Source organism: Salmo trutta, unplaced genomic scaffold (assembly GCF_901001165.1).
Source record: "Salmo trutta unplaced genomic scaffold, fSalTru1.1, whole genome shotgun sequence".
Lineage (NCBI taxonomy): Eukaryota > Metazoa > Chordata > Actinopteri > Salmoniformes > Salmonidae > Salmo > Salmo trutta.
This window is the reverse complement of record NW_021823073.1, coordinates 1,990,430-2,133,176: the sequence shown is the minus strand read 5'-3', so window position 1 is coordinate 2,133,176 and position 142,747 is coordinate 1,990,430. Positions and strand designations below refer to the sequence as shown.

General features: G+C 46.0%; 6 protein-coding genes across 27 annotated transcripts; 4 read left to right on the top strand and 2 right to left on the bottom strand.

Annotated features, from left to right (window-relative positions):
• Positions 1 to 42,583: 42,583 nt before the first annotated feature.
• On the bottom strand, positions 42,584 to 81,393 carry LOC115188718 (coiled-coil domain-containing protein 81-like). Of its 4 annotated transcripts, none has more exons than XM_029747464.1 (15): positions 81,248 to 81,393; positions 75,105 to 75,166; positions 65,875 to 66,028; positions 62,381 to 62,640; positions 61,969 to 62,134; positions 61,506 to 61,623; positions 55,185 to 55,296; positions 54,495 to 54,641; positions 53,681 to 53,788; positions 53,317 to 53,486; positions 52,999 to 53,077; positions 49,165 to 49,266; positions 47,286 to 47,512; positions 46,956 to 47,081; positions 42,584 to 42,962 (listed from the first exon to the last, which is right to left on the bottom strand). In XM_029747464.1, exons 1-15 carry the CDS (start codon positions 81,318 to 81,320, stop codon positions 42,824 to 42,826), a joined length of 2,043 nt encoding a protein of 680 aa, XP_029603324.1. In that variant the 5' UTR covers positions 81,321 to 81,393; the 3' UTR covers positions 42,584 to 42,823. The 4 variants fall into 4 exon arrangements, with proteins under 4 accessions (XP_029603324.1, XP_029603322.1, XP_029603323.1 ...); XM_029747462.1 differs by lacking the exon at positions 81,248 to 81,393 and adding an exon at positions 75,399 to 75,659; XM_029747463.1 differs by lacking the exon at positions 81,248 to 81,393 and adding an exon at positions 75,399 to 75,659 and having other exon boundaries at positions 53,681 to 53,785.
• LOC115188721 (uncharacterized protein C17orf98-like) lies at positions 75,725 to 78,206 on the top strand. Its single transcript, XM_029747471.1, has 3 exons — positions 75,725 to 76,079; positions 76,285 to 76,628; positions 77,966 to 78,206. Exons 2-3 carry the CDS (start codon positions 76,301 to 76,303, stop codon positions 78,121 to 78,123), a joined length of 486 nt encoding a protein of 161 aa, XP_029603331.1. The 5' UTR covers positions 75,725 to 76,079; positions 76,285 to 76,300; the 3' UTR covers positions 78,124 to 78,206.
• Positions 81,394 to 81,753: 360 nt separating the features above from the next.
• On the top strand, positions 81,754 to 96,272 carry LOC115188720 (interleukin-18 receptor 1-like). 4 transcript variants are annotated; one of them, XM_029747466.1, is made up of 12 exons: positions 81,754 to 82,027; positions 82,311 to 82,365; positions 82,807 to 83,083; positions 83,433 to 83,616; positions 84,488 to 84,656; positions 86,157 to 86,222; positions 89,532 to 89,658; positions 89,747 to 89,877; positions 90,454 to 90,603; positions 91,262 to 91,414; positions 93,782 to 93,966; positions 95,937 to 96,272. In XM_029747466.1, the coding sequence occupies exons 2-12, from the start codon at positions 82,314 to 82,316 to the stop codon at positions 96,117 to 96,119; spliced, it is 1,677 nt and encodes a 558-aa protein (XP_029603326.1). In that variant the 5' UTR covers positions 81,754 to 82,027; positions 82,311 to 82,313; the 3' UTR covers positions 96,120 to 96,272. The 4 variants fall into 4 exon arrangements, with proteins under 4 accessions (XP_029603326.1, XP_029603327.1, XP_029603328.1 ...); XM_029747467.1 differs by lacking the exon at positions 81,754 to 82,027 and having other exon boundaries at positions 82,046 to 82,365; XM_029747468.1 differs by lacking the exons at positions 81,754 to 82,027; positions 82,311 to 82,365 and having other exon boundaries at positions 82,999 to 83,224.
• A 2,439-nt stretch (positions 96,273 to 98,711) lies between these two features.
• Positions 98,712 to 106,485, top strand: LOC115188704 (interleukin-18 receptor accessory protein-like). The gene is made up of 11 exons (XM_029747429.1): positions 98,712 to 99,482; positions 99,641 to 99,914; positions 100,272 to 100,434; positions 100,783 to 100,960; positions 101,173 to 101,238; positions 102,177 to 102,306; positions 102,929 to 103,092; positions 103,757 to 103,894; positions 105,224 to 105,400; positions 105,863 to 106,111; positions 106,316 to 106,485. Exons 1-11 carry the CDS (start codon positions 99,377 to 99,379, stop codon positions 106,483 to 106,485), a joined length of 1,815 nt encoding a protein of 604 aa, XP_029603289.1. The 5' UTR covers positions 98,712 to 99,376.
• A 699-nt stretch (positions 106,486 to 107,184) lies between these two features.
• LOC115188770 (PEST proteolytic signal-containing nuclear protein-like) lies at positions 107,185 to 111,057 on the bottom strand. Of its 3 annotated transcripts, XM_029747611.1 has the most exons (6): positions 110,959 to 111,022; positions 110,254 to 110,272; positions 110,010 to 110,181; positions 109,842 to 109,916; positions 109,119 to 109,171; positions 108,558 to 108,678 (listed from the first exon to the last, which is right to left on the bottom strand). In XM_029747611.1, the coding sequence occupies exons 1-6, from the start codon at positions 111,005 to 111,007 to the stop codon at positions 108,564 to 108,566; spliced, it is 483 nt and encodes a 160-aa protein (XP_029603471.1). In that variant the 5' UTR covers positions 111,008 to 111,022; the 3' UTR covers positions 108,558 to 108,563. The 3 variants fall into 3 exon arrangements, with proteins under 3 accessions (XP_029603469.1, XP_029603471.1, XP_029603470.1); XM_029747609.1 differs by lacking the exon at positions 110,254 to 110,272 and having other exon boundaries at positions 107,185 to 108,678; positions 110,010 to 110,233; positions 110,959 to 111,007; XM_029747610.1 differs by lacking the exon at positions 110,254 to 110,272 and having other exon boundaries at positions 110,010 to 110,230; positions 110,959 to 111,057.
• On the top strand, positions 111,044 to 128,534 carry LOC115188768 (general transcription factor 3C polypeptide 3). Of its 14 annotated transcripts, none has more exons than XM_029747595.1 (23): positions 111,044 to 111,544; positions 111,700 to 111,811; positions 111,993 to 112,240; positions 112,509 to 112,632; positions 113,621 to 113,812; positions 114,153 to 114,318; positions 115,409 to 115,556; positions 115,636 to 115,828; positions 119,034 to 119,134; positions 119,258 to 119,429; positions 120,433 to 120,635; positions 120,821 to 120,922; positions 121,000 to 121,135; positions 121,234 to 121,376; positions 121,558 to 121,640; positions 123,130 to 123,184; positions 123,269 to 123,404; positions 123,824 to 123,948; positions 124,159 to 124,311; positions 125,386 to 125,519; positions 125,590 to 125,727; positions 126,642 to 126,709; positions 126,914 to 128,534. In XM_029747595.1, exons 1-20 carry the CDS (start codon positions 111,446 to 111,448, stop codon positions 125,506 to 125,508), a joined length of 2,814 nt encoding a protein of 937 aa, XP_029603455.1. In that variant the 5' UTR covers positions 111,044 to 111,445; the 3' UTR covers positions 125,509 to 125,519; positions 125,590 to 125,727; positions 126,642 to 126,709; positions 126,914 to 128,534. The 14 variants fall into 14 exon arrangements, with proteins under 14 accessions (XP_029603455.1, XP_029603463.1, XP_029603461.1 ...); XM_029747603.1 differs by having other exon boundaries at positions 125,386 to 125,727; positions 126,914 to 126,982; positions 127,256 to 128,534; XM_029747601.1 differs by having other exon boundaries at positions 125,386 to 125,727; positions 126,914 to 126,982; positions 127,187 to 128,534.
• The last annotated feature ends 14,213 nt before the right edge of the window (positions 128,535 to 142,747 follow it).

Here is a 142,747-nt window from a genome sequence, read left to right as displayed (position 1 = left end):
GAGACAGGCGGACTAGGAGACAGGCGGACTAGGAGACAGGCGGACTAGGAGACTGGCGGACTAGGAGACTGGCGGACTAGGAGACTGGCGGACTAGGAGACTGGCGGACTAGGAGACTGGCGGACTAGGAGACTGGCGGACTAGGAGACAGACAGACTAGGAGACAGACAGACAACCTCATTTGGCCAATGGGAGAAAGGTTATTTGAATGGGCTGACATGGTGAGAGATGCTGTTTGTTTTGAGTTGTTATGAAAGAGGCCATCTTGTTTGAGCTAATGGGTTGTCGTTGCCACGGGGACACACATTCTCCAGAGTGGAGTTCATGTACATTTTTCCCCTCCTCTTCATTCTCCCCACAGAGCTGAACTGAGCAGACACAATCAAACAAGTGTGATGCTGGATTCCCCTCTCTGTGTATCTCTATCTCTCCCTCTCCCCTTTCCCTCCCTCCTCTTCACTCTTCCCTCACTCGCTCAATCCCTCTCCCCCATCTCTCTCTCTCTCCTCTCTCTCTCTCTCTCTCTCTCTTTCTCTCTCCCCCTCCTGCTCTTTCTCTTCATCCCTCTCTCTTTCTCTTTCTCCCTCACTCTCTCCCCCTCCCGCTCTTTCTCCCTCTCTCCCTCTCCCTCCCTCTCTTTCTCCCTCCCTCTCTCTCTTTATCCCTCTCTCTCTTTCTCCCTCCCGCTCTCCCTCCTTCTCTCTCTCTCTATCCCTCTGTCTGTCCATCCCATCATCTGTCCTTTCTCTCTCTCTCCGTCTCTCTTTCTCCTCACTCCCTTCTTCCCCCTCTCCTTCCTTGTTTGTCCATCCCCTCCTGTGTCCTCCCACTGATCCTTCCATCCTCTTGTTCTCCCCTGGCAACGAGGGAAACAGCTGTTCAAGAATCACAAGACCCGTTGGAAAAGCGAAGCCGTCCAAGAGGTCCTCTGAGTAGAACATTCGCTGTGAAATCAGGGGGAATGCAAACGTTGAAATGGGAGAATAACTGTAAGCGAGGTTAACTATCCAAAACAATGGTGTGTGAGAGGAGGTCCACCAAGTCGAGAACAAGCTGTTTCCCCGCTAGTCTGATCTGAAGGGGCTGCGTACCAAATGGCACCCTATTCCCTATTTAGTACACTACTTTTGACCAAAAGGAGGGAGTAGGGGGCCATTTGGGACACACAGGGTGTTGATCTCTGAGCTGGTCCAAATGGTTGGAGGGTCACGGGAAAGGAAACGTCTGTTCTCTGCGTGACTAGCAGGGTAATTCTATCTGACTAAGGTGGTTGTGTTTCATTAGGTGTCGTTCCTATGGGTTCCTGTTAGTGTCTCACAGCCTTCAGTTCAGTGTTGCTGAATCTTTCATCTGGACCACAGACTGAGAAGCGGTGCTGCCTACTCCTTGGTAAATAAGAGTTGATATTAAAACGGACACTTGAGAACTGACTGAGTAGATAGAGGGTGTATCCGCAATGGCACTCTGTTCCCCATATAGTGTACTACTTTTGACGAGAGCGCTATGGGTCCTGGTCCAAAGTAGTGCACTATGTAGGGAATCTGGTGCCATTTGGGGACCGGTCAGCAACATTCCAGGGACCAGAGTTGGGGTGGGTCATAATCATCTCTCCTTCCTGAAGTGTGCACTAGTTCACTACTCCACATGAATTTAAAAGAAATGGATTGGTGTTGGCTTGGAGAGGGAGTTTACAAATACCAGTCATTTCTTTTCAAATCCATGAAGGCTAGTGAACGAGTGTCTCCCTTCTTTTCTCTCCTCCTCTCTCCCTTCATTTCTCCCTCTTCTCCTCCCCTGTCCCTTCATTTCTCCCTCTCCTTTCATTTCTCCCTCTCCTCTCATTTCTCCCTCTCCTCTCATTTCTCCCTCTCCTCTCCTCCTCCCCTGTCCCTTCATTTCTCCCTCTCCTGTGCCTTCATTTCTCCCTCTCCTCTCATTTCTCCCTCTCCTCTCATTTCTCCCTCTCCTCTCCTCCTCTCCTCTCCTCTCATTTTCTCCTCCTCTCCTCCTCTCCTCTCCTCCTCTCATTTTCTCCTCTCTCTTTCCTCTCCCTCCTCCCTCTCCTCTCTCCTCCTCATTTCTTCTCTCTCCTCTCTCCTCTCTCTCCTCTCTCCTCTCTCCTCTCTCCTCTCCTCCTCTCATTTCTCCCTCTCCTCTCATTTCCCCTCTCTCTCCTCCTCTCCTCTCATTTCTCCTCTCCTCTCTCTCCCTCTCCTCTCCTCTCCTCTCCTCTCCTCCTCTCATTTCTCCCTCTCCTCTCATTTCTCCCTCTCCTCTCCTCCTCTCCTCTCCTCTCATTTCTCCCTCTCCTCTCTCTCTCCTCCTCTCATTTCTCCCTCTCCTCTCCTCCTCTCCTCTCCTCTCCTCCTCTCCTCTCCTCCTCTCATTTCTCCCTCTCCTCTCATTTCTCCCTCTCCTCTCCTCCTCTCCTCCTCTCATTTCTCCCTCTCCTCTCCTCCTCTCCTCTCCTCCTCTCATTTCTCCCTCTCCTCTCATTTCTCCCTCTCCTCTCCTCCTCTCCTCTCATTTCTCCCTCTCCTCTCCTCCTCTCCTCTCCTCTCCTCCTCTCCTCTCCTCCTCTCATTTCTCCCTCTCCTCTCATTTCTCCCTCTCCTCCTCTCCTCTCCTCTCCTCTCCTCTCCTCTCCTCTCCTCTCCTCTCCTCTCCTCCTCTCCTGTCGCTTCATTTCTTCCCTCTTCTCCTCTTTTTTATTGAACCTTTATTTAACTAGTCAAGTCAGTTAAGAACAAATTCTTATTTACAATGACAGCCTACCCCGGCCAAACCCTAACCAGGACGACGCTGGGCCAATTGTGCGCCGCCCTATGGGACTTCCAATCACGAACCAGGGTCTGTAGTGACGCCTCTGGCACTGAGATGCAGTGCCTTAGACCTCTGCTCCACTCGGGAGGTCTGCTGGACAGTGACGTCATAATGAGTCAGTCAGTCACATTATGGCGTGTAATCCACTAAACATAATTTGATCATAACATTTTATTTAGTTATGATCTGTCCGTCCGATGCTGTCCTGGCCAAACTCATATCTCTGCCGTATGACCACCTGACCTTGGCGTCTCTCTCTGCTCCTCTTCAACAAGCTCTGTTCTGGTTGTCCAGAGTCGCTTAGGCCTCGTCCCAAATTGATCCGTATTCCCTGTATAGTGCACTAAATAGGGCATTGGGTACCATTTGTGACACAGACGTAGCTACATAGCTCAGATAAAAGCAGAGCAACAGTTTGTTTATGCAGCTGAAGATTTCACTGGAGCCGCTTGAATCCTTCCTGCCCTGAGGGCATAGTAACAGAAACAACAACAGCCAGTATAGGATAGGCACCAGTCCTGGCTCTGGTTACACATCTACTAGATATGCATTTCCTCAAGTTAATGTTTAGTCAAGATGTATGTGTTTATGAGGAACTTGTGGGGATCATTGTGTAGAGGTGTCTGACTCAGAGCTACATACGTGTATTCAGTGTTAGTATGTGTCTCTGGTAAGACTGTGATGTCACAAAGGGCAAGGAGAGCCTTCAGCATGCCACACAGGAGTATTGATGCAGGACTAGATTCACCCAGTAGGCTACTTTATGTTACTGTGAGCGAGAACAAGAAGAGAAGCTTTATTGTGCGAGACGTTGTGCTTACAGCTTTCCTGAACACATTGGTTTGTCATGTGGTCCTGGGACAATCCCAGCCTTCTAGGCAGGAGGAGAAACATGGCGTTCAGCACGGTGTGGCGCCGGGCGGGGCGGGGAGTCAGAGGCACTGACATACTGAACATGTACCTGGTATTCATGCAGGAATCCATTTACCCAGTAGACTACTTCATGTCAAAGAACAAGAAGAGTGGTTTCATTGTTTTCCTGAACTCGTTGTCTTGTGGACCTGGGATAGTCCCGGTTCTGCATTAAAAACAACACCCTATTCCCTATTTAGTGCACTACTTTTGACCAGGGTTGGCAACCTATTCCCTTTATAGGGCCCTGGTCAAAAGTAGTGCACTAAATAGGGAATAGGGTGCCATTTGGGATGCATATCTAGCCTCCCAGCCTCCAGGACATGGGTTGGGTGTGGTGCGGTGTGGGTGGTGAGTCAGAGGCATTGGACAGAGCAGAACAGAGCAGAGAACAGAGCAAAGAAGAACTGAGCATAACAGAGCAGAACAGAGCAGAACAGAACAGAACAGAGCAGAACAGAGCAGAGAACAGAGCAAAGAAGAACTGAGCATAACAGAACAGAACAGAGCAGAGAACCGAGCAAATAAGAACTTAGCATAACAGAGCAGAACAGACCTGCCTGGATGAGTTCTGTCTGTGTTATAGATCAAGAGAGACAGCTGTGGGCTCAGTGCTTGTGAGGCCCTGTAACAGGAAGTGGGCTTGGCTTTACATGGCGGCTCACTGGCCGGGCTGGGCTGGCATGTCTGTTGTGTTTCCCCCCTATGACAGACAGACAGAGCTCACTGTTCTGATCCATTGGGACACTCAATTGGACCGTGACACATATTTGTTCTATTCCAGCACTAATCAAGGATTTAAACTAACTTGATGATTAGTTTACCAGTAATGCTGGCATTGTAATAGAAACAATATATGATGGAAATGACAGACGAGGATATGATGGTGCAACCTGGTCTCAGAGCACTTCATATTATTCTGTCCGTAAATCCGAGACAGTGTGACATGTTACATTTCATATGGAATGTATTAATTTGTGGATGTCCATCATCCATTTCATATGATATGTTATGAATTTGCTTACGAATTTATTGTTGCTAACATTAGCTAGGTGGATAGGTGGCTAACGCTGATGTTAGCTACCTATAGGGGTTAAGGTTAGGATTTAGTTTAAAGGGTTAAGGTTAGGGTTATCTAAAAGGGTTAGGATTGGGGGAAGGGTTAGCTAAAAGGGTTAGAGGAAGGGTTAGCTAACATGTTAAGTAGTTGCAAAGTACCTAATGAAATGTGATGAGATTCAAACACGCAACCTTTGGGTTGCTAAACGTTCGCATTATACCACCCAGCTTTAGTTTTTGCCTTAAGTAACCTTCCGTCTTGTGTAACCATACCAAACGTATCATATTCATTTCAGTTTCCCGGATTTACATTTACTGTGGTACGTCTAGTCTATGAGACCAGGCTGGATGGTGTTGGAATAGAACAATATAATGATGGATCTGACAGACGAGGATATGATGGTGTTGGAATAGAACAATATAATGATGGATCTGACAGACGAGGATATGATGGTGTTGTAATAGAACAATATAATGATGGATCTGACAGACGAGGATATGATGGTGTTGTAATAGAACAATATAATGATGGATCTGACAGACGAGGATATGATGGTGTTGTAATAGAACAATATAATGATGGATCTGACAGACGAGGATATGATGGTGTTGGAATAGAACAATATAATGATGGATCTGACAGACGAGGATATGATGGTGTTGGAATAGAACAATATAATGATGGATCTGACAGACGAGGATATGATGGTGTTGGAATAGAACAATATGCACTACATGACCAAAAGTATGTGGACAGCTGCTGTTTGTGAGGCCCTGTAACAGGAAGTGGGCTTGGCTTTACACGGCAGCTCACTGGCCGGGCTGGGCTGGCATGTCTGTTGTGTTTTCCTCCTATGACAGACAGACAGAGCTCACTATTCTGACCCAATTGGATCGTGGCACATATTTATTCTATTCCAGCACTAATCAAGGATTTAAACTAACTTGATAATTAATTTAGGGCTCCTGAGTGGTGCAGCGGTCTAAGACACTGCATCTCAGTGCAAGAGGTGACACTACAGTCCCTGGTTCGAATCCAGGCTGAATCACAACCGGCCGTGATTGGGAGTCTCATAGGGTGGCGCACAATTGGCCCACAATTGGTTGTTCAGGTTTGGCTGGGGTAGGCCATCATTGTAAGTAAGAATTTTGTTCTGAACTGACTTAAATAAAAAAATGACCAGTTATGCTGGCAGATGAGGATATGATGGTGCAACCTGGTCTCAGAGCATTTCATATTATTCTGTACGTAAATCTGAGACAGTATGGTATGCTACGTTTCGTATGGTATGTATTAATTTGTGGATGTCCATCATCCATTTTGTATAATATGTTACGAATTACAATTCGTACAATATGTGAATGTGCTTACGACGCTTGGCATTGGTTATGGTAAACAAAGGCTTGTGTGTGGCTGCTCAGCCATGGAAACCCATTTCATGAAGCTCCCGATGAATAGGTCTGGTGCTGACGATCCATCCAGAGGAAGTTTGGAACTCGGTAGTAAGTGTTTACACGCTTCAGGACTAGGCGGTCCCGTTCTGTGAGCTTGTGTGGCCTACCACTTCCCGGCTGAGCCTTTGTTGCTCCTAGACATTTCCACTTCACAATAACAGCACTTACAGTTGACCGAGCCAGCTCTAGCAGGGCAGAAATTTTACGAACTGACTTGTTGGAAAGGTGGCATCCTATGACGGTGCCACGTTTAAAGTCACTGAGCTCTTCAGTAAGGCCATTCAACTACCAATATTTGTCTATGGAGATTGAATGGCTGTGTGCTCGATTTTATACACCTGTCAGCAACGGGTGTGGCTGAAATAGCCAAATCCACTACATTTGAAGGGGTGTCCACATACCTTTGTACATATAGTGTATGATGGATCTGACAGACAAGGATATGATGGTGCTGAGAGAATCCACCTGCTGGCACTAGAGGGTCAAAGGTTAACAACCTGCTACCAGGCTAAAGAAAATACACCCAGAGCTACTCAACAGACCGTCAAAATAGCTCATTGAGTTGTTCGGTCTCTGTGTCAAACTGAAGATAGGTAGGATCCTGAATCTATCTGTAAGGGCTGTCTGAAGAGAGAGTAGACCAAAACGCAGCGGAGTTAGTGTTCATCATTTAATAGAACAACGTGAACACTATACAAAAACAAGAAAAGAGAAAACCAACAGCCAACAGTCCTGTCAGGTGCAAACACTAACAGAAACAATTACCCACAAAACCCAAAGGAAAAACATGCTCCTTATGTGTGACTCCCAATCAGCAACAACGAGCTTCAGCTGTGCCTGATTGGGAGCCACACACGGCCCAAAACAAAGAAATACAAAAACATAGAAAAAGGAACATTGAACGCCCACCCAATGTAACAGCCTGGCCTAACCAAAATAAAGAACAAAAACCCCTCTCTATGGCCAGGGCGTTACACTATCCTGGGAGAAATCAAGCAAAACCAAGAGTTGAGTCAGCCGCAAATACAAAACAGGCATGTAGTTGAGTCAGCCGCAAATACAAAACAGGCATGTAGTTGAGTCAGCTGCAAATACAAAACAGGCATGTAGTTGAGTCAGCTGCAAATACAAAACAGGCATGTAGTTGAGTCAGCCGCAAATACAAAACAGGCATGTAGTTGAGTCAGCCGCAAATACAAAACAGGCATGTAGTTGAGTCAGCCGCAAATACAAAACAGGCATGTAGTTGAGTCAGCCGCAAATACAAAACAGGCATGTCAGGAAAGATTCTCCTTGGATGACTAATAAACACTTTTATGGGTCTCTCTCTCCCTGTCATATATCAGACTCTCAAACCATACTGACTAGTCCATATAAACCATACTGACTAGTCCATATAAACCATACTGACTAGTCCATATAAACCATACTGACTAGTCCATATAAACCATACTGGCTAGTCCATATAAACCATACTGACTAGTCCATATAAACATACTGACTAGTCCATATAAACCATACTGACTAGTCCATATAAACACACTGACTAGTCCATATAAACATACTGACTAGTCCATATAAACATACTGACTAGTCCATATAAACATACTGACTAGTCCATATAAACATACTGACTAGTCCATATAAACCATACTGACTAGTCCATATAAACACACTGACTAGTCCATATAAACATACTGACTAGTCCATATAAACATACTGACTAGTCCATATAACATACTGACTAGTCCATATAAACAATACTGGACTAGTCCATATAAACATACTGACTAGTCCATATAAACATACTGACTAGTCCATATAAACATACTGACTAGTCCATATAAACATACTGACTAGTCCGTATAAAACATACTGACTAGTCCGTATAAAACATACTGACTAGTCCGTATAAACCATACTGACTAGTCCGTATAAAACATACTGACTAGTCCGTATAAACATACTGACTAGTCCATATAAACATACTGACTAGTCCATATAAACATACTGACTAGTCCATATAAACATACTGACTAGTCCATATAAAACATACTGACTAGTCCATATAAACATAATGACTTGCTTATACAAGATGTTTATATTAGCTTATTTTTTAATTGAATCAGATGTTCTGTTTTGAGTTCCCCGTAGTCTCTGAAGATAAAGTCTGACTCAGAAAATCCAATGAAGATATCAAAGAGGCTGTGTCCCGAATAGAACCCTACATTCCTGTCCTACACTCTTAGAAAAAAAGCTAGAACCTAAAAAACCTAGAAAAAGGTTATTCGGCTGTCCCTATAGGAGAACGCTTTTTGGTTCCAGATAAAACCCTTTTGGGTTCCATGTAGAACCCTTTCCACAGATGGTTCTACATAGAACCATCTGGAATCTACCTGGTTCCAGATAAAACCCTTTTTGGTTCCAGATAAAACCCTTTTGGGTTCCATGTAGAACCCTTTCCACAGATGGTTCTACATAGAACCATCTGGAATCTACCTTTTTGATTCTACCTGGAATCAAAAAGCGTTCTCCTAAAGGGACAGCCCCCAAAAACTTTTGGAACCCTTTATTCTAAGAGTGTATTCCCTATGGTCAAAAGTAGTGCACTACATAGGAAATAGGGTGCCATTTGGGACATATCCCATGTAATTCTCATCTTGGGGGACAGTGACCCTGTGCAGCGTGTGTCACTGTTATCCCAGATGATATCACCATGGCGTGAGTCAAATCACCCAGAACAACATCAGCACAATAGACACACACACACACGCACACACACACACACAACATGGCAGAAACACCAGAGCCATCATCATTACACAGACAGAAGCAACAGAAGTTTTGATCAGAATGAAGCTTCCTTTAATGAGAGAGAGAGAGAGACAGACAGAAATGGAGATAGAGAGACATAAAGAGAGAGAGAGACATAAAGAGAAAGAGAGAGGAGAAAGAGAGAGAAAGAGAAAGAGAGAGTAGAGAAAAGAGAAAGAGAGAGATATCAAATCATCATATGTTTGCTTTGGCAATGCATGTGGTAATACGGTCCATGCCAATAAAGCCATTTGAATTTGAGAGAGAGGGGAGAGAGGGGAGAGAGAGGAGAGAGAGAGAGAGAGAGAGAGAGAGAGAGAGAGAGAGAGAGAGAGAGAGAGAGAGAGAGAGAGAGAGAGAGAGAGAGAGAGAGAGAGAGAGAGAGAGAGAGAGAGAGAGAGAGAGAGGAGAGAGAGAGAGAGATAGAGAGAGAGAGAGAGAGAGAGAGAGAGAGAGAGATGATGGAAAGAGTGAGAGAGAGAGAGAGAGATGATGGAAAGAGTGAGAAAGTCAGCAACAACAGGGATAGGGTCAACTCACAGCTTGGATTGTAACTTCTGAACACAAACACACAGCAGAGTCTAACGTAGGCAAGAGGCAGGAGGCAGGGGACTGGGGGCAGTAGACTGTAGGCAGGAGGCTGTAGACTGTAAACTGTAGACTGTAGACAGTAGGCAGTAGACAGTAGACAGTAGGCAGTAGACATTAGGCAGGAGGCAGTAGACAGTAGGCAGTAGACATTAGGCAGTAGACAGGAGAAAGTAGGCAGTAGGCAGTAGACTGTAGACATTAGGCAGTAGGCAGTAGACAGTAGGCAGTAGACAGGAGGCAGTAGACAGTAGGCAGTAGACATTAGGCAGTAGACAGGAGGCAGTAGGCATTAGGCAGTAGGCATTAGGCAGTAGACAGTAGGCAGTAGGCAGTAGACAGTAGGCATTAGGCAGTAGGCAGTAGACATTAGGCAGTAGGCATTAGGCAGTAGACAGTAGACAGCAGGCAGTAGACAGTAGGCAGTAGACAGTAGGCAGTAGACATTAGGCAGTAGACAGTAGGCAGTAGACAGTAGGCAGTAGACAGTAGGCAGTAGACATTAGGCAGTAGACATTAGGCAGTAGGCAGTAGACATTAGGCAGTAGACAGTAGACAGTAGACAGGAGGCAGTAGACAGGAGGCAGTAGACATTAGGCAGTAGACAGTAGGCAGTAGACATTGGGCAGTAGACAGGAGGCAGTAGACATTAGGTATTAGGCAGTAGACAGGAGGCAGTAGACATTAGGCAGTAGACAGTAGGCAGTAGACATTAGGCAGTAGACATTAAGCAGTAGGCAGTAGGCAGTAGACAGGAGGCAGTAGGCAGTAGACAGTAGACATTAAGCAGTAGGCAGTAGACAGTAGGCAGTAGACAGTAGACAGTAGACATTAGGCAGTAGACATTAAGCAGTAGGCAGTAGACAGTAGACAGTAGACAGTAGGCAGTAGACAGTAGGCAGTAGACAGTAGGCAGTAGACATTAGGCAGTAGACATTAGGCAGTAGACATTAAGCAGTAGGCAGTAGACATTAGACATTAGACAGTAGGCAGTAGACAGTAGGCAGTAGACATTAGGCAGGAGGCAGTAGGCAGTAGACAGTAGGCAGTAGACAGTAGACAGTAGACATTAGGCAGTAGACATTAGGCAGTAGACATTAAGCAGTAGGCAGTAGACATTAGACAGTAGACAGTAGACAGGAGGCAGTAGACAGGAGGCAGTAGACATTAGGCAGTAGACAGTAGGCAGTAGACATTGGGCAGTAGACAGGAGGCAGTAGACATTAGGTATTAGGCAGTAGACAGGAGGCAGTAGACATTAGGCAGTAGACAGTAGGCAGTAGACATTAGGCAGTAGACATTAAGCAGTAGGCAGTAGACAGCAGGCATTAGGCAGTAGACATTAGGCAGTAGACATTAGGCATTAGGCAGTAGGCATTAGGCAGTAGACATTAGGCATTAGGCAGTAGACATTAGGCAGTAGACATTAGGCATTAGGCAGTAGACATTAGGCAGTAGACATTAGGCATTAGGCAGTAGACATTAGGCAGTAGACATTAGGCAGTAGACAGGAGGCAGTAGGCAGTAGACAGTAGGCAGTAGACATTAGGCAGTAGACATTAGGCAGTAGACATTAGGCAGTAGACATTAGGCATTAGGCAGTAGACATTAGGCAGTAGACAGCAGACATTAAGCAGTAGACATTAGGCATTAGGCAGTAGACATTAGGCAGTAGACATTAGGCAGTAGACATTAGGCAGTAGACATTAGGCATTAGGCAGTAGACATTAGGCAGTAGACAGGAGGCAGTAGACATTAGGCAGTAGACAGTAGGCAGTAGACAGTAGGCAGTAGACAGTAGACAGTAGACAGGAGGCAGTAGACATTAGACAGTAGACAGTAGACAGTAGGCAGTAGACATTAGGCAGTAGGCAGTAGACAGTAGGCAGTAGACAGTAGGCAGTAGACATTAGACAGTAGGCAGTAGACATTAGGCAGTAGACATTAGGCAGTAGACATTAAGCAGTAGGCAGTAGACATTAGGCATTAGGCAGTAGACAGTAGGCAGCAGGCAGTAGACATTAGGCAGTAGACATTAGGCAGTAGACAATAGACATTAAGCAGTAGACATTAGGCAGTAGACAGTAAGCAGTAGGCAGTAGACATTAGGCAGTAGACAGGAGGCAGTAGACATTAGGCAGTAGACAATAGACATTAAGCAGTAGACATTAGGCAGTAGACAGTAAGCAGTAGGCAGTAGACAGGAGGCAGTAGACATTAGGCATTAGGCATTAGGCAGTGGACAGGAGGCAGTAGGCAGTAGACATTAGGCAGTAGACAATAGACATTAAGCAGTAGACATTAGGCAGTAGACAGTAAGCAGTAGGCAGTAGACATTAGGCAGTAGACATTAGACAGCTGGCAGCAGGCAGCAGGTAGTAGACAGTAGACAGTAGACATTAAGCAGTAGACATTAGGCAGTAGACATTAGGCATCAGGCAGTAGGCAGTAGGCAGAAGACATTAGGCATGAGGCAGTAGACAGTAGACATTAAGCAGTAGGCAGTAGACATTAGGCAGTAGACAGTAGGCAGTAGGCAGTAGACATTAGGCAGTAGACAGTAGGCAGTAGACAGTAGGCAGTAGACATTAGGCAGTAGACAGTAGGCAGTAGACAGCAGACAGTAGACAGTAGGCAGTAGACATTAGGCATGAGGCAGTAGACAGTAGGCAGTAGACAGTAGACAGTAGGCAGCAGACAGTAGACATTAGGCAGTAGACAGTAGACAGTAGACATTAGACAGTAGACAGTAGACAGCAGACAGTAGACAGTAGACAGTAGACAGTAGACAGTAGGCAGTAGACAGTAGACAGTAGACAGGAGGCAGTAGACATTAGACAGTAGACAGTAGACAGTAGGCAGTAGACAGTAGGCAGTAGACATTAGGCAGTAGACAGTAGGCAGTAGACAGTAGGCAGTAGACAGTAGACAGTAGGCAGTAGACATTAGGCAGTAGACATTAGGCAGTAGACATTAAGCAGTAGGCAGTAGACATTAGGCATTAGGCAGTAGACAGTAGGCAGCAGGCAGTAGACATTAGGCAGTAGACATTAGGCAGTAGACAATAGACATTAAGCAGTAGACATTAGGCAGTAGACAGTAAGCAGTAGGCAGTAGACATTAGGCAGTAGACAGGAGGCAGTAGACATTAGGCAGTAGACAGTAGGCAGTAGACAGTAGACAGTAGGCAGCAGACAGTAGACATTAGGCAGTAGACAGTAGACATTAGACAGTAGACAGTAGACAGCAGACAGTAGACAGTAGACAGTAGACAGTAGACAGTAGGCAGTAGACAGTAGACAGTAGACAGGAGGCAGTAGACATTAGACAGTAGACAGTAGACAGTAGGCAGTAGGCAGTAGACAGTAGGCAGTAGACATTAGGCAGTAGACAGTAGGCAGTAGACAGTAGGCAGTAGACATTAGACAGTAGGCAGTAGACATTAGGCAGTAGACATTAGGCAGTAGACATTAAGCAGTAGGCAGTAGACATTAGGCATTAGGCAGTAGACAGTAGGCAGCAGGCAGTAGACATTAGGCAGTAGACATTAGGCAGTAGACAATAGACATTAAGCAGTAGACATTAGGCAGTAGACAGTAAGCAGTAGGCAGTAGACATTAGGCAGTAGACAGGAGGCAGTAGACATTAGGCAGTAGACAGTAGGCAGCAGGCAGTAGACAGTAGACATTAGGCAGTAGACAATAGACATTAAGCAGTAGACATTAGGCAGTAGACAGTAAGCAGTAGGCAGTAGACAGGAGGCAGTAGACATTAGGCATTAGGCATTAGGCAGTGGACAGGAGGCAGTAGGCAGTAGACATTAGGCAGTAGACAATAGACATTAAGCAGTAGACATTAGGCAGTAGACAGTAAGCAGTAGGCAGTAGACATTAGGCAGTAGACATTAGACAGCTGGCAGCAGGCAGCAGGTAGTAGACAGTAGACAGTAGACATTAAGCAGTAGACATTAGGCAGTAGACATTAGGCATCAGGCAGTAGGCAGTAGGCAGTAGACATTAGGCATGAGGCAGTAGACAGTAGACATTAAGCAGTAGGCAGTAGACATTAGGCAGTAGACAGTAGGCAGTAGACAGTAGGCAGTAGACAGTAGGCAGTAGACAGTAGGCAGTAGACATTAGGCAGTAGACAGTAGGCAGTAGACAGTAGACAGCAGACAGTAGACAGTAGGCAGTAGACATTAGGCATGAGGCAGTAGACAGTAGGCAGTAGACAGTAGACAGTAGGCAGCAGACAGTAGACATTAGGCAGTAGTCAGTAGACATTAGGCAGTAGACAGTAGGCAGTAGGCAGTAGGCAGTAGGCAGCAGACAGCAGACATTGGACATTAGACATTAGACATTAGACATTAGACATTAGACATTAGGCAGCAGGCAGTAGGCAGCAGGAAGTAGACATTAGACAGTAGGCAGTAGGCAGTAGGCAGTAGGCAGTAGACAGTAGGCAGTAGGCAGCAGGAAGTAGACATTAGACAGTAGGCAGTAGGCAGCAGGCAGCAGACAGCAGGCAGTAGGCAGTAGACAGTAGACATTAGGCAGTAGGCAGCAGACAGTAGGCAGTAGACAGTAGGCAGTAGACAGTAGACATTAGGCAGTAGGCAGCAGACAGTAGGCAGTAGACATTAGGCAGTAGACAGTAGACATTAGGCAGCAGACAGTAGACAGTAGACATTAGACAGTAGACATTAGACAGTAGACATTAGGCAGTAGACATTAGGCATGAGGCAGTAGGCAGTAGGCAGTAGACATTAGGCATGAGGCAGTAGACAGTAGACATTAGACAGTAGACATTAGGCAGTAGACAGTAGACAGTAGGCAGTAGACATTAGGCAGTAGACAGCAGACATTAAGCAGTAGGCAGTAGACATTAGGCAGTAGACAGTAGACAGTAGACAGCAGACATTAAGCAGTAGGCAGTAGACATTAGGCAGTAGACATTAGGCAGTAGACAGCAGACATTAAGGAGTAGGCAGTAGACATTAGGCAGTAGACATTAGGCAGTAGACAGCAGACATTAAGCAGTAGGCAGTAGACATTAGGCAGTAGGCAGCAGACAGTAGACATTAGACATTAAGCAGTAGACAGTAGGCAGTAGACAGTAGACATTAGACAGTAGACAGCAGACAGTAGACAGTAGACATTAGACATTAGACATTAGACAGTAGGCAGTAGACAGTAGGCAGTAGACAGCAGACAGTAGACAGTAGACATTAGACAGTAGACATTAGACAGCAGACAGCAGACAGTAGACAGTAGACATTAGACAGTAGACAGTAGACATTAGGCAGTAGACAGTAGGCAGTAGGCAGCAGACAGTAGACAGTAGGCAGCAGGCAGTAGGCAGTAGGCAGTAGACATTAGGCAGCAGGCAGTAGGCAGTAGGCAGTAGACAGCAGGCAGCAGGCAGCAGGCAGTAGACAGTAGACATTAGGCAGTAGACAGTAGACAGCAGACAGTAGACAGCAGACATTAGACAGTAGGCAGTAGACAGTAGGCAGCAGACAGTAGACATTAGACAGTAGACATTAGACAGTAGGCAGCAGACAGTAGACATTAGACATTAGACATTAGACAGTAGACAGTAGACAGCAGACATTAGACAGTAGGCAGCAGACAGTAGACATTAGACAGTAGACAGTAGACAGTAGACAGCAGACAGTAGACAGCAGACATTAGACAGTAGGCAGCAGACAGTAGACATTAGACAATATACATTAGACAGTAGGCAGTAGACAGTAGGCAGTAGGCAGTAGATATTAGGCATGAGGCAGTAGGCAGTAGACATTAGGCATGAGGCAGTAGACAGTAGACATTAAGCAGTAGGCAGTAGACATTAGACAGTAGACAGTAGACAGCAGACATTAAGCAGTAGGCAGTAGACATTAGACAGTAGACAGTAGGCAGTAGACATTAGACAGTAGACAGTAGGCAGTAGACATTAGACAGTAGACAGTAGACAGCAGACAGTAGGCAGTAGACAGTAGACATTAGACAGTAGGCAGTAGGCAGTAGGTAGTAGGCAGTAGGCAGTAGACAGTAGACAGCAGACAGTAGGTAGTAGACAGTAGGTAGTAGACAGTAGGTAGTAGACAGTAGGTAGTAGACAGTAGGTAGTAGACAGTAGGTAGTAGACAGTAGACAGTAGACAGTAGGCAGCAGGCAGTAGACAGTAGACAGTAGACAGTAGGCAGTAGACAGCAGACAGTAGGTAGTAGACAGTAGGTAGTAGACAGTAGGTAGTAGACAGTAGACAGTAGACAGTAGACAGTAGGCAGTAGACAGTAGACAGTAGACAGTAGACAGTAGACAGTAGGCAGTAGGCAGCAGACAGTAGGCAGTAGGCAGTAGGCAGTAGACAGTAGACAGCAGACAGTAGACAGTAGGCAGTAGGCAGTAGACATTAGGCAGTAGGCAGTAGGCAGTAGGCAGTAGGCAGTAGGCAGCAGGCAGTAGACAGTAGGCAGTAGGCAGTAGACAGTAGACATTAGACAGTAGACATTAGACAGTAGACAGCAGACAGTAGGCAGTAGACAGTAGACAGCAGACAGTAGGCAGTAGGCAGCAGACAGTGGGTAGTAGACAGTAGGCAGCAGACAGTAGGTAGTAGGCAGTAGGCAGTAGGCAGCAGACAGCAGGCAGTAGACATTAGACAGTAGACAGTAGGCAGTAGACAGTAGGCAGTAGGCGGTAGGCAGCAGACAGTAGGTAGTAGACAGTAGGCAGTAGGCAGCAGACAGCAGGCAGTAGACATTAGACATTAGACAGTAGACAGTAGAAATTAGACAGTAGACAGTAGGCAGTAGGCAGTAGACAGTAGACAGTAGACAGTAGACAGTAGACATTAGGCAGTAGGCAGTAGGCAGCAGACAGTAGGTAGTAGACAGTAGGCAGTAGGCGGTAGGCAGCAGGCAGTAGACAGTAGGTAGTAGACAGTAGACAGTAGACAGTAGGCAGTAGACAGTAGGCAGCAGACAGTAGGTAGTAGACAGTAGCTGGAAGGAGCAGAGCTCTCTCTCACTAGTAAGGTCAGTTTGTTTTGCACCCAGACGTTGCTCCTCTTGTGACAGCAGAGCCAGGGTTGGGGACAGGGGACAGAGGGTGAGGTCTGGAGAGGATAGGACAGAGAAGGGAGGACAGGGGATGAGGTCGGGTCTGTGTTGAACCCAGGTCATATGCACAGCCAAGACTGTGTTAGACTGCTGGGTGAAGCCTGTGCATTAGTTAGGTGGTCATCATACAACCCCCAGACAACCTTCAATACAGCATCCATCAATCAGCCATAATAATGATCAATAACACTCATGACCTGCTGGGAACCAGAGTACAGTAGTTGATGTTATGTTGTATCCAGATGTACAGGAAACATCTGTGCATAGCCGCAGGAAGTAGTTTGGGGGTGCTGGGATTTTTTGGTCCGTGATACACACGGCTAATACAGGACTAGTAAAGGCCCACTGCATTACTTTTGTGAGAAAAATATATATATGTTCTCCAAAAACTGTAACTTTTTATATATATATAAATATACAGTTGAAGTCGGAAGATTACATACACTTACAGTGTGGGAAAAAGTATTTGATCACCTGCTGATTTTGTACGTTTGCCCACTTACAAAGAAATGATCAGTCTATAATTTTAATGTTAGGTTTATTTGAACAGTGAGAGACAGAATAACAACAAAAAAATACAGAAAAACGCATGTCAAAAATGTTATAAATTGATTTGCATTTTAATGAGGGAAATAAGTATTTGACCCCTCTGCAAAACATGACTTAGTACTTGGTGGCAAAACCCTTGTTGGCAATCACAGAGGTCAGATGTTTCTTGTAGTTGGCCACCAGGTTTGCACACATCTCAGGAGGGATTTTGTCCCACTCCTCTTTGCAGATCTTCTCCAAGTCATTAAGGTTTCGAGGCTGACGTTTGGCAACTCGAACCTTCAGCTCCCTCCACAGATTTTCTATGGGACTAAGGTCTGGAGACTGGCTAGGCCACTCCAGGACCTTAATGTGCTTCATCTTGAGCCACTCCTTTGTTGCCTTGGCCGTGTGTTTTGGGTCATTGTCATGCTGGAATACCCATCCAAGACCCATTTTCAATGCCCTGGCTGAGGGAAGGAGGTTCTCACCCAAGATTTGACGATACATGGCGCCGTCCATCATCCCTTTGATGCGGTGAAGTTGTCCTGTCCCCTTAGCAGAAAAACACCCCCAAAGCATAATGTTTCCACCTCCATGTTTGACGGTGGAGATGGTGTTCTTGGGGTCATAGGCAGCATTCCTCCTCCTCCAAACACGACGAGTTGAGTTGATGTCAAAGAGCTCCATTTTGGTCTCATCTGACCACACCACTTTAACCAGTTGTCCTCTGAGTCATTCAGATGTTCATTGGCAAACTTCAGACGGGCATGTATAGTTGTCTTTGCTGTCTTTGTATCTAAGATAATTGTGTAGTTTAGAGTAATTATCGAGGTTACCTAGCCAGCTACACTTTCAAATAAAGTCAACAACGCAGCCACTGCTAGCTAGCCTACTTCACCAGCCAGCAGTACTGTATCATTTTAATCATTTTAGTCAATAAGATTTTTGCAACGTAAGCTTAACTTTCTGAACATTCGAGACGTGTAGTCCACTTGTCATTCCAATCTCCTTTGCATTAGCATAGCCTCTTCTGTAGCCTGTCAACTATGTGTCTGTCTATCCCTGTTCTCTCCTCTCTGCACAGGCCATACAAACGCTTCACACCACGTGGTCGCTACCACTCTAACCTGGTGGTCCCAGCGCGCACGACCCACGTGGAGTTCCAGGTCTCCGGCAGCCTCTGGAACTGCCGATCTGCGGCCAACAAGGCAGAGTTCATCTCAGCCTATGCTACCCTCCAGTCCCTAGACTTCCTGGCGCTGACGGAAACATGGATTACCACAGAAAACACTGCTACTCCTACTGCTCTCTCCTCGTCTGCCCACGTATTCTCGCATACCCCGAGAGCATCTGGTCAGCGGGGTGGTGGCACTGGGATCCTCATCTCTCCCAAGTGGACATTCTCTCTTTCTCCCCTGACCCATCTGTCTATCGCCTCCTTTGAATTCCATGCTGTCACAGTCACTAGCCCTTTCAAGCTTAACATCCTTATCATTTATCGCCCTCCAGGTTCCCTTGGAGAGTTCATCAATGAGCTTGACGCCTTGATAAGTTCCTTTCCTGAGGATGGCTCACCTCTCACAGTTCTGGGTGACTTTAACCTCCCCACGTCTACCTTTGACTCATTCCTCTCTGCCTCCTTCTTTCCACTCCTCTCCTCTTTTGACCTCACCCTCTCACCTTCCCCCCCTACTCACAAGGCAGGCAATACGCTTGACCTCATCTTTACTAGATGCTGTTCTTCCACTAATCTCATTGCAACTCCCCTCCAAGTCTCCGACCACTACCTTGTATCCTTTTCCCTCTCGCTCTCATCCAACACTTCTCACTCTGCCCCTACTCGGATGTTTTCGTGCCGTCCCAACCTTCGCTCTCTCTCCCCCGCTACTCTCTCCTCTTCCATCCTATCATCTCTTCCCTCTGCTCAAACCTTCTCCAACCTATCTCCTGATTCTGCCTCCTCAACCCTCCTCTCCTCCCTTTCTGCATCCTTTGACTCTCTCTGTCCCCTATCCTCCAGGCCAGCTCGGTCCTCCCCTCCTGCTCCGTGGCTCGACGACTCATTGCGAGCTCACAGAACAGGGCTCCGGGCAGCCGAGCGGAAATGGAGGAAAACTCGCCTTCCTGCGGACCTGGCATCCTTTCACTCCCTCCTCTCTACATTTTCCTCTTCTGTCTCTGCTGCTAAAGCCACTTTCTACCACTCTAAATTCCAAGCATCTGCCTCTAACCCTAGGAAGCTCTTTGCCACGTTCTCCTCCCTCCTGAATCCTCCCCCCCCCTCCTCCCTCTCTGCGGATGACTTCGTCAACCATTTTGAAAAGAAGGTCGACGACATCCGATCCTCGTTTTCTAAGTCAAACGACACCGCTGGTCCTGCTCACACTGCCCTACCCTGTGCTTTGACCTCTTTCTCCCCTCTCTCTCCAGATGAAATCTCGTGTCTTGTGACGGCCGGCCGCCCAACAACCTGCCCGCTTGACCCTATCCCCTCCTCTCTTCTCCAGACCATTTCCGGAGACCTTCTCCCTTACCTCACCTCGCTCATCAACTCATCCTTGACCGCTGGCTACGTCCCTTCCGTCTTCAAGAGAGCGAGAGTTGCACCCCTTCTGAAAAAACCTACACTCGATCCCTCCGATGTCAACAACTACAGACCAGTATCCCTTCTTTCTTTTCTCTCCAAAACTCTTGAACGTGCCGTCCTTGGCCAGCTCTCCTGCTATCTCTCTCATAATTACCTTCTTGAGTCAGGTTTCAAGACTAGTCATTCAACTGAGACTGCTCTTCTCTGTGTCACGGAGGCGCTCCGCACTGCTAAAGCTAACTCTCTCTCCTCTGCTCTCATCCTTCTAGACCTATCGATACTGTCAGTTGATAGGCTAGTCCAATATCTGATGTTGGATAAAGCTAGACCAGGTTAAGGTTAAGGCTAGTCCAATATCTGATGTTGGATAAAGCTAGACCAGGTTAAGGTTAAGGCTAGTCCAATATCTGATGTTGGATAAAGCTAGACTAGGTTAAGGTTAAGGCTAGTCCAATATCTGATGTTGGATAAAGCTAGACTAGGTTAAGGTTAAGGCTAGTCCAATATCTGATGTTGGATAAAGCTAGACTAGGTTAAGGTTAAGGCTAGTCCAATATCTAATGTTGGCTAAGGTTAAGGCTAGTTCAATATCTGATGTTGGATAAAGCTAGACCAGGTTAAGGCTAGTCCAATATCTGATGTTGGATAAAGCTAGACTAGGTTAAGGTTAAGGCTAGTCCAATATCTAATGTTGGCTAAGGTTAAGGCTAGTCCGATATCTGATGTTGGATAAAGCTAGACCAGGTTAAGGCTAGTCCAATATCTGATGTTGGATAAAGCTAGACTAGGTTAAGGTTAAGGCTAGTCCAATATCTAATGTTGGCTAAGGTTAAGGCTAGTCCAATATCTGATGTTGGATAAAGCTAGTCAGGTTTCAAGGCTGGTCATTCAACTGAGACTGCTCTTCTCTGTGTCACGGAGGCTCTCCACACTGCTAAAGCTAACTCTCTCTCCTCTGCTGTCATCCTTCTAGACCTATCTGCTGCCTTTGATACTGTGAACCATCAGATCCTCCTCTCCACCCTCTCCGAGTTGGGCATCTCCGGCGCGGCCCACGCTTGGATTGCGTCCTACCTGACAGGTCGCTCCTACCAGGTGGCGTGGCGAGAATCTGTCTCCGCACCACGTGCTCTCACCACTGGTGTCCCCCAGGGCTCTGTTCTAGGCCCTCTCCTATTCTCGCTATACACCAAGTCACTTGGCTCTGTCATATCCTCACATGGTCTCTCCTATCATTGCTATGCAGACGACACACAATTCATCTTCTCCTTTCCCCCTTCTGACAACCAGGTGGCGAATCGCATCTCTGCATGTCTGGCAGACATATCAGTGTGGATGACGGATCACCACCTCAAGCTGAACCTCTGCAAGACGGAGCTGCCCTTCCTCCCAGGGAAGGACTGCCCGTTCCATGATCTCGCCATCACGGTTGAGAACTCCATTGTGTCCTCCTCCCAGAGTGCTAAGAACCTTGGCGTGATCCTGGACAACACCCTGTCGTTCTCAACTAACATCAAGGCGGTGACCCGTTCCTGTAGGTTCATGCTCTACAACATTCACAGAGTACGACCCTGCCTCACACAGGAAGCGGCGCAGGTCCTAATACAGGCACTTGTCATCTCCCGTCTGGATTACTGCAACTCGCTGTTGGCTGGGCTCCCTGCCTGTGCCATTAAACCCCTACAACTCATCCAGAACGCCGCAGCCCGTCTGGTGTTCAACCTTCCCAAGTTCTCTCACGTCACCCCGCTCCTCCGCTCTCTCCACTGGCTTCCAGTTGAAGCTCGCATCCGCTACAAGACCATGGTGCTTGCCTACGGAGCTGTGAGGGGAACGGCACCTCCATACCTTCAGGCTCTGATCAGGCCCTACACCCAAACAAGGGCACTGCGTTCATCCACCTCTGGCCTGCTCGCCTCCCTACCTCTGAGGAAGTACAGTTCCCGCTCAGCCCAGTCAAAACTGTTCGCTGCTCTGGCACCCCAATGGTGGAACAAACTCCCTCACGACGCCAGGACAGCGGAGTCAATCACTACCTTCCGGAGACACCTGAAACCCCACCTCTTTAAGGAATACCTAGGATAGGATAAAGTAATCCTTCTAACCCCCCCTCTCAAATATAAAATATATTTTGATTCGTTTAACAGTTTTTTGGTTACTACATGATTCCATATGTGTTATTTCATAGTTTTGATGTCTTCACTATTATTCTACAATGTAGAAAATAGTAAAAATAAAGAAAAACCCTTGAATGAGTAAGTGTTCTAAAACTTTTGACTGGTACTGTATATATATATATTTTTTAATCACCAGGTGTTGCAGCACCCTCAGCACCCTACTTCCCACGGCTATGCATCTGTGTAATAGTTCATATAACTCCAATGGTCTTAACATGGAGTTCTTCATTATCTCCACACTTTTACTGTAACATAAAGGAGTTATTCACTAGTCTCCACAATCATCAGAGAGGCTGTAAGATTTACTGTAACATAAAGGAGTTATTCACTAGTCTCCACACTCATCAGAGAGGCTGTGAGCTTTACTGTAACCGTGCCAACGCCTCCACACAGAGTTACCATGACGACCGCAGAGGTCCTGCTCCCAACAGGAAGTGTTGTGCTGCGAGGGGTTAATGAGAGCTTCCGTGTTGCCAGAGGGAATTGGGAAAGACCCTTTGTTCCTGCTGCGTCATTCCGACCCCATCACAGGGGTTTTCCATCTTCTGACACGTCAACAATTATTTTTAGGGATCTTATTATTTTAACAGTCATTATATCCCAGATAATCAGAGCAGTGTTATATTTGTTTTATTTTTCCGTCTGCGGATATGTTTTATGTTTTTATGTTTTCCTGTCTTTGTGTGTGTGTGTGTGTGATAGCGTGATAGTTGTCACAGGTGTTGTGTTTCCACACACACACACACACACACACACACACACACACACACACACACACACACACACACACACACACACACACACACACACACACACACACACACACACACACACACGTCTGACAAGGCTGGAGTCTGGATTATGGTGAGATATAAAAACTTTTAATGACAGCAGTCAGCCAGGGAAAAGGAACTGCATGGAGTCTTTGTTGTCCTAAATCTCTGGACTTGGTCTCACGCAGCTCTCCGACTGTTTGGCTAGACTCCAGATCAGTGAACAATGGCAGTGCGTGCTGCTGGTGAATGTTTTGGAGCCAGTGACACTGCTCACAGGTCAGTTCTTAAGGTATGGACTGCATTCCAAATGGCACCCTATTCCCTACATAGTGCACTACTTTTGACCAGGGTCCAGCGGGAGCCCCATAGGGTTCTGGTCAAAAGTAGTGCACTATGTAGGGAATAGGGGACCATTTGGGAAGCAGATTTGGTCAGGGCTGATGTTCAGCAAACTGGTCACCTCCCTGTTCTGTCAATGCAGAGGGCCCCAGTGGGCTGATACACTGAACAAACAGAACCACCTTGTTGGTTTTGGCAGATCATCAAGATTATCAGCTCCACCCCTCCTCTCCTTCTTCCCTCTTCTCGTTCTCCCCTCCTCTCGTTCTCCCCTCCTCTCGTTCATCCCTCCTCTCGTTCATCCCTCCTCTCGTTCATCCTTCCTCTCGTTCATCCCTCCCCTCGTTCATCCCTCCTCTCGTTCATCCCTCCTCTCGTTCTTCCCTCCTCTCGTTCATCCCTCCTCTCGTTCTCCCCTCCTCTCGTTCTCCCCTCCTCTCGTTCATCCCTCCTCTCGTTCATCCCTCCTCTTGTTCTTCCCTCCTCTCGTTCATCCCTCCTCTCGTTCTCCCCTCCTCTCGTTCATCCCTCCTCTCGTTCTTCCCTCCTCTGGTTCATCCCTCCTCTTGTTCTTCCGTCCTCTCTGTTGCTTTCCTCTGTTAAACCCGCATCACCGGCAGGCAACAACAACCCTGTTTTAAAAGTGGTTGTAAAAATGGATAATTCAAGGATAGTTATAATGCACACAGTAGGCTGGACACATGACATTTTTAACAATGCTTTTTTCTGATAAAAACTAGTTCATCATCATCGTGGAGCCCAGTTTCATAATATTACCATATGTCCCAGCCGCCTGCCATAGTTTTGAAGTAATCACAAAAAAAACAGTCCTTATTTTAGGGCACTGTGGCACCAACTCTCCTTCCGGATGTCCTATTCACAGTTTATTGTTCTACGTCACAATGCCTGCTTTGCTATTGTTGGCAATGAAGACCTGCCCACGTTGTTTGTAGTTAAAATGTAATCAACAAAAAATGACTCATGGAACTCTGTGGTCTTCCCATTGTTTACTATAGGGATATATAGGTATGTCTGTCTATTTCGCCAAATATCTCGCAATGTGTATATTAACATTTTTTTTTACATTGGATACCATTTTAATCATGAGAATCTCCTCTTTCTAATTGTGTAAGGCTGGGCAGTGTATTCCGTTGCCATCAAACGCTAGCCCCGAAATACCTTTTGTCCTTGGAACGATGAGCTCCCCCCATTGTTTTCCTATGATGTCACACCCTGACCTTAGAGAGACGTTTTTATTTGGTTAGGTCAGGGTGTGATGTGGGGTGGGCAATCTAGTTTTCGTACAGTGAACGTGATAGAATTACCCACCACAAAAAGACCAAGCAGCGTGCGCCTACGGGGAAGACGAGGTGGACATGGGAGGACATCCTGGACAGCAAAGGATCCTGGACGTGGGAGGAGATCCAGGCCGGAAGGGATCGCCTCCCATGGTAACAGGTGGAAGCAGCGAGGGAGGAACGGCGACGAGATCGGGAGTCACGGCAACGACGGAAGCCCGAGAGGCAGCCCCCCCCAATTTTTGGGGGGGGCACACGGGGAGATTGGCAAAGTCAGGGTTCAGACCTGAGCCAACTCCCCGTGCTTACCGTGGGGAGCGTGTGACCAGTAAGGCACCATGTTATGCGGTGATGCGCACCGTATCTCCGGTGCACATTCACAGCCCGGTGCGCTCGTTGCCGGCTCCCCGCATTTGCCAGGCTAAAGTGAGCATTCAGCCAGGACGGATTGTGCCGGCTCAGCGCTCCTGTTCTCCGGTGCGTCTCCTCGGTCCAGGATATCCTGCGCCAGCTCTACGCACTATATCGCCAGTGCGCCTTCACAGCCCAGTTCGTCCTGTGCCAGCACCCCGCACTTGCCGGGCTAAAGTGAGCATCCAGCCAGGACTGGTTGTGCCAGCCCTATGCTCCAGACCTCCAGTGTGCCTCCACGGCCCAGTATATCCTGTGCCAGTTCCGCGCACCCGGTCTCCAGTGCGTCTCCTCAGTCCGGTGAGACTGAGGAGACTCCAGTGATGATCCATGGTCCGAAGCCTCCAGTGATGATCCATGGCACGAAGCCTCCAGTGATGGTCCATGGCCCGGAGCCTGTAGGGATGATCCATGGAACGAAGCCTCCAGTGATGATCCATGGCCCGGAGCCTGTAGGGATGATCCATGGAACGAAGCCTCCAGTGATGATCCATGGCCCGGAGCCTCCAGTGATGATCCATGGCACGGAGCCCGTAGTGACGATCCATGGCACGGAGCCCGCAGCGACGGTCTTCAGTCCGGAGCCCCCAGCGACGATCCCCAGTCCGGAGCCCCCAGCGACGGTCCCCAGTCCGGAGCCCCCAGCGACGGTCCCCAGTCCGGAGCCCCCAGCGACGGTCCCCAGTCCGGAGCCCCCAGCGACGGTCCCCAGTCCGGAGCCCCCAGCGGCGGTCCCCAGTCCGGAGCCCCCAGCGACGGTCCCCAGTCCAGATCCTCCAGCGACGGTCCCCAGTCCGGAGCCCCCAGCGGCGGTCGGCAGTCCAGAGTCTCCAGCGGCGGTCCGCAGTCTCCAGCGGCGGTCCGCAGTCCGGAGTCTCCAGCGGCGGTCGGCAGTCCAGAACCTCCAGCGGGGGTTCCCAGTTCAGAGCCTCCGGCGATGATCCACGGTCCGGTTCCTCCGGCGACGATCCACGGTCCGGTTACACAAAAGCGGAGGGATCAGCGGCCGGAGCAGGGGCTGCACCCCGAACCGGAGCCACCACCGAGGGTAGATGCCCACCCGGACCCTCCCCTATAGGTTCACCGTTGGGGGGGGGGGGGGGGTACTGTCATGCCCTGACCTTAGAGAGCCATTTTTATTTGGTTAGGTCAGGGTGTGATGTGGGGTGGGCAATCTAGTTTTCATATTTCTTTGTTTTGGCCTGGTATGGTTCCCAATCAGAGGCAGCTGTCTATCATTGTCTCTGATTGGGAATCATACTTAGGCAGCCTTTTCCCCACCTGTGTTTGTGGGTAATTATTATTTCTGTGCGTGTTTGTGTTCGCCACAGTTGCGTCACGTTCATTTCTGTTTACCTGTTTATTGTTTTGTTCGGTTTCACTTCAATAAAGGATGTGGAATTACAGGCACGCTGCGCCTTGGTTGGTTTACGACAGGGAGTTTGAGGACAGTGAACGTGACATATGGAGAGGCATGCTGGTATATTTCGCCAAATATCTCGCAATGTGTATATTTACATTTTTTCAAGTCGGACACCATTTTAATCATGATAATCTCCTCTTCTTAATTATGTAAGGCTGGGCAGTGTATTCCGTAGACCAGAAATAGTCAAAAGCAATTTTTTCCCGACTTCCTCGTTATGCAGACATGAGCACACTTGACACCATCGAGGTGCGGATGTTTACTTTCTACACGAGTTGTTATTTTTCAGTTTCGTCCTAAGAACAGATTGTTTTGGTGCCATTTAGGCGAAATGGAATTCTAAGCATCACTCCAGTCAAAACAGGCTCTGCGAACGTTCGATTCCATTCATTTGCTATGGTCTCGCGCTAGTGTTCCAGCTTAGCCAACGTTCCTTTGCCATTTTCAGCCTTGGGTGAATTTTGACTCATTCTATTGTCCAGCCTGCATACACACACACACACACACACACACACACACACACACACACACACACACACACACACACACACACACACACACACACACACACAGACATGCACAAACAGACACAGATATGCACAAACAGACACAAACACACACACACATATACAGGGCGTGTGTATGTGTGGGTTCTGTGGACCCTGTGTGTTAAAGAGAGAGTATCAGGTCTATTCTGGCAACCGAGCAGCATTTCATTCACATCCTAATCATCATTATACCTTTCTGTTTCTCCAAGTCCATTTCCAGCTGGATACAGGATCCTCAGGGGTCTCATCCTCTGATGTGCCATTTCCAGTCCAGTATAACCACATCATGATGTTGGTTCAAACTCTGAATCAGTCAACACCCCTCCATTATAACCACATCATGATGTTGGTTCAAACTGAGTCAGTCAACACCCTTCCATTATAACCACATCATGATGTTGGTTCAAACTGAGTCAGTCAACACCCTTCCATTATAACCACATCATGATGTTGGTTCAAACTCTGAATCAGTCAACACCCTTCCATTATAACCACATCATGATGTTGGTTCAAACTCTGAATCAGTCAACACCCCTCCATTATAACCACATCATGATGTTGGTTCAAACTGAGTCAGTCAACACCCTTCCATTATAACCACATCATGATGTTGGTTCAAACTGAGTCAGTCAACACCCCTCCATTATAACCACATCATGATGTTGGTTCAAACTCTGAATCAGTCAACACCCCTCCATTATAACCACATCATGATGTTGGTTCAAACTGAGTCAGTCAACACCCTTCCATTATAACCACATCATGATGTTGGTTCAAACTGAGTCAGTCAACACCCCTTCAGTATAACTTCATCTATCTGCTTTCCTGCTGTACTGTGTGTGTGTGTGTGTGTGTGTGTGTGTGTGCGTGTGTGCGTGTGTGCGTGCGTGCGTGCGTGCGTGCGTGCGTGCGTTGTCCAGCCTGCACGTGTACTGCCTTATCATCCTGCTGCTCAGAGCAGTCAGTCCCACTGTCCAAGCAGCAGTTTAGCACCTTGCCAGAACAACATATTGTACCAAGGTCCTGCCAGAACAACATATTGTACCAAGGTCCTGCCAGGACAACATATTGTACCAAGGTCCTGCCAGAACTCAACATATTGTACCAAGATCCTGCCAGGACAACATATTGTACCAAGGTCCTGCCAGAACAACATATTGTTCCAAGGTCCTGCCAGAACTCAACATATTGTACCATGGTCCTGCCAGGACAACATATTGTACCAAGGTCCTGCCAGAACTCAACATATTGTACCAAGATCCTGCCAGGACAACATATTGTACCAAGGTCCTGCCAGAACTCAACATATTGTACCAAGATCCTGCCAGCACAACATATTGTACCAAGGTCCTGCCAGAACAACATATTGTACCAAGGTCCTGCCAGAACAACATATTGTACCAAGGTCCTGCCAGGACAACATATTGTACCAAGGTCCTGCCAGAACTCAACATATTGTACCAAGATCCTGCCAGGACAACATATTGTACCAAGGTCCTGCCAGAACAACATATTGTACCAAGGTCCTGCCAGAACTCAACATATTGTACCATGGTCCTGCCAGGACAACATATTGTACCAAGGTCCTGCCAGAACTCAACATATTGTACCAAGATCCTGCCAGGACAACATATTGTACCAAGGTCCTGCCAGAACTCAACATATTGTACCAAGGTCCTGCCAGGACAACATATTGTACCAAGGTCCTGCCAGAACAACATATTGTACCAAGGTCCTGCCAGGACAACATATTGTACCAAGGTCCTGCCAAGACAACATATTGTACCAAGGTCCTGCCAGAACTCAACATATTGTACCAAGATCCTGCCAGGACAACATATTGTACCAAGGTCCTGCCAGAACAAAATATTGTACCAAGGTCCTGCCAGGACAACATATTGTACCAAGATCCTGCCAGGACAACATATTGTACCAAGGTCCTGCCAGGACAACATATTGTACCAAGGTCCTGCCAGGACAACATATTGTACCAAGGTCCTGCCAGGACAACATATTGTACCAAGGTCCTGCCAGGACAACATATTGTACCAAGGTCCTGCCAGAACAACATATTGCACCAAGGTCCTGCCAGGACAACATATTGTACCAAGGTCCTGCCAGGACAACATATTGTACCAAGGTCCTACCAGGACAACATATTGTACAGGTTTACACACATGAGGTCATAGATGTTAGTAAGCGGTTCTGGCCGGTTCCATTTCTGTTCATTCAAAGTAAAAGAGACATTGTTTCAATAGAACACATGATGTCACAGATGTCTTCTTTTACTTCCTGACTCCAGATGGATTATTACTGTGTTATACATGTCATCTGATCCTCCACTGGTTTCTGTTCATAATGAGGAGTCCAGGGAAAGACCACTGGACCACAGGACACAGCAGGGCTAACACACAGAGCTGGGCTGGATCAGGGCTGGAGTAGGGCTGTATCAGGGCTGGAGTAGAGCTGGAGTAGGGCTGGATCAGGGCTGGATCAGGGCTGGATTAGGGCTGGAGTAGGGCTGGATCAGGGCTGGATCAGGGCTGGAGTAGGGCTGGAGTAGGGCTGGATCAGGGCTGGAGTAGGGCTGGAGTAGGGCTGGATCAGGGCTGGAGTACGGCTGGAGTAGGGCTGCAGTAAGGCTGGGGGGATTGGACAGGAATATGTAGCAGGGCTGGAGCAGGGCTGGGGGGATTGGACAGGAATATGTAGCAGGGCTGGGGGGATTGGACAGGAATATATAGCAGGGCTGGAGCAGGGCTGGGGGGATTGGACAGCAATATGTAGCAGGGCTGGAGCAGGGCTGGGGGATTGGACAGGGATATGTAGCAGGGCTGGAGCAGGGCTGGGGGATTGGACAGGAATATGTAGCAAGGCTGGAGCAAGGCTGGGGGATTGGACAGGAATATGTAGCAGGGCTGGAGCAGGGCTGGGGGGATTGAACAGGAATATGTTGCAGGGCTGGAGCAGGGCTGGAGCAGGGCTGGGGGATTGGACAGGAATATGTAGCAGAGCTGGGGGGATTGGACATGGATATGTAGCAGAGCTGGAGCAGGGCTGGGGGGATTGGACAGGAATATGTAGCAGAGCTGGAGCAGGGCTGGAGCAGGGCTGGGGGGATTGGACAGGAATATGTAGCAGGGCTGGAGCAGGGCTGGGGGGATTGGACAGGAATATCCACCCATTGATTAGGAGGTGTTGACATGGGAACAGGTCTGTGTTTTTACCTAGCTGAACATCATCATGACTCATGAGGAGTGTGTGTGTGTGTGTGTGTGTGTGTGTGTGTGTGTGTGTGTGTGTGTGTGTGTGTGTGTGTGTGTGTGTGTGTGTGTGTGTGTGTGTGTGTGTGTGTTTATCTGTGTGCTCAGTCTCAGAGCTCTCTCTGGCACAGCTAGACTTCCAGCATAGTTTGTCCATAAACAGGCATGATATGCATCCTCATCATCAGGAGACCCAGACGTTGCTACTCTCTTTAATCATCCCTTATGTCTCACTCACGTGTTTATGGCCTCTTTATGTGGTCTTTATTTTCATAGGTAGTCATCGGTGCCCTTCAATAACTGGACTAAAGACACACAGCAGTTTTTAAGGAACACATTTCTGATATTCAGATCAGTGAGTGTTTACATTAGATGTGTAATGTTGGACACTCAGTTGTTTGTGCCAGAACCAGCACCTTGTTGTCTAGGAGACACACTGCTGCCTGTGCACAGGGCCACGCCCACAGGACCTGTTGTGGACAGGAATGTGAGAAATGAAATGGTTCAGCAGCAACATGAACATGCAGAGACGCAGCTCAATCACTGACAAGAGCACTGGCGCTGCAAGGGGATGGAAGATAACATGAACACACAACTCTTCTCTGCCAATGATCTGATGTGATCTCCCCTGGGTTCAGCTGTTGTCCTGTCTGTTTAAATGATCTGATGTGATCTCCCCTGGGTTCAGCTGTAGTTCTGTCTGTTTAAATGATCTGATGTGATCTCCCCTGGGTTCAGCTGTAGTCCTGTCTGTTTAAATGATCTGATGTGATCTCCCCTGGGTTCAGCTGTTGTCCTGTCTGTTTAAATGATCTGATGTGATCTCCCCTGGGTTCAGCTGTAGTCCTGTCTGTTTAAATGATCTGATGTGATCTCCCCTGGGTTCAGCTGTAGTTCTGTCTGTTTAAATGATCTGATGTGATCTCCCCTGGGTTCAGCTGTAGTCCTGTCTGTTTAAATGATCTGATGTGATCTCCCCTGGGTTCAGCTGTTGTCCTGTCTGTTTAAATGATCTGATGTGATCTCCCCTGGGTTCAGCTGTTGTCCTGTCTGTTTAAATGATCTGATGTGATCTCCCCTGGGTTCAGCTGTTGTCCTGTCTGTTTAAATGATCTGATGTGATCTCCCCTGGGTTCAGCTGTAGTCCTGTCTGTTTAAATGATCTGATGTGATCTCCCCTGGGTTCAGCTGTAGTCCTGTCTGTTTAAATGATCTGATGTGATCTCCCCTGGGTTCAGCTGTAGTCCTGTCTGTTTAAATGATCTGATGTGATCTCCCCTGGGTTCAGCTGTTGTCCTGTCTGTTTAAATGATCTGATGTGATCTCCCCTGGGTTCAGCTGTAGTCCTGTCTGTTTAAATGATCTGATCTCCCCTGGGTTCAGCTGTTGTCCTGTCTGTTTAAATGATCTGATGTGATCTCCCCTGGGTTCAGCTGTTGTCCTGTCTGTTTAAATGATCTGATGTGATCTCCCCTGGGTTCAGCTGTTGTCCTGTCTGTTTAAATGAAGACGTGGGAAGTAAAGCCCATTAGCAGGAACTCCCTGATACGCTGGACGGAGGAAGGGGACAGGGAGGAGGAGGAGAGGAAAGGAGGCCAAGATCACCCCTCACAGGGGACAGAAAAGTGAGGATGAAGGAGGTATAGTTGGATGGCTGGATGGCTGGATGGATGGATGGATGGAGGAGTATTGTCATGGACTGGTCCAGATTAGTATATTTGGAGCATAGATTTGGCTGAGAAAGACATTTCAGCCAGTCCAAGGCAGCACATAATGTAGAACCACGGTACAGTAGCTGTATGAGCTCCTATGTGCATGCACGTGTGTGTGTGTGTGTGTGTTTGTGTGTGTTTGTGTGTGTGTGTGTGTATTTGTGTGTGTGTGTGTGTGTGTGTGCGTGCGTGTGTGTGTGTGTGTGTTTAGGTAGGTTGTGGACTGAAGCGGGGGCCACAGACAGGAAAGGTGTTGTCTGTTTGGAAGTGTGTATCCGTCAGTGTGTTCTGTATATCCCACCGTCAGGATCTCAGGAAGTCTATTTCCATGTGGAACTGGAAGTGTGTGTTTCTGTAACTGACACTACATCCCAAATGGCATCCTTTTCCCTATATAGTGCACAACTTTTTTTACCACAGCCCTGTGCCCGTGGTCTAAAGTAGTGCACTATATAGGGAATAGGGTGTCATTTGGAACGCAGGTTCTGACACTGTAGTAACCAGGGGGAGTGTTGAGGCACACCGTTAGGGAACTCTGGGAACAGGGAGCGGTTCCTTTTGGACCCCGACTCCGGTCCCTGGCACTAGGCTCTCAGATCTGTGAGACTACAGGGACCTGACACACACACACACACACATCTCTGAGTGATACTACAGGAACCTGACACACACACACACATCTCTGAGTGATACTACAGGGACCTGACACACACACACACATCTCTGAGTGATACTACAGGAACCTGACACACACACACACACACACATCTCTGAGTGATACTACAGGGACCTGACACACACACACACACACACACACACACACACATCTCTGAGTGATACTACAGGGACCTGACACACACACACACACACACATCTCTGAGTGATACTACAGGGACCTGACACACACACACACACACATCTCTGAGTGATACTACAGGAACCTGACACACACACACACACACATCTCTGAGTGATACTACAGGGACCTGACACACACATCTCTGAGTGATACTACAGGAACCTGACACACACACACATCTCTGAGTGATACTACAGGGACCTGACACACACACATCTCTGAGTGATACTACAGGGACCTGACACACACACATCTCTGAGTGATACTACAGGGACCTGACACACACATCTCTGAGTGATACTACAGGAACCTGACACACACACACACACATCTCTGAGTGATACTACAGGGACCTGACACACACACATCTCTGAGTGATACTACAGGGACCTGACACACACACATCTCTGAGTGATACTACAGGGACCTGACACACACACATCTCTGAGTGATACTACAGGGACCTGACACACACACATCTCTGAGTGATACTACAGGGACCTGACACACACACATCTCTGAGTGATACTACAGGAACCTGACACACACACACACATCTCTGAGTGAGACTACAGGGACCTGACACACACACACACATCTCTGAGTGATACTACAGGGACCTGACACACACACACACATCTCTGAGTGATACTACAGGAACCTGACACACACACACATCTCTGAGTGATACTACAGGAACCTGACACACACACACACACACATCTCTGAGTGATACTACAGGAACCTGACACACACACACACACACACACACATCTCTGAGTGATACTACAGGAACCTGACACACACACACACATCTCTGAGTGATACTACAGGAACCTGACACACACACACACATCTCTGAGTGATACTACAGGGACCTGACAGCTCATGGATCTGTAACAGCTGTTCTCAGAACTGTGTTCACAACACTAATAGAACACAGATGATACTGTATTATGATTGGGAAGATAACGTGTTGGCTTGATACACTGTTGGTTCTGTTTCATATCAGGCCATTTCTTCAGAACTTGGAACTTGGAATTTGGAATCCACTTCGATGGGAATGGAATGGAACACAGTGTGTTCATTACTGTAATACATTTTGAGCCTAAGCTTCCATCATGGTATCCTCTGATTGAATGACAGTTGTTTCTCTACTGATGTCACAATGATCCCTATAAGGGCTTCTTCCCAGCGTTCTACTGTAAAGGTCAAGCGAGGAGAAATATGTCAGAGTGGAGCTTTTATAAGCTTTGAGAACTTAAGCTGAGACAAGCAGCCTTTAATAAACTGAGACAAGAGGTTGTTGTTGGGAAAGATGCCAAAGTAGAGCTTTATAAAGTTGAGACAATAGTTTGTTGTTATTCTTTTAAAGTTTAGAGAAGTGCGTCAGTGATTGGTGTTTGCATAGTTCAGAGTGATTTGCTGTTACACTTAGTGCAGTATAGTCTGTCATATTCTTACAGTCTGCCATATAGTTTACAGTCTATCATATTCTTACAGTCTGTCATTATCTTTACAGTCTGCCATATAGTTTACAGTCTATCATATTCTTACAGTCTGTCATTATCTTTACAGTCTGCCATATTGTTTACAGTCTGTCATATTGTTTACAGTCTGTCATATTGTTTACTGTCTGCCATATTGTTTACATTATATCATATTGTTTACAGTCTGCCATATAGTTTACAGTCTATCATATTCTTACAGTCTGTCATATTGTTTACTGTCTGCCATATTGTTTACAGTCTGTCATATTGTTTACATTATATCATATTGTTTACAGTCTGCCATATTGTTTAGTTTGCCATATTGTTTACAGTCTGCCATATTGTTTACAGTTTGCCATATTGTTTACAGTCTGCCATATTGTTTACAGTTTGCCATATTGTTTACAGTTTGTCATATTGTTTACAGTCTGCCATATTGTTTACAGTCTGCCATATTGTTTACAGTCTGCCATATAGTTTACAGTCTATCATATTCTTACAGTCTGTCATATTGTTTACTGTCTGCCATATTGTTTACAGTCTGTCATATTGTTTACATTATATCATATTGTTTACAGTCTGCCATATTGTTTAGTTTGCCATATTGTTTACAGTCTGCCATATTGTTTACAGTCTGCCATATTGTTTACAGTTTGCCATATTGTTTACAGTCTGCCATATTGTTTACAGTTTGCCATATTGTTTACAGTCTGCCATATTGTTTACAGTCTGCCATATTGTTTACAGTCTGCCATATTGTTTACAGTTTGCCATATTGTTTACAGTCTGCCATATTGTTTACAGTCTGCCATATTGTTTACAGTCTGCCATATTGTTTACAGTCTATCATATTCTTACAGTCTGTCATATTGTTTACAGTCTGTCATATTGTTTACAGTCTGCCATATTGTTTACAGTCTGCCATATTGTTTACAGTTTGCCATATTGTTTACAGTCTGCCATATTGTTTACAGTCTGCCATATTGTTTACAGTCTATCATATTGTTTACAGTCTGTCATATTGTTTACAGTCTGTCATATTGTTTACAGTCTGCCATATTGTTTACAGTCTGCCATATTGTTTACAGGCTGCCATATTGTTTACAGTCTGCCATATTGTTTACAGGCTGCCATATTGTTTACAGTCTGTCATATTTTTTACATTGTATCTTATTGTGTCTGTGTCACGTCATGCTCAGCTCTAGTCAAGTGGTTTAGAGGGATGCCTCTGACCATTGCTGCTTGAGTAACTGACCGGGTATGGAACCCGGTTCATCAGCATGCCACAAGACTATCTCGACCCACTGAGCTAAAGCCTAGGAATGATCTCAGGTGGTTAACACAAGTCTTTAGGTCTCAGACAAGGTTACTCATCATGCGAGAGTGGGTTCACCAAACCACTTCCGTTACCCTTGGTCATGTCCAGGGCAGGGTAGGACAGGGGTAGAAGGATGATGGTGAGCTGATGGTGGGTGTTGTATGACATGTGTGTAGTGAATTGTGTGTTCTGCTTTCGTTGTGGTGAAACATCTGGAGTCACTAATAAACTTACAGCCAAACAAAGTCTGTACTGCCAGTAAAGCTGGGATATCGATTTGATCTGCTGCCCTGGGAAACTGGAACTGCACACACCTCTCTCTCTTTCTTTCTCTCTCTCTTGTAACTCCCTCCCGCCTCCCCCTCTTACATCCCTCCTGTCTCGCCCTCATAACCTCCTTCTCTATCACCCATATTCTTCCTGCTCCTCCTCTCTGGCCCTCATACTCCCTTACTTTCTGAGGGTAGTGACCTGATGCAATGCTAGAGAGAGATAGAGATAGAGAGAGATAGAGAGAGATAGAGAGACAGAGAGAGAGAGAACCCTACTGCCAGACTTTCCCTGACTTGTGAATAATTGTCAATAATTGAAGGGCTGCTTTCAACAAGGTTTCAGAGGGCTGCTTTCAACAAGGTTTCAGAGGGCTGCATTCAACAGGGTTGCAGAGGGCTGCCTTCAACAGGTTTTCAGATGGCTGCATTCAACAAGGTTTCAGAGGGCTGCTTTCAACAGGTTTTCAGATGGCTGCCTTCAACAGGGTTTCAGAGGGCTGCATTCAACAGGTTTTCAGATGGCTGCTTTCAACAGGGTTTCAGAGGGCTTTCTTCAACAGGGTTTCAGAGGGCTGTTACAGTGCAGTCATGATAACAGGTCCATGGGTCTAAGACAGGACTGGATCATATGAGTAATGATTGGGTTTATTGGTCTCAGAGCACATAAGAGAAGAGATCAGTGATTTAAGAGGGGGGAGAAGGTGGTTATCCCCATGTCTCATACAGATGTAGGATCTTCATTTGAGCCAGTTTGCTACAGCAGAAAAATAATCCTGCAGCAACAGGAAATGCAAATTATTATATAGATGATAATTCATGGGTGTTTTTGTAAGGGTTAATACATTTTTCATTAGGGCAAATCAAGTCTGAAATGTCAAAGTGGAAATTACAAACTTTATAAGACTTTAACACTCAAATACACCTAGAAGTTCCTGCAATGCAGGAAAATTCTCAGCAACAAAATAGTGATCAAATGAAGATCCTACATCTGTAGATAGGGCGCGGCTCTGTGGAATCCCTCTGGTCCAGGCTGCCCAACCTAATGTGTTTATATATGTGTCAGTGTGTATCGGAGCTGTTGGGGAAAAAGCAGAACACACATTTCCATCCCGTATGGACTAATAAAGTATATCGTATGTCTCAGTGTAGCTAGCTATAGTTGTGGTGAGAGTCATAGGTCTGGGACCAGAGACACGTTTCAGGGAGGATGTCCATCTTGTTCTAATAATTCTAGGGGAGGAGGCAGGGAGCAAACACGTGTACGCAATCAATCAACTATACAGACCACAAGCGCACACATCATTTCTGGTGATTTTTTTTCATTCACATACTATAGGTTCCACACAACTCCTAGTACAGAGGCAAGAAAAAGTCAGTGAACCCTTTGGAATTACCTGTACTTCTGCATAAATTGGTCATAAAATTTGATCTGATCTTCATCTAGGTCACAACAATAGACAAACAATCTGCTTAAACTAATAAAACACAAACAATTATACGTTTTAATGTCTTTATTGAACACACCGTGTAAACATTCACAGTGCAGGGTGGAACAAGTATGTGAACCCTTGGATTTATTAACTGGTTGACCCTCCTTCGGCAGCAATAACCTCAACCAAACATTTTCTGGAGTTGTGGATCAGACCTGCACAACGGTCAGGAGGAATTTTGAACCATTCCTCTTTACAAAACTGTTTCAGTTCAGCAATATTCTTGGAATGTCTGGTGTGAACCACTCTCTTGAGGTCATGCCACAGAATCTCAATCCGGTGGAGGTCAGGACTCTGACTGGGACACTCCAGAAGGCATATTTTCTTCTGTTGAAGCCATTCTGTTGTTGATTTACTTCTGTGTTTTGGGTCGTTGTCCTGTTGCATCACCCAACTTCTGTTGAGCTTCAATTGGCGGACAGATAGCCTAACATTCTCCTGCAAAATGTCTTGATAAACTTGGGAATTCATTTTTCCATCGATGATAGCAAGCTGTCCAGGCCGTGAGACAGCAAAGCAGCCCCAAACCATGAAGCTCCCTCCACCATACTTTACAGTTGGGATGAGGTTTTGATGTTGGTGTGCTGTGTCTTTTTTTCTCCACACATAGTGTTGTTTTCCTTCCAAACAACTCAACTGTAGTTTCATCTGTCCACAGAATATTTTTCCAGAAGCGCTGTGGAACATCCAGATGCTCTTTTGCAAACTTCAGATGTGCAGCAATGTTTTTTTTTGGACAGCAGTGGCTTCTTCCGTGGTGTCCTTCCATAAACACAGTTCTTGTTTAGTGTTTGACGTATCGTAGACTCGTCAACAGAGATGTTAGCATGTTCCAGAGATTTCTGTAAGTCTTTAGCTGACACTCTAGGATTCTTCTTAACCTCATTGAGCATTCTGCTCTGTGCTCTTGCAGTCATCTTTGCAGGACGGCCACTCCTAGGGAGAGTAGGAACAGTGCTGAACTTTCTCCATTTATAGACAATTTGTCTTACCGTGGACTGATGAACATCAAGGCTTTTAGAGAAACTTTTGTAACCCTTTCCAGCTTTATGCAAGTCAACAATTAGGTCTTCTGAGATCTATTTTGTTCGAGACATGGTTCACATCAGGCAATGCTTTTTGTGAATAGCAATCTCAAATTTTGTGAGTGTTTTTATAGGGCATGGCAGCTCTAACCAACATCTCCAATCTTGTCTCATTGATTGGACTCCAGGTTAGCTGCCTCCTGACTCCAATTAGCTTTTGGAGAAGTCATTAGCCTAGGGGTTCACATACTTTTTACAACCTACACTGTGAATGTTTAAATTATGTTTTCAATATAGACAAGAAAAATACAATACTTTGTGTGTTATTAGTTTAAGCACACTATGTTGTCTGTTGTTGTGACTTAGATGAAGATCAGATCTAATTGTATAACCAATTTATGTAGAAATCCAGATAATTCCAAAGGGTTCACATACTTTTTCTTACAACTGTGTGTGTACAGATAACTGGCAGTGTGAGAGGACTGGGAAAGAAGAGACTGATACAGAGATTCCACTAACTAACAAGCTAAAATAACCTCTTCTTGAACTTCAGCAGAACATCCATCATAGTTTATATCCCAAATGGCACCCTATTCCCTTCATAGTGCACTACTTTTGACCAGAGCCCAATAGAGCGTAGTGCACTATGTCGGGAACAGGGTGCCATTTGGGATGCAACCAATACTCTGTGTAATGAAGCCGACACATGCACTTCTCCCCCTCATTCACTCCCTGCAGTCTTTCATCCATCCTCTCTCCCTTCTGCACCTCTCCTTGACTGTACTCTATCCCTCCATCTATCTTCTACTATCTCTGATTAACAGACAGTCATCCTTCTCTCCCTCCTCGAGACCTTCTGCTCTATCCCGCCTCCTAGTGTTTGTTATACGTCATCACAGACTAGTTGGCCAGTTTGTGCACTGGAGAGAATGGTAACTAGGTAAGAGATGAGTCCACAGCCAATGGGTCATTTTGTTGACCGACAGGATTGGTTAAGCTGCTTTACGATCAATCAAAGATGACAAAACACACACACACACACACACACACACACACACACACACACACACACACACACACACACACACACACACACACACACACACACACACACACAGCAAAACATACAAAAATAAATAAATAAATACAGAAGAGCAGAAACAAACACTCATGAAGGTATGATTAACACACACACTCAATTAGCCTGCAAGCACAAACATATTCAAGTATTATCCTTCACAGACTGGTGTTTATTTATAGGATTAAGTCTAAGATTTGTAGTCTTCTGATGATTGTTCAGGGTTGGAGTCAATTCTATTTAAATTCCAGTCAATTCAGGTAGTACACTGAAATTCCAACTCCAATTATCTTCGATACTTTTCAATGAGGCAAATTTGGAATTTGATTTACTTTCTGAAACTGACTGGAATTGAAATGGAATTGACTGGAATTGAAATGGAATTGACTGGAATTGAAATGGGATTGACTGGAATTGAAATGGAATTGACTGGAATTGAAATGGAATTGATCCCAGCTCTGTTGCCGTTACACATCATGCGTTCCACCAGACTGGTCTCAGAACATATTTTAGATTTTACTAAATTCCGTGCCACTCCAATAGAACATCTCCTTTTTAGCATCTGTAAATCCAGGAACAATCAAATGAGCATGATATGTTACGTTGGTATGACAGTAGGTTACTTAAGGCAGAGCAAACGTTCAGCAAGCCAAAGGTTACGCATTTCAATCTAATCACAGACAACTTTAGCATTTTAGCTAATTAGCAGCTTTGCAGCTACTTACTACTTTTTAGGTACTTTGCAACTACTTAGCATGCTAGCTAACCCTTCCCCTAACCCTTTAATCTAACTCCTAACCTTAACTCCTAACCTAATGTAGCATATCATACTAAATCAGTCGAGTGTGATATATCATACTAAAGCAGTTGAGTGCGATATATCATACTAAAGCAGTTGAATGTGATATATCATACTAAAGCAGTTGAGTGTGATATATCATACTAAAGCAGTCGAGTGTGATATATCATACTAAAGCAGTCGAGTGTGATATATCATACTAAAGCAGTCGAGTGTGATATATCATACTAAAGCAGTCGAGTGTGATATATCATACTAAAGCAGTCGAGTGTGATATATCATACTAAAGCAGTTGAATGTGATGTGATATATCATACTAAAGCAGTTGAGTGTGATATATCATACTAAAGCAGTCGAGTGTGATATATCATACTAAAGCAGTTGAATGTGATATATCATACTAAAGCAGTCGAGTGTGATATATCATACTAAAGCAGTCGAGTGTGATATATCATACAAAAGCAGTCGAGTGTGATATATCATACTAAAGCAGTCGAGTGTGATATATCATACTAAAGCAGTCGAGTGTGATATATCATACTAAAGCAGTCGAGTGTGATATATCATACTAAAGCAGTCGAGTGTGATATATCATACTAAAGCAGTCGAGTGTGATATATCATACTAAAGCAGTCGAGTGTGATATATCATACTAAAGCAGTTGAATGTGATATATCATACTAAAGCAGTTGAGTGTGATATATCATACTAAAGCAGTCGAGTGTGATATATCATACTAAAGCAGTCGAGTGTGATATATCATACTAAAGCAGTCGAGTGTGATATATCATACTAAAGCAGTCGAGTGTGATATATCATACTAAAGCAGTTGAATGTGATATATCATACTAAAGCAGTTGAGTGTGATATATCATACTAAAGCAGTCGAGTGTGATATATCATACTAAAGCAGTTGAATGTGATATATCATACTAAAGCAGTCGAGTGTGATATATCATACTAAAGCAGTCGAGTGTGATATATCATACAAAAGCAGTCGAGTGTGATATATCATACTAAAGCAGTCGAGTGTGATATATCATACTAAAGCAGTCGAGTGTGATATATCATACTAAAGCAGTCGAGTGTGATATATCATACTAAAGCAGTCGAATTTGATATATCATACTAAAGCAGTGGAGTGTGATATATCATACTAAAGCAGTGGAGTGTGATATATCATACTAAAGCAGTCGAGTGTGATATATCATACTAAAGCAGTGGAGTGTGATATATCATACTAAAGCAGTCGAGTGTGATATATCATACTAAAGCAGTCGAGTGTGATATATCATACTAAAGCAGTCGAGTGTGATATATCATACTAAAGCAGTCGAGTGTGATATATCATACTAAAGCAGTCGAGTGTGATATATCATACTAAAGCAGTGGAGTGTGATATATCATACTAAAGCAGTGGAGTGTGATATATCATACTAAAGCAGTGGAGTGTGATATATCATACTAAAACAGTGGAGTGTGATATATCATACTAAAGCAGTGGAGTGTGATATATCATACTAAAGCAGTGGAGTGTGATATATCATACTAAAGCAGTCGAGTGTGATATATCATACTAAAGCAGTCAAGTGTGATATATCATACTAAAGCAGTCGAGTGTGATATATCATACTAAAGTAGTCGAGTGTGATATATCATACTAAAGCAGTCGAGTGTGATATATCATACTAAAGCAGTCGAGTGTGATATATCATACTAAAGCAGTGGAGTGTGATATATCATACTAAAGCAGTGGAGTGTGATATATCATACTAAAACAGTGGAGTGTGATATATCATACTAAAGCAGTGGAGTGTGATATATCATACTAAAGCAGTGGAGTGTGATATATCATACTAAAGCAGTGGAGTGTGATATATCATACTAAGCAGTCGAGTGTGATATATCATACTAAAGCAGTCGAGTGTGATATATCATACTAAAGCAGTCGAGTGTGATATATCATACTAAAGCAGTCGAGTGTGATATATCATACTAAAGCAGTCGAGTGTGATATATCATACTAAAGCAGTCGAGTGTGATATATCATACTAAAGCAGTCGAGTGTGATATATCATACTAAAGCAGTGGAGTGTGATATATCATACTAAAGCAGTGGAGTGTGATATATCATACTAAAACAGTGGAGTGTGATATATCATACTAAAGCAGTGGAGTGTGATATATCATACTAAAGCAGTGGAGTGTGATATATCATACTAAAGCAGTCGAGTGTGATATATCATACTAAAGCAGTGGAGTGTGATATATCATACTAAAGCAGTGGAGTGTGATATATCATACTAAAGCAGTCGAGTGTGATATATCATACTAAAGCAGTCGAGTGTGATATATCATACTAAAGCAGTGGAGTGTGATATATCATACTAAAGCAGTGGAGTGTGATATATCATACTAAAGCAGTCGAGTGTGATATATCATACTAAAGCAGTTGAGTGTGATATATCATACTAAACAGGTCAAAGGATACTGGTGCGATCAAGACGTAGGATACGTCCTACAATTCGTATTATATTGTACGACCGCTATTATGTTGTTAAGCCAATGTAATGTAATCTAATGTAAAGTAACATATCATACTAAATGGAGTGGCATGGATATGTTTGCTCTGAGACCAGGTTTCAGCGGTCTACACCATGAGGCGAGAGCCAGGGATGTAGTGAGACTCTTTCCAGATGTTTGTCTCTCCACAGTTCTCTGTTTTCCTCTTGCACTGGTAACAGCGACGGTACTGCTCACACTGGTCAATCAGCAGACTGCTCCCAGACCTGTCAAAGACATCAGAGATCAACCTCAGAATGTGGTCAATCAACCAGCAGACTGCTCCCAGACCTGTCAGAGACATCAGAGATCAACGTCAGAATGTGATGGTACCGATAGCAGACTGCTCCCAGACCTGTCAGAGACATCAGAGATCAACGTCTGAATGTGGTCAATCAGCAGACTGCTCCCAGACCTGTCAGAAACATCAGAGATCAACGTCTGAATGTGATGGTACAGATAGCAGACTGCTCCCAGACCTGTCAGAAACATCAGAGATCAACGTCAGAATGTGATGGTACAGATAGCAGACTGCTCCCAGACCTGTCATAGACATCAGAGATCAACGTCTGAATGTGATGGTACAGATAGCAGACTGCTCCCAGACCTGTCAGAGACATCAGAGATCAACGTCAGAATGTGGTCAATCAATCAGCAGACTGCTCCCAGACCTGTCAGAGACATCAGAGATCAACGTCAGAATGTGGTCAATCAATCAGCAGACTGCTCCCAGACCTGTCAGACACATCAGAGATCAACGTCTGAATGTGATGGTACAGATAGCAGACTGCTCCCAGACCTGTCAGAGACATCAGAGATCAACGTCAGAATGTGGTCAATCAGCAGACTGCTCCCAGACCTGTCAGAAACATCAGAGATCAACGTCTGAATGTGATGGTTCAGATAGCAGACTGCTCCCAGACCTGTCAGAGACATCAGAGATCAACGTCAGAATGTGATGGTACAGATAGCAGACTGCTCCCAGACCTGTCAGAGACATCAGAGATCAACGTCAGAATGTGATGGTACAGATAACAGACTGCTCCCAGACCTGTCAGAGACATCAGAGATCAACGTCTGAATGTGGTCAATCAGCAGACTGCTCCCAGACCTGTCAGAGACATCAGAGACCAACGTCTGAATGTGATGGTACAGATAGCAGACTGCTCCCAGACCTGTCAGAAACATCAGAGATCAACGTCAGAATGTGGTCAATCAACCAGCAGACTGCTCCCAGACCTGACAGAGACATCAGAGATCAACGTCTGAATGTGATGGTTCAGATAGCAGACTGCTCCCAGACCTGTCAGAGACATCAGAGATCAACGTCAGAATGTGATGGTACAGATAGCAGACTGCTCCCAGACCTGTCAGAGACATCAGAGATCAACGTCTGAATGTGATGGTACAGATAGCAGACTGCTCCCAGACCTGTCAGAGACATCAGAGATCAACGTCAGAATGTGATGGTACAGATAGCAGACTGCTCCCAGACCTGTCAGAGACATCAGAGATCAACGTCAGAATGTGATGGTACAGATAGCAGACTGCTCCCAGACCTGTCAGAGACATCAGAGATCAACGTCTGAATGTGATGGTACAGATAGCAGACTGCTCCCAGACCTGTCAGAGACATCAGAGATCAACGTCAGAATGTGATGGTACAGATAGCAGACTGCTCCCAGACCTGTCAGAGACATCAGAGATAGTGATCGACTCAATCAGCCGGTCCCAAATCACTACTTTTTCTCCTTCTTGACCCTAACCCCCAATGCTAGCATGTCTGAAGGGTCTGTATAAACAGTGTAGTAGTGTATCTGAAGGGTCTGGATAGGTATTAACAGTGTAGTGGTGGATCTGAAGGGTCTGGATAGGTATAAACAGTGTAGTGGTGGATCTGAAGGGTCTGGATAGGTATAAACAGTGTAGTAGTGGATCTGAAGGTTCTGGATAGGTATAAACAGTGTAGTAGTGTATCTGAAGGGTCTGGATAGGTATAAACAGTGTAGTGGTGGATCTGAAGGGTCCGGATAGGTATAAACAGTGTAGTGGTGTATCTGAAGGGTCTGGATAGGTATAAACAGTGTAGTAGTAGATCTGAAGGGTCTGGATAGGTATAAACAGTGTCGTAGTGTATCTGAAGGGTCTGGATAGGTATAAACAGTGTAGTGGTGGATCTGAAGAGTCTGGATAGGTTTAAACAGTGTAGTGGGGAATCTGAAGGGTCTGGATAGGTATAAACAGTGTAGTGGTGGATCTGAAGGGTCTGGATAGGTATAAACAGTGTAGTAGTGGATCTGAAGGGTCTGGATAGGTATAAACAGTGTAGTGGGGGATCTGAAGGGTCTGGATAGGTATAAACAGTGTAGTAGTAGATCTGAAGGGTCTGGATAGGTATAAACAGTGTAGTAGTGTATCTGAAGGGTCTGGATAGGTATAAACAGTGTAGTGGTGGATCTGAAGGGTCTGGATAGGTATAAACAGTGTAGTAGTGTATCTGAAGGGTCTGGATAGGTATAAACAGTGTAGTGGGGGATCTGAAGGGTCTGGATAGGTATAAACAGTGTAGTGGTGTATCTGAAGGGTCTGGATAGGTATAAACAGTGTAGTGGTGTATCTGAAGGGTCTGGATAGGTATAAACAGTGTAGTGGTGTATCTGAAGGGTCTGGATAGGTATAAACAGTGTAGTGGTGTATCTGAAGGGTCTGGATAGGTATAAACAGTGTAGTGGTGGATCTGAAGGGTCTGGATAGGTATAAACAGTGTCGTAGTAGATCTGAAGGGTCTGGATAGGTATAAACAGTGTAGTGGTGGATCTGAAGGGTCTGGATAGGTATAAACAGTGTAGTAGTGTATCTGAAGGGTCTGGACAGGTATAAACAGTGTAGTGGTGGATCTGAAGGGTCTGGATAGGTATAAACAGTGTAGTGGTGGATCTGAAGGGTCTGGATAGGTATAAACAGTGTCGTAGTAGATCTGAAGGGTCTGGATAGGTGTAAACAGTGTAGTGGTGGATCTGAAGGGTCTGGATAGGTATAAACAGTGTAGTGGTGGATCTGAAGGGTCTGGATAGGTATAAACAGTGTAGTAGTGTATCTGAAGGGTCTGGATAGGTATAAACAGTGGAGTGGTGTATCTGAAGGGTCTGGATAGGTATAAACAGTGTAGTAGTGTATCTGAAGGGTCTGGATAGGTATAAACAGTGTAGTAGTGGATCTGAAGGGTCTGGATAGGTATAAACAGTGTAGTAGTGTATCTGAAGGGTCTGGATAGGTATAAACAGTGTCGTGGTGGATCTGAAGGGTCTGGATAGGTATAAACAGTGTAGTAGTAGATCTGAAGGGTCTGGATAGGTATAAACAGTGTAGTGGTGTATCTGAAGGGTCTGGATAGGTATAAACAGTGTAGTAGTGGATCTGAAGGGTCTGGATAGGTATAAACAGCGTAGTAGTGTATCTGAAGGGTCTGGATAGGTATAAACAGTGTAGTGGTGGATCTGAAGGGTCTGGATAGGTATAAACAGTGTAGTAGTGTATCTGAAGGGTCTGGATAGGTATAAACAGTGTAGTGGTGGATCTGAAGGGTCTGGATAGGTATAAACAGTGTAGTGGTGTATCTGAAGGGTCTGGATAGGTATAAACAGTGTAGTAGTGGATCTGAAGGGTCTGGATAGGTATAAACAGTGTAGTGGGGGATCTGAAGGGTCTGGATAGGTATAAACAGTGTAGTAGTGGATCTGAAGGGTCTGGATAGGTATAAACAGTGTCATAGGGGATCTGAAGGTTCTGGATATGTATAAACAGTGTAGTGGTGGATCTGAAGGGTCTGGATAGGTATAAACAGTGTAGTAGTGTATCTGAAGGGTCTGGATAGGTATAAACAGTGTAGTAGTGGATCTGAAGGGTCTGGATAGGTATAAACAGTGTAGTAGTGGATCTGAAGGGTCTGGATAGGTATAAACAGTGTAGTAGGGGATCTGAAGGGTCTGGATAGGTATAAACAGTGTAGTAGTGTATCTGAAGGGTCTGGATAGGTATAAACAGTGTAGTGGTGGATCTGAACGGTCTGGATAGGTATAAACAGTGTAGTGGTGGATCTGAAGGGTCTGGATAGGTATAAACAGTGTAGTGGGAAAGCTTCCATCATATTGTGTCCATCTTACAGATCTGTAAACATAGAAGGGTTAGGGCCAATCCAGGTTGTGATTTGAGTACATTACCTGATGAATTCCTTCTCCTCTCTGTCTCGGTGGCGTTTCAGGTTGGCGCTACGTCTCCAGGTCTCCTCCAACGAGGCCCGCAGGTTCCGCAGCTTCTCAAAGCGGTTGATGTGGTCGTTTATCAGTCTGCCAGGAGAGAGACAAGACATCTCATATAAAATGGCCTTTAACCTTTAACCTTGAACCGTTCCACAAACCAATTTTTTCTGCATTCTCATTTTATTCACTCACTTTCTGAATTTCAAGTGGAGAATTTCACCCTCCCCACTCCCCCGTCTCTCCATGACTCCCTCTCTCTCCCTTTCCCCCACCTCTCTCCCCCCCACTCACTCCTTCCTGTTCCTGTTGAGCATCTCTCTCTCGTTCTTCTGTTTGGTGCTGCGGTTAAGGAGCAGCTCTTTTCTCTTGTTATTAGCCGTGGTCAGCTGTTCCTGGTAGACCTTCTCCGCCCGCTGCCTCTGCTCTGACAGCCCAGCAGGGGTGCAGTCCAGCTGGCCAAACACAGGGCCGTCTGAGTCTGGCAGGCGCGCTGGGAGGCCCGAGCCCTGGTACTTCACCTGGTAGATACGTTAGTTAAATAACATCCATTAGATTTGTGGAGCATCATGATCATCAAATGACTTATCTATTCAATCTGGGTGAAGATTACAATCACAGAGGAGCTCACAACTACTGGAAACTCATCTGTATCTATAAGTACTGGAATCTCTCAACTATGACTTCCTGTTCTCGGTTAAAGAAGAGCCATTTGATTGGCAGAGCATGAAGATCACCAGTGTGCTGGGATTGTTTTCTACTCAACCTGGACAAGTCATAGACACCACAGAGGAGCTGGACTACTGTTCAACCTGGACTAGTCATAGACACCACAGAGGAGCTGGACTACTGTTCAACCTGGACTAGTCATAGACACCACAGAGGAGCTGGACTACTGTTCAACCTGGACTAGACATAGACACCACAGAGGAGCTGGACTACTGTTCAACCTGGACTAGACATAGACACCACAGAGGAGCTGGACTACTGTTCAACCTGGACTAGTCATAGACACCACAGAGGAGCTGGACTACTGTTCAACCTGGACTAGACATAGACACCACAGAGGAGCTGGACTACTGTTCAACCTGGACTAGACATAGACACCACAGAGGAGCTGGACTACTGTTCAACCTGGACTAGACATAGACACCACAGAGGAGCTGGACTACTGTTCAACCTGGACTAGTCATAGACACCACAGAGGAGCTGGACTACTGTTCAACCTGGACTAGTCATAGACACCACAGAGGACCTGGACTACTGTTCAACCTGGACTAGTCATAGACACCACAGAGGAGCTGGACTACTGTTCAACCTGGACTAGTCATAGACACCACAGAGGAGCTGGACTACTGTTCAACCTGGACTAGTCACAGACACCACAGAGGAGCTGGACTACTGTTCAACCTGGACTAGACATAGACACCACAGAGGAGCTGGACTACTGTTCAACCTGGACTAGTCATAGACACCACAGAGGACCTGGACTACTGTTCAACCTGGACTAGTCATAGACACCACAGAGGAGCTGGACTACTGTTCAACCTGGACTAGTCATAGACACCACAGAGGACCTGGACTACTGTTCAACCTGGACTAGTCATAGACACCACAGAGGAGCTGGACTACTGTTCAACCTGGACTAGACATAGACACCACAGAGGAGCTGGACTACTGTTCAACCCGGACTAGTCATAGACACCACAGAGGAGCTGGACTACTGTTCAACCTGGACTAGTCATAGACACCACAGAGGAGCTGGACTACTGTTCAACCTGGACTAGTCACAGACACCACAGAGGAGCTGGACTACTGTTCAACCTGGACTAGACATAGACACCACAGAGCAGCTGGACTACTGTTCAATTCCCTCATCTACTGCATTTCCTTCCTCAACTGTCCTTCTTTATGTACTTCAAGTCTAGCTCAACTGTCCTTCTTTACCATGCATTTTACCTCCTCTTCCTCCCCATTTAAATGAGAACTTGTTCTCAACTTGCCTACCTGGTTAGATAAAGGTGAAATAAAAATAAATAAATGTGTCCTTCCTCTTTCCTTCCCTCTCTATCCCTTCCCTTCTTCATCTTAAACCTCTCCATCTGTTTCCTCCTCTCCTCTCCTCTCCTCTCCTCTCCTCTCCGTAGCGACTTGTCTATATTATGTTTCCTGCCTGCTCTGAGTCATCTCCTGGTGCTGTCTGTCCCTGGATGGGCGGGAACATCACTCTCCTATCTCCCTTGGCTTTCTGCGGCTTGCCCTTTCCTGTTTCCACCTGTACAACAAGACAGTAAGTCAGGTAAACATCAATCTGTAGTGGTCCCCTCTGCCTTGCTCAGCCTTAACCTGTGCAGCACACCTGGGAGTTCAGTTATTCAATCCACAGCCTTGTAATCAACATCATAAATATCCCTCCACTTCAACCTGCACTTGTGTAACATATGGTGGGAGGCATGTCTTTGGTAGGTATGGTCTGGTAGGTCTGGTAGGTCTGGTCTGGTAGGTCTGGTAGGTATAGTCTGGTAGGTATAGTCTGGTAGGTATAATCTGGTAGTTATGATCAGGTAGGTATGGCCTGGTAGGTAGGGTCTGGTAGGTATGGCCTGGTAGGTATGATCAGGTAGGTATGGCCTGGTAGGTAGGGTCTGGTAGGTATAGTCTGGTAGGTATGATCAGGTAGGTATGGCCTGGTAGGTAGGGTCTGGTAGGTATGGCCTGGTAGGTAGGGTCTGGTAGGTATGGCCTGGTAGGTATGATCAGGTAGGTATGGCCTGGTAGGTAGGGTCTGGTAGGTATAGTCTGGTAGGTATGATCAGGTAGGTATGGCCTGGTAGGTAGGGTCTGGTAGGTATGGCCTGGTCTGGTAGGTCTGGTCTCATTGGTAGGGTCTGGTAGGTATGGCCTGGTAGGTAGGGTCCGGTAGGTATAGTCCGGTAGGTAGCCTTCCCTGTAGCTCAGTTGGTAGAGCATGGTGTTTGCAACACCAGGGTTGTGGGTTCGATTCCCACGGGGGGCCAGCACAGAAAAAAAAAAAATTGTATGAAATGTATGCATTCACTACTGTAAGTCGCTCTGGATAAGAGCGTCTGCTAAATGACTAAAATGTAAATGTAAATGTAAAATGTAGGGCCCGGTAGGTATGGCCTGGTAGGTATGATCAGGTAGGTATGATCAGGTAGGTATGGCCTGGTAGGTATGATCTGGTAGGTATGGCCTGGTAGGTATGGCCTGGTAGGTATGGCCTGGTAGGTATGGTCTGGTAGGTATGGTCTGGTAGGTATGGCCTGGTAGGTATGGCCTGGTAGGTAGGGTCTGGTAGGTATAGTCCGGTAGGTAGGGTCCGGTAGGTATGGTCCGGTAGGTATGGTCCGGTAGGTATGGCCCGGTAGGTATGGTCTGGTAGGTATGGTCTGGTAGGTCTGGTCTCGTTGGTAGGGTCTGGTAGGTATGGCCTGGTAGGTATGGTCTGGTAGGTATGATTAGGTAGGTATGGCCTGGTAGGTATGGTCTGGTAGGTCTGGTCTCATTGGTAGGGTCTGGTAGGTATGGCCTGGTAGGTATGGCCTGGTCTGGTAGGTTTGGTCTGGTCTGGTAGGTATGGTCTGGTCTGGTAGGTCTGGTCTCATTGGTAGGGTCTGGTAGGTATGGTCTGGTAGGTATGGCCTGGTCTGGTAGGTATGGTCTGGTAGGTCTGGTAGGTCTGGTCTGGTAGGTATGATCAGGTAGGTATGGCCTGGTAGGTATGGTCTGGTAGGTATGATCAGGTAGGTATGGCCTGGTAGGTATGGCCTGGTAGGTATGATCTGGTAGGTCTGGTCTGGTAGGTATGATCTGGTAGGTATGGCCTGGTAGGTATGGTCTGGTAGGTATGATCAGGTAGGTATGGCCTGGTAGGTATGATCTGGTAGGTATGGTCTGGTAGGTATGGTCTGGTAGGTCTGGTCTCGTTGGTAGGGTCTGGTAGGTATGGCCTGGTCTGGTAGGTCTGGTCTCGTTGGTAGGGTCTGGTAGGTATGATCAGGTAGGTATGGCCTGGTAGGTATGGTCTGGTAGGTCTGGTCTCGTTGGTAGGGTCTGGTAGGTATGGCCTGGTCTGGTAGGTCTGGTCTCGTTGGTAGGGTCTGGTAGGTATGGCCTGGTAGGTATGATCAGGTAGGTATGGCCTGGTAGGTATGGCCTGGTCTGGTAGGTCTGGTCTGGTAGGTATGGCCTGGTAGGTATGATCAGGTAGGTATGGCCTGGTAGGTATGATCTGGTAGGTATGGTCTGGTAGGTCTGGTCTGGTAGGTCTGGTCTCGTTGGTAGGGTCTGGTAGGTATGGCCTGGTCTGGTAGGTATGATCAGGTAGGTATGGCCTGGTAGGTATGGTCTGGTAGGTATGGTCTCGTTGGTAGGGTCTGGTAGGTATGGCCTGGTCTGGTAGGTCTGGTCTCGTTGGTAGGGTCTGGTAGGTATGGCCTGGTAGGTATGATCAGGTAGGTATGGCCTGGTAGGTATGGCCTGGTCTGGTAGATTTGGTCTGGTCTGGTAGATATAGGTCTGGTAGGTATGGTCTGGTAGGTCTGGTCTGGTAGGTAGGGTCTGGTAGGTCTGGTCTGGTAGGTCTGGCCTGGTACATTTGGTAGGTAGGGTCTGGTAGGTCTGGCCTGGTGCGTTTGGTAGATATGGTCTGGTAGGTATGGTCTGGTAGGTAGGGTCTGGTAGGTATGGTCTGGTAGGTAGGGTCTGGTAAGTAGGGTCTGGTAGGTCTGGCCTGGTGCGTTTGGTAGATTTGGTCTGGTAGGTAGGGTCTGGTAGGTAGGGTCCGGGTAGGTATGGTCTGGTAGGTAGGGTCCGGTAGGTAGGATCCGGTAGGTAGGGTCCGGGTAGGTAGGGTCTGGTAGGTAGGGTCCGGTAGGTATGGTCCGGTAGGTATGGTCCGGTAGGTAGGGTATGGTAGGTACGGTATGGTAGGTAGGGTCCGGTAGGTAGGGTCCGGTAGGTATGGTCTGGTAGGTAGGGTCCGGTAGGTAGGGTCCGGTAGGTAGGGTCCGGTAGGTAGGGTTCGGTAGGTAGGGCCTGGGAGGTAGGGTCCGGTAGATAGGGTCCGGTAGGTAGGGTCCGGTAGGTAGGGTCCGGGAGGTAGGGTCCGGTAGGTAGGGTATGGTATGGTAGGTATGGTCCGGTAGGTAGAGTCCGGTAGGTAGGGTCCGGTAGGTAGGGTCCGGTAGGTAGGGTCCGGTAGGTCTGGCCTGGTAGGTAGGGTCCGGTAGGTAGGGTCCGGTAGGTGGGGTCCGGTAGGTGGGGTCCGGTAGGTAGGGTCCGGTAGGTAGGGTCCGGTAGGTATGGTCCGGTAGATAGGGTCCGGTAGGTAGGGTCCGGTAGGTCTGGCCTGGTAGGTAGGGTCCGGTAGGTGGGGTCCGGTAGGTGGGGTCCGGTAGGTGGGGTCCGGTAGGTAGGGTCCGGTAGGTAGGGTATGGTATGGTAGGTAGGGTCCGGTAGGTAGGGTCCGGTAGGTAGGGTCCGGTAGGTAGAGTCCGGTAGGTCTGGCCTGGTAGGTGGGGTCCGGTAGGTGGGGTCCGGTAGGTAGGGTCCGGTAGGTAGGGTCCGGTAGGTATGGTCTGGTAGGTCTGGCCTGGTAGGTAGGGTCCGGTAGGTAGGGTCCGGTAGGTGGGGTCCGGTAGGTAGGGTCCGGTAGGTATGGTCCGGTAGGTAGGGTCCGGTAGGTATGGTCTGGTAGGTCTGGCCTGGTAGGTAGGGTCCGGTAGGTGGGGTCCGGTAGGTAGGGTCCGGTAGGTAGGGTCCGGTAGGTAGGGTCTGGTAGGTAGGGTCCGGTAGGTGGGGTCCGGTAGGTAGGGTCCGGTAGGTATGGTCCGGTAGGTAGGGTCCGGTAGGTATGGTCTGGTAGGTCTGGCCTGGTAGGTAGGGTCTGGTAGGTGGGGTCCGGTAGGTGGGGTCCGGTAGGTAGGGTCCGGTAGGTAGGGTCTGGTAGGTATACTATATAATATATGGTAGGACAGACTCTTACCTGTGTATCCAGGGCTTTCTTGTGGCAGCTAGTGTTCTTCTGTTTCAGGTGGAGCTGCTGGGACTTTTGCAAGGCGATTCTGAGACACACAACAGCTATTCACACACTGTAGAAACTGAGCAATAGGTACAATGACCACAGCATTCTGTATGTAGAGTAGAGACCACAAGCCTGTTTACATGGGTTCATTCCTTTTAGACAAACATATTGACGCAGTACCCTACTCCCTTTATAGTGCACTGAAGAGCCCTGGTCAAAACAAAGTAGTGCACTACATAGGGAATGGGGTGCCATTTGGGACTCAGATGCATCACCTACTCCTGTGCCAGCTGGACCTGTTGTAGCAGGTCAATAAGCTCCTGGTCCTGCTGAGTCTGGCTGACCTGGCCCTTCCTCCACTCCGCCTGGGCCCGCAGATCCTGCATGTAGCCGCGCTGCTTATGGACCCTGGGAGGGGTGAGGGGACGGCCCCTGAAGATGTACGAACCCTGTGGGAGGAGGTTCAATATCATCACAACATCATTCATTGATAAGTTTAGACCATTGGCTAAGTGTTGCAATAGTAACTGTGCATAGACCAATGCATGCTAAATGCAGCAACTGAAAAGCCGTGAACCATTTGAACTAGAACATTTAAACCCCCTGAGGATCAGTGTGCTGATTGGACAAGGCCAGGGCTCACATGGAAGTGGGAGGAGCGAGCAAGCTTCTTCTCCTTCATGGCTTCAGACACTGCCAGGTTGAACGCTGCCACCTTCTGGTTGTTCTCACGTATCTCCAGACGGTCCTTCTAACACACACACCACCACATCACAAATACACACACACACCACCACATCACAAATACACACACACACCACCACATCACAAATACACACACACACACCACGTCACAAATACACACACACACACCACGTCACAAATACACACACACACATCACAAATACACACACACACACGCCACCACGTCACAAATACACACAGAGGGACCACACACATGCTCAGTGTCACCTCACTACTGAATTTAATCTGACTACTGAGTTTAATCTCACTACTGAATTTAATCTGACGACTGAGTTTAATCTGACTACTGAGTTTCATCTGACTACTGAGTTTAATGTGACTACTTAGTTTAATCTGATTACTGAGTTTAATCTGACTACTGAGTTTAATGTGACTACTGAGTTTAATCTGACTACTGAGTTTCATCTGACTACTGAGTTTAATGTGACTACTTAGTTTAATCTGATTACTGAGTTTAATCTGACTACTGAGTTTAATGTGACTACTGAGTTTAATCTGACTACTGAGTTTAATGTGACTACTGAGTTTAATCTGACTACTGAGTTTAATGTGACTCCAGGACTAAAACAGAAGTAGAAATGCAGACTCTCCCTGGGCTTTTAGTGGAGTAGTATTCTGTCTATTCATCAGTCCAAGACATAGAATAAAAGACAATGTTCCTCATCTCATCATCAGAGTGGTGTTGGCCTCACCTGCTCCCTCTGTAGGTAGTACTGGTCTCTGCGCTGCTCGTTGAATAGTAACACCCTCTCTTCCTCCTGCTGTTCCCTCAGCCTCTCCTCTGCCAGGTAACAGGGGATGTTACGCTGGGCCCGCTGCATGCACAGGTAACACAACTCCTATAGGGAAAGATAGGTGATGTTATATACACGGGTAACACAACTCCTATAGGGAAAGATAGGTGATGTTATATACACGGGTAACAACTCCTATAGGGAAAGATAGGTGATGTTATATACACAGGTAACAACTCCTTTAGGGAAAGATAGGTGATGTTATATACACAGGTAACACAACTCCTATAGGGAAAGATAGGTGATGTTATATACACAGGTAACAACTCCTATAGGGAAAGATAGGTGATGTTATATACACAGGTAACAACTCCTATAGGGAAAGATAGGTGATGTTATATACACAGGTAACAACTCCTATATGGAAAGATAGGTGATGTTATATACACAGGTAACAACTCCTATAGGGAAAGATAGGTGATGTTATATACACAGGTAACAACTCCTATAGGGAAAGATAGGTGATGTTATATACACAAGTAACAACTCCTATAGGGAAAGACAGTTATTGATTGATTGAGTGATTGATTGATTGATACCCCTCATACACACTCATAAAAGCAGAGTGTCCGGCACACACACACACACCTGTCCAGCCCTGTTGTGGTTGACACAGCGCATGTCCAGGTGAGAGTCCCCCCTCTTCACCTTCCCCTCCTTCAAAGCAGCGCCCTCCAGTGGTAGGATAGACACTGTGGACCTACAGGACAGCAGGTTGGAAACAGATAGCAGTCATGGGTTATCTTTCAGATCAGGGGCTATTCAACACAGTCCTGGGTTATCTTTCAGATCAGGGGCTATTCAACCACAGTCCTGGGTTATCTTTCAGATCAGGGGCTATTCAACACAGTCCTGGGTTATCTTTCAGATCAGGGGCTATTCAACACAGTCCTGGGTTATCTTTCAGATCAGGGGCTATTCAACCACAGTCCTGGGTTATCTTTCAGATCAGGGGCTATTCAACACAGTCCTGGGTTATCTTTCAGATCAGGGGCTATTCAACACAGTCCTGGGTTATCTTTCAGATCAGGGGCTATTCAACCACAGTCCTGGGTTATCTTTCAGATCAGGGGCTATTCAACACAGTCCTGGGTTATCTTTCAGATCAGGGGCTATTCAACACAGTCCTGGTTTATCTTTCAGATCAGGGGCTATTCAACACAGTCCTGGTTTATCTTTCAGATCAGGGGCTATTCAACACAGTCCTGGGTTATCTTTCAGATCAGGGGCTATTCAACACAGTCCTGGGTTATCTTTCAGATCAGGGGCTATTCAACACAGTCCTGGTTTATCTTTCAGATCAGGGGCTATTCAACACAGTCCTGGGTTATCTTTCAGATCAGGGGCTATTCAACACAGTCCTGGGTTATCTTTCAGATCAGGGGCTATTCAACACAGTCCTGGGTTATCTTTCAGATCAGGGGCTATTCAACCACAGTCCTGGGTTATCTTTCAGATCAGGGGCTATTCAACCACAGTCCTGGGTTATCTTTCAGATCAGGGGCTATTCAACACAGTCCTGGGTTATCTTTCAGATCAGGGGCTATTCAACACAGTCCTGGTTTATCTTTCAGATCAGGGGCTATTCAACACAGTCCTGGGTTATCTTTCAGATCAGGGGCTATTCAACACAGTCCTGGGTTATCTTTCAGATCAGGGGCTATTCAACACAGTCCTGGGTTATCTTTCAGATCAGGGGCTATTCAACACAGTCCTGGTTTATCTTTCAGATCAGGGGCTATTCAACACAGTCCTGGGTTATCTTTCAGATCAGGGGCTATTCAACCACAGTCCTGGGTTATCTTTCAGATCAGGGGCTATTCAACCACAGTCCTGGGTTATCTTTCAGATCAGGGGCTATTCAACACAGTCCTGGGTTATCTTTCAGATCAGGGGCTATTCAACACAGTCCTGGGTTATCTTTCAGATCAGGGGCTATTCAACACAGTCCTGGGTTATCTTTCAGATCAGGGGCTATTCAACACAGTCCTGGGTTATCTTTCAGATCAGGGGCTATTCAACACAGTCCTGGGTTATCTTTCAGATCAGGGGCTATTCAACACAGTCCTGGCTTATCTTTCAGATCAGGGGCTATTCAACACAGTCCTGGGTTATCTTTCAGATCAGAGGTTATTCAACACAGTCCTGGGTTATCTTTCAGATCAGGGGCTATTCAACACAGTCCTGGGTTATCTTTCAGCTCAGGGGCTATAACTACCTTAACTTTGCTGGACCCCAGGAAAAGTAGTGGGGATCCATAATGAATACAAATACAACCACAGTCCTGGCTTATCTTTCAGATCAGGGGCTATTCAACACAGTCCTGGGTTATCTTTCAGATCAGGGGCTATTCAACACAGTCCTGGTTTATCTTTCAGATCAGGGGCAATTCAACCACAGTCCTGGCTTATCTTTCAGATCAGGGGCTATTCAACCACAGTCCTGGCTTATCTTTCAGATCAGGGGCTATTCAACCACAGTCCTGGCTTATCTTTCAGATCAGGGGCTATTCAACCACAGTCCTGGCTTATCTTTCAGATCAGGGGCTATTCAACTACAGTCCTGGGTTATCTTTCAGATCAGGGGCTATTCAACCACAGTCCTGGCTTATCTTTCAGATCAGGGGCTATTCAACCACAGTCCTGTCTTGTCTTTCAGATCAGGGGCTATTCAACCACAGTCCTGGCTTATCTTTCAGATCAAGGGCTATTCAACCACAGTCCTGGCTTATCTTTCAGATCAGGGGCTATTCAACCACAGTCCTGGGAGACCAAAATACATCTGGTTATGTACCCCAAATGGCACCCTATTCCCATAGTGCACTACGTTTGACTAAAAGTAGGGAATAGGGCGCCATGTGGGACGCAGGACTGGTTCCCTTTCTTTCCTGTTAATCAGAGAGTGGACCCTCTGGCCAATCAATGATGGCCAGCAGTACTTATTTTAATCAGAGAGTGGACCCTCTGGCCAATCAATGATGACCAGCAGTACTTATTTTAATCAGAGAGTGGACCCTCTGGCCAATCAATGATGACCAGCAGTACTTATTTTAATCAGAGAGTGGACCCTCTGGCCAATCAATGATGGCCAGCAGTACTTATTTTAATCAGAGAGTGGACTGTCTGGCCAATCAATGATGGCCAGCAGTACTTATTTTAATCAGAGAGTGGACTGTCTGGCCAATCAATGATGGCCAGCAGTACTTATTTTAATCAGAGAGTGGACCCTCTGGGCAATCAATGATGGCCAGCAGTACTTATTTTAATCAGAGAGTGGACTGTCTGGCCAATCAATGATGACCAGCAGTATTTATTTTAATCAGAGAGTGGACCCTCTGGCCAATCAATGATGACCAGCAGTACTTATTTTAATCAGAGAGTGGACTGTCTGGCCAATCAATGATGACCAGTAGTATTTATTTTAATCAGAGAGTGGACCCTCTGGCCAATCAATGATGACCAGCAGTACTTATTTTAATCAGAGAGTGGACCCTCTGGCCAATCAATGATGACCAGAAGTATTTATTTTAATCAGAGAGTGGACCCTCTGGCCAATCAATGATGACCAGCAGTACTTATTTTAATCAGAGAGTGGACTGTCTGGCCAATCAATGATGACCAGCAGTATTTATTTTAATCAGAGAGTGGACTGTCTGGCCAATCAATGATGACCAGCAGTACTTATTTTAATCAGAGAGTGGACTGTCTGGCCAATCAATGATGGCCAGCAGTACTTATTTTAATCAGAGAGTGGACCCTCTGGCCAATCAATGATGGCCAGCAGTACTTATTTTAATCAGAGAGTGGACCCTCTGGCCAATCAATGATGGCCAGCAGTACTTATTTTAATAAGAGAGTGGACCCTCTGGCCAATCAATGATGACCAGCAGTACTTATTTTAATCAGAGAGTGGACCCTCTGGCCAATCAATGATGGCCAGCAGTACTTATTTTAATCAGAGAGTGGACCCTCTGGCCAATCAATGATGGCCAGCAGTACTTATTTTAATCAGAGAGTGGACTGTCTGGCCAATCAATGATGGCCAGCAGTACTTATTTTAATCAGAGAGTGGACTGTCTGGCCAATCAATGATGACCAGCAGTACTTATTTTAATCAGAGAGTGGACTGTCTGGCCAATCAATGATGGCCAGCAGCACTTATTTTAATCAGAGAGTGGACTGTCTGGCCAATCAATGATGACCAGCAGTATTTATTTTAACCAGGGAGAGGACTCTCTGGCCAGTTAATAGTGACCAGCAGTACTTGGGCCCCTAAGGGCCAGTAGTTGAATAGCTCTGTGTCAGCTTACCCAACAGCTCTATTAGCACGTCAGCCTCCCTCAACCTTCCCTCCCTTTCCACTTTAGCTGGTGACAAAAACTGAATACAGGCAGTTGCCCACAATGCGTCTCGAATGGCACCCTATTCCCTATATAGGGCACTACTTTTGACCAGGGCCCATGGCACCCTATTCCCAATATAATGCACTACTTTTGCCCAGAGCCCTATGGGTTTCCTCAGAGCCATACATTAAGAGAGTTGGGCCAGGTTTCAGAACAGACACCATGTTAACGCCTTTATTCTCAACATGTTGATGATATAACAATACGAGAGTCTCCGACAGCTCCCTGTGAAATGACCCGCTGTAAACAAGCAAAACAGAGCAGCGGATTTAACTTTTTATTGATCAAAATGTTCAAATGATCGTGTGTATCCAAGTCTGTAGTGTGTTGTAGTGTCAACAAACTGCATATCTGCTTTCACCGGACATGTTCATAAGTTTAGGAAACTAGCAGCAATAAACAGCACAATGTGGAAGCCTTCAATTATCACTTGGCTCCGGCTGTGCAGGAGAAAGTGATGCTCTCAGAACATTCAACAGCATTGACCCAACTCTCTCTACTGTATATATATGACTCTGGGTTTCCTGATGGGCCCTGGTCAAAGGTAGTGCACTATATAGGGAATAGGGTGTCATTTAGGATGCAGTCAGTGTCTGTATGGACGGAGGAACGTCCAGAGGGGTCTAGTTTCAGAGCCCAGGGCCACGGGACCGCTGTGGGGGGTACAGGGCAGGCTAAACCTCAGGGCACACTGTCTGAATGATCAGGTGGTGACAGGTGAGGGACTGTCCCACACAGGGAGAGCTGCATCATTCATGGAGCTACTGCCCCAGGACAGGAGAGTAACACCCTCTCCTAGACTCCCGCAGATTGCCCAAGGGTGTGTTCCAATAATATAATAAAAACTTGTTCACTACTTCCCATAAATCTAAAAGCTTTGAATTGGAGGCATGGGGCTACTGGGAGTTCTTATACCAGTCATTTCCTTTCAAATCAGTGAAGGGAAGTGAACAAGTGCAAACTTTGGGAGGAAGGAGAGATAATTGGGACATAGCCTAGGTATTGGGTCTTCAGGTTTTAGTCAAGGCTATTCACTGAATTTAACTTATTATTGGGTCAGAGAGCTAACGCACGTCTTCAGGTTTTAGTCAAGGCTATTCACTGAATTTAATTTATTATTGGGTCAGAGAGCTAACGCACGTCTTCAGGTTTTAGTCAAGGCTATTCACTGAATTTAACTTATTTGGGTAAAACATATACAACTAGATGTACATTGGATCCCTATAGGATAGCACTTAGAAGTGATGATTAAAACACTTGTTTCCAAACTGGTTTTCTGTTACATTATGCAATCTGCTGTAGGCTGGGAGTGGGGTGTTGTGTTACTGTCCTGGATTAACAGGGTTAGAGAGGAGACCAACCAGGGTCTTGGGTTCCTGTCCTGGATTAACAGGTTTAGAGAGGAGACCAACCAGGGTCTTGTGTTACTGTCCTGGATTAACAGGTTTAGAGAGGAGACCAACCAGGGTCTTGTGTTACTGTCCTGGATTAACAGGTTTAGAGAGGAGACCAACCAGGGTCTTGTGTTACTGTCCTGGATTAACAGGTTTAGAGAGGAGACCAACCAGGGTCTTGTGTTACTGTCCTGGATTAACAGGTTTAGAGGAGACCAACCAGGGTCTTGTGTTACTGTCCTGGATTAACAGGTTTAGAGAGGAGACCAACCAGGGTCTTGTGTTACTGTCCTGGATTAACGGGTTTAGAGAGGAGACCAACCAGGGTCTTGTGTTACTGTCCTGGATTAACAGGTTTAGAGAGGAGACCAACCAGGGTCAAGCGTCACTCACTATCCTGTGGCAGTGTGTGGCTATGTCCCAAACGGCACCCTATTCTTTATGTAGTGCACTACCTTTGACCAAAGCCCTATGAAGTAGTGCACTACATAACATATGGAATATGATGCCATTTGGGATGCAGCCTGGTCAGTAGGAGATGAGGTTAGCAGTGTTAGCCGACAATAGCTGGGGTTAGCAGTGTTAGCCGACAATAGCTGGGGTTAGCAGTGTTAGCCGACAATAGCTGGGGTTAGCAGTGTTAGCCGACAATAGCTGGGGTTAGCAGTGTTAGCCGACAATAGCTGGGGTTAACAGTGTTAGCCGACAATAGCTGGGGTTAACAGTGAGGCCGACAACAGCTGGGGTTAACAGTGAGGCCGACAACAGCTGGGGTTAACAGTGAGGCCGACAACAGCTGGGGTTAACAGTGAGGCCGACAACAGCTGGGGTTAACAGTGAGGCCGACAACAGCTGGGGTTAACAGTGAGGCCGACAACAGCTGGGGTTAACAGTGTTAGCCGACAATAGCTGGGGTTAGCAGTGTTAGCCGACAATAGCTGGGGTTAACAGTGTTAGCCGACAATAGCTGGGGTTAACAGTGAGGCCGACAACAGCTGGGGTTAACAGTGAGGCCGACAACAGCTGGGGTTAACAGTGAGGCCGACAACAGCTGGGGTTAGCAGTGAGGCCGACAACAGCTGGGGTTAGCAGTGAGGCCGACAATAACAATACCTGTCAGTGTTGGTCTCTGCTGGAGGTCTGGGCTCCAGGTCATCAGTGAGACTGATCCCGTTGACCTTGGCTGGGTGCAGGGTGTGTCTAGATCTGGACCGCGGAGTCATCAGGGACTCTGGGTACACATGGTAACATAACTATAGAGGAGAAAGACTTGACAGATGAAGCTACCGTAGGAAGAGAAATACATGTTCTAGGATGCGCCCCTAAATCTAGATAATGTTATATTAGCTTACCTTTCTCTCCAACACAGGGTTATCAAGGTTAAGTGAGCCCAACACATATCTCTCACCAGAGACGTTACACCCATTAAAACCCCTCAATCTGAATGAGATATTCACTGAGCTAATCCAAAGCAATTGAATTTGGCCATCAGTTGAATTTGGCCATCAGTTGAATTTGGCAATGAAAACCCTTAATGTTTTTAGAGGACTAGATTACACCACTGTCTCTCCCTCACCTCTATTCTCCTCCTTCCTGTCTGAGTCTGTCTGGACCTGGGCCAGGGCCTCCTCTCCCCAGTCCTTCCCCCGCTGTTCGGAAGAGATCCTGGGGAGAATGATGGTGTTGCTGGTCCCTGGTATGCTGGATCTCCCAAACAGGACAGAGTTGCTGGTGCCAGGTCTCTGGGATAGAGAGTGGATAGGGGGATTGTCATCAACACAAATACAAACACACTTGTACAATCATACACACCTGCTCACTCTCTATGTCTCTCTCTCTCTCACACACACACACAAACACACACACACACACACACACACACACACACACACACACACATACTGTACACACACACACACACAACCTACCCAACCCCCGTCCCCGATACACACACTACCTACATGACATATCTAATCCACCCTACTGACATTGGAGAGTGCCAAGAGCAGCTTCCCGCTGCCGTCCAGGGCGGTGACAAAGTCGTGGTAGAACTTCATCTTGACTTTGCTCTGGCAGAACAACAGCTCTCCGATGTCGTGGAAGGTGAAGAGGACTGAGCGTCCGGTGGCCACGGCTCTCAGCAACACCAGCAGAGTCTCTCTCACACAGCCCTCCACCACGTGACGCTCAAACGGGCTCTCCACAGACAGGGCTGTGAAGTTGAGCTGGACCAGTGGCACGTCCCCTGCTGTGATGACAGATGGATGACACACATTCCTAGTGTTAGTGTACTGGACTCCTGTGATGACAGATGGATGAGTGTATTGGACTCCTGTGATGACAGATGGATGACACACATTCCTAGTGTTAGTGTACTGGACTACTGTGATGACAGATGGATGACACACATTCCTAGTGTTAGTGTACTGGACTCCTGTGATGACAGATGGATGACACACATTCCTAGTGTTAGTGTACTGGACTACTGTGATGACAGATGGATGACACACATTCCTAGTGTTAGTGTACTGGACTCCTGTGATGACAGATGGATGACACACATTCCTAGTGTTAGTGTACTGGACTCCTGTGATGACAGATGGATGACACACATTCCTAGTGTTAGTGTACTGGACTCCTGTGATGACAGATGGATGACACACATTCCTAGTGTTAGTGTACTGGACTCCTGTGATGACAGATGGATGACACACATTCCTAGTGTTAGTGTACTGGACTCCTGTGATGACAGATGGATGACACACATTCCTAGTGTTAGTGTACTGGACTCCTGTGATGACAGATGGATGACACACATTCCTAGTGTTAGTGTACTGGACTCCTGTGATGACAGATGGATGACACACATTCCTAGTGTTAGTGTACTGGACTCCTGTGATGACAGATGGATGACACACATTCCTAGTGTTAGTGTACTGGACTCCTGTGATGACAGATGGATGACACACATTCCTAGTGTTAGTGTACTGGACTCCTGTGATGACTAACCTGCTTGTCTGAGACCTGAATACTTTGTTATCCAAGTTAAAGCTATAGGCTTTAGCTCAGCAGGCTAACAGTCGTGTATAGACAGACAACCTGGGTTGGATAAGGCTCAGCCACACCAAGATGGCTCTCTCTATCCCATTCCCAACAGACTCTCCACAGACAGACATATTAACACATCAAGATGGCTCTCTCTATCCCATTCCCAACAGACTCTCCACAGACAGACATATTAACACATCAAGATGGCTCTCTCTATCCCATTCCCAACAGACTCTCCACAGACAGACATATTAACACATCAAGATGGCTCTCTCTATCCCATTCCCAACAGACTCTCCACAGACAGACATATTAACACATCAAGATGGCTCTCTCTATCCCATTCCCAACAGACTCTCCACAGACAGACATATTAACACATCAAGATGGCTCTCTCTATCCCATTCCCAACAGACTCTCCACAGACAGACATATTAACACATCAAGATGGCTCTCTCTATCCCATTCCCAACAGACTCTCCACAGACAGACATATTAACACATCAAGATGGCTCTCTCTATCCCATTCCCTACAGACTCTCCACAGACAGACATATTAACACACCAAGATGGCTCTCTCTATCCCATTCCCAACAGACTCTCCACAGACAGACATATTAACACATCAAGATGGCTCTCTCTATCCCATTCCTAACAGACTCTCCACAGACAGACATATTAACACATCAAGATGGCTCTCTCTATCCCATTCCCAACAGACTCTCCACAGACAGACATATTAACACATCAAGATGGCTCTCTCTATCCCATTCCCAACAGACTCTCCACAGACAGACATATTAACACATCAAGATGGCTCTCTCTATCCCATTCCCTACAGACTCTCCACAGACAGACATATTAACACACCAAGATGGCTCTCTCTATCCCATTCCCAACAGACTCTCCACAGACAGACATATTAACACATCAAGATGGCTCTCTCTATCCCATTCCCAACAGACTCTCCACAGACAGACATATTAACACATCAAGATGGCTCTCTCTATCCCATTCCCTACAGACTCTCCACAGACAGACATATTAACACATCAAGATGGCTCTCTCTATCCCATTCCCAACAGACTCTCCACAGACAGACATATTAACACATCAAGATGGCTCTCTCTATCCCATTCCCTACAGACTCTCCACAGACAGACATATTAACACATCAAGATGGCTCTCTCTATCCCATTCCCAACAGACTCTCCACAGACAGACATATTAACACATCAAGATGGCTCTCTCTATCCCATTCCCAACAGACTCTCCATAGACAGACATATTAACACACCAAGATGGCTCTCTCTATCCCATTCCCAACAGACTCTCCACAGACAGGGCTGTGAAGTTGAGCTGGACCAGTGGCACATCCCCTGCAGTGATGACGGACGGACAGACGGATGGCACAGGCACACACATAGAAATACAACGACTAGAGCGGACATGTCATTGTGTTGCCGCTGCTAAAAGCAGCACTTGGATTTAGACACACAGCTGTGCACTGGGTTTTCTCATTCATTCTCTTTCATCATAGTGTTTCTATGGGACACATTGCTGGTATCACTGTAACATAGTGTTTCTATGGGACACATTGCTGGTATCACTGTAACATAGTGTTTCTATGGGACACATTGCTGGTATCACTGTAACATAGTGTTTCTATGGGACACATTGCTGGTATCACTGTAACATAGTGTTTCTATGGGACACATTGCTGGTATCACTGTAACATAGTGTTTCTATGGGACACATTGCTGGTATCACTGTAACATAGTGTTTCTATGGGACACATTGCTGGTATCACTGTAACATAGTGTTTCTATGGGACACATTGCTGGTATCACTGTAACATAGTGTTTCTATGGGACACATTGCTGGTATCACTGTAACATAGTGTTTCTATGGGACACATTGCTGGTACCACTGTAACATTGTGTTTCTATGGGACACATTGCTGGTATCACTGTAACATAGTGTTTCTATGGGACACATTGCTGGTACCACTGTAACATAGTGTTTCTATGGGACACATTGCTGGTATCACTGTAACATAGTGTTTCTATGGGACACATTGCTGGTATCACTGTAACATAGTGTTTCTATGGGACACATTGCTGGTATCACTGTAACATAGTGTTTCTATGGGACACATTGCTGGTATCACTGTAACATAATGAATGGAAGTGGGATGATTAATCATCTTTCCTGACACCTGAATAATTGTACTAGTTCCCCAAGCTGCTGCCCAGGCTTTAGCTCAGCAGGCTATCAGCACAACTCAGGCTTGATATCTGCGCTCGTTCACATAAACGTGCCAGCGTTGACAGAAGATGTCTCGTGTGTGTGTCTGTGTGCGTGCATGCATACTCGTGTGTGTGTGTGTGTGTGTGTGTGTGTGTGTCTGTGTTGTTGGCCCATCGCCACTCACCTGCAGACAGCGGTTTGACCTGCTTGAGGCCGTGTGACTGGGACAGCTTCTCAGAGAGCAGGAAGATGGGTCGCTGGATCAAAACAAACTTGTTGCCTACGTCCAGCTTCTGCTGAGAGAAGGTGAAGGTTCCCAGGCCTGCGATGTAGACCCCCTGGACAGACAGACAGACAGACACAACAAGTTGTCAACCAGTTCTCCTAGACCTGATGATGAATATAGCTGAAGGACAATCATGATAATGCCTCTACTATTTATGATATGTCATATTTACTTTCCTAATTCCTTGCCTAACTTTCCTCAGAGCTGAAAGATTTCCTAGTCTCACTGAAAATTGGGCAATAAGACAACTGCCAGCTTCAAATCTATGTCACATGGTAAAATAGTCCTATTTCAGAGTTGATATTCATACACTACTGTAGCTCCAGAGCAAAAATGTCAAGTTAAACTCAATTCATTCCAATCCCAATTAAAATACAACAGCTGGCTTTCATTGGCTGACTGGCATCGCTCGGAGAGCAGCTGCCCTTTTCTCTCACTTGTAGAAAGCAGAGAACAGAGACGGTGCCAGTTTGCTTTGCCAGTCAGCTGTTTAGTCAGCGCGCCGATTGCTTTGAGTTTGATGTCGGCATTTCGTAAACCTTGTTGTAATCTGATAGCCAGGGGTTGATCGAATTGGGAATTGAGAGGTGAGGGAGCCCTCATTTTTGGTGACCAATCGAAATATAAAGCTATTTTATTGCTATTAAAATATGGGCTGTGATAGCTGCAGGCCTAATTGATATTTGTATTCATTTGCCCCAGAGGCTAGTGCAATTTTGCTCTCATGTATTGGTATGAAAATAAACACAACTGAACAACGTACAATACCTTATCCTACATGTAGCCTACCTGATCCCTACATGTAGCCTACCTGATCCCTACCTGTAGTCTACCTGATCCCTACCTGTAGTCTACCTGATCCCTACCTGTAGTCTACCTGATCCTACCTGTAGGCTACCTGATCCCTACATGTAGGCTACCTGATCCCTACCAGTAGTCTACCTGATCCCTACCTGTAGTCTACCTGATCCTACCTGTAGGCTACCTGATCCCTACCTGTAGTCTACCTGATCCCTACCTGTAGTCTACCTGATCCCTACATGTAGCCTACCTGATCCCTACCTGTAGTCTACCTGATCCCTACCTGTAGTCTACTTGATCCCTACATGTAGCCTACCTAATCCCTACATGTAGCCTACCTGATCCCTACCTGTAGTCTACCTGATCCCTACCTATAGTCTACCTTATCCTACATGTAGCCTACCTTATCCCTACATGTAGTCTACCTGATCCCTACATGTAGCCTACCTGATCCCTACCTGTAGTCTAACTGATCCCTACATATAGCCTACCTGATCCCTACCTGTAGTCTACCTGATCCCTACATGTAGCCTACCTGATCCCGACATGTAGCCTACCTGATCCCTACCTGTAGTCTACCTGATCCGTACCTGTAGTCTACCTGATCCCTACCTGTAGTCTACCTGATCCTACCTGTAGGCTACCTGATACCTACATGTAGCCTACCTGATCCCTACCTGTAGTCTACCTGATCCCTACATGTAGTCTACCTGATCCGTACCTGTAGTCTACCTGATCCCTACCTGTGGTCTACCTGATCCTACCTGTAGTCTACCTGATCCGTACCTGTAGTCTACCTGATCCCTACATGTAGCCTACCTGATCCCTACCTGTAGTCTACCTGATCCGTACCTGTAGTCTACCTGATCCCTACCTGTAGGCTACCTGATCCTACCTGCAGCCTACCTGATCCCTACCTGTAGTCTACCTGATCCCTACCTGTAGTCTACCTGATCCCTACCTGTAGTCTACCTGATCCCTACCTGATCCCTACCTGATCCCTACCTGTAGCCTACCTGATCCCTACCTGTAGTCTACCTGATCCCTACCTGTAGTCTACCTGATTCCTACCTGTAGTCTACCTGATCCCTACCTGTAGACTCCCTGATCCCTACCTGTAGTCTACCTGATCCCTACCTGTAGCCTACCTGTACCCTACCTGTAGGCTACCTGATCCCTACTTGTAGTCTACCTGATCCTACCTGTAGTCTACCTGATCCCTACCTGTAGTCTACCTGATCCGTACCTGTAGTCTACCTGATCCCTACCTGTAGTCTACCTGATCCTACCTGTAGGCTACCTGATCCCTACATGTAGGCTACCTGATCCCTACCAGTAGTCTACCTGATCCCTACCTGTAGTCTACCTGATCCTACCTGTAGGCTACCTGATCCCTACCTGTAGTCTACCTGATCCCTACCTGTAGTCTACCTGATCCCTACCTGATCCCTACATGTAGCCTACCTGATCCCTACCTGTAGTCTACCTGATCCCTACCTGTAGTCTACTTGATCCCTACATGTAGCCTACCTAATCCCTACATGTAGCCTACCTGATCCCTACCTGTAGTCTACCTGATCCCTACCTATAGTCTACCTTATCCTACATGTAGCCTACCTTATCCCTACATGTAGTCTACCTGATCCCTACATGTAGCCTACCTGATCCCTACCTGTAGTCTAACTGATCCCTACATATAGCCTACCTGATCCCTACCTGTAGTCTACCTGATCCCTACATGTAGCCTACCTGATCCCGACATGTAGCCTACCTGATCCCTACCTGTAGTCTACCTGATCCGTACCTGTAGTCTACCTGATCCCTACCTGTAGTCTACCTGATCCTACCTGTAGGCTACCTGATACCTACATGTAGCCTACCTGATCCCTACCTGTAGTCTACCTGATCCCTACCTATAGTCTACCTTATCCTACATGTAGCCTACCTTATCCCTACATGTAGTCTACCTGATCCCTACATGTAGCCTACCTGATCCCTACCTGTAGTCTAACTGATCCCTACATATAGCCTACCTGATCCCTACCTGTAGTCTACCTGATCCCTACATGTAGCCTACCTGATCCTGATCCCTACATGTAGCCTACCTGATCCCTACCTGTAGTCTACCTGATCCGTACCTGTAGTCTACCTGATCCCTACCTGTAGGCTACCTGATCCTACCTGCAGCCTACCTGATCCCTACCTGTAGTCTACCTGATCCCTACCTGTAGTCTACCTGATCCCTACCTGTAGTCTACCTGATCCCTACCTGATCCCTACCTGATCCCTACCTGTAGCCTACCTGATCCCTACCTGTAGTCTACCTGATTCCTACCTGTAGTCTACCTGATCCCTACCTGTAGACTCCCTGATCCCTACCTGTAGTCTACCTGATCCCTACCTGTAGCCTACCTGTACCCTACCTGTAGGCTACCTGATCCCTACTTGTAGTCTACCTGATCCTACCTGTAGTCTACCTGATCCCTACCTGTAGTCTACCTGATCCGTACCTGTAGTCTACCTGATCCCTCCCTGTAGTCTACCTGATCCTACCTGTAGTCTACCTGAGCCCTACCTGTAGTCTACCTGATCCTACCTGTAGTCTACCTGAGCCCTACCTGTAGTCTACCTGATCCCTACCTGTAGCCTACCTGATCCCTACCTGTAGTCTACCTGATCCCTACCTGTAGTCTACCTGATCCCTACCTGATCCTACCTGTAGCCTACCTGATCCTACATGTAGCCTACCTGATCCCTACCTGTAGTCTACCTGATCCGTACCTGTAGCCTATCTGAACCCTACCTGTAGTCTACCTGATCCTACCTTAAGGCTACCTGATCCCTACCTGTAGTCTACCTGATCCCTACCTGTAGTCTACCTGATCCTACCTGTAGTCTACCTGATCCCTACCTGTAGTCTACCTGATCCCTACCTGAACCATACCTGATTCCTACCTGTAGACTCCCTGATCCCCGCCTGTAGTCTACCTGATCCCTACCTGTAGTCTACCTGATCCCTACCTGTAGTCTACCTGATCCCTACCTGTAGTCTACCTGATCCCTACCTGTAGCCTACCTGAACCCTACCTGTAGGCTACCTGATCCCTACTTGTAGTCTACCTGATCCTACCTGTAGTCTACCTGATCCCTACCTGTAGTCTACCTGATCCGTACCTGTAGTCTACCTGATCCCTCCCTGTAGTCTACCTGATCCTACCTGTAGTCTACCTGAGCCCTACCTGTAGTCTACCTGATCCTACCTGTAGTCTACAGGAGCCCTACCTGTAGTCTACCTGATCCCTACCTGTAGTCTACCTGATCTCTACCTGTAGTCTACCTGATCCCTACCTGTAGTCTACCTGATCCCTACCTGTAGTCTACCTTATCCTACCTGTAGCCTACCTGATCCTACATGTAGACTACCTGATCCCTACCTGTAGCCTACCTGATCCGTACCTGTAGCCTATCTGAACCCTACCTGTAGTCTACCTGATCCTACCTGTAGGCTACCTGATCCCTACCTGTAGTCTACCTGATCCCTACCTGTAGTCTACCTGATCCTACCTGTAGTCTACCTGATCCCTACCTGTAGTCTACCCGATCCCTACCTGTAGTCTACCTGATCCCTACCTGTAGCCTACCTTATCCTACCTGTAGGCTACCTGATCCCTACCTGTAGTCTACCTGATCCCTACCTGTAGTCTACCTGATCCCTACCTGTAGTGTACCTGATCCCTACCTGTAGCCTACCTGAACCCTACCTGTAGTCTACCTGATCCCTACCTGCAGTCTACTTGATCCCTACCTGTAGTCTACCTGATCCCTGCCTGAACCATACCTGATTCCTACCTGTAGACTCCCTGATCCCCGCCTGTAGTCTACCTGATCCCTACCTGTAGTCTACCTGATCCCTACCTGTTGTCTACCTGATCCCTACCTGTAGCCTACCTGATCCCTACCTGTAGTCTACCTGATCCCTACCTGCAGTCTACTTGATCCCTACCTGTAGTCTACCTGATCCCTACCTGAACCATACCTGATTCCTACCTGTAGACTCCCTGATCCCCGCCTGTAGTCTACCTGATTCCTACCTGTAGATTCCCTGATCCCTGCCTGTAGTCTACCTGATCCCTACCTGCCTCTGGAATAAACAACCATGCATTTCCATCTCTCACTCTATCAAGCTTGCTTGTCCATCTTCCTCATTTAAAATTAGATATTTTTACTGATCTATCTTGCTGGCAAAACGTCATTAAACATAGCTAAGTTATTTAGCTATAGTGTGGATGTTATTAAATATAATAATCACACAGATAATCCACCTGCGTAGGTAACATACCACCAGGGAAATGTTGCAATCAATATTCTCGGAGCCACCTTGTTGATACAAAATGCTTCAATATTCTCCGAATGTTTCCCTTCCATGGCGATGAAAGGAAATGCAAAAATGAACTGTGCGCACACATGAGGATCATCTCTGAATGAAGCATGTGAGACAATGACACTGTCATGGTACACTGTCATGGTACACTGTCATGGTACACTGTCATGGTACACTGTCATGGTACACTGTCATGGTACACTGTCATGGTACACTGTCATGGTACACTGTCATGGTACACTGTAGGCCTACGAGCCGTTCGACAAGGGTGGCTTCATACAGCCTATAGCAGGGGAGTCTGCAGCCTTTTTCAAGTGGAGTGCCAATTTACAATTCATCCTACCATTTCTAAAGATCTGCATACCAGTTATGATTTTCATATACGCATTGTAGGATACCTAACTGTGCCCAAAACATTTCTAACTGCCCACAAATTAAATAATTATATACAGTGCATTCAGAAAGTATTCAGACACCTTGACTTATTCCGCATTATGTTACGTTACAGCCTTATTCTAAAATTACACAAAATACCCCATAATGACAAAGCAAAAACAGGTTTAAAAAATAAAACTGAAATATTTCATTTACATAAGTATTCAGACCCTTTGCTCAGTACTTTGTTGAAGCACCTTTAGCAGTGATTACAGCCTTGAGCCTTCCTGGGTATGACACTACATGCTTGGTCCACCGGTATTTGGGGAGTTTCTCCCATTCTGCTCTGCAGATCCTCTAAAGCGCCTTCAGGTTGGATGGGGAGCGTCGCTGGACAGCTATTTTTAGGTCTCTCCAGAGATGTTTCGATCGGGTTCAAGTCCGGGCTCTGGCTGGGCCACTCAAGGACATTCAGACACTTGTACCGAAGCCACTCCTGCATTCTCTTGGCTGTGTGCTTAGGGTCGTTGTCCTGTTGGAAGGTGACTCTTCGCCCCAGTCTGAGGTCCTGAGCGCTCTGGAGCAGGTTTTCATCAAGGTTCTTTCTGCACTTTGCTCCTTTCATCTTTCCCTCGATCCTGACTAGTCTCCCAGTCCCTGCTGCTGAAAAACATCTCTACAACATGATGCTGCCACCACCATGCTTCCCTGTAGGGATGGTGCCAGGCATTCAGGATAAAGAGTTCAATCTTGGTTTCATCAGACCAGAGAATCTTGTTTCTCATGGTCTGAGTATTCCTTTAGGTTCCTTTTGGCAAACTCTAAGTGGGCTGTCATGTGCCTTTTACTGAGGAGCGGCTTTTGTCTGGCCACTCTACCATAAAGGCCAGATTGGTGGAGTGCTGCAGAGATGGTTGTCCTTCTGGGAGGTTCTCCCATCTCCACAGAGGAACTCTGGAGCTCTGTCAGAGTGACCATCGGGTTCTTGGTCACCTCCCTGACCAAGACCCTTCTCCCCCAATTGCTCAGTTTGGCCGGGCGACCAGTGATCTTGGGGACCTTCAATGCTGCAGAAATGTTTTGGTACCCTTCCCCAGATCTGTGTCTCAACACAATCCTGTCTCGGAGCTCTACGGACAATTCCTTCAACCTCAGGGCTTGGTTTTTGCTCTGACATGCACTGTCAACTGTGGAACCTTATATAGACAGGTGTGTGCCTTTCCAAATCATGTCCAATCAATTAAATTTACCACAGGTGGACACCAATCAAGTTGTAGAAACATCTTAAGGATGATCAATCGAAACAGGATGCACCTGAGCTCAATGTTGAGTCTTATAGCAAAGGATCTGAATACTTATGTAAGTAAGGTATTTCTGTTTTTTATTTGTAATTCATTTGTGAAAATATCAACATGAATTTTTTTTACATCCATTTTAGATTAAGGCTGTAATGTAACAAAATGTTGGAAAGGGAAGGGGTCTAAATGCTTTCCGAATGCCCTGTAGCTGACTACTAGACAGAGGCGCTGTCCATTCAGCACCACGTCACGGAGCTCCACTATGCCTGTACCGAGGAGCTGTCCATTCAGCACCACGTCACGGAGCTCCACTATGCCTGTACCGAGGCACTGTCCATTCAGCACCACGTCACGGAGCTCCACTATGCCTGTACCGAGGAGCTGTCCATTCAACACCACGTCACCGAGCTCCACTATGCCTGTACCGAGGCGCTGTCCATTCAGCACCACGTCACCGAGCTCCACTATGCCTGTACCGAGGCACTGTCCATTCAGCACCACGTCACAGAGCTCCACTATGCCTGTACTGAGGAGCTGTCCATTCAGCACCACGTCACAGAGCTCCACTATGCCTGTACCGAGGCGCTGTCCATTCAGCACCACGTCACAGAGCTCCACTATGCCTGTACCGAGACGCTGTCCATTCAGCACCACATCACGGAGCTCCACTATGCCTGTACCGAGGAGCTGTCCATTCAGCACCACGTCACAGAGCTCCACTATGCCTGTACCGAGGAGCTGTCCATTCAGAACCACGTCACAGAGCTCCACTATGCCTGTACCGAGACGCTGTCCATTCAGCACCACGTCACAGAGCTCCACTATGCCTGTACCGAGGAGCTGTCCATTCAGCGGTGCTGAATCACGGGCGTGGCCTTAGTGCCCTTTAAAAATTAGATTTTCCCTTTGTATTTCATGATATTCGTCATTCTTTAGTCGAGTTTGTTTGTCTTCATGCGTCCTTGTCAATTAAAGGCCTAAGTAAGTCTGATGTAGGCTATGCCTTTTATTTCAATGCATGTGTAGGATTTATCTGGCATAATTTGCATTCGCAGTCAGCTGTTTTATGCATCGGTTACTCAAGCAATCAAAAGCCCTTTTTACATCAGTACATGTCACAAAGTGCTTATACAGACACCTAGCCTAAAACCCCAAAGAGCAAGCAATGCAGATGTAGAAGCACTGTGGCTAGGAAAAACTCCCTAGAAAGGCAGGAACCTAGGAAGAAACCTAGAGAGGAACCAGGCTCTGAGGGGTGGCCAGTCCTCTTCTGGCTGTGCCGGATGGAGATTATAAGAGTACATGGCCATTAAGGCCAGATTGTTTCACACTGATGTCAGCATTTAATGTCGGTCTTTGTCGTGACTTGATAGCATGTATTATGCATCTATTTCATGTTCACTGTATGTACCGTTCCACAAGTAAATGAGTCAATTTATGACGAGGTTGAGTAGTGGTTGACATTGTAGCCAGTGGTGTAAAGTAAAATACAACTTAAGTCATTTTTTGGGGTAGCTGTACTTTACTTTACTATTTATATTTTACTTTTACTCCACTGCATTCTCAAAGAAGATAATGTACTTTTTACTCAATACATTTTCCCTGACACCCAAAAGTACTCATTACATTTCGAATGCTTAGCAGGACAGGAAAATGGTCCAATTCACACAGTTACCAAGATAACAACCCTGGTCATCCCTACCTCCTCTGACCTGGTGGACTTACTGAACACACATGCTTGGTTTGTAAATTCTATCTGAGTGTTGGAGTTTGCCCCTGTCTGTCCGTGAGAAATAAAACCAGATAATGGTACCATCTGGTTTGCTTAATATAAGGAATGGATAATGATGTATACTTTTACTTTTGATACACAAGTTTATTTTTGCAATTACATTTACTTTTGATACTTAAGTATGTTTAAAAGCAAATAGTTTTAGACTTTTACTGGGTGACTTTCACTTTTACTTGAGTCACTTTCTATTAAGGTATCTTTACTTTTACTCAAGTATGACATGTGGGTACTTTTCCCCCACTGATTGTAGCCTACACACAGTTCCACACACCTTTAAACCTGATACTGCATGATAATTAATACCTGATGTCATTTTGTTTCATTTTGCTGTTCGTCAAATAGCATTTTCCAGTTTTTAAATTGTGTAGAAATGCAGTAAATAAGCTTCAAACTGCTAAAAACATCCTCTGCTATACACTCAGTTTAGCTGAACTGACTGACCACTAACTATGGCAATATCGACTTTCTAAAGTGCTCTCACCTTTTGCAAGGTCATCTGTCGCTCCACGAAAGATGACACGTTTGACCAAATGCTGTCAACGTCTGAAATAAAGGGGAACATTTTCAGAACAATTTTCAGAAAATAAAAATTGCTTATACAGCTAAATGTTTAAAAAATGTAGTATAAATCAAATGACATGCACACCTTGATTCTAAATTGTGCAAAGTTTGCAAACAAATGCGCATAGCCTAGGTGTTTTTAAGAAGCAGCAAGGTGGGCTATATATTTTCTACTGTACAATAAAATAGGCTAGAAAGTGTGTCCTGTCCTGACCGTTTTCTGAGAGCTGAGAGAGGGTTGGAAAGGACTTCCTCTCCGCCTCCGACACCACGGACAACAAGTCGGTCATCATGACAATTACAGCAAAATATCTTTTAAAAAAAGATAGAAAAGAAACCCAGAGTTGTTTCAGTTCAATCCTCCGCCTTCCAGATTCCCCCCCGCCGATAGCCCATTACAGTGCGTCTCCTCGGGTGATAAATCTCGATGGGAAATGCATCCGTGCGCGCAACTCCAACACTGACCTTGTTGCTACGAGCAACGTCACAATAGCCACTTGCACCCCCCGCAGCGACACTGGGGCCAAAGTTTAGCCCTGCAGATTAGAAACTCCGTTCATTTTAACTTTAGCATGTCTTCTAAAAGCAAATAGGCCTGTATAATGACTTTAAGGATCCCTTCCGAGTTGAATCCAGATAGCTCATGTCATGAAAATGGTCACTGTATTTCTGAGACCGATTTAATCAAGAATGGTAGATGAGCAATTGTGCATTTGCATCCATTTGTGAAGCAATTTTCACTGCCCCCCAGCTATATCTGTTGAAACGTAATAAAGCCTTACATTTGCGTCATTCAGCAGGCTTTTGAAGTAAAGTGTAAACCAGCACATTGGCAGGTGCACAACTGACCGGGTAGTGAGTGTTGATTTTACGTGCTTTCGCTGTGATTGTTCATGTAAGTGTTTTTGACTATTCATGTCCCTCCATACATTTTAGGAATTTGGGTCATAAGTATAATAACACACACTGCACAGTTAGGCCCGAATCTGACCAGCTTTTTAAATAGTTTTATTTTAGTAGACAAGTCTAATTTTAAAAGGCTCTGTGCCTAATTTGTATATATTGACTGTGGACTAATTTGATATATTTGGTCATTTCAGAGTTGAATTGCCTAAAATGAATCACTCCGGGCCTGAGAAGCGCGAGCAGAAGTTCGTGCTCGACTGCATCGCTGTCAGTTCGGTTGCGCTCGGGTATGAACACATGCGCCCCCGGCTCTGGTCGGTGCTCCCCCGGTACGACGCACGCAATGACCCCCACGCTGCGCGCTACACGACCACCCCGTCCGTGCAGAGGGTCCCGCAGAAGACCACCCCGTCGGTGCAGAGGGTCCCGCAGAAAACCACCCCGTCGGTGCAGAGGGTCCAGCAGAAGACCGAGAACAAGGAACTGAAGAGCGCCGCTGCCCAAAAGTCTCTAGACCTGAGGAACACTTCCGGAGCAGGTAGGCTATTCTATTGTATTCTAGGATATTATATTATATTATATAGGCTGTTCTATTCTATTCATTTTTTTTTTTTTTGGATGAAATGGGATTCATAATATGTCCTGTTTGACATCAAATTAGTTCCACAGAATCAGAGAAATACGTTTACATTTACATTGTATATTTTGGTCATTTAGCAGACTCTTATCCAACACAGGTTGTGGCTTTTCTGGCCACCAGGGGGAAATAATCAATGCATGCCATTGCTTTGACCTATCGAATTAAGGAAGGGGGAGATAGGCCTATAGGCTATGTGAAGTGACAAACAGTTGGAGGAGACTGAAGAATAGGCTACAGTTATATTCTGAAGAAACTATTCTATACCCTGCAGAAATGCTCTTCTATTCTATTCAATAAATCAAGGTACTTTTAGTTAGCAGTAGTCCTACATGGGATTCATAATCTATACAGGTTTTACATCAGTAGGCCTACATGGGATTCATAATCTATACAGGTTTTACATCAGTAGACCTACATGGGATTCATAATCTATACAGGTTTTACATCAGTAGTCCTACATGGGATTCATAATCTATACAGGTTTTACATCAGTAGTCCTACATGGGATTCATAATCTATACAGGTTTTACATCAGTAGGCCTACATGGGATTCATAATCTATACAGGTTTTACATCAGTAGGCCTACATGGGATTCATAATCTATACAGGTTTTACATCAGTAGGCCTACATGGGATTCATAATCTATACAGGTTTTACATCAGTAGGCCTACATGGGATTCATAATCTATACAGGTTTTACATCAGTAGGCCTACATGGGATTCATAATCTTTACAGGTTTTACATCAGTAGGCCTACATGGGATTCATAATCTATACAGGTTTTACATCAGTAGGCCTACATGGGATTCATAATCTATACAGGTTTTACATCAGTAGGCCTACATGGGATTCATAATCTATACAGGTTTTACATCAGTAGGCCTACATGGGATTCATAATCTATACAGGTTTTACATCAGTAGACCTACATGGGATTCATAATCTTTACAGGTTTTACATCAGTAGATCTACATGGGATTCATAATCTATACAGGTTTTACATCAGTAGACCTACATGGGATTCATCATCTTTACAGGTTTTACATCAGTAGGCCTACATGGGATTCATAATCTATACAAGTTTTACATCAGTAGGCCTACATGGGATTCATAATCTATACAGGTTTTACATCAGTGGGACTACATGGGATTCATAATCTTTACAGGTTTTACATCATCATCATCATTGCTCAGAGTCACTGGTATAGGCTATCTTGTCTCTGCACCGGACAGGTCACTCCCGAGAGCAGGTGAGCAACCACAGTGGTCTCATGTCCGACATCAAGCCGCTGATAGGCTACAACGGGCGGTTTGGGTTTCGGCGCAACACGCCCAACCTCCGGCGGAACCCGTCCAGCTTCGGAGAGGTGACCACATTCCAACTCCATTGAGTCCAACGACTGAAAAGGCATCATCATCATCATTATGAAGTTCCAATGAGCAACAATAAATGCGTCCAGAGAATGCCATCCTATAACTTGATGAGTCATTATTTAGGCCTGTATATCTCAGCTTAACCCGAGGGTGATAATATAACAATAATAATATTGTGTTCACAGACTGCTATAGCCTACTTTCACAGACAATGGATTTCAGGTAGCACCATTGATGTACACTATATATACAAAAGTACGTGGACACCCCTTCAAGTGTAGTGGATTCGGCTATTTCAGCCATACCCATTGCTGACAGATGTATAAAATCGAGCACACAACCATGCAATCTCCATAGACAAACATTGGCAGTAGAATGGCTTTACTGAAGAGCTCAGTGACTTTCAACGTGGCACCGTCATAGGATGCCACCTTTCCAACAAGTCAGTTTGTCAAATTTCTATCCTGCTAGAGCTGCCCCGGTCAACTGTAAGTGCTGTTATTGTGAAGTGGAAACGTCTAGGAGCAACAACGGCTCAGCCGGGAAGTGGTAGGCCACACAAGCTCACAGAATGGGACCGCTGACCGCTGAAACACGTAAAGAACATCTGTCCTTGGTTACACCACTCACTACTGAGTTCCAAACTGCCTCTGGAAGCAACGTTAGCACAGTAACTGTTCGTCGGGAGATAATGAAATGGGTTTCCATGGTCAAGCAGCTGCACACAAGCCTAAGATCACCATGCGCAATGCCAAGTGTCGGCTGGAGTGGTGTAAAGTTTGCCGCCATTGGACTCTGGAGCAGTGGAAACACGTTCTCTGGACTGATGAATCAGGCTTCCCCATCTAGCAGTCCGACAGACAAATCTGGGTTTGGCTGTAAAGTTTAGTGGAAGAGGAATAATGGATGTGCTTCCATCTTTGTGGCAACAGATTGGGGCAGGCCCTTTCCTGTTTCAGCATGACAATGCCCCCATTCACAAAGCGAGGTCCATACAGTTTGGGGAAGGCCCTTTCCTGTTTCAGCATGACAATGCCCCCATTCACAAAGCGAGGTCCATACAGTTTGGGGCAGGCCCTTTCCTGTTTCAGCATGACAATGCCCCCATTCACAAAGCGAGGTCCATACAGTTTGGGGAAGGCCCTTTCCTGTTTCAGCATGACAATGCCGCCATTCACAAAGCGAGGTCCATACAGTTTGGGGAAGGCCCTTTCCTGTTTCAGCATGACAATGCCGCCATTCACAAAGCGAGGTCCATACAGTTTGGGGAAGGCCCTTTCCTGTTTCAGCATGACAATGCCGCCATTCACAAAGCGAGGTCCATACAGTTTGGGGAAGGCCCTTTCCTGTTTCAGCATGACAATGCCGCCATTCACAAAGCGAGGTCCATACAGTTTGGGGAAGGCCCTTTCCTGTTTCAGCATGACAATGCCGCCATTCACAAAGCGAGGTCCATACAGTTTGGGGAAGGCCCTTTCCTGTTTCAGCATGACAATGCCCCCATTCACAAAGCGAGGTCCATACAGTTTGGGGAAGGCCCTTTCCTGTTTCAGCATGACAATGCCCCCATTCACAAAGCGAGGGCCATACAGTTTGGGGAAGGCCCTTTCCTGTTTCAGCATGACAATGCCCCCATTCACAAAGCGAGGTCCATACAGTTTGGGGCAGGCCCTTTCCTGTTTCAGCATGACAATGCCCCCATTCACAAAGCGAGGTCCATACAGTTTGGGGCAGGCCCTTTCCTGTTTCAGCATGACAATGCCGCCATTCACAAAGCGAGGTCCATACAGTTTAGGGCAGGCCCTTTCCTGTTTCAGCATGACAATGCCCCCATTCACAAAGCGAGGTCCATACAGTTTGGGGCAGGCCCTTTCCTGTTTCAGCATGACAATGCCGCCATTCACAAAGCGAGGTCCATACAGATTTTTTTTCTTCTCGAGATCGGTGTGGAAGAACTTGACTGGCCTGTACAGAGCCCTGACCTCAACCCCATTGACCACCTTTGGGATGAATTGGAATGCCGACTGCGAGCCAGTCCTAATCGCCCAACATCAGTGCCCGACCTCAGTAATGCTATTGTGGCTGAATGGAAGCAAGTCCCAGCAGCAGTGTCCAACATCTAGTGGAAAGCCTTCCCAGAAGAGTGGAGGCTGTTATAGCAGCAAAGGGGGGACCAACTCCATATGAATGCCAATGATTTTGGAATGACTTGTTGGACGAGCAGGTGTCCACATACTTTTGGTCATGTAGTGTATTAGTTTACTATCACTAACCAGGTTTCCATCCAAACTTTTTATGCGAGTTAAGTAGACTACATCAACAAAATTACAGACCTGATGGAAACAGATTTTTTGGTAAACTTTCCAAATGTCCACAAAACAAAAATGCTCTTTTTCTTTCAGTAAAATGAATTATGCGAGAAATGTTATGGAAACGCTTTTATGAGCAAATATTGATATAATAACCATCATATCAAAGTAAATGGTGTCAACTATGACTTGTGTTGTCCTCCCATTATGACGTAGTAGAGAAGGCATGGGGTTTATTAGGATACAGATGAAATAAGTTAGGATTTCACAGGGTCTGATTCAGTTTGGCTTCCGTTTGACAAATACAAATATTCTTACTTTTATCCACAACAATCTCATCATGTAGCCTACCCGCCCAGCCAGCCCGAGCTGTTGGCTAGAGCGCACGGGCCAAGACCAGAGTATGCACATACTGAATGCTATTTAACTCCAGTTTTTGTGACAAAACTATATGTTGAGTTGAAAATGGGATGGAAACACATTGAAATGTAGATTTTTATTAGATACATGAAAACGCACAGATTTTCATCCACAAGTCATGTTGGTGGAAACACCACTGGTGAGGTCATTTTCATTCAGTATCTCTAGTTTAAAAATGACGGAGTTTTTTTATGGGGATTTTCTTTATTAAGCCAATTAAAGGTAACTCGAGCCACGATGTAGCAGGGGGTGTTAAGTCATAACAAATACACTTTTTCAGCTGCCGATTATGATGATAATGTCCAAAACTGCACTGAAGTCTAACAAAACATGATGATCGATGCTTGACTGCTGTTTGACAAATAACAATACTATGTCTTAATTATTATCTCATGTAGACTCACTAGCCTACCTGCACAGCCTGCCCGCACTTTATCTGCAAACTGTTGACTAGAGCGCTTGAGCCAAGAACGGAGTAGGCACATTTGCTATTTTATGCAAGTTTTTGGAGAAACTATTGGTAGAGTTGAAAATGCGACGCAAACAGATGGAACTCTAGATATTATTCGGAACCTTCCAATTTGAAGGAAAAACAACATTTCGTGTGCACTACGTCATCACATGCTGATTTGTATCCTAAACAAATCAGTTTAGCGGAAACACCACTGGTGGGGAAGTGCGCATATTTTCTTTATGCGGATTTTTTCAATATTATCATGAAAATCTGTCGCCAATCGGACGTACACCTAGCTAGTGTCGCGGTCTGCTCTCCCCACACACAGAAAGAAGGTGGCGCCAATATCTTAGATACACCAGGATTTCTGGGAAATCACAAGTATTATGTCACGCCTTGTCACATCTGCATATAGCACCTGCAATGGCACTAGAATCACAAAGTTTCACTTTGACATCTAGTCAGTGGGCTAAGTCTTCATCAGTGGGTAGCATACAATTAGGCCACTAAACTGAGTCAATAGCTGTATTCACTCGGTCAATTTGACTATAGATTATAGGAGGAGACGTGAAATATAATATATTAATATGGAAACTCCAGTTCCTACCGAGAACGAAACTGCTATCCTGAAGTTTAAAGGGAAGTAGCTTAGAACAGAAAGCATTTCCTCAGTTTCTGTTAATGGTCTGCGAAAATACACAATATCATCTTGGAATTTACCTCCACACTCACAGCTGAGTAAGTTATTAATCCCTTTACTGAATGTTGTTGTATTGTAGGTTATTCTTATTCTATCTATAGTCATGCAGCCTGCTATAACATAGTACTATTATGTTGATCTGGTAGTACCTGTTTATATTTCACTTTCATCAAAAGTTCTAAGTTTCTCTGCTGTCATTTTTTTCAATATATTTGTTATGACTTGTGGTTCAGGGGGCTTTTCCCCCACTGACTTTCTCTCTGTGTGTGTTTGTGTGTTTTGTCTGTGTGTGTTTGTGTGTTTGTCTGTGTGTGAATTAAGAACATGATGAAGATGACCCCACTGTTTACGTTCCTCATCCTCTCTGCAACCCAAGGTCTGTTAGAATGAGCAGGTTACAACATGTTTTAGAAGTAACACATGATGAGTATCCTGCCCTAGAAACTGCTGCTAACCAACCAAAAAGACCATTCATACAACAAACCTTTCATGGCTAATTGTTGTCCTATTGAGCACCCTATAACAGTTTTAAGGTCGGTGTAAAATGTTTATTTGTACCGCATAAAATATTTGTACAGTACATTTAGGCTACCCTACATAGTGCACTACTCTTGACCATAGCCCAACAGGGAGCCCTGATCTAAAGTAGTGCACTATATAGGGAATAGGGTGCCATGGATACTGGTCAAATGTAGTGCACTATATAGGGAATAGGGTGCCAGGGACCCTGGTCAAAAGTAGTGCCAAAGGTCTGTTAGGGAATAGGGTGCCCTCCGTCCTCCACTGAGACGGTCTATCTTGGATGTTCTTCCCACAGAGCTGGTCAGAGGAGGCTGTACGTCATGTGACTCTCCTCCATCTCCATGTAAGTCGTGTGTCCAACCTGTTCATGTCCGGGAGGGAGAGATGGCAGTGCTCCAGTGCCCGCTGCGGACCACCATGGCAGGGCACAGGGAGGGCAACCTGACCCTGGCATGGAGCAACCACTCTGGGCCTGGGGAGCTTCAGGAGCCTGCGGTGTGGAGGTCTGAAGACACTCTCGTCATCCTGAGGGTCTCTCCCAACCAACAGGGGTCCTACTCCTGCTCTCTACTGTAAGTGTCTCTCCCAACCAACAGGGGTCCTACTCCTGCTCTCTACTGTAAGTGTCTCTCCCAAACAACAGGGGTCCTACTCCTGCTCTCTACTGTAAGTGTCTCTCCCAAACAACAGGGGTCCTACTCCTGCTCTCTACTGTAAGTGTCTGTCTCTTACAAATCTAGTTGGCCTTTTATTGTCCATTTTATCTATCATACTTTTGTTCTTCAACTGTCTTCTCCTTCCCTCTGATGTATTTTATGCGTCATTCTGTTGATGCATTGATTCATTGACTGATTGAATGGTTGATGGTTTGATTGATTGATTGGTTGATTAATGGTCATATCTCTGTCTGGACTGTTGCAGCGATGCCAGTGGCCAGCCCCTGAGAACAGCGTGGTTTAACATCACAGTGTTCTCTGGCCAGTGTTACACAGATATGGATGTGTATGTATCCACTTGCTATCTGAGACAGTCCTGTGAAAAGTTAACCTGCACGTCAGACAGCATCCCACAAAACTTCACAAAACATAATTATACGTGGTACAAGGTATGACTTCTTCTTTTCTTTGCCCCCCCCATCCCCCAGCAGTTGACAAAGTAAGTAGTAGTAAATATCCAGTGATGTTGAGTCTCCACTAGTTCTTCTTACTTGCCTTTGGCTAAAACTAAAGACATCTGCTTGAAGAGGTGTGTTTTCCCTCTAGCCGTTGGCAAGGTACTATTGAATACTCTGTCATTTTTTTTCCACTAGACCAAAAGCCACAGGGTATTTCCTGTTATTTCATGTTTTTCCCCTAGCCTGAGTGGGTGTCCTAGCTAGCATAGGGACCAGCATCAACGTTTTAGTTGTCATGGATGGTGCAGCAAAAACAACTCTCAGTTTTGTGATTAGCATCAATAGACACTGGCGTTGTATTACCTATTTATTACCAGTTGATTACCTGTTTATTAATCACATTTATTTGTAAAGTCCTTTTTACATCAGTGTGACTTTCAGTGTACTTTGTGACAAAGTGCTTATACAGAAACCCAGTCTAAAACCCCAGGAAGTAAGCAATGCACATGTAGAAGCATGGTGGCTAGGAAAAACTCCCTGTGTATTATATGTGTCTTACCTGTTATTGCCTGTTTATTACATGTTATTACCTGTTATTGCCTGTTTATTACCTGTTATTGCCTGTTATTGCCTGTGTATTACCTGTCTTACCTGTTATTGCCAGTTTATTACCTGTTATTACCTGTTATTACCTGTTATTGCCTGTTATTGCCTTTTATTGCCTGTGTATTATGTGTCTTACCTGTTATTGCCAGTTTATTACCTGTTATTGCCTGTTTATTGCTTATTATTGCCTGTTTATTACCTGCTATTGCCTGTGTATTATATGTGTCTTACCTGTGTCTTGATTAATGCATTGTAGAACTGTGACACAGAGTTACCCTCTGACTTTGGCGATGGATACCTGATGAGTGCTTCTGAAAATGACAGTGGTTACTATACCTGCACTTCATACTACACATACAACTCAAACCTCCATGATGGACAGGTGTTTACCTTGTCCAGAACCATGGAGCGGACCGTTAGAGAAGGTAAGAAGTTACTGGACAGTACTGGATATCAGGGTTGGGATTAATTACATTTCAATTCCAGTCAAGTCAGAAAGTAAATCCAATTCCAATTTGAAATGTTTATTAATTGAAAAGAATTGAAGAGAATTTGAATTTCAGTGTACTTCCTGAATCGACTGGAATTGACCCCAACCCTGCTGTATGGTTTTGGAGCTTCTGACCTTTTGCAAAGATACCTTGAAATGTATTTGTTAGTTAAGATGTATTTCATGTTTGGTGGATCTGAACCTGGGCTATAGCGGAAAGCTATAATGAAATGTATTTGTTAGTTAAGATGTATTTCATGTTTGGTGGATCTGAACCTGGGCTATAGCGGAAAGCTATAATGCAAGAACAAGGATCTGTAACTTTTGTCCATTTTGATGCTTTATTCTGATTAAAACAATTTATAGAAATAGTTTCCTTTTAACTACATTCATGTTTGTGTTTCAGCTACAGTGATATTTCTGCGTCAGCTACAGTGATATTTCTGTTTTAACTATAGTGATATTTGGTATTAGCTACAGTGATATTTCTGTTTCAGCTACAGTGATATTTCTGCATCAGCTACAGTGATATTTCTGTTTTAACTATAGTGATATTTGGTATTAGCTACAGTGATATTTCTGTTTCAGCTACAGTGATATTTGTGTTTTAACTATAGTGATATTTGGTATTAGCTACAGTGATATTTCTGTTTCAGCTACAGTGATATTTCTGTTTCAGCTACAGTGATATTTGGTATTAGCTACAGTGATATTTCTGTTTCAGCTACAGTGATATTTCTGTTTTAACAATAGTGATATTTGGTATTAGATACAGTGATATTTCTGTTTCAGCTACAGTGATATTTCTGTTTCAGCTACAGTGATATTTCTGTTTTAACCATAGTGATATTTGGTATTAGCTACAGTGATATTTCTGTTTCAGCAACAGTGATATTTCTGTTTCAGCTACAGTGATATTTGGTATTAGCTACAGTGATATTTCTGTTTCAGCTACAGTGATATTTCTGTTTCAGCTACAGTGATATTTCTGTTTCAGCTACATTGATATTTCTGTTTCAGCTACAGTGATATTTCTGTTTTAACCATAGTGATATTTGGTATTAGCTACAGTGATATTTCTGTTTCAGCTACAGTGATATTTCTGTTTCAGCTACAGTGATATTTCTGTTTCAGCTACATTGATATTTCTGTTTCAGCTACAGTGATATTTGGTATTAGCTACAGTGATATTTCTGTTTCAGCTACAGTGATATTTCTGTTTTAACCATAGTGATATTTGGTATTAGCTACAGTGATATTTTTGTTTCAGCTACAGTGATATTTCTGTTTCAGCTACAGTGATATTTCTGTTTTGACTACAGTGATATTTGTGTTTTAACTACAGGGATATTTGTGTTTTGACTACAGTGATATTTGTGTTTTGACTACAGTGATATTTGTGTTTTGACTACAGTGATATTATTGTATTGTACAGGAAGATCCCAGGTTATGCCAAAGATCATCAGACCTCAGGATGGGGAGGTTATTAATGTAGATATGGGTGAGTTCCTCTCTACTTATCTGTATGGGTGTCAATTAGTGTCTGAATTGTCACGTGGTCTCAACTTCTCAACTTACTGTTGCGAGGTAGAACAGCAGAATACACAAGGTGCAATTTCTAAATTCTTTTTCTATTGTTATGTCAGTCACTCAATTAGCCATGTCAGCTATCATATTTTATATTGGTAGGTTAGGCTAGTGGCCAGCTATCATATTTTATATTGGTAGGTTAGGCTAGTGGCCAGCTATCATATTTTATATTGGTAGGTTAGGCTAGTGGTCAGCTATCATATTTTATATTGGTAGGTTAGGCTAGTGGTCAGCTATCATATTTTATATTGGTAGGTTAGGCTAGTGGCCAGCTATCATATTTTATATTGGTAGGTTAGGCTAGTGGCCAGCTATCATATTTTATATTGGTAGGTTAGGCTAGTGGTCAGCTATCATATTTTATATTGGTAGGTTAGGCTAGTGGCCAGCTATCATATTTTATATTGGTAGGTTAGGCTAGTGGTCAGCTATCATATTTTATATTGGTAGGTTAGGCTAGTGGTCAGCTATCATATTTTATATTGGTAGGTTAGGCTAGTGGCCAGCTATCATATTTTATATTGGTAGGTTAGGCTAGTGGTCAGCTATCATATTTTATATTGGTAGGTTAGGCTAGTGGTCAGCTATCATATTTTATATTGGTAGGTTAGGCTAGTGGCCAGCTATCATATTTTATATTGGTAGGTTAGGCTAGTGGTCAGCTATCATATTTTATATTGGTAGGTTAGGCTAGTGGTCAGCTATCATATTTTATATTGGTAGGTTAGGCTAGTGGTCAGCTATCATATTTTATATTGGTAGGTTAGGCTAGTGGTCAGCTATCATATTTTATATTGGTAGGTTAGGCTAGTGGTCAGCTATCATATTTTATATTGGTAGGTTAGGCTAGTGGTCAGCTATCATATTTTATATTGGTAGGTTAGGCTAGTGGTCAGCTATCATATTTTATATTGGTAGGTTAGGCTAGTGGCCAGCTATCATATTTTATATTGGTAGGTTAGGCTAGTGGCCAGCTATCATATTTTATATTGGTAGGTTAGGCTAGTGGCCAGCTATCATATTTTATATTGGTAGGTTAGGCTAGTGGCCAGCTATCATATTTTATATTGGTAGGTTAGGCTAGTGGTCAGCTATCATATTTTATATTGGTAGGTTAGGCTAGTGGCCAGCTATCATATTTTATATTGGTAGGTTAGGCTAGTGGCCAGCTATCATATTTTATATTGGTAGGTTAGGCTAGTGGTCAGCTATCATATTTTATATTGGTAGGTTAGGCTAGTGGTCAGCTATCATATTTTATATTGGTAGGTTAGGCTAGTGGCCAGCTATCAAATTTTATATTGGTAGGTTAGGCTAGTGGCCAGCTATCATATTTTATATTGGTAGGTTAGGCTAGTGGCCAGCTATCATATTTTATATTGGTAGGTTAGGCTAGGCTAGTGGCCAGCTATCATATTTTATATTGGTAGGTTAGGCTAGTGGCCAGCTATCATATTTTATATTGGTAGGTTAGGCTAGTGGCCAGCTATCATATTTTATATTGGTAGGTTAGGCTAGTGGCCAGCTATCTTATCTAAACGTAGTAATCATGCTATGGAAAAATGTGTAGTATTGTAGGACATTAGCTTGCAAAATTTGTAAAATTGCACAAAATTAACTCTAAAACAAAAAAGTGCATGAAATGAGTAATAAAATTGCTAAATCTTCTGCTAAATGTGTAGAATTGTAGCAAACTAGCTTTAAAACAGCAACATCTTCTCTACACACCATGTCAAAATGTGTAAAATGTAAAACATTTATCTCGGGGGGGGGGGGTAACTGCGGCCCCTCATGATGAGTTCAGATGACTTGTGGCCTCCACCCCCATCCCTGCCCTAAGTATTTTATTTTATTTATTTAACTAGGCAAGTCAGTTAAGAACAAAATCTTATTTACAATGGCGGCCTAACAAAAGGCAAAAGGACTTCTGCAGGGAAGGGGGCAGGGATTAAAAATAAAAATAAAATATATATTTAGGACAAAACACGCATCATGACAACACAACACTACATAGAGACCTAAAGACAACAACATAGCAAGGCAGCAACACATGACAACACAGCATGGTCGCAACACAACATGACAACAACATGGTAGCAACACAACATCGTAGCAGCACAAAACATGGTACAAATATTATTGGGCACCGACAACAGCACAAAGGTAGACACAACAATACATCACGCTAAACAGCCACAACTGTCAGTAAGAGTGTCCATGATTGAGTCTTTGAATGAAGAGATTGAGATTAAACAGTCCAGTTTGAGTGTTTGTTGCAGCTCGTTACAGTCGCTAGCTGCAGTGAACTGAGAAGACAAGCGGCCCAGGGATGTGTGTGCTTTGGGGATCTTTAACAGAATGTGACTGGCAGAACGGGTGTTGTATATGGAGGATGAGGGCTGCAGTAGATATCTCAGATAGGGGGGAGTGAGGCCTAAGAGGGTTTTATAAATAAGCATCAACCAGTGGGTCTTGCGACTGGTATACAGAGATGACCAGTTTACAGAGGAGTATAGAGTGCAGTGATGTGTCCTATAAGGAGCATTGGTGGCAAATCTGATGGCCGAATGGTAAAGAACATCTAGCCGCTCGAGAGCACCCTTACCTGCCGATCTATAAATTATGTCTCCGTAATCTAGTATGGGTAGGGTGGTCATCTGAATCAGGGTTAGTTTGGCAGCTGGGGTGAAAGAGGAGCGATTACGATAGAGGAAACCATGTCTAGATTTAACTTTAGCCTGCAGCTTTGATATATGCTGAGAGAAGGACAGTGCACCGTCTAGCCATACTCCCAAGTACTTGTATGAGGTAACTACCTCCAGCTCTAAACCCTTGGAGGTATTAATCACACCTGTGGGGAGAGGGGCATTCTTCTTACCAAACCACATGACCTTTGTTTTGGAGGTGTTCAGAACAAGGTTAAGGGTAGAGAAAGATTGTTGGACACTAAGAAAGCTTTGTTGTAGAGCATTTAACACAAAATCCGGGGAGGGGCCAACTGAGTATAAGACTGTATCATCTGCATATAAATGGATGAGAGAGCTTCCTACTGTCTGAGCTATGTTGTTGATGTAAATTGAGAAGAGCGTGGGGCCTAGGATTGAGCCTTGGGGTACTCCTTTGGTGACAGGGAATGGCTGAGATTGTCTGACTTTATACACTGCACTCTTTGAGAGAGGTAGTTAGCAAAGTGTTAGTGAATGTTGTGTGTTTTCTCCAGGATCCACTGTGGTGGTGGTCTGCATGGCTGTCCTGTCCTCTGAATCTGACCTCTTATACTGGTTGGAAAACAGATCTTTTGTGGAGGATAACCAGGAGACCCTACCAGTGTTTTCTAACACTTCAGAGTGAGCATGTACACTCACTACAGAACAGACCTGGGTTCAAATACTATTTCAAATCACTTAACACAACACACTTGACTGTTTTCTCCAGAGAGAATGGCCATCACCAGGCATCGCTGGTGATCAGGCAGGTGTCAGAGGAGCAGCTGAGGAACAGATACACCTGTCAAGTGGAGTCTCCATCTAGGAACTCCAACGTCTCCATCATCTTCCAACAGAAGAGTAAGTCAAGCAGCCTCTGAAATTTTTATTTTACCTTTATTTAACTAGGCAAGTCAGTTAAGAACAAATTCATATTTTCAATGACGGCCTAGGAACAGTGGGTTAACTGGCTTGTTCAGGGGCAGAATGACAGATTTGTACTTTGTCAGCTCAAGGATTTGATCTTGCAACCTTTCGGTTACTAGTCCAACACTCTAACCACTAGGCTACGCTGCCACCCCAAGGGACATCTTAGCTTTCCAATCATTAAAAATATTACAGAGTCTGCCTTTATCAAACTCTACTGGTCATTTCACAGAACCCTCTCTTCTGCTCTTAGGTGACCATGACATTTAATCAAGAATAGATTATTATCTATTCTGCTCTTAGGTTACCATGACATTTAATCAAGAATAGATTATCATCACTTCTGTGTGAAATTAGGATGATTTTCTGTGATTTTTTTTCTCTCCAGTTTCTCTTTCCGCTGTACAGTAACAGCTGTTTGATATTATCAGGTTTATTTTTGTGTGTGTGTGTGTGTGTGTGTGTGTGTGTGTGTGTGTGTGTGTGTGTGTATTTCATGTCACCCTTTAGGTCCACCCCAGTTCCACTTCCTGGTGCTGGGTATAGTGGGGGTCTTTGCCGTGACGGTGGTGGTGGTGACTGTTGTCTATGTCAAGCTGAAGGTGGACATCATTCTATTTCTCAGAGATGATCTGGGTTGGCATCATCACAACGTCTCTGGTGAGAATAACACCTAACACCAAACATGCCAATGTCCCATGCAAACAATCTCGTTGTAGATCGTGTTTCACCACATGATTTGGATGAATTGTGTTAGTTTCAGATGGGATGTGTAACAACGCCTATGTCCTGTGTTATAATGCCTATCTGCTGTGTTATAATGCCTATGTGCTGTGTTACATTGTCTATGTGCTGTGTTCTAACTTGTCTGAATGGTGTGTTTCAGATGGGAAGCGTTACGATGCCTATGTGCTGTGTTATAATGCATATGTGCTGTGTTATAATGCCTATGTGCTGTGTTATAATGCCTATGTGCTGTGTTACATTGTCTATGTGCTGTGTTCTAACTTGTCTGAATGGTGTGTTTCAGATGGGAAGCGTTACGATGCCTATGTGCTGTGTTATAATGCATATGTGCTGTGTTATAATGCCTATGTGCTGTGTTATAATGCCTATGTGCTGTGTTACATTGTCTATGTGCTGTGTTCTAACTTGTCTGAATGGTGTGTTTCAGATGGGAAGCGTTACGATGCCTATGTGCTGTGTTATAATGCATATGTGCTGTGTTATAATGCCTATGTGCTGTGTTATAATGCCTATGTGCTGTGTTACATTGTCTATGTGCTGTGTTCTAACTTGTCTGAATGGTGTGTTTCAGATGGGAAGCGTTACGATGCCTATGTGCTGTGTTATAAGAGTGACACAGAATCAGGTGTCAGTGAGGAGGACAGGCGTCAGGTGGAGGAGGTGCTGGAAGAGGAGTATGGTTACAGCCTGTGTCTCTACGACCGTGACATGCTCCCTGGGGAGGGTGAGTCAGTCCACTGTCCTCACATTTGTCCTCATACTGGTGTGTGTAAGTGTGTGTGTGTGTGTGTGTGTGTGTGTGTGTGTGTGTGTGTGTGTGTGTGTGTGTGTGTGTGTGTGTGTGTTTGTATGCACTGTTCTTGAACCTGTACCTGTTTCTGTTCCTTTATCTGTACCTGTTCCTGTACCATTTCCTGTTTCTGGAACTGTATCCGTTCCTGTAGCTGTTCCTCTACCTCTTCCTCTACCTGTACCTGTTCCTCTACCTGTTTCTCTACCTGTTCCTCTACCTCTACCTGTTCCACTACCTCTACCTGTTCCTCTACCTGTTTCTCTACCTGTACCTGTTCCTCTACCTGTACCTGTTTCTCTACCTCTACCTGTTCCTCTACCTGTTCCACTACCTGTTCCTCTACCTGTTTCTCTACCTCTACCTGTTCCTCTACCTCTACCTGTTCCACTACCTCTACCTGTTCCTCTACCTGTTTCTCTACCTCTACCTGTTCCTGTACCTGTTCCTCTACCTGTTTTTCTACCTCTACTTGTTCCTCTACCTCTACTTGTTCCACTACCTGTTCTTCTACCTCTACCTGTCCTGTTCCTCTACCTCTACCTGTTCCTGTTCCTCTACCTCTACCTGTTCCTGTTCCTCTACCTGTTCCTGTTCCTCTACCTCTACCTGTTCCTCTACCTCTACCTGTTCCTCTACCTCTACCTGTTCCTGTACCTGTTCCTCTACCACTACCTGTTCCTCTACCTCTACCTGTCCTGTTCCTCTACCTCTACCTGTTCCTGTTCCTCTACCTCTACCTGTTCCTGTTCCTCTACCTCTACCTGTTCCTGTTCCTCTCCTGTTCCTGTTCCTGTACCTGTTCCTCTACCACTACCTGTTCCTCTACCTCTACCTGTCCTGTTCCTCTACCTCTACCTGTTCCTGTTCCTCTACCTCTACCTGTTCCTGTTCCTCTACCTCTACCTGTTCCTGTTCCTCTACCTGTTCCTGTTCCTCTACCTCTACCTGTTCCTCTACCTCTACCTGTTCCTGTTCCTCTACCTCTACCTGTTCCTGTTCCTCTACCTGTTCCTGTTCCTCTACCTCTACCTGTTCCTCTACCTGTTCCTCTACCTCTACCTGTTCCTCTACCTGTTCCTCTACCTGTATCCGTTCCTGTTCCTGTTCATGTTCTTGTTCCTGTATCCATCCCTGTTCTTGTTCCTGTACCTGTTCCTGTTCCTGTTCTTGTTCATGTACCTGTATCCGTTCTTGTTCCTGTGCCTGTATCTGTTCCTGTTCTTGTTCCTGTACCTGTTCCTGTTCCTGTACCTGTTCCTGTTCTTGTACCTGTTCCTGTATCTGTTCCTGTTCTTGTTCCTGTACCTGTTCCTCTACCTGAACCAGTTCCCATATCCATTCCTGTACCTGTTCCCGTTCCTGTATCTGTTCCTGTACCCGTACCCATTCCCGTACCATTTTTGTTCCTATTCCTGTATCCATACCTGTTCCTGTACATGTTCCTGTTCCTTTACATGTTCTTATTCCTGTTCAGGTTACTGTTCCTGTACAGGTTCCTGTTCCTGTTCCTGTACCCGTTCCTGTTCCTGTACTCATTCCTGTACCTGTTCCTCTACCTCTACCTGTATCCATTCCTGTTCCTCTACCTGTCCCTCTACCTCTACCTGTTCCTCTACCTGTTCTTGTTCCTGTTCCTCTACCTCTACCTGTTCCTCTACCTGTACCTGTATCCGTTCCTGTACCTGTTCCTGTACATGTTCCTGTTCCTGTACATGTTCTTATTCCTGTTCAGGTTATTGTTCCTGTACAGGTTCCTATTCCTGTACCCGTTCCTGTACCTGTACCCGTTCACATATCCATTCCCGTACCTGTTCCCGTTCCTGTACCCGTAACCATTCCCGTTCCCATTCCCATTTGTGTTCCCGTTCCTGTACCTGTTCCCGTACCCATTCCTGTACACGTTCCTGTACCTGTTCCTGTACCTGTTCCCATTCCTGTATCTGTACCTGTTCCTGTACCTATTCCTGTTCCTGTATCTGTTCCTGTACCCGTTCCCATTCCTGTATCTGTTCCTGTACCTATTCCTGTTCCTGTATCTGTACCTGTACCTATTCCTGTTCCTGTATCTGTTCCTGTACCCGTTCCTGTTCCTGTTCCTGTATCTGTACCTGTACCTATTCCTGTTCCTGTATCTGTTCCTGTACCCGTTCCTGTTCCTGTTCCTGTATCTGTTCCTGTACCTGTTCCTGTACCTGTTCCTGTATCTGTTCCTGTACCTATTCCTGTTCCTGTATCTGTTCCTGTACCCGTTCCTGTTCCTGTATCTGTATCAGTACAGTATGTGCTCTGTGTTTCCAGCGGTGGCTGAGGCGGTGCTGGGGTGTATAGAGCAGAGCCGGAGACTGATCCTGGTGCCCAGCAGCCTGGGGCTGAACCCAGGGCAGGACAGCCAGTATAGTCTGCTCACTGGGCTCCATGCTGCACTGGTGGAACGGCAGACATGGCTGGTCCTCATCCAGACAGAGTCAGCCCCAGACAGCCAGGTAGTTATGCCTATGGACGAGTTCTGCCTATGGATGACAGTTAGCTTTGTGGGTGTGTCCCAAATGGCACCCTATTCCCTATATAGTGTTATGGGCCCTGGTCTAAAGTAGTGCACTATAAAGGGAATAGGGTGCCATTTGGGACGATACCGTTGGTGAATGTGCGCTGTCCCTGTCAAATCAATTTCCCAAATTAACAGATAGACCTGGAGCTGATGCCATGCTGTCTTTCAAACTAAATAAACAGATAGACCTGGAGCTGATGCCATGCTGTCTTTCAAACTAAATAAACAGATAGACCTGGAGCTGATGCCATGCTGTCTTTCAAACTAAATAAACAGGTAGACCTGGAGCTGATGCCATGCTGTCTTTCAAACTAAATAAACAGGTAGACCTGGAGCTGATGCCATGCTGTCTTTCAAACTAAATAAACAGATAGACCTGGAGCTGATGCCATGCTGTCTTTCAAACTAAATAAACAGATAGACCTGGAGCTGATGCCATGCTGTCTTTCAAACTAAATAAACAGATAGACCTGGAGCTGATGCCATGATGTCTTTCAAACTAAATAAACAGATAGACCTGGAGCTGATGCCATGCTGTCTTTCAAACTAAATAAACAGATAGACCTGGAGCTGATGCCATGCTGTCTTTCAAACTAAATAAACAGATAGACCTGGAGCTGATGCCATGCTGTCTTTCAAACTAAATAAACAGGTAGACCTGGAGCTGATGCCATGCTGTCTTTCAAACTAAATAAACAGGTAGACCTGGAGCTGATGCCATGCTGTCTTTCAAACTAAATAAACAGGTAGACCTGGAGCTGATGCCATGCTGTCTTTCAAACTAAATAAACAGATAGACCTGGAGCTGATGCCATGCTGTCTTTCAAACTAAATAAACAGGTAGACCTGGAGCTGATGCCATGCTGTCTTTCAAACTAAATAAACAGGTAGACCTGGAGCTGATGCCATGCTGTCTTTCTGATTTAACTCCATTTCTTTTCAAACTGCTTCAATTCCATTTCTTTTCATTTCTTTTCAAACTGCTTCAACTCCATTTCCTTTTCAAACTGCTTCAACTCCATTTCCTTTAAAACGGCTTCAACTTCTTTTCAAACTGCTTCAACTCCATTTCCTTTCCAAAGCTGACTAGAAACACTTTGTATTTTTCCACTTTTGCAATTGGTTGTGCATGTTTGTTTTCAGTGCGTTTTTGAGATTCTATTTTGTAATGAAAAGCGCTATATCAGCTAAATTAGTAATTGTAGCAACCTTAACACAACACCTAGTCAAATCAAATCAAATTGATTTATATAGCCCTTCTTACATCAGCTGATATCTCAAAGTGCTGTACAGAAACCCAGCCTAAAACCCCAAACAGCAAGCAATGCAGGTGTAGAAGCACGGTGGCTAGGAAAAACTCCCTAGAAAGGCCAAAACCTAGGAAGAAACCTAGAGAGGAACCAGGCTATGAGGGGTGGCCAGTCCTCTTCTGGCTGTGCCGGGTGGAGATTATAACAGCACATGGCCTAGATGTTCAAATGTTCATAAATGACCAGCATGGTCAAATAATAATAATCATAGTAGTTGTCGAGGGTGCAACAGGTCAGTAACACAAGAGTAAGTGTCAGTTGGCTTTTTCATAGCCGATCTTTGAGAGTATCTCTACCGCTCCTGCTGTCTCTAGAGAGTTGAAAACAGCAGGTCTGGGACAGGTAGCACGTCCGGTGAATAGGTCAGGGTTCCAGCAGGTCTGGGACAGCAGGTCTGGGACAGGTAGCACGTCCGGTGAACAGGTCAGGGTTCTATAGCTGCAGGCAGAACAGTTGGAACTAGTGATCTTGTCAAGGGGTTCGGATCTCTTGGTGTAACAACTAAGGTGTTGGGTCGGCAGTTGGTGGACCTCCGTTCAAGTCCCGGGCGGGGCTACCCCCAAAAATTCACTACATTATTCTGTAAATGTTTTAGGTGGATCTGGAGCTGGACTCCCTCCCTGAGGCCCTGCGGCTGCTGGCCCAGTCAGGACACACCGTCACCTGGAGAGGCTCCCACTCCAAACCCCTCTCCTCACCCTTCTGGAAGGAGCTGCGCTACCGTATGCCTGCCAGGACCAGACGGCGCCCCCCGAAGGATGAGAGGACCATTCTGTGATTATATAGGCTCCAGGGCAGGGTTTGGGTTCAGTCAATTCACAAAGTAAACTCAAATTCAAATGAAATAATGGCATCTATTTTCAATTATTTAAAAAATAACTTCAACTTTACCACAACCCTGCTCCGGGTGAAATAAATGCATCTAACGTGATTAATGTGCCATTTTTAACTATAAGAGTGAAATAGTTTCAGCAACAGAATGGTGTGGGCTTACCTCAGCAACAGAATGGTGTGGGCTTACCTCAGCAACAGAATGGTGTGGGCTTACCTCAGCAACAGAATGGTGTGGGCTTACCCCAGCAACAGAATGGTGTGGGCTTACCCCAGCAACAGAATGGTGTGGGCTTACCTCAGCAACAGAATGGTGTGGGCTTACCTCAGCAACAGAATGGTGTGGGCTTACCTCAGCAACAGAATGGTGTGGGCTTACCTCAGCAACAGAATGGTGTGGGCTTACCCCAGCAACAGAATGGTGTGGGCTTACCACAGCAACAGAATGGTGTGGGCTTACCCCAGCAACAGAATGGTGTGGGCTTACCACAGCAACAGAATGGTGTGGGCTTACCCCAGCAACAGAATGGTGTGGGCTTACCCCAGCAACAGAATGGTGTGGGCTTACCCCAGCAACAGAATGGTGTGGGCTTACCCCAGCAACAGAATGGTGTGGGCTTACCCCAGCAACAGAATGGTGTGGGCTTACCCCAGCAACAGAATGGTGTGGGCTTACCTCAGCAACAGAATGGTGTGGGCTTACCTCAGCAACAGAATGGTGTGGGCTTACCTCAGCAACAGAATGGTGTGGGCTTACCTCAGCAACAGAATGGTGTGGGCTTACCCCAGCAACAGAATGGTGTGGGCTTACCCCAGCAACAGAATGGTGTGGGCTTACCCCAGCAACAGAATGGTGTGGGCTCACCCCAGCAACAGAATGGTGTGGGCTTACCCCAGCAACAGAATGGTGTGGACTTACCCCAGCAACAGAATGGTGTGGGCTTACCCCAGCAACAGAATGGTGTGGGCTTACCCCAGCAACAGAATGGTGTGGGCTTACCTCAGCAACAGAATGGTGTGAGCTTACCCCAGCAACAGAATGGTGTGGGCTTACCCCAGCAACAGAATGGTGTGGGCTTACCCCAGCAACAGAATGGTGTGGGCTTATCCCAGCAACAGAATGGTGTGGGCTTACCCCAGCAACAGAATGGTGTGGACTTACCCCAGGAACAGAATGGTGTGGGCTTACCCCAGCAACAGAATGGTGTGGGCTTACCCCAGCAACAGAATGGTGTGGGCTTACCCCAGCAACAGAATGGTGTGGGCTTCTCCCAGCAACAGAATGGTGTGGGCGTATACCGGTCATTAAAAATATTAATGCGACTAGACCGCTGATTGGCGAGCTCGGCCAATGAACCAACATTACGTCATGTTCTATGAGGAAATAGTAAGAAGTGTATTTCAGATATAAGTTTGAGGTGGGGTTTTTGTGTGTTTTTGTTTTCTCAAATGTATGCATTGGCCACAAATACGAGTATAGGACATTATTTGGGTATGAGTTAATGGAATATGAACTTGTAAAAGTGAGATTTTCACTGGAAGTTACTTTAAGACCCATTGACTTCCATCCAAAACTACCACGGCATTCTCTGCTTGTCCAGTGGACAGAAGAATTGTCTTTCTCGCTCTACCTGTTTCTCTCTGTTACCAGTCGGGGGCCACCCCCCCCCCCAAAAAAAAGCTTTTAGAGATTCAAGGAAAGACCACGCACAGCAGCAGGTCACACCTCAATGTACTTACGTGCACTCCCAACAAACATGAAACAGAAGTGACATTGAGAGGAAATGCATGAATTCCTTGGCCCTGATATTTCATAGGGCTGTATGTAGGAGGCTGCTATGATAAGAATCACAATAGAATCACCAAGTACATTGACATGAACCAGGAATTTGACCTGGTGAAATGATGCTGACAACAACAGTAAACAGAATGTCCAGACAGGATATATAGATGAAGATTTATCTCATAATCCACATAGTATGAGTAGATGGGATTATGACATGTATTGATGAAGTCATTGACGACTGATTACATTTGTCTTGTTTTGTGTTAACTTATTTGGTGTTTTAGTTCTGTTTTATCAAGACAGTATTAATTATTAAGCCTTTATTTTAATGTGCATAGGATCTATGGGACCTGGTCAAAAGTAGTGGACTATATGGGACATAGCCTCACTGATTCTGTCAAAAGATGTCAAACTAAGTCTGTGCCAAAGCCTGTATCATTCATTACAGAACATATCTGTCCACCCTACTCTGTTTGCATGTATTGGTCTATAGACTCACCACTGTTCAGTGTTACTAATGTATTGACACTGTGCTTCAATAAATGTTTTCTACTTGCAACAAATCTGTCTTCTCTTACATCACAGATCAGCCTTGCATACTTACACAGACACATTTCACACTCCGGCTACCCACACCCACAGATGCACAGAAACCCGAAGATAGTGTGAAACTTCTAGCGAAGTAGAGCTCTCTGCATTTAACCAGGAAATAGACGTTGACACATAGGAAACTGGTGGTCATGTTTTCACATTGTGCATCTCTGAGGGGAGCCAGTATCAGATATGATTGGTTTCCAACCATCTACGAGGCAAGCTGCACAGACTAGTGGCTAAAGAAGAACAGGGCAGTGGAATGCAGGGAAACTAGTTCAGATGCGTCCCTTTTCATTTACTAGGAAAGGACTGACAGCTATTTGTCTGGTTTTAGAGTGGTGAAAGAGATTCTGTTTCCAGGAAACCCAGATCCTTGTGACAGTTATGACACGCAGTGGTGGGTTTGATATTGGACTGAATGAAGTGCTGGGTTTGATATTGGACTGAATGAAGTGCTGGGTTTGATATTGGACTGAATGAAGTGGTGGGTTTGATATTGGACTGAATGAAGTGCTGGGTTTGATATTGGACTGAATGAAGTGCTGGGTTTGATATTGGAATTAATGAAGTGCTGGGTTTGATATTGGAATTAATGAAGTGCTGGGTTTGATATTGGACTGAATGAAGTGCTGGGTTTGATATTGGACTGAATGAAGTGGTGGGTTTGATATTGGACTGAATGAAGTGCTGGGTTTGATATTGGAATGAATGAAGTGCTGGGTTTGATATTGGAATGAATGAAGTGCTGAGTTTGATATTGGAATGAATGAAGTGCTGAGTTTGATATTGGAATGAATGAAGTGGTGAATTTGATATTGGACTGAATGAAGTGGTGCGGAGTGATGCACCCTGGACCGTCACTGGCTTTAGCAATCATCGCATGTTTTCTGCAGAGATACTTCTGTGAAAGTCGCTGGGACAAGGAAGAAGGTACTTATCTTTATTATCAAACAATTGTACAAAACAACATTTATAGATTTTAACAGGATTCCATGTGCATATAGACATTTCATATGCCTTCAGTATTAATGACATTATACATACATCTGTGTGTAATGAGAGATGTCTTTCTTGTGTGACACGTGTAGGTTTGAAGCCACGCTCAGAGACGTACGGCTACAAAGCTTTCTCTGGGGAGGGGTTTGTCATGCAATGTAACAAACCACAGTCCACCGGTCTCTGTGAGCGCCTCTACAACATCACAGCCAGCTCTGAGGAAGCTGATTGGTCGAGGGCCGAGGGGGAAACCAATAGAGACAGAGATTTCCTCAGAGATGACGGGGCCGTGACAGGACGGGGGAACGCGCTCTGGTTCTCTACCGTTACCGCAAAGGACTCTGGGAAGTACACATGCCACACAGGGTAGGTAGTCTGTATTGACTCTGTTTGGGTGGGCCCCTCGTCCTGTTTCACAGGGTAGGTAGTCTGTATTGACTCTGTTTGGGTGGGCCCCTCTCTCTGTTTCCTGCCCTTTGATCAGAAGAAGTGAGAGAAGCTTTGGTGGAACGAACGGATGAAGTGAAGTAGGCTAACTTTCCAAAACATGCCACGTCATTACATGAATTCTCTTCAGGACCAAAACGCCTTCAAAAAGACAGTACAAATGCGGTTCTTTCTTTGAACAGTTTGCCTGGGTTTGACTTTGAAAAATAGTTTGCCTATATTTGACCTTTCCAGAACACAATGTGTGAATTTGAATGTGTGTTGTTAATATCACAGTGGTATGGTGATCCACTTCTATGTGGAGGTGCTGGAGAGGGCCAGCCTGGGGTGCAGGGACACAGAGGAGAACAGGGTCACTCTGGTTCTGGGCAAAGGTGGCAGGATCCCCTGCCCTGGGATCAAATGTCAGACACAGAGGTCAGAGGTCACATGGTACAAGGTGATTATTCCAGCAGATTTATGGATGGATGGATGATGGATGGATGGATGGATGGATGGATGGATGGTGGGTGATATATTGATGAACGGCAGGTTTTACCTGATGTTTGTTTCTCTTCAGAATGTAATTATGGTATCACTCCACTGCATCTAAGACTTTACACAAACTCCTAACCTTTAGTAAACACAAGTACAAGCCTTACACACCCGTGTGACCGGTTACACACCTACTCACCTGTGACAGGTCAACACATGCATGGAATAAATAGACCAATGTACAAAGAAGTGAACAAACGGCTGAACAGGCAAACAAGTGAGTAATGGCTTTATGTCATGGGTTTCTCTGCAGGATGCCAGGCCTGTGTGTGAGATACAGGAGAAGAGGACTATCTCTGTGGTAGACAGGTATACTCTTCTGCTGGGTACTGTCTATGTGAGTGATGCTACACTGTATTTCTGTGACTACACCTATGAAGACAACGGGATCCCCTGGACAGTCAGGAGATCTGTTAACGTCTCGGTCATACGTAAGTACGGGAGGACTGTCGCTGCAGGCTCTGTCTTCCAACACACACCACACAAGAGTGTTCAGATGAACGCACGCCCATACACACACCACACAAGCACGATCACATGCACACACTTACGAATCGCACACAAACACCACATGTGCTCGTTCACATGAACGCACACATACTGTACACACACATTCTAGTAAATGTCACTTTTACCTCCACAGCGGCTGACACCACAGACCCTCCACAGATTACTTATCCCCATGGCAACAAGGAGGGTGTGGAGCTGGGTGAGTGCAGAGCCTGAGGTTGAATGATTGATTGATTTGATGATGGCAGGTGTATAGAGTATGATCACTGTGTTTCACCAGTTTATGGCTTCGTCCTAAATGGCAACCTATTCACTATATAGTGCACTACTTTAGACCAGAGCCCTATGGGATAGTGCACTACTTTAGACCAGAGCCCTATGGGTAGTGCACTAATTTAGACCAGAGCCATATGGGGTAGTGTACTACTTTAGACCACAGCCCTATGGGGTAGTGCACTACTTTAGACCAGAGCCCTATGGGGTAGTGCACTACTTTAGACCAGAGCCCTATGGGGTAGTGCACTACTTTAGACCAGAGCCCTATGGGGTAGTGCACTACTTTAGACCAGAGCCCTATGGGTAGTGCACTACTTTAGACCAGAGCCCTATGGGTTAGTGCACTACTTTAGACCAGAGCCCTATGGGGTAGTGCACTACTTTAGACCAGAGCTCTATGGGGTAGTGCACTACTTTAGACCAGAGCCCTATGGGGTAGTGCACTACTTTAGACCAGAGCCCTATGGGGTAGTGCACTACTTTAGACCAGAGCCCTATGGGGTAGTGCACTAATTTTGACCAGAGCCCTATGGGATAGTGCACTACTTTTGACCAGAGCCCTATGGGATAGTGCACTACTTTTGACCAGAGCCCTATGGGGTAGTGCACTACTTTAGACCAGAGCCCTATGGGGTAGTGCACTACTTTAGACCAGAGCCCTATGGGGTAGTGCACTACTTTAGACCAGAGCTCTATGGGGTAGTGCACTAATTTTGACCAGAGCCCTATGGGATAGTGCACTACTTTTGACCAGAGCCCTATGGGATAGTGCACTACTTTTGACCAGAGCCCTATGGGGTAGTGCACTATATAGGTAATAGGGATGGAACCTAGTCCTTATATCAACCCTCTATTCCCCAGGGGAGCCTCATAATCTGAGCTGTCAGGTGCAGTTTGGGTTCCAGAGGACCTTTGACCCAGTGGTCCAGTGGTGGATCAGTTCCCATAGCAACCATGAAGGCATGATGAAACTGATGGAGATGGAGGCACAGTGAGCTGGATCTCATTTTTGTTGTTGATGCTCGTCATGTGTTATTGTATATTAAGCATTAACATTAATGAAGGAATGATTTATTCATGAAACTTTTCTTTTGTCAGGCACCCACCTATCATTAAAATAATACTGTGTATCACTGTAGGCTATGCCTACGTCCCAAATTGGCACCCTAGTCCCTACATAGTGCACAGTGTACTTTATAGGGAACAGGATGCCATTTGGGCCACAACCAAATCAAATCAAATCAAATGTATTTATATATCCCTTCTTACATCAGCTGATGTCACAAAGTGCTGTACAGAAACCCAGCTTAAAACCCCAAACAGCAAGCAATGCAGGTGTAGAAGCACGGTGGCTAGGAAAAAACTCCCTAGAAAGGCCAGAACCTAGGAAGAAACCTAGAGAGGAACCAGGCTATGAGGGGTGGCCAGTCCTCTTCTGGCTGTGCCGGGTAACAGAACATGGCCAAGATGTTCAAATGTTCATAAATGACCAGCATGGTCAAATAATAATAATCACAGTAGTTGTCGAGGGTGCAACAGGTCAGCACCTCAGGAGTAAATGCCAGTTGGCTTTTCATAGCCGACCAGAGGGTCACCTTCTGTTTCCTCTCCAGGCAGGTGAGGGAAAGGAGTATTGAAGAGTTTGAGTTCACGGTCACCAGGACAGCTCAAATCCCGGAGGTGACCCAGCTACACCTGGACTCCACCTTCACCTGTCTGGCCCAGAACTCTGTAGGCAACAGCAGCGTCACCATCAGGCTGATAAGGAAATCTGCAGGTACCAGAAGAACACTGATGGGGTGTGTCTCAATCATCTCTGCTTTCTCCCCAAGTGTGCACTTGTTCACTTCCCTTCATGGATTTTGAATGAAATTACTAGTTTTATGGCAACTCCCTCCTGCACCTGCCTGGTCCAATCCAATGGTTTTCAATTTGTTGGGAGTAATGAACAAGTTCCCACATCTAGAGGAAGTAGAGATAATTGGAACGCAGCCCTAGTCTCTCATTACATCTGATTTGGTTCAGGGTACCAAGGTTATCCTACCACGAGTCAGATCCATTTTTCAGAGGACACTAGCAATGTATTTTTACTTAATAACCCTATCTTGTCATACTGTTATCTGAGACAACAACTCTCCTATGTGTTATAATTAAGCAATAATGCCCGAGGGGGTGTGGTATGTGGCCAATATACCACGGCTATGGGCTGTTATTATGCACGACGCAACGCGGAGTGCCTGGATACAGCCCTTAGCTGTGGTATGTTGGCAAATACCACAAACCACCGAGGTGCCTTAGTGCTATTATAAACTGGTTACCAACGTAATTAGAGCAGTAAAAATAAATGTTTTGTCATACCCGTGGTATACGGCTGTCAGCCAATCAGCATTCAGGACTCGAACCACCCAGTTTCTAATGTGTATTTTGTAATGTTGTTTCAGTTTCCCGTGTGCTGGTGATAGTGTGTCCGGTGGTGTCTCTGCTGTTTGTAGCTGGGCTGGGCATTACAGTGCATGTCTACTGGCTAGAGATCTCTATTCTCTACAGAATCTACCTGCCATACAAACAGACCCCCACAGGTCAGCAACACATCTCTCTCACACACACACACACACACACACACACACACACACACACACACACACACACACACACACACACACACACACACACACACACACACACACACACACACACACACACACACACACAGCCACAAGATAAGATAAGATATGAGGAAAACAAATCACAGGATATCTTGATTTGGGGTTTTCTCCTCCCACTCTTACCAAGTATCTAATGGCTGATATATGGTGTCCATCTCCTCCACTCCCACTCTTACACACACATGAAAACACACACTGTCAGATTAAAGCTATCTAGCTTCTAGGCAAGCCTCAAATCTAGCAATCAGGAAATGACTGTTTCAACTTGACTTGTTACAACCTCAAACCACACAGAAAGATGGCTGGGTGTTCTGAAAAAAAAGCCAGTTGTCAGTTCTTTGAAATTACGTCATAACTGTCCTAACTGTCATCACTGTCCTAACTGTCATCACTGTCCTAACTGTCATCACTGTCCTAACTGCCATCACTGTCATCACTGTCCTAACTGTCATCACTGTCCTAACTGTCATCACTGTCCTAACTGTCATCACTGTCATCACTGTCCTAACTGTCATCACTGTCCTAACTGTCATCACTGTCCTAACTGTCATCACTGTTCTAACTGTCATCACTGTCCTAACTGTCATAACTGTCCTAACTGTCATCACTGTCCTAACTGTCATCACTGTCATCACTGTCCTAACTGTCATCACTGTCCTAACTGTCATCACTGTCCTAACTGTCATCACTGTTCTAACTGTCATCACTGTCCTAACTGTCATAACTGTCCTAACTGTCATCACTGTCCTAACTGTCATCACTGTCCTAACTGTCATCACTGTCCTAACGGTCATCACTGCAGTACGATGTGTTGTATTATGTGTTTAAAAAAGGGTTGGGGTCAGTTCAAATTGAAATCAGTCAATTCGGGAAGTATCCTGAAATGTTAAAAAGAACACCTATTTTCAATGATTCATCAATAAACTGTATTGACCCTGTAACTTCAATGTCTCTTCTCTCTCCTTCCCTGTATTGATCCTGTAACCTGAATGTCTCTTCTCTCTCCTTCCCTGTATTGATCCTGTAACCTGAATGTCTCTTCTCTCTCCTTCCCTGTATTGACCCTGTAACCTGAATGCCTCTTCTCTCTCCTTCCCTGTATTGACCCTGTAACCTGAATGTCTCTTCTCTCTCCTTCCCTGTATTGACCCTGTAACCTGAATGTCTCTTCTCTCTCCTTCCCTGTATTGACCCTGTAACCTGAATGTCTCTTCTCTCTCCTTCCCTGTATTGACTCTGTAGATGACAAGGAATATGATGCCTTTGTGTCCTACGTGCCCAGCTCTTCCTCTGAGGAGGCGGGGGGACGAGGAAGAGGAGTAAGAGAGGAGCCACTGGAGGTGCTTCTGCCCAGGGTTCTGGAGGGGCAGTGGGGCTACCGCCTCTTTCTGCTAGAGAGAGACCTGCTGCCGGGCGGAGGTGAGTTCTAGGCTGCATCTCAAATGGCACCCTATTCCCTATTTAGTGTACTACTAAAAAGTAGGGTACTATATAGAGAAAGGCTGCCATTTAGGACGCATAATAGTCTGGTCCCAGACCAGTTTGTGCTGTAGAGCCAGCCAACGACCATAGGAGTTAGCTATACTGCACAAACTGATCTAGGTTATAGTTGAGCAGGCCATGTGAATAGAAACAGTCACATTACCAGATTAGACTGTAAAACATTGCCATTGAATGTACAGTTGGCCTAGAGATGGCAGCTTTCAAATGAAATGTATTTTGAAGAATGTGTGGTTCCCAGAGTCACTGTTTTACTGTCAGATTTTGACAGTCTGCATAACTATCATGTCTCACTGCCAAGCATGACACTTGTGTGGTGTTTGTGGTTTTGTGTTTGTGTGTGTGTGTATGCATATCTGGTGTGTGTGTTCTGTGCTTTAGCGTATGCAGAGGATGTGGTGTGTGCGATCCGCAGCAGCAGGCGACTGGTGTGTGTCCTGAGTCCTGACTACCTGGCCAGTACTTGTCTGTTTGAACTGGAGACAGGCATCAGAGCCTTACAACAAGACCCACACCTCAGGCTCATCCTCATCTGGACCAGCCCCAACCCCAGCAGCCCCAGCACCACCAGCCCCAGCACCACCAGCCCCAAACCCAGCAGCCCCAGCCACAGCACCACCAGCACCACCAGCCCCAACCCCAGCAGCCCCAGCCCCAGCACCACCAGCCCCAACCCCAGCCCTAGCACCACCAGCCCCAACCCCAGCACCACCAGCCCCACCAGTCCCAGCACCACCAGCCCCAACCCCAGTCCTAGCCCCAGCACCACTAGCCCAACCAGCAGCAGGCCTCTATCTCTACCCCTGTCTCACACCCTGGGCCTGGTGGCTCCAGCCTTACCGCTGCCCCCACTGGTTCGGAGGGCCATCAGAGTCCTGCCTGCTCTGCACTGGACCCCCCAGGACCAGGGAAGGATGATAACTAGCTCCAACTCTGGATCACGGTTCTGGAGATCCCTCCACAAGGCCATGCCAGCCCAGAGTGGGACTGGGACAGACACATAGACACTCTTAGACAGACACACAGACACCCAGGACAGAGGGACTGTTTTGTAGCTGTTAAAAGTTCTCAATGCCTGGGCTGGGTTTCCCTAAAGCTTGAAACTAAATGGACGAAACATGATCTTAGTGCTACTTAGTGCTACTAAGTTACTGGATGGTTCTCCAGAAACTTGACACCTTGTATGTATTTTTGGGGGGGATGGTTCTCCAGTAACTTGACACCTTGTATATATATTTTTGGGGGGTTGAGGGACCTGTGGTTTCATGGTTGTTGCTTCTAAGAATGTGTTCTTACCTCCTGGAACCTGGTAACATATGTGCTTCCTGGTAAATAGCAGTCAATGCCGATCCTCGGTGTATTCTTTTTTCACTAATTGGTCTTTTAAACCGACCAGATCAGCTTTTTCTCCAATAATTGTGCTAAAGATCAGAATCCTTAAAGCACACCGCAGCATAAGGTTTTGGACCATAGCAAAACTTTTGGCAAACGGAAAACGTTTTGCAACGAAAACTACTTTCTATTGGACAAATTCAGGTAGGTTCTGTCCCCGTTTCTCTTGCTCCTGTTCAGTTCCGTTTAGTTCTGTTTGTTTCCTAGTTAATTGTTAAGAGAATTATGTTCTCAATGTTAACTTCAATTAAAATACTCAGTCTGCCATTCAGAATGTGTAAGATTCTGGTTTAATAACACAGAGGACCAGCTTACAAGAATCAGAATAGTTTATTCAGGAGGGCGCTCTGCAGTTCATACACAAAACATCTATTATATACCAGGCTCCTCATTTACGCACACACATTACACACTAACACTAAGGAGAGTTCATTGTTCTTCCCCAGAACTCTCAACACCGTAAATTCTTACCCAGTTTCATATCTCTGAGATTAGGGAAACCTAGAGGGTTCAAGCTAGGTCAGGTCAACCACAGTTTAACAGTTCTTGATGTTTACTTAAACACACAGACCTCCATTCCTCTCCTATCCTAGTCAATCTCATGAGACTTAACCCTTTAGTTACTTATTCTACAGGCTATATAGACCCTATCCCTAAATTCAGGGTAGAATTATTGAATCATTTACACTCAAGCAGGAATTCCTTTAACACTAATACACCCCAGAAGAGGTATATTACTTATTTATATTACAAACCAACTACAGTACAGAGAAGGATGTAACATACTCGCATAAGCTACAGTTAAAGACAGCTGTTGATAGCCGAAGAATGTTTCCTTACGTGAAGGAAAAAATGCTTACGTCACGTCTTTCCATTTTGAAAGATTATAATTGCAGATAGAACAATGAGACCGATATTTCACCGGATGTATAAACGTGAAGCGCCTGCTTGTTCTGCCCACTACGACTCATTCGTTCCCCGTTTGAAACGACAGGCTGTGGTCTATCTTGGTTTAGTTATAAAGATCTTTGATAAGTGTGTCCTCCGCTCCTCTTCTTATACCCAGTAACATCATCAAGATTGTCAATGAGGCTTTACATTATTTATGCATATGAAGAATGTATATGATACACTGGTTTGTGCATTGTGGTTCAATTGCTTTTTTTGCATAAATATCATAAAAAAATCAATTTCATTTTGGAATTGAATGTAAGTTTATTGTCCTAATATGAATATTTCTACATGTCAACCTCAGGCACGGGATAAATGGTTCCTGTCTGTGATCACTCTGTAAAGGCATGACAGACAGTGCATAAAGAGGCCAGGGTTGAAAACCCTGTCAGGACAGTTAGAAAGTAGTGATATATCCTAGATGAGTCAGAAACTATTATTAAGTTGTCTTGAAGTTCCCTTTCCCAAAACGTGTCCTCATTGCTCTTAACTACACCCACTCCAGTCCGCTATATAACACACGCACACACACACTCACGCACGTTTAAAACTAAAAATATGCTTGATAGCACGAATGTCTCACCATCATTACATAGCAGTATGTACATTGTTTTTACACCATCGTCAACAGACAAACGAAGAGAAAAAGCACACTCAATCAAGGTGACATCATTCCACACATAAGCAAACACGGTGTGCAGTTTGACCGTTGTCATTAGCAACCCAGTAAGGCCGAGCCCTACTGGTCAGTGTCCGTCTGAGACTTGAGCTTCCTCTCCCAGAGCTTCTGGTGGTCGGAGAATCCCTGCTTCCCCTTGTTGAAGGAGTTGGGGCCTGCTGACGTGGGCGTCTCCCTGCGGTGAACATAGAGAGTTATGTGGTCGTGGACCTAAAGGTTCTAGAAACCACTGCGCTCACAACTGGTGCGTCGACCAAAATGAAAACATCACATTGATTACTAGTAGGCCCACGGTCAAATGACCCATGCAAACACGTGTGGTCATCACGCCTGGTTCAAATCCACCCTAAACACTAACCTGTTCCCTATATAGTGCCCTACTTCTGGCCAGAGCTCTCTCCAAAGTGGTCAATATTAGTTAACTAATAGGCAATAGGATGCCATTTCAGAGACGCACACTAGGTAGAATACTTGACAAGGATCTAGGAATAGGTACATTACATTTAAATGATTTATAAACAGAGTATTATGTCAGAAAACCTGGAATTTCAGATAAAATTTGCGAGATATTGTAAAAACATTTTGAGATAATAATTCAAACGTTGTGCTTCTTACCTGCCAATGTTCTTCATCCTCATCTTGGCTTCTGCAGGCATCTCCTCCTCACTCTGTCAGAGCAGAGGAGAAAACAGCTGTTATTACAGCTCTGTGGTTACAGCACAGGCATTAGCATTGATGTTTCACAGCATATGACAGTTTCTTTGCACAACCTACTAATCTATTGGGATATTATGTGTGTGTGTGTGAGAAAGTGTCCGCATGCTTCCAAGCCAAAACAGTTTGTGCATATATTGTGACAACATTTTGTGACATTTCTGTTTGTTTTGGATTTCGGTGAAGGGTTTTTCGGGTACACAACATTTTCTTTCTATAGGCAAGCTGAAGTTCGGAGCGGAAGTGTACGCCCCTTCGTCTCTGATTGGTCAACAGTTGGGATTCTTCAGTAAAGTCTGTCATTCAATGAGAGATTACTTTTCTTTGAAAAATACTGCAAGAAACATCTTAGTTAGATGTAAACTTACGCGACTAAGATCTCCTCAGCAAAAACTTCTAAATTAATTACATTTCTTGAGTTCTTTTTTTATTTATTCTGACTATTTTGAGGAAGCGTATACTGGCTACAGTGTCTCAAAATGGACAAACAGTACTATTGCAGCTTTTTTCTCATTTTTCCAGCAAAGTTATTTTAAGAGAGTATGCAAGCACACTCGTTCGGTTCGGCTAGCCGAGTTTGGCTAGGTGCCAGCCGAAATGAAGCATGCTGACGCCTTAACTCACATCATCAGAGTCGACATTGAAAACCGAGGCCAGAGCTGGTTTCTTGGCAGGTACAGGTACAGGCTCTTTGGGTTTCTAAAATGGAGAGATACACACGTCTGTCAACCACACACACTGAGATAGATGTCACACACACACTAACCCCCCCCCCCCCCTAATGGTACTCACACTAGCACCCAGCTTGATGGAGATGGGCGCAGGCTTCTTTATAGGCTGGCTGATCAGACCAAACCCTATCTTGGAGACTTTGGGGGCTGGGGGTACCGGGTTGCTTGAGGTGGACTCCTTCCCCGGGCCAGGGCTGACCTCCTGGGCCGAGCGTTTCCCCCCTCCTCCAGTGCTGGAAGAGACAGTCTTAGTTTTCACACTGCCTTCCTTCTCCTCCGGTCCTGCTGGAGGCGAAACAACTTACCAAGGTGAGCAACTGTTGCCTGGGAAACCAAGGATGAGCTACTGTTACCTGGGAGTGGTTGCCGGGTTACCGGTAGGTGGGTGAATCCATAGAGATCCTATTAAAGGAATTCCTAATTCTATGGGTGAACCTGCTTGGAAGTCGATGTGTGAAAGGACCAAACACTCCCACTACTGTTGCGGTTATGGTCGGTCTTTTGGTCATAAACCTAGCTAGATATTTTAACACTATTGCAATTTACCACATAGCATATGTGCATGCATAGCTTATAGTTTATTGCATATCATGTTACAGATTTGTAACGTTCAACGCATGTTGCATCCTATGCATTTATCTGTCTTAGCTAGATAAATGTGTCTTCTTATGAAACTGGCTGCATGCCAAGTGAAGCCCATATCAGTTGTGTTTACCGACAAAAGTATTTGAAAAACAATCGTAAACATTGCTCCATCATACATAAGCAGCTGCAGTGGCTAACCTAGCGATCTCGTGTAAAGCTAGCAAATAAAACCAGCTAGCTATCTAGTTACATCAATGGCTGCTATCTAGCTAGCTGAATGGGGACAGGCCGAAGCTCCGTTCACAAGCGGACACGATGAGCATGGGAATGTTCTATTGGTTACAGCTGGTCGATGTAACGTTATACTTCTAGTCTTATTTCGACAAGACAGCGATACATTGCCCCTAAAGATGTACTAGTATCACCTCCATCATCAGAGAGCCGCTTGCTGCTGTGCTTGTTGTAGTCCGCCATAACATCGGTGACGATGGAAGAAGCGAACGGGCTGGGATTTGTCTAACGATATGGTATAGAACAGCGCCACCTGCCGTTCCGGAATATGAACGGTCTGAACACAACAACAACAACCAAAAACGAATTTACTCCCAATGACTCATACCAAAATCATCAAAGAATAATATACCAATGTATTATCTTTATCAGATACTTTATGTGTGTATTTGTCTCTCTTTGTATTTTTGTGGTTCGTGCATTAATCGATAGGTGGCGGTGTGTAACGATTTACAAATCTACCTTTTGAAGCGTCGAAGAAGACCTGCCGTCGCTTTGAGATACGTCATTAACAGTCGCCAGTGCCACTCGTGTTGTCAAAATGAAATGTTTACAATGAGAGTTATCATCGTTGTTTTACGTGTATTTAAACACCATAACTCTTTTTAGTTAGTCGATGAGATGTCGGGGTTCAGCTCAGAGCTCATTGACTACCTGGAGGGAAGGATTTCATTCGAGGAGTTTGAAATACGGAGAGAGGAAAGAAAAGCTAAATTGAAGGTAAGTGGGACATCCACTCTGCATGCTGTAATAACGTTGAAAAGATCAAACTTCTGTACAAGTTTTGGAGCTCGCAATGATATAATATATGCTACTGGAACGCCTTTCACGAATGCCTGTGTTGAAAGCATCTCATCTCGGATCTCTTCTCTCAGGTATCGAACGAAGGACGTTCAGATGAAGATGAAGAGATTGGACCAGATGACACTCTCCCAAGCACTTCCCACGGCCGCAGCCCGAGAAAATGTTCCAAAAAACGGCCCGCAGGTGTGAGTCTCCACTTGTTCAGTCATGTGTGACTGCTTGGTTTCGGAACACGGATCTTCTGCTCCCCACAATCTTGTATTAGCCCGCTGAGCTAATGCCTAGGCACTCTTCATGTTTTCTTAAGCAATTCCAGTCAAGTCATTGTTGTATGCCAACTATCCACCTCTTCTGTCCTTGCCAGCGGATCCCGAGGAAGGCATCAGCCCCTCTGTCCAGAAAGCCTTTGCCTCGATGATGGGGGAGGGAACAGAGACTGAACAGACTGAGGAGGAGGAGGAGGATGATGATGATGATTATGAAGAAGAGGAAGAGGAGGATTCAGAGGAGGAGAGGAAGGTTGAAGCTAAAGGAGACGAGGAAGGCCCCTCAGCTGGGGATGTCTTTGCTCTGGAAATGGAGCTTAACCGAGAGAACAAGAAGATGATGAAGGTGACAATGAGATAAAGGCCCGTCGTCATTCTAACAGGGTTCACAAGACTGTTAGCCCTCTGAGCCTTGACATTAGATCAGGGAGCTAACGCCATGTTAGCCATAGTTTGACCATAGAGGTGTTGTTGTATGCGATACTAGTTGAATTATGGCTAGTCTCAGGCAAAGTTAGTCTAGTCATCATTTGAGCCTGGTTCACTGGTCATGCTGCAGTGTTTGTTGACATGGGACTATTGGTGGTGATTGATGGTGATTCTGTACTGTCCAGGAGAGACGTAACCGCAGCAAGCTGCCCCGGGCCCTGAGGGGCCTCATGGGAGAAGCCAACATCCGTTACGCCCGCGGAGACAAGGAGGATGCCGTCCTGATGTGTATGGAGATCATCAGACAGGGTAGGTAGTGTTCCAGGATAGAGGAGATCATCAGACAGGGTAGGTAGTGTTCCTGGATAGAGGAGATCATCAGACAGGGTGGGCAGTGTTCCAGGATAGAGGAGATCATCTGACAGGATGGGTAGTGTTCCAGGATAGAGGATATCATCTGACAGGATGGGTAGTGTTCCAGGATAGAGGAGATCATCAGACAGGGTGGGTAGTGTTCCAGGATAGAGGAGATCATCAGACAGGGTAGGTAGTGTTCCAGGATAGAGGAGATCATCAGACAGGTTGGGTAGTGTTCCAGGATAGAGGAGATCATCAGACAGGATGGGTAGTGTTCCAGGATAGAGGAGATCATCTGACAGGATGGCTAGTGTTCCTGGACAGAGGAGATAATCAGACAGGGTAGCTAGTGTTCCAGGATAGAGGAGATAATCAGACAGGATGGGTAGTGTTCCAGGATAGAGGAGATCATCAGACAGGATGGGTAGTGTTCCAGGATAGAGGAGATAATCAGACAGGATGGGTAGTGTTCCAGGATAGAGGAGATCATCAGACAGGATGGGTAGTGTTCCAGGATAGAGGAGATCATCAGACAGGATGGGCAGTATTCCAGGACAGAGGAGCAACAGACAGGGCATTTATTTGTCACTAGACACTGCTGTGGTAGCCATCTCAATTCACAAAAGTCATTGTAGAGACTTATGCTGCATTCAGGACACGCTGTAACTAGGAATCTGAAAACTCTGAGAAAGATAATATCTGAATTTCCCACTTGGAAAGTATCAGAATCATCCAATAATTAGCTCTACACAAATAGCTTATGTTAATTTTAACTGGGAGGTTCAGAGTTTCCGACTTGTGCAGCAAGACTGATCTGAATTCATCAAAGTTGTCTTTAAAAATATATTAACCAGGAAGTGTCAATGAGGGAGGCCTTCCTGTTAAACGCTGACTAAAATTGAGTCCCACCTAACCCTTCTATTCACCGTTCTCCCACCAGCCCCCCTGGCCTACGAGCCCTTCTCCACCCTGGCTATGATCTATGAAGACCAGGGGGACATGGAGAAGTCTCTACAGTTTGGCCTGATCGCTGCCCATCTCAACCCCAGCGACTGTGAGGAGTGGGTCAAGCTGGCCGACATGTCTCTGGAGCAGGACAACATCAGGCAGGCCATCATCTGCTACACCAAAGGTGAGGTGACCCCTGACCTCTAACCCTGGCCCTCTGACCCCTGACCTGTGACCTCAAACTGCTCAAATCTGTTTTATATTTGATTGATTTACTACTAGTTAGAGGTGGTTGATACTGATGGCCAACTAATGTTGGCTTGAGCTACTCATTTTAATTATCTAAGAATTTCAATCAATCAATGGCAACCTCACTGAAATAATTGTCTTCTAACACATTTCTCTATCCCCATTTCTTCGTCTGTCTGTCTGTCTGTCTGTCTGTCTGTCTGTCTGTCTGTCTGTCTGTCTGTCTGTCTGTCTGTCTGTCTGTCTGTCTGTCTCCCTCCCTCCCTCCCTCCCAGCCATTAAGTATGACCCCAGTAATGTGCGCTACCTATGGGAACGTTGCAGCCTGTATGAGCAGGTGGGGGAACACAAGCAGTCCATGGACGGGTACCGCCGTATCCTCAACCTACTGCCCCCTACTGACGGAGAGCACTTCATGCAGCTGTCACGAGACATGGCCAAGTGAGGCTAGTCCGCCATGCACATGTACACAGATACACACACAACCAGATACTGCACAAACTCATTCACACACAAGCAATGGGGGTGTTAGGTTCAGTGTGTAACGGTGATGTGTGTGTTAGGTTCAGTGTGTAACGGTGATGTGTGTGTTAGGTTCAGTGTGTAACGGTGATGTGTGTTAGGTTCAGTGTGTAACGGCGATGTGTGTTAGGTTCAGTGTGTAACGGCGATGTGTGTTAGGTTCAGTGTGTAACGGCGATGTGTGTTAGGTTCAGTGTGTAACGGTGATGTGTGTTAGGTTCAGTGTGTAACGGTGATGTGTGTTAGGTTCAGTGTGTAACGGTGATGTGTGTTAGGTTCAGTGTGTAACGGTGATGTGTGTTAGGTTCAGTGTGTAACGGTGATGTGTGTGTGTGTTAGGTTCAGTGTGTAACGGTGATGTGTGTGTGTGTTAGGTTCAGTGTGTAACGGTGATGTGTGTGTGTGTTAGGTTCAGTGTGTAACGGTGATGTGTGTGTGTGTGTTAGGTTCAGTGTGTAACGGTGATGTGTGTGTGTGTTAGGTTCAGTGTGTAACGGTGATGTGTGTGTGTGTTAGGTTCAGTGTGTAACGGTGATGTGTGTTAGGTTCGGTGTGTAACGGTTATGTGCGTGTGTTAGGTTCAGTGTGTAACGGTTATGTGCGTGTGTTAGGTTCAGTGTGTAACGGTGATGTGTGTGTGTGTTAGGTTCAGTGTGTAACGGTGATGTGTGTGTGTTAGGTTCAGTGTGTAACGGTGATGTGGGTGTGTTAGGTTCAGTGTGTAACGGTGATGTGTGTGTGTTAGGTTCAGTGTGTAACGGTGATGTGTGTGTTAGGTTCAGTGTGTAACGGTGATGTGTGTGTTAGGTTCAGTGTGTAACGGTGATGTGTGTGTTAGGTTCAGTGTGTAACGGTGATGGGTGTTAGGTTCAGTGCGTAACGGTGATGGGTGTGTTAGGTTCAGTGCGTAACGGTGATGTGTGTGTTAGGTTCAGTGTGTAACGGTGATGTGTGTGTTAGGTTCAGTGTGTAACGGTGATGTGTGTGTGTGTGTGTGTTCTCTCTCCAGAAGCTACTATGAGAGTAGTGACCTGCCGTCAGCCATGGGGGTGATGGAGGAGGCCCTGAGGAGACACCCAGAGCTGGTGACAGACGAGAGCATCAACATGGCTGCTGAGCTCTACATCGCCAACCACCAACACGGCAAGGCCCTTCAGGTAGGTGTGTGTGTGTGTGTTAGTTTCATAGACCTGTGTGTGTGTGTGTGTGTGTGTGACCAGTGTTTTCCCTTCTCAGGTTCTAGTCCAGTTCTGCGGGATCGTCCTGGAGAGAGGAGAACCTAAGCCAGACCTTGCAGAAGAGGAGAACCCAGAGGGGCAGGAGAAGATGGAAGCAGAGGAGAACCCAGAGGAGCAGAAGAAGATGGAAGCAGAGGAGAACCCAGATAAAGAAAAGGAGATGGAAACAACGACAACAGAGGAGACTGGAGGTCTGTCCTACTGTCCTACTGTCTGGATCTAGGACTTCATTATGAAGTCTGGCCTACTGTCCTACTGTCTGGATCTAGGACTTCATTATGAAGTCTGTCCTACTGTCCTACTGTCTGGATCTAGGACTTCATTATGAAGTCTGGCCTACTGTCCTACTGTCTGGATCTAGGACTTCATTATGAAGTCTGTCCTACTGTCCTACTGTCTGGATCTAGGACTTCATTATGAAGTCTGGCCTACTGTCCTACTGTCTGGATCTAGGACTTCATTATGAAGTCTGTCCTACTGTCTGGATCTAGGACTTCATTATGAAGTCTGTCCTACTGTCTGGATCTAGGACTTCATTATGAAGTCTGTCCTACTGTCTGGATCTAGGACTTCATTATGAAGTCTGGACTACTGTCCTACTGTCTGGATCTAGGACTTCATTATGAAGTCTGTCCTACTGTCTGGATCTAGGACTTCATTATGAAGTCTGTCGTACTGTCTGGATCTAGGACTTCATTATGAAGTCTGTCCTACTGTCCTACTGTCTGGATCTAGGACTTCATTATGAAGTCTGGACTACTGTCTGGATCTAGGACTTCATTATGAAGTCTGTCCTACTGTCTGGATCTAGGACTTCATTATGAAGTCTGTCCTACTGTCCTACTGTCTGGATCTAGGACTTCATTATGAAGTCTGTCCTACTGTCCTACTGTCTGGATCTAGGACTTCATTATGAAGTCTGGACTACTGTCTGGATCTAGGACTTCATTATGAAGTCTGTCCTACTGTCTGGATCTAGGACTTCATTATGAAGTCTGTCCTACTGTCCTACTGTCTGGATCTAGGACTTCATTATGAAGTCTGTCCTACTGTCCTACTGTCTGGATCTAGGACTTCATTATGAAGTCTGTCCTACTGTCCTGCTATCTGGATCTAGGACTTCATTATGAAGTCTGTCCTACTGTCCTACTGTCTGGATCTAGGACTTCATTATGAAGTCTGTCCTACTGTCCTACTGTCTGGATCTAGGACTTCATTATGAAGTCTGTCCTACTGTCCTACTGTCTGGATCTAGGACTTCATTATGAAGTCTGGCCTACTGTCTGGATCTAGGACTTCATTATGAAGTCTGGCCTACTGTCTGGATCTAGGACTTCATTATGAAGTCTGTCCTACTGTCCTACTGTCTGGATCTAGGACTTCATTATGAAGTCTGTCCTACTGTCTGGATCTAGGACTTCATTATGAAGTCTGTCCTACTGTCTGGATCTAGGACTTCATTATGAAGTCTGTCCTACTGTCTGGATCTAGGACTTCATTATGAAGTCTGGCCTACTGTCTGGATCTAGGACTTCATTATGAAGTCTGGCCTACTGTCTGGATCTAGGACTTCATTATGAAGTCTGGCCTACTGTCCTACTGTCTGGATCTAGGACTTCATTATGAAGTCTGGCCTACTGTCTGGATCTAGGACTTCATTATGAAGTCTGTCCTACTGTCTGGATCTAGGACTTCATTATGAAGTCTGTCCTACTGTCTGGATCTAGGACTTCATTATGAAGTCTGTCCTACTGTCTGGATCTAGGACTTCATTATGAAGTCTGTCCTACTGTCTGGATCTAGGACTTCATTATGAAGTCTGTCCTACTGTCTGGATCTAGGACTTCATTATGAAGTCTGTCCTACTGTCTGGATCTAGGACTTCATTATGAAGTCTGTCTTACTGTCCTACTGTCTGGATCTAGGACTTCATTATGAAGTCTGTCCTACTGTCTGCATCTAGGACTTCATTATGAAGTCTGTCCTACTGTCTGGATCTAGGACTTCATTATGAAGTCTGGCCTACTGTCTGGATCTAGGACTTCATTATGAAGTCTGGCCTACTGTCTGGATCTAGGACTTCATTATGAAGTCTGTCCTACTGTCTGGATCTAGGACTTCATTATGAAGTCTGTCCTACTGTCTGGATCTAGGACTTCATTATGAAGTCTGTCGTACTGTCTGGATCTAGGACTTCATTATGAAGTCTGTCCTACTGTCTGGATCTAGGACTTCATTATGAAGTCTGTCCTACTGTCTGGATCTAGGACTTCATTATGAAGTGTTGGTTTTGATAAGTTGTCAGTGTGGAGAGCCAGTAACATTGCTATGCAGAACTGTCTTATGCCTTTCTCTTCCTCACACTCTCTCCCTTATTTCTTCCCTCCTCACCCATCTCTTTCCCCCCTCTCTCTTCCTTTTCCCTCATCTCTCTCCCTCCTCCCCATCTCTCTCTCCCTCCTCCCCATCTCTCTCTCCCTCCTCCCCTATCTCTCTCCCTCCTCCCCTATCTCTCTCTCCCTCCTCCCCCTCTCTCTCTCTCCCTCCTCCCCTCTCTCTCTCTCCCCTCCTCCCCTTTCCCTCCCTCCCTCCCTCCCCTCTCTCTCTTCCTCCCTCCCTCCCTCCCTCCTCCCCTCTTTCTCTCTCCCTCCCTCCCTCCTCCCCTCTCTCTCTCTCCCTCCTCCCCCTCTCTCTCTCTCCCTCCCTCCCTCCTCCCCTCTCTCTCTCTCCCTCCCTCCTCCCCTCTCTCTCCCACCCTCCCTCTCTCTCCCTCCTCCTCCTCCCCTCTCTCTCTCTCCCTCCCTCCTCCCCTCTCTCTCTCCCTCCCCCTCCCCCCCCCCCCTCTCTCTTTCCTCTCTCCTCCCTCCCTCCCTCTCTCTCCCTCCCTCCTCCCCTCTCTCTCTCCCTCCCTCCTCCCCTCTCTCTCTCTCCCTCCTCCCCTCTCTCTCCCTCCCCCCTCCCCCCCTCTCTCTTTCCATATCTCTCCATATCTCCTCCCATATCTCTCTCCCTCCCTCCTCCCCTCTCTCTCCCTCCCTCCCTCCCTCCCTCCTCCCGTCTCTCTCCCTCCCTCCCTCCTCCCATATCTCCCTCCCTCCTCCCCTCTCTCTCCCTCCCTCCTCCCCTCTCTCTCCCTCCCTCCTCCCTCCCTCCCTCCCTCCTCCCCTCTCTCTCCCTCCCTCCTCCCCTCTCTCTCCCTCCCTCCTCCCCTCTCTCTCCCTCCCCCCTCCCCCCCTCTCTTTCCATATCTCTCCATATCTCCTCCCATATCTCCCTCCCTCCTCCCCTCTCTCTCCCTCCCTCCTCCCCTCTCTCTCCCTCCCTCCTCCCCTCTCTCTCCCTCCTCCCCTCTCTCTCCCTCCCTCCTCCCCTCTCTCCATATCTGTCCCTCTCCAGGGGAGGTTAGAAAGGTGGTAGTTCCAGACCATGTACCAGTGGACATCAGAGTGAAGCTCATGGTCTGTCTGATCCACCAGCATGTTTACAGACCTCTGGATGTGAGTACCACACAACATATCTGTCTGCTTTGGGAACACATAGACTCCTACCAAATATCACACCTTATAATCTTTGTTTCTGAATGTAGAAATGGGCGTTGTAACATCCTCTCTACCCCCCAGTCCATGTTGACGTCTCTGATGGAGCAGAGCCCAGAGGAGCTGGGGGATCTGTACCTGGACGTGGCTGAGGCCTTCCTGGACGAGGGAGAGTACAACTCAGCCCTGCCTCTCCTCTCTGCTCTGGTCTGCTCTGAGAGATACAACCTGGCTGTTGTCTGGCTCCGACACGCTGGTAGGTACACACACACACACACACACACACACAGTCAACTGTCTCAAACTGGCTGTTATTTTGTCCGGATCATTATGAGATGATAATAATGCATAAAAGGAACCTCCTGACAGGTCTTCTAACGCGTTATAACAGCATCATAGTAACGCGTTATAACAGCATCATAGTAACGCGTTATAACGGCATCATAGTAATGCGTTATAACGGCATCATAGTAACGCGTTATAACGGCATCATAGTAACGCGTTATAACGGCATCATAGTAGCGCGTTACAACGGCGTCATAGTAACGCGTTACAACGGCGTCATAGTAGCGCGTTACAACGGCATCATAGTAACGCGTTACAACGGCGTCATAGTAACGCGTTACAACGGCATCATAGTAGCGCGTTACAACGGCATCATAGTAACGCGTTACAACGGCATCATAGTAGCGCGTTACAACGGCGTCATAGTAGCGCGTTACAACGGCATCATAGTAGCGCGTTACAACGGCGTCATAGTAGCGCGTTACAACGGCGTCATAGTAGCGCGTTACAACGGCATCATAGTAGCGCGTTACAACGGCATCATAGTAGCGCGTTACAACGGCGTCATAGTAACGCGTTACAACGGCGTCATAGTAGCGCGTTACAACGGCGTCATAGTAGCGCGTTACAACGGCGTCATAGTAGCGCGTTACAACGGCGTCATAGTAGCGCGTTACAACGGCATCATAGTAACGCGTTACAACGGCATCATAGTAGCGCGTTACAACGGCATCATAGTAGCGCGTTACAACGGCATCATAGTAGCGCGTTACAACGGCATCATAGTAGCGCGTTACAACGGCGTCATAGTAGCGCGTTACAACGGCGTCATAGTAGCGCGTTACAACGGCGTCATCTCAACAGTTCCTAAAGTGTTAATTGAAATGTAATGTAATGTAATGTATTGTAATGTATTGTAATGTATTGTAATGTAATGTAATGTATTGTAATGTGTGTCTCCATGTCTCCTCCAGAGTGTCTGAAGGCGCTGGGACACATGGAGGTAGCAGTGAAGAGTTACAGTAAGGTAGTACAGATGGCTCCTCTTCACCTAGAGGCCAGGCTGTGTCTGTCTACTCTGCAGCAGCAGCTGGGTCGACCTCTCTGTGCCCTCAAGGCCCTGGAGCCCATGTACGACCCAGACACACTGGCACAGGACGCCTCCGCAGCACAGCAGGCAGGTGGAGAGGGAGGGAGGGAGGGAGGGAGGGAGGGAGGGAGGGGAGGGGAGGGTGTCTGGGTGTGTGTACTGATTATCCCTGTGTGTGTGTGTGTGTGTGTGTGTGTGTGTGTGTGTGTGTGTGTGTGTGTGTGTGTGTGTGTGTGTGTGTGTGTGTGTGTGTGTGTGTGTGTGTTGTCCAGGAGTTGAAGCTGCTGCTGCACCGCTCTACTCTCCTGCGTTCTCAAGGCCGACTGGATGACTACCTGGATTCCATGCTGACCATGCTGGCTATGCTGCTGAAGGTAGGCTTCTCTCTCTCTCTCTCTCTCTCTCTCTCTCTCACACACACTGATGTTATTCCTACTGTGTTGTCCTTCAGGTGGCGATGACGCGGGCCCAGGTGTGTGTCAGAGCCAGCATGTGGTCGGGGGTCAGACACCTGCGTCTGGTCAAGGTGTCTAAGGACCTGGTGTCAGACATCGATGACCAGGAAGCAGCCTACCAGGACATCAGTGGTAACACTCTGATTCATCACATATTAGACATGTACTGAGAGATTACAGACCCAAAGAGAGAAACCATTAAGCAATGTTCTCCCTCCCTCCCTCCCCAGGTAAGACCAGTGTGTTGTCTCGTGAAGACTGGTGGTTACTGTTGGTGAGGTGTGTGTGTACGCTGTGTGAGATGAAGCGTTTTAAAGAGGCAGAGCTGCTGGTGGACTCTTCTCTGGAGTTCTACTCCTTCTATGACGTCAAGGTAAAGAGGAACCAGCTGGCGTTCTCTGGCACTTTCACTTCCTGTCATTCAAATTAAGAAATTGTTAATTATAAAGAAAATGTTTTGTATTTGAAAAATGACTAATTTATTGTTATCTCTTTATAAATGTATTGTTAGCACTTTCTTGGTTAAATGTACAGGACAGTAATGTGTTGTTTAGGTGAAGAGGAAAGAGCTGGAGTTCTTTGGTCTGTCTGCTGCTTTCCTGGACCATAACTACCGCAAGGCCTACGATTACATCAGGTCAGACTGGCTGTCCTCCTGACTGGCTGTCCTCCTGACTGGCTGTCCTCCTGACTGGCTGTCCTACTGACTGGCTGTCCTACTGACTGACTGGCTGTCCTACTGACTGACTGGCTGTCCTCCTGACTGGCTGTCCTCCTGACTGGCTGTCCTCCTGACTGGCTGTCCTCCTGACTGGCTGTCCTACTGACTGACTGTCCTACTGACTGACTGGCTGTCCTACTGACTGGCTGTCCTACTGACTGGCTGTCCTACTGACTGACTGGCTGTCCTACTGACTGACTGGCTGTCCTACTGACTGACTGGCTGTCCTCCTGACTGGCTGTCCTACTGACTGACTGACTGGCTGTCCTACTGACTGACTGGCTGTCCTCCTGACTGGCTGTCCTACTGACTGACTGACTGGCTGTCCTACTGACTGACTGACTGGCTGTCCTACTGACTGACTGACTGGCTGTCCTACTGACTGACTGACTGGCTGTCCTACTGACTGACTGACTGGCTGTTCTACTGGCTGTCCTACTGACTGACTGGCTGTCCTACTGACTGACTGGCTGTCCTACTGACTGACTGGCTGTCCTACTGGCTGACTGACTGGCCGTCCTACTGGCCGTCCTACTTGCCGTCCTACTGGCTGTCCTACTGACTGACTGGCTGTCCTACTGACTGACTGACTGGCTGTCCTACTGACTGACTGGCTGTCCTACTGACTGACTGGCTGTCCTACTGACTGACTGGCTGTCCAACTGACTGACTGGCTGTCCAACTGACTGACTGGCTGTCCTACTGGCTGTCCTACTGACTGCCTGGCTATCCTACTGACTGACTAGCTGTCCTACTGACTGACTGGCTGTCCTACTGACTGGCTGGCCGTCCTACTGACTGTCCTACTGGCTGTCCTACTGACTGACTGGCTGTCCTACTGACTGACTGGCTGTCCGACTGACTGACTGGCTGTCCTACTGACTGGCTGACTGTGATACTGACTGACTGGCTGGCTGTCCTACTGACTGACTGGCTGGCTGTCCTACTGACTGACTGGCTGGCTGTCCTACTGACTGACTGGCTGGCTGTCCTACTGACTGACTGGCTGGCTGTCCTACTGACTGACTGGCTGGCTGTCCTACTGACTGGCTGGCTGTCCTACTGACTGACTGGCTGTCTGTCCTACTGACTGACTGGCTGGCTGTCCTACTGACTGACTGGCTGCTGTCCTACTGACTGGCTGGCTGGCTGTCCTACTGACTGACTGGCTGTCTGTCCTACTGACTGACTGACTGGCTGTCCTACTGACTGGCTGGCTATCTGTTCTACTGACTGACTGGCTGTCTGTCCTACTGACTGTCTGGCTGTCTGTCCTACTGACTGTCTGTCCTACTGACTCCAGAAACATCTAAAGAGAAAGCTCTTCCTCCTAGTCATAGACACTCCATGTGTGTTAGATCAGGAGGTGTACCATGACCTCTAACCTCCATTCATCTGTCTGTAGGCTGACGCTGATGGAGAAGCAGGAATGGCCCATGCTGTGGAATGTATTCAACCAGGTGGTCCTTCACACACACACACACACACACACACACACACACACACATACCAGCTCACTCATTCTCCCTGTCCTCTCCCACCAGGTGACCCTTCACTCCCAGGATGTGCGTCATCATCGGTTCTGTCTGCGTCTGATGATGAAGAACCCAGACAACCACGCCCTGTGTGTTCTCAGTGGACACAATGCACTGGTGTCTGGCAGCTTCAAACACGCACTCGGTACGACCACACGGATACACACTACAGATACACACTACAGATGCACACTACAGATGCACACTACAGATGCACACTACAGATGCACACTACAGATGCACACTACAGATGCACACTACAGATGCTCACTACAGATACACACTACAGACACACACTACAGACACACACTACAGACACACACTACAGATACACACTACAGACACACACTACAGACACACACTACAGACACACACTACAGACACACACTACAGATACACACTACAGACACACACTACATAAAACTATGGCCTTCTATCCAGGGGAATGGTTTATGCACATCCAGGCTAATGCGGAATCCAAGTAGGAATTAATTTCTCTCTGTCTCTCTCTGTCTCTGTGTCTCTCTCTGTGTTCTTTCTGTGTCTGTGTCTCTGTGTCTCTAGGTCAGTATGTTCAGGCGTTCAGGTCTAAGCCAGATGAACCTCTGTACAGTCTGTGTGTTGGCCTCACCTTCTTCCACATGGCGTCTCAGAAGTTTGTGGTTAAACGCCACCCGCTGATACTGCAGGTCAGACTCCTATTGTGTCCCATAGAACTGTATAGAACCTACAGGATGTATGTGTTCATGTGGTGTGGTTGTGGGATGTGCTATAAAGCCTGTTATAAAGTCATACAGTCACCCCTTTTGTAAGCCTGTAACCCTCTGTCTGTCTGTGTGTGTGGGTGGGTGGGTGGGTGTGTTTTGTGTCATAACGTGTGTGTCTGTGTGTTGTGGCAGGGCTTCTCGTTCCTGTGGCGTTACGTGGAGCTGCGTGGGCACTGCCAGGAGAGCATGTACAACCTGGGACGGGCCCTGCAGCAGATGGGCCTGGCACACCTCGCCATTCACTATTACCACAAGGCTCTCAGCTTCCCTCCTCTTACACTAGAGGTATATACTACAGATACACCTCGCCATTCACTATTACCACAAGGCTCTCAGCTTCCCTCCTCTTACACTAGAGGTATATACTACAGATACACCTCTCCATTCACTATTACCACAAGGCTCTCAGCTTCCCTCCTCTAACACTAGAGGTATATACTACAGACACACCTCGCCATTCACTATTACCACAAGGCTCTCAGCTTCCCTCCTCTAACACTAGAGGTATATACTACAGATACACCTCGCCATTCACTATTACCACAAGGCTCTCAGCTTCCCTCCTCTTACACTAGAGGTATATACTACTGACACACCTCTCCATTCACTATTACCACAAGGCTCTCAGCTTCCCTCCTCTTACACTAGAGGTATATACTACAGACACACCTCGCCATTCACTATTACCACAAGGCTCTCAGCTTCCCTCCTCTAACACTAGAGGTATATACCACAGACACACCTCTCCATTCACTATTACCACAAGGCTCTCAGCTTCCCTCCTCTTACACTAGAGGTATATACTACAGACACACCTCTCCATTCACTATTACCACAAGGCTCTCAGCTTCCGTCCTCTAACACTAGAGGTATATACTACAGACACGCCTCTCCATTCACTATTACCACAAGGCTCTCAGCTTCCCTCCTCTTACACTAGAGGTATATACTACAGACACGCCTCTCCATTCACTATTACCACAAGGCTCTCAGCTTCCTTCCTCTTACACTAGAGGTATATACTACAGACATACCTCTCCATTCACTATTACCACAAGGCTCTCAGCTTCCCTCCTCTAACACTAGAGGTATATACTACAGACACACCTCTCCATTCACTATTACCACAAGGCTCTCAGCTTCCCTCCTCTAACACTAGAGGTATATACTACAGACACACCTCTCCATTCACTATTACCACAAGGCTCTCAGCTTCCCTCCTCTAACACTAGAGGTATATACTACAGATACACCTCTCCATTCACTATTACCACAAGGCTCTCAGCTTCCCTCCTCTTACACTAGAGGTATATACTACAGACACAGACACCTCATCTCTTCCTCATCTCTCTCCTACAGGGTATTGAGGCTGACCAGGTAGACCTGCGTAGAGAGATAGCCTTCAACCTGTCAATCATCTACCAGGCCAGTGGAAACACTGAGATGGTACGACACCTCATCAACACGTACTGCACGGTGTAACAGCCTATCATGTCCTCCTATACTGCACGGTGTAACAGCCTATCAGGTCCTCCTATACTGCACGGTGTAACAGCCTATCATGTCCTCCTATACTGCACGGTGTAACAGCCTATCAGGTCCTCTATACTGCACGGTGTAACAGCCTATCATGTCCTCCTATACTGCACGGTGTAACAGCCTATCAGGTCCTCTATACTGCACGGTGTAACGGCCTATCAGGTCCTCCTATACTGACCTGTATAACGGCCTATCAGGTCCTCCTATACTGACCTGTATAATGGCCTATCAGGTCCTCTATACTGAACTGTATAATGGCCTATCAGGTCCTCCTATACTGACCTGTATAATGACCTATCAGGTCCTCCTATACTGAACTGTATAATGACCTATCAGGTCCTCTATACTGAACTGTATAATGGCCTATCAGGTCCTCCTATACTGACCTCTATACTGACCTGTATAATGACCTATCAGGTCCTCTATACTGAACTGTATAATGACCTATCAGGTCCTCCTATACTGACCTGTATAATGGCCTATCAGGTCCTCTATACTGACCTGTATAATGGCCTATCAGGTCCTCCTATACTGACCTGTATAACGGCCTGTCAGGTCCTCCTATACTGACCTGTATAATGGCCTATCAGGTCCTCCTATACTGACCTGTATAATGACCTATCAAGTCCTCTATACTGACCTGTATAATGACCTATCAGGTCCTCTATACTGACCTGTATAATGACCTATCAGGTCCTCCTATACTGAACTGTATAATGACCTATCAGGTCCTCCTATACTGACCTGTATAATGACCTATCAGGTCCTCCTATACTGACCTGTATAATGACCTATCAGGTCCTCCTATACTGACCTGTATAATGGCCTATCAGGTCCTCTATACTGACCTGCATAATGGCCTATCAGGTCCTCCTATACTGACCTGTATAATGACCTATCAGGTCCTCCTATACTGACCTGTATAATGACCTATCAGGTCCTCCTATACTGACCTGTATAATGACCTATCAGGTCCTCCTATACTGACCTGTATAATGGCCTATCAGGTCCTCCTATACTGACCTGTATAATGGCCTATCAGGTCCTCTATACTGACCTGTATAATGGCCTATCAGGTCCTCTATACTGACCTGTATAATGGCCTATCAGGTCCTCTATACTGCACGGTGTAACGGCCTATCAGGTCCTCTATACTGCACGGTGTAACGGCCTATCAGGTCCTCTATACTGCACGGTATAACGGCCTATCAGTTCCTCTATACTGACCTGTATAATGGCCTATCAGGTCCTCTATACTGACCTGTATAATGGCCTATCAGGTCCTCTATACTGACCTGTATAATGGCCTATCAGGTCCTCTATACTGACCTGTATAATGGCCTATCAGGTCCTCTATACTGACCTGTATAATGACCTATCAGGTCCTCCTATACTGAACTGTATAATGACCTATCAGGTCCTCTATACTGCACGGTGTAACGGCCTATCAGGTCCTCTATAATGCACGGTGTAATGGCCTATCAGGTCCTCTATACTGACCTGTATAATGGCCTATCAGGTCCTCTATACTGCACGGTGTAACGGCCTATCAGGTCCTCTATACTGACCTGTATAATGGCCTATCAGGTCCTCTATACTGCACGGTGTAACGGCCTATCAGGTCCTCTATACTGACCTGTATAATGACCTATCAGGTCCTCCTATACTGAACTGTATAATGACCTATCAGGTCCTCCTATACTGACCTGTATAATGGCCTATCAGGTCCTCTATACTGACCTGTATAATGGCCTATCAGGTCCTCTATACTGACCTGTATAATGGCCTATCAGGTCCTCTATACTGCACGGTGTAACGGCCTATCAGGTCCTCTATACTGACCTGTATAATGACCTATTAGGTCCTCTATACTGCATGGTGTAACAGCCTATCAGGTCCTCCTATACTGACCTGTATAATGGCCTGTCAGGTCCTCTATACTGACCTGTATAATGGCCTATCAGGTCCTCCTATACTGACCTGTATAATGACCTATCAGGTCCTCCTATACTGACCTGTATAATGACCTGTCAGGTCCTCTATACTGACCTGTATAACGGCCTATGTGATGTGTATTATGAGACATAATTGATGGTATAAGATAGTGTTTCCCCAAATATTTTTTTCAGCAACGATGGCAAAGTTAGTGTAGTTGGTGTGGCCAATGGCACGGTCTCCGACCGAAAATGAGCAGAGACATTTTGGTGTTTTGAAGCAAATGTTCTGCAATTCTACACATTTTGCCATAGGGCAGAAAAAATGTTAGTTTTAAAGCTATTTTCCTGCAAATCTACACATTTTGTCATGGTGCTAAGAGAAAAATGCTCACTTTAAAAACAAATGTCCTGCAATTCTGCACATTTTGCCATGGTTTATGCCGTGTTCTTATGCTATCTGAATGACTGAAACGTTATAACAAAATCAATGTGGGGCCCCATGACATGATATTTGGGGAATTTTTGATTCTCCCTGACTCTAGTTTTTATTTTGGTGATTATATTTTTTTGTTCTCAAAGATAAGGTTATTAAAAAATCTATCCCTCCATTAGCTTTTCTACATAGAAAAAAATATGTATGTTTTTTTTGGGGGGTGGCAGCAACAATTGAGCAGCGGCGGGCTGCCACAGCTAAATGAATATAGGGGAAACACTGTGATGTCATATGATGTCCTGATATAGGAATACTATTACACTGTATGATGTATAGGAAGTCCTATATACCATAGGAATACTATTACACTGTATGATGTATAGGAAGTCCTATATACCATAGGAATACTAGATGTATCCAGGGGTCACATTTAAAATCACCCCAGTCAGTTACTCCCTGTTCCACAGCCTTGCTAAAAAACATGTTTTGTATATATTGTTGTCAACAACACCTTATGTTTACTCTAACTTGTGTACATAGATTTTGTAGAAAAATGTATTTGAATACATGGAAATAAATAAAAAAAATCTGTTTATTAACCATTTGTGGTGCATTTTCTTTTATCTGACCCAGAAGACTGATATTGTTGGAAAAACATCTGACTGGCTTCTTTGTTTTGCTACAGGGATTATAAAAGTGAGATTGACCAAATCCCTCCGTCCATCTCTCTACCATCTGCTAACATCTTGTCCCTGCTTCCTCATAGTGCTAGTGATGCATCTAGTCTACTTTCATCCACTAGGCTCGTATACTGACTGATGCCGCTGGTCCAAACAACGTTCTGCCGCGCCAGCTAGCGCACGGTTTACCAGATATAGCCTTTTAGAAAGTTCCTCAACGCGATTCAAGGGTTGACTTTTGGAAAAGTGTTGTTAATATCTCGATATGCTGGCACCGTTCCGACCTGTCACCAAGGAGAGATGCTACAAAAATACGAACGTATTCACTGTTGCTGCCACAGGAGCGGAAACAGTGCAGCGGATATGGGGTCTTCTAAATAATTAAGAAAAGAGGAGCGCTTTCTTTACTGCAGACTGGCACGTCAAGTAACGGTTCGGTAGAAACTAACGGAGTTTATCCACCAATGCTATGAAACCTAACAGATGACATATCGCAACCTCGGATCGAGAACCAGATTTTACGGCGGACATTTGACAGACGGGAGACTGGAAGGGGAGCGGAAGCGAGCGACACAGTGCCGCCGGGAAAGAGCGCTGGAACACGGCTGGGAGTCCACAGACCGTCGGTGGGGCACGGCCCATGCGGATCTGTCGTCCATGATCGGACGTCGGGAAATAAACATGTAGCTAGCTACTGCTACTTGGTTATAGTACATAACATTCACCGTAAATAAGAACACGGGAAAGCGGGCTTGCGGTGTCGATTACGGTACGGTGTTCCACGTTATTTTGACGGTAAGTGAGGTGTGCTTACATAATGGGTACTGGGTTTTCGCTGGGATTTGCTGTTATTGTTTTCATCCCGGGAACTCGCGAGCTGGGCTGACACGGAAAGTGATGCTACTTGTGACAGGTTGACAGCGGACACGTTTGGGTATCCAGGCTAGAGTGGGCGATAATACACTTCACATATGTGGGATATTTATATTATTCAAGAAATGAGTTCAAGCCCATAATAACAACAATTGAATCGTTTAACGGGTTTTAAATGATCTCAGTATAGGCCTGTGGTCTAGTAGTGTAGAACTGCTGGTGCCTGTGACATTGTGTCAGGTATTTAGTGACTAGTGTAATGTCATGTTGATATATGACAATGCATCATATATAGTCTACTTGGCAGCGGCCCACCAACTAGTTGTTGTGACAGCCTATAATAGGTTTCTGAGGGAACATGTTAGTCAGAAATAAATCCCTTATTTCTCTATGTATAAGTATGAACAGATAGAAAGCGATTGCAATATGGGTGTTTCATGAGTAATGGTGTGGTCAGAACCAGTCTGGTTTCTTTAAGTCAATAACAGCAGGGCCTGGGATTCATCTCTCTAATTGGCTCAATACGGCCTTAACTCACAGACACCACAGTAATAGAGTTAAACATGAACTACTTCTGTGCAACATCTGGCTGTGTGTGTGTGTGTGTGTGTGTGGTGTGTGTGTGTGTATGTGTGAACCAGTTTACTGAGATCATAGAGGATCACACAGGACAGTGGGGCTTGCCAGGGGAGTCACGGACCTATATGTTTTTGAGTAGGCGCTCATGGCCAAACTATGTGAATGTATTTTCTGTTCTAAACTAATGGTAGGCTCTGTCTTGTATTGGCCTAGTCATGTCCTTCATAGGGTTAGAACTGGACATTTCACTGGACATTATGTACATGAGACCTTACAGGGGCTGACTGGGAGTCCAGAAATAACTGGTGGTGTGTGATGGAGAACAATATGTAGCCTAGGCAACACACACACACATACACACACTGCAGCTAGCTTCCTGTCCACAGCCCAGAGCTCAGAGCCCTGCCCATTACATTCCATCCTGTGCCACTGGCCAGGAACTTCCGAGATCTATGGCCAAACGGCACCCTATTTCCAATGTAGTGCACTACTTTTGACCAGCGCCCATAAGGCTCTGGTCAAAAGTAGTGCACTATATAGGGAATAGGGTGCCATTTAGGTTGCATTGTATCTGTGTTGTTGTTGACCAACTGAATAAAATACCAGTCATTCCGTTCCACACTGGCTGTCCACTTTGCCTCTTACATTCACTGTCCCTAAACACAGTGACTCCATGGATCACCCTGTAGCTCTGTTAACACACCTTACATGTAGCTCTGTTAACACACCTTACATGTAGCTCTGTTAACACACCTTACCTGTAGCTCTGTTAACACACCTTACCTGTAGCTCTGTTAACACACCTGACCTGTAGCTCTGTTAACACACCTTACCTGTAGCTCTGTTAACACACCTTAACTGTAGCTCTGTTAACACACCTTACCTGTAGCTTTGTTAACACACCTTACCTGTAGCTCTGTTAACACACCTTACCTGTAGCTTTGTTAACACACCTTACCTGTAGCTCTGTTAACACACCTGACCTGTATCTCTGTTAACACACCTTACCTGTAGCTCTGTTAACACACCTTACCTGTAGCTCTGTTAACACACCTTACCTGTAGCTTTGTTAACACACCTGACCTGTAGCTCTGTTAACACACCTTACCTGTAGCTTTGTTAACACACCTTACCTGTAGCTCTGTTAACACACCTGACCTGTAGCTCTGTTAACACACCTTACCTGTAGCTCTGTTAACACACCTTACCTGTAGCTCTGTTAACACACCTTACCTGTAGCTCTGTTAACACACCTTACCTGTAGCTCTGTTAACACACCTTACCTGTAGCTCTGTTAACACACCTTACCTGTAGCTCTGTTAACACACCTTACCTGTAGCTCTGTTAATACACCTTACCTGTAGCTCTGTTAACACACCTTACCTGTAGCTCTGTTAATACACCTGACCTGTAGCTCTGTTAACACACCTTACCTGTAGCTCTGTTAATACACCTTACCTGTAGCTCTGTTAATACACCTTAACCACTACCCACCACCCATGTGACTGGGGTCTACTGCCTGTCTGCCTCTGCTTTTCTCTTGGACTTAGGACCTAATTTCCTGTAAGCGGAGAGAATAGAGGAGGGTTGTTTTTAGTACTTTAGTCAACAGTATTGTCACATAACTCCAGTGTATTTTAGGAATGGTACCTGTCTGTGGTTGAATCCAAAACCAGAGGGTGGACAGGAGAGGAGAGGGAGAATCTTATGGGAGCTAACCTAACATTACTACACTATAACCTAAACTGTGTATGGAGTGACACCTGTCACTCCATACACACACAAACACACCCATATCGCATCGCTCTCTACCATCCTATTTCGGCCTCATGTGGAAACGGTTTTGTAGGCTACATCTCAGATATCTCAATACCACCTCCGCTGTGCCAGCCCTTTAAGAGCTCTGCTCTCTGTACAGTGCTACCTCGCCCTCTTTCACTCTCTCCCTCTTTCACTTGTTCTCTCCACTCTCTCTCTCTCTCTCTCTCTCGCTGCCTACTCCCTCCTCTCTCTGTCTCTCTCTCCCCCATTTCCCTCTCTCCTCTTCCTCCCATACTACCTTCATCCCTCCCTCCTTTCTCAGTGTAATCTCCTGACAGGGTGATTAGGGAATGTAAACCCTGTATGCCTGAAGCTTGAAGCTGATTGGATGACGGTTGGCTGTGTCTAGTCTCTCTCTTTCTCTCTCTCTCTCTCTCTCCCTCTCTTCCTCTAGGCTCTAGACAGGCTCTTGGCCCTGGATCACTCTCTCTCTCTCTCCCTCTCTTCCTCTAGGCTCTAGACAGGCTCTCGGCCCTGGATCACTCTCTCTCTCTCTCCCTCTCTTCCTCTAGGCTCTAGACAGGCTCTTGGCCCTGGATCACTCTCTCTCTCTCTCCCTCTCTTCCTCTAGGCTCTAGACAGGCTCTCGGCCCTGGATCACTCTCTCTCTCTCTCTCTCTCTCTCTCTCCCTCTCTTCCTCTAGGCTCTAGACAGGCTCTCGGCCCTGGATCACTCTCTCTCTCTCTCCCTCTCTTCCTCTAGGCTCTAGACAGGCTCTCGGCCCTGGATCACTCTCTCTCTCTCTCCCTCTCTTCCTCTAGGCTCTAGACAGGCTCTCGGCCCTGGATCACTCTCTCTCTCTGATCCTGGTCCAATCCTGATCCCTCCTCCTTTTAATTGAGATTCACTAGTCTACCCTGTATGAGCATCACCACCGTGACCTGAGGTGACAGGACAGAACAGGTCAGGGAAACCCACATACCTCCATACCTGTCTCTGTGCCAAGTCTGACAACCTGATCTCAGCACCCTGAAGGCAGTAGTCTGCCAACCTGATCTCAGTACCCTGAAGGCAGTAGTCTGCCAACCTGATCTCAGTACCCTGAAGGCAGTAGTCTGCCAACCTGATCTCAGTACCCTGAAGGCAGTAGTCTGACAACCTGATCTCAGTACCCTGAAGGCAGTAGTCTGACAACCTGATCTCAGTACCCTGAAGGCAGTAGTCTGACAACCTGATCTCAGTACCCTGAGGCAGTAGTCTGACAACCTGATCTCAGTACCCTGAAGGCAGTAGTCTGACAACCTGATCTCAGTACCCTGAAGGCAGTAGTCTGATAACCTGATCTCAGTACCCTGAAGGCAGTAGTCTGATAACCTGATCTCAGTACCCTGAAGGCAGTAGTCTGATAACCTGATCTCAGTACCCTGAAGGCAGTAGTCTGACAACCTGATCTCAGTACCCTGAAGGCAGTAGTCTGACAACCTGATCTCAGTACCCTGAAGGCAGTAGTCTGACAACCTGATCTCAGTACCCTGAAGGCAGTAGTCTGACAACCTGATCTCAGTACCCTGAAGGCAGTAGTCTGACAACCTGATCTCAGTACCCTGAAGGCAGTAGTCTGCCAACCTGATCTCAGTACCCTGAAGGCAGTAGGTGTGGCTGGTAGTATAGAGTTGCAGTGATATGGCACCTTTATTTTACAACACATAAATGTCCAGGTGCTTAATAAGAAATAACCTGGTAACATGCTTCCATTGTAACATAGTAATAACCTACTACTTGTTTGTTAAGTAGCCTTGTCCGAGCCAGAACCTCCCTTCTCTGTTTCTAGTAGCAGCTACAAACCAACAGTACCAGTGGAACAACAACATACCGGACAGGAATAGATTGACTCAAGTATTTGTTTACACATTCCATTAGTGAGCCAAGTCATCTCCTATCTGAATGTTCAAACATTTCACATAGAAATGTTTACATCTGTGATGACGTTGTAAGAATGAGCATGTGACTGTGTGTGTGTGTGTGTGTGTGTATATACTTGTGTGTTTTTTTGTATGTGTGCCTATTTGTGTGTGATCACTGCGTACACAGGAAGGGGTGAAGGAAAGGCCTATGTTGGTGTTTTCCTCTCTGGACTAGACAGGACATGTCAGTAATGTAGCTGACATTGAGCTCCATGTTCTGGGCTGTTTTAGGAGGGCTGAGTGGGTCATGTCAGGAGAACAAGTCCACGCTCATGTGTGGTGTGGGTGTGTGCTTGTGTGTTTTTTGCTGTGGTATAAATAGCAGTAACAGTTACAGTTATTTATAACCAGGACAGTAACAATAACTGTTGTGTTGGTCATGTTGTTATAACCAGGGCAGTAACACTAACTGTTGTGTTGGTCATGTTGTTATAACCAGGGCAGTAACACTAACTGTTGTGTTGGTCATGTTGTTATAACCAGGACAGTAACACTAACTGTTGTGTTGGTCATGTTGTTATAACCAGGACAGTAACACTAACGTGTTGGTCATGTTGTTATAACCAGGACAGTAACACTAACTGTTGTGTTGGTCATGTTGTTATAACCAGGGCAGTAACACTAATTGTTGTGTTGGTCATGTTGTTATAACCAGGACAGTAACACTAACTGTTGTGTTGGTCATGTTGTTATAACCAGGACAGTAACACTAACTGTTGTGTTGGTCATGTTTGTTCCCCTTCCTTCAGCTCTGTGTAGACTACAACAGGATATTGGATGGTGTGTAGACTACAACAGGATATTGGATGGCGTGTAGACTACAACAGGATATTGGATGGCGTGTAGACTACACCAGGATATTGGATGGTGTGTAGACTACAACAGGATATTGGATGGTGTGTAGACTACAACAGGATATTGGATGGCGTGTAGACTACAACAGGATATTGGATTGCGTGTAGACTACAACAGGATATTGGATGGCGTGTAGACTACAACAGGATATTGGATGGCGTGTAGACTACAACAGGATATTGGATGGCGTGTAGACTACAGCAGGATATTGGATGGTGTGTAGACTACAACAGGATATTGGATGGCGTGTAGACTACAACAGGATATTGGATGGCGTGTAGACTACAACAGGATATTGGATGGTGTGTAGACTACAACAGGATATTGGATGGCGTGTAGACTACAACAGGATATTGGATGGCGTGTAGACTGTCTGTCTCTCTGTCCTGGCCGGCTTCTTCAGGAGGTAGGTCCTCTCGTGTGTCTCTCTGCCCTGGCCGGCGTCTTCAGGAGGTAGGTCCTCTCGTGTGTCTCTCTGCCCTGGCCGGCGTCTTCAGGAGGTAGGTCCTCTCGTGTGTCTCTCTGCCCTGGCCGGCGTCTTCAGGAGGTAGGTCCTCTCGTGTGTCTCTCTGCCCTGGCCGGCGTCTTCAGGAGGTAGGTCCTCTCGTGTGTCTCTCTGCCCTGGCTGGCGTCTTCAGGAGGTAGGTCCTCTCGTGTGTCTCTCTGCCCTGGCCGGCGTCTTCAGGAGGTAGGTCCTCTCGTGTGTCTCTCTGCCCTGGCTGGCGTCTTCAGGAGGTAGGTCCTCTCGTGTGTCTCTCTGCCCTGGCTGGCGTCTTCAGGAGGTAGGTCCTCTCGTGTGTCTCTCTGTCCTGGCCGGAGTCTTCAGGAGGTAGGTCCTCTCGTGTGTCTCTCTGTCCTGGCCGGCATCTTCAGGAGGTAGGTCCTCTCGTGTGTCTCTCTGTCCTGGCCGGCATCTTCAGGGGGTAGGTCCTCTCGTGTGTCTCTCTGTCCTGGCTAGCGTCTTCAGGAGTTAGGTCCTCTCTTGTGTCTCTCTGTCCTGGCCGGCATCTTCAGGAGGTAGGTCCTCTCGTGTGTCTCTCTGTCCTGGCCGGCATCTTCAGGAGGTAGGTCCTCTCTTGTGTCTTTCTGCCCTGGCCGGCGTCTTCAGGAGGTAGGTCCTCTCGTGTGTCTCTCTGTCCTGGCTGGCGTCTTCAGGAGGTAGGTCCTCTCGTGTGTCTCTCTGTCCTGGCTGGCGTCTTCAGGAGGTAGGTCCTCTCGTGTGTCTCTCTGTCCTGGCTAGCGTCTTCAGGAGGTAGGTCCTCTCGTGTGTCTCTCTGTCCTGGCCGGCATCTTCAGGAGGTAGGTCCTCTCGTGTGTCTGTCTGCCCAGTAGGAGTGAGGGGTGTCAGATCATTAGCTAATGGGTCTCAGGTGTTCTGACAGACAGTAGCCAGCCCTGCACTGATACTGATAGGGGGTTGAGACGGCGCCACAGGACTCTACAACCAGGACAGAGCCAGAGGTTACGTGTTTGTGTGTCGACCCAGTCCAGTTACAAAGCCATCTATTCAGAGCAGTTAGATTGATGTGGCCAGATTACAGTACATTTAATGCCACAGGTGAGTTTGTGTGTGTGTTTGTTTGGTGTGTGTGTGTGTGTGTGTGTGTGTGTTGTGTGTGTGTGTGTGTGTGTGTGTGTGTGTGTGTGTGTGTGTGTGCTTGACTGGTTAGAGGTTAGAGGTTATCCTCCTCCCTGATTTAACTGACTCTGGTTAGAGGTTATCCTCCTCCCTGATTTAACTGACTCTGGTTAGAGGTTATCCTCCTCCCTGATTTAACTGACTCTGGTTAGAGGTTATCCTCCTCCCTGATTTAACTGACTCTGGTTAGAGGTTATCCTCCTCCCTGATTTAACTGACTGGTTAGAGGTTATCCTCCTCCCTGATTTAACTGACTCTGGTTAGAGGTTATCCTCCTCCCTGATTTAACTGACTCTGGTTAGAGGTTATCCTCCCCCCTGATTTAACTGACTCTGGTTAGAGGTTATCCTCCTCCCTGATTTAACTGACTCTGGTTAGAGGTTATCCTCCTCCCTGATTTAACTGACTGGTTAGAGGTTATCCTCCTCCCTGATTTAACTGACTGGTTAGAGGTTATCCTCCTCCCTGATTTAACTGACTGGTTAGAGGTTATCCTCCTCCCTGATTTAACTGACTCTGGTTAGAGGTTATCCTCCTCCCTGATTTAACTGACTCTGGTTAGAGGTTGTTCTCCTCCCTGATTTAACTGACTATGGTTAGAGGTTATCCTCCTCCCTGATTTAACTGACTCTGGTTAGAGGTTATCCTCCTCCCTGATTTAACTGACTCTGGTTAGAGGTTATCCTCCTCCCTGATTTAACTGACTCTGGTTAGAGGTTATCCTCCTCCCTGATTTAACTGACTGGTTAGAGGTTATCCTCCTCCCTGATTTAACTGACTGGTTAGAGGTTATCCTCCTCCCTGATTTAACTGACTCTGGTTAGAGGTTATCCTCCTCCCTGATTTAACTGACTCTGGTTAGAGGTTATCCTCCCCCCTGATTTAACTGACTCTGGTTAGAGGTTATCCTCCTCCCTGATTTAACTGACTCTGGTTAGAGGTTATCCTCCTCCCTGATTTAACTGACTCTGGTTAGAGGTTATCCTCCTCCCTGATTTAACTGACTCTGGTTAGAGGTTATCCTCCTCCCTGATTTAACTGACTCTGGTTAGAGGTTATCCTCCTCCCTGATTTAACTGACTCTGGTTAGAGGTTATCGAGGGGAGTAAGGGGATTGTGAGGTGAGGGAGAGAGGGAGGGAGGGAGATGGGAGTGAGGAGAATTGAGAGGTGAGTGAGTTGAGTGAGAGGGGAGTGAGGAGAATTGAGAGGTGAGTGAGGGATATTGAGAGGTGAGGGAGAGGGGAGTAAGGGGATTGTGAGGGAGAGAGGGAGAGAGATGGTAGTGAGGAGAATTGAAAGGTGAGGGAGAGTGTGCTGTAACCATGGAGATCAACATGGATGGAGGGAGGGGCAGAGAGAGAGAGAAGGAGAGAGGATGAAGGGAGAGAGGAGTGATGATCAGATTGAAGCTGTGTGGTAATACAGGGATTAGGGGAAGCATTCAGTGAACACTAAATCCACCCATTCTCCCTCTAATCCTCAACCTCAAATCAACAGCATTCACCTTCTGCATATTTCTCTCACTCTCTGTGTGTGTGTGTGTGTGTGTGTGTGTTGCCACGTGGGCATGAGTACCTCTGTGCTCTGCCAGTGATACATTCAGAACTACCCCAGAGCTATTTTTAAAGCAATCTCTATTTGTGTGTGTGCGTGTGCGTGCGTGCGTGCGTGCGTGCGCGTGCGTGCGTGTGCGTGTGTGTGTGTGTGTGCGCGTGCGCGTGTGTGTGTGTGTGTGTGTGTGTGTGTGTGTGTGTGTGTGTGTGTGTGTGTGTGTGTGTGTGTGTGTGTGTGTGTGTGTGTGTGTGGGGGGGGGGGGGGGTCATTCCTTTCCTCTCCATTAAAGAGCAGATTCTGTATACAGCAGTGTAACACCAGACATGTCTAAAGCATTATTTAACCCCTCTGCAGCCTGTTTTACTGTACTACGGTATTCCTCTGGGCTTCCCGACAGAGGTGGTACGCCCCAAATGGCATCCTATCCTATTTCCTATAAAGTGCAATACTTTTGACGAGAGCCATATATGGCCCCCGGTTGAAGTAGTGTACTACAAAGGGAATAGGGTGCCATGGGAAGCACCCTGGGTGTGATCTAGATCCCAGCCTTGTGAATGAACCTGGTGGTCAGAGGAAACAGATGGATGATTAAGAAGATGTGAACAGTTACAGGGGATTTCTCCTCTTAATACGCTGCTAGCCCAGGTACAAAGCTGTCACTGAAATCCATCACAATAGTTGGAGCTGTGGAAATAATACATCATGTTTATTATCCAGCTGTTTTATGTGAAAGCCCTGAAAGAGGACAGATGGATACCAAACGTGTGAGGCTACGTGATAATTGTAATTATTTGTTTTATGTGAAAGCCCTGTCTTTTGGAGAGCGTTTGAGAGACAGAGCGGACAGACAGATTCCTGACATACTAACGTGTCCCAGAACCATAACATCAGACTCTGAAGCCTCTATCAAAGCCTCTATTAGCAGCCTCGGCCTCATAGAGCAGAACGCAGTGCAGAGACCAGGTTATAACATCAGTCAGTGAAGCCTCTATCAAAGCCTCTATTAGCAGCCTCGGCCTCACAGAGCAGAACGCAGTGCAGAGACCAGGTTATGACATCAGTCAGTGAAGCCTCTATCAAAGCCTCTATTAGCAGCCTCGGCCTCACAGAGCAGAACGCAGTGCAGAGACCAGGTTATAACATCAGACTCTGAAGCCTCTATCAAAGCCTCTATTAGCAGCCTCGGCCTCACAGAGCAGAACGCAGTGCAGAGACCAGGTTATAACATCAGTCAGTGAAGCCTCTATCAAAGTCTCTATTAGCAGCCTCGGCCTCACAGAGCACAACGCAGTGCAGAGACCAGGTTATAACATCAGTCAGTGAAGCCTCTATCAAAGCCTCTATTAGCAGCCTCGGCCTCACAGAGCAGAACGCAGTGCAGAGACCAGGTTATGACATCTGGCTACGTGAGACTTACCTTCTCCAATATTACTGGTTTGGAGTTTCAATGAAAAGCTAGAAAAGAGATCCGTGACCCCATCTGAACCCAACGTTCTTTTTATCTCATTTTCCAACCAACCCATCCTCACATTATTCTGCCTCTACTGTCAAACAGCCGTACTGACATTCCCCAGCACCAACTCCATGTTTTATACAGAGAGAGAGAGACAGAATAACTGTTATATAAGGCCTCCTCCTCACTGTCTTCTCTTCTAGTTCCTTCTATACAGCCTCCTCCTCACTGTCTTCTCTTCTAGTTCCTTCTATACGGCCTCCTCCTCACTGTCTTCTCTTCTAGTTCCTTCTATACAGCCTCCTCCTCACTGTCTTCTCTTCTAGTTCCTTCTATACAGCCTCCTCCTCACTGTCTTCTCTTCTAGTTCCTTCTATAAGGCCTCCTCCTCACTGTCTTCTCTTCTAGTTCCTTCTATAAGGCCTCATCCTCACTGTCTTCTCTTCTAGTTCCTTCTATACAGCCTCGTCCTCACTGTCTTCTCTTCTAGTTCCTTCTATAAGGCCTCCTCCTCACTGTCTTCTCTTCTAGTTCCTTCTATAAGGCCTCATCCTCACTGTCTTCTCTTCTAGTTCCTTCTATACAGCCTCGTCCTCACTGTCTTCTCTTCTAGTTCCTTCTATAAGGCCTCCTCCTCACTGTCTTCTCTTCTAGTTCCTTCTATAAGGCCTCCTCCTCACTGTCTTCTCTTCTAGTTCCTTCTATAAGGCCTCATCCTCACTGTCTTCTCTTCTAGTTCCTTCTATACAGCCTCGTCCTCACTGTCTTCTCTTCTAGTTCCTTCTATAAGGCCTCCTCCTCACTGTCTTCTCTTCTAGTTCCTTCTATAAGGCCTCCTCCTCACTGTCTTCTCTTCTAGTTCCTTCTATACAGCCTCGTCCTCACTGTCTTCTCTTCTAGTTCCTTCTATAAGGCCTCCTCCTCACTGTCTTCTCTTCTAGTTCCTTCTATAAGGCCTCCTCATCACTGTCTTCTCTTCTAGTTCCTTCTATAAGGCCTCATCCTCACTGTCTTCTCTTCTAGTTCCTTCTATACAGCCTCGTCCTCACTGTCTTCTCTTCTAGTTCCTTCTATAAGGCCTCCTCCTCACTGTCTTCTCTTCTAGTTCCTTCTATAAGGCCTCCTCCTCACGGTCTTCTCTTCTAGTTCCTTCTATAAGGCCTCCTCCTCACTGTCTTCTCTTCTAGTTCCTTCTATACAGCCTCCTCCTCACTGTCTTCTCTTCTAGTTCCTTCTATACGGCCTCCTCCTCACTGTCTTCTCTTCTAGTTCCTTCTATACGGCCTCCTCCTCACTGTCTTCTCTTCTAGTTCCTTCTATACGGCCTCCTCCTCACTGTCTTCTCTTCTAGTTCCTTCTATAAGGCCTCCTCCTCACTGTCTTCTCTTCTAGTTCCTTCTATAAGGCCTCCTCCTCACTGTCTTCTCTTCTAGTTCCTTCTACACGGCCTCATCCTCACTGTCTTCTCTTCTAGTTCCTTCTATAAGGCCTCCTCCTCACTGTCTTCTCTTCTAGTTCCTTCTATACGGCCTCCTCCTCACTGTCTTCTCTTCTAGTTCCTTCTATAAGGCCTCATCCTCACTGTCTTCTCTTCTAGTTCCTTCTATAAGGCCTCGTCCTCACTGTCTTCTCTTCTAGTTCCTTCTATAAGGCCTCCTCCTCACTGTCTTCTCTTCTAGTTCCTTCTATAAGGCCTCATCCTCACTGTCTTCTCTTCTAGTTCCTTCTATAAGGCCTCCTCCTCACTGTCTTCTCTTCTAGTTCCTTCTATACAGCCTCGTCCTCACTGTCTTCTCTTCTAGTTCCTTCTATAAGGCCTCCTCCTCACTGTCTTCTCTTCTAGTTCCTTCTGGTCTCCAGGCAGGAAAGATACTGACTCTCTCTGTTTGATAACTGATCTGTGTTGGTAGTCAGACTGTCTGTTGTGTTAGTGATCTGTGTTGGTAGTCAGACTGTCTGTTTTGTTAGTGATCTGTGTTGGTAGTCAGACTGTCTGTTGTGTTAGTGATCTGTGTTGGTAGTCAGACTGTCTGTTGTGTTAGTGATCTGTGTTGGTAGTCAGACTGTCTGTTGTGTTAGTGATCTGTGTTGGTAGTCAGACTGTCTGTTTTGTTAGTGATCTGTGTTGGTAGTCAGACTGTCTGTTGTGTTAGTGATCTGTGTTGGTAGTCAGACTGTCTGTTGTGTTAGTGATCTGTGTTGGTAGTCAGACTGTCTGTTTTGTTAGTGATCTGTGTTGGTAGTCAGACTGTCTGTTGTGTTAGTGATCTGTGTTGGGTAGTCAGACTGTCTGTTGTGTTAGTGATCTGTGTTGGTAGTCAGACTGTCTGTTGTGTTAGTGATCTGTGTTGGTAGTCAGTGTACCCCAGCTAGCTACTATGTCATATCATATAGCCTTACATGTAAACACTTACACACACACACACACACACACACACACACACACACACACACACACACACACATACACACACTTACCATTATGTTGCACAAGATACATTCTTTCCTCAAGCATGTTTTCTTTGTAATACATGCAGTTATAGACACTCTCTCTCTCTGTCTTTCTCTCTCTCTCTCTCTCTCTCTGTCTCTCTCTCCCTCCTCATTGTGTGAAGAACATCAGAGAATCACATGACAGAACCCTCTGTTCCCCTGTCCATCCTATCAGCTACTTACATAAGCAGCACTCTAGTGTACCACCTGCCCTGCTCTCCCTTCAGTCCTGCCTCTCCCATTCCCTCCAGCTGTATGTGTCTACTCCTGTTTATAGCAGGCCTGTGAAGGCAGACGGGAAGGGAGTGGGCAGAGTGTGGGAGGAGGGGAGGGAGCGAACGAGAGAGAGGGTGACAGAGAAAGGGATTGATTGGTTGTTGTGTTTTTAGATTGTTGTGTTTCTGCCTGCACTCTTGTTCGTTTTATGACTCTGGGTGTCTGGGTTTGTGTGTGCGTTCATGCGTGCCTATTTGTCTGGTTTGGCGTAATGAGATTTACCATGGCAACAGAAGACCTTGTTTTGGAGAGAGGGAGTGAGAGATGACATTGATGAAAATAGATAGAGAGAGAGACAGAGAGAGAGAGAGAGACAGACATAGAGACAGACAGAGAGAGACAGACAGAGAGAGACAGACAGAGAGAGAGTTAGACAGAGAGAGAGAGACAGAGCGAGACAGAGAGAGAGTTAGACAGAGACAGATAGTTAGACAGAGATAGTTAGACAGAGATAGTTAGACAGAGATAGTTAGACAAAGAGAGAGTTAGACAGAGAGAGAGTTAGACAGACAGAGAGAGAGTTAGACAGACAGAGTCAGAGATAGTTAGACAAAGAGAGAGTTAGACAGAGAGAGAGTTAGACAGACAGAGAGAGAGTTAGACAGAGAGAGAGAGAGTTAGACAGACAGAGACAGAGATAGTTAGACAGAGAGAGAGTTAGACAGACAGAGAGAGAGTTAGA

What these genes read in the sequence shown, in the direction of transcription:
- LOC115188718 (XM_029747462.1), bottom strand. Translation starts at nt 75,477, where the DNA reads ATGATGACCGACTTGTTGTCCGTGGTGTCGGAGGCGGAGAGGAAGTCC. An exon ending in CAGGAAGGAGGAGAATAGAG is followed by an intron (nt 61,624 to 61,968) that starts GTGAGGGAGAGA and finishes ATGTGTACCCAG; the next exon opens with AGTCCCTGATGACTCCGCGG. An exon ending in AGAAAGCCCTGGATACACAG is followed by an intron (nt 49,267 to 52,998) that starts GTAAGAGTCTGT and finishes CTTGTTGTACAG; the next exon opens with GTGGAAACAGGAAAGGGCAA.
- LOC115188721 (XM_029747471.1), top strand. Translation starts at nt 76,301, where the DNA reads ATGAATCACTCCGGGCCTGAGAAGCGCGAGCAGAAGTTCGTGCTCGAC. An exon ending in GAGGAACACTTCCGGAGCAG is followed by an intron (nt 76,629 to 77,965) that starts GTAGGCTATTCT and finishes TGCACCGGACAG; the next exon opens with GTCACTCCCGAGAGCAGGTG.
- LOC115188720 (XM_029747466.1), top strand. Translation starts at nt 82,314, where the DNA reads ATGATGAAGATGACCCCACTGTTTACGTTCCTCATCCTCTCTGCAACC. An exon ending in GGAGCGGACCGTTAGAGAAG is followed by an intron (nt 84,657 to 86,156) that starts GTAAGAAGTTAC and finishes TGTATTGTACAG; the next exon opens with GAAGATCCCAGGTTATGCCA. An exon ending in CATCATCTTCCAACAGAAGA is followed by an intron (nt 89,878 to 90,453) that starts GTAAGTCAAGCA and finishes GTCACCCTTTAG; the next exon opens with GTCCACCCCAGTTCCACTTC.
- LOC115188704 (XM_029747429.1), top strand. Translation starts at nt 99,377, where the DNA reads ATGAAGTGGTGCGGAGTGATGCACCCTGGACCGTCACTGGCTTTAGCA. An exon ending in TCGCTGGGACAAGGAAGAAG is followed by an intron (nt 99,483 to 99,640) that starts GTACTTATCTTT and finishes TGACACGTGTAG; the next exon opens with GTTTGAAGCCACGCTCAGAG. An exon ending in TGTTAACGTCTCGGTCATAC is followed by an intron (nt 100,961 to 101,172) that starts GTAAGTACGGGA and finishes TTACCTCCACAG; the next exon opens with CGGCTGACACCACAGACCCT.
- LOC115188770 (XM_029747609.1), bottom strand. Translation starts at nt 111,007, where the DNA reads ATGGCGGACTACAACAAGCACAGCAGCAAGCGGCTCTCTGATGATGGA. An exon ending in CCATCAAGCTGGGTGCTAGT is followed by an intron (nt 109,917 to 110,009) that starts GTGAGTACCATT and finishes TCTCCATTTTAG; the next exon opens with AAACCCAAAGAGCCTGTACC. An exon ending in TCAATGTCGACTCTGATGAT is followed by an intron (nt 109,172 to 109,841) that starts GTGAGTTAAGGC and finishes CTGCTCTGACAG; the next exon opens with AGTGAGGAGGAGATGCCTGC.
- LOC115188768 (XM_029747595.1), top strand. Translation starts at nt 111,446, where the DNA reads ATGTCGGGGTTCAGCTCAGAGCTCATTGACTACCTGGAGGGAAGGATT. An exon ending in TGTCTGGCTCCGACACGCTG is followed by an intron (nt 119,430 to 120,432) that starts GTAGGTACACAC and finishes TGTCTCCTCCAG; the next exon opens with AGTGTCTGAAGGCGCTGGGA. An exon ending in ACTCCTTCTATGACGTCAAG is followed by an intron (nt 121,377 to 121,557) that starts GTAAAGAGGAAC and finishes TGTGTTGTTTAG; the next exon opens with GTGAAGAGGAAAGAGCTGGA.